Genomic DNA, 144,179 nt, shown 5'->3' with positions numbered 1-144,179 from the left:
GAAGCATTCTGACACTGAGATTGGTTTGGTTTGGTCTCCATGAAGATAGAAAGGTTGTGAAACATTCCAGACAAAACAATAACATTTCCACAGAGAAAAGCAATTGACACAGCTTCCACCAGAAAAGTTACACAATGCACCTTTATAGTCGCAAGGCCCGTTCGAAGGCCAAACTTTCACACAGACATTTCCGAAACCCTTTTGTGGCCAGGATGTGTTTCTGCTAGTGTGTACAGAACTAAACTGAAGTTACCCTGCACCCTAGCGCATGAAAAAATGAAAAACTGAAGTGCTTCGTACATTTTGGGGCAGAGTTGAAACAGACCATTGAAGAAGTTTGTGTAGAAAGCACCTGTTTAGTGCAGAGAGGCGCCAGTGGAGAGGAGCACACAGCCCATAAATGGGTCAACATTCAAAAGAAAATATGTTTGTAAAGTTTGGCAAAAGCAAGTGTTTGGAGACACTCTAAAAAGCCAAAAAAGTGTTATATTTATTTATACAGGTGTGGCATGGTAGAGAATGGTCATTAAAAGTATATTTTTAAAACCCAAAAAACAGAGGTACCTGCAGCTAGAGGTGGGGACTTGTAAGGTGTGACATGGGCTTGAGTCAGACTTGAGTCACTATTTTTAGGACTTGAGACTTGACTTGATGAAATGGACTAAGACTTGAGACTTGACTTGGACTTGAAGGTTAGTTACTTGGGACTTGACTAGGAAATGAGGCCTGTGACTTAAGAAGACTGAGAAGCTCTTTTAAATCTGAATTCTTTCTGTTCTGACTGTAATGATTCACACTAATATCTTGTCAAAACATTTAAAAAGGAAAAATGTATATTTCAACAACTCTAATATACTCCATAAATATTCATATATAAATATACTGTAATTTTTTTAAGTACAATTTAGTTTAAAATTCAAATAAATTGGTTTGGTTAACTGGTTAATTTCAGTTTTAATCCTAGTTTGGACCCAAGTTTGTCCTATTTGAATTCTTTTATAGAACTTTTTTTTGTGATCACTGAAATGTCAAATATTTGGAGAGATTGAGAATCAGTCACTGAAATAAAATAAAATATTCTAACTCGTACCTGTCTGAAACTAACCTTTTTTATCTGTAAAATTATTAAAAGATAAGAACGCGTGCCCTTCACATCGCTGTCTTTTGGGAGCTGTATCACTTAAAAACCTCATAAGTCTTCAGACTTTTATAAACTATGTCAGGGTTGTATAACATTAGTTTTACACAAAATGGTGCTAAAGAACTAGTTAAATATCAAATAAATCCATCTTCAAAATATGTTTATTGTAAGTCTATATACATGTCAGAACGGCACATTGTCAATCATTTTGTGTGTGTGTTTAGCATGACTTGTACATCTGCCAAATAAACTTCATAAGCTAAAATGATCCCACCAGTGCAGCTTTTATGGAGACTATTGCAGTAAATCTGTTTCACTGTTGGTCGCTGGCTACACGTTTGAGACATGCATGGGGAGCAGAGCATGTCGTGAAAACATTTATAGTATTGTAAAAACAGCAACATAACAAAAACAAGTTATCTGGTGTGAGTTTTCTAAATGAGGAGGCACAGTGGTAGAGTGGTTAGCTTCTGGTGGTTTTTACAGTTTTTCCAACTTCTATTACAAAAAAAAAAAAAAGTTTCTGTAAGGTTTGTAACATATACTTTTTTGCTATTGGCCAAAAGTGCTGCAGCCTATTAACCACTTTGAGCAAACCAAACACATAAAAAAATAAATAAATAAAATTAAAAAAAAACTGGAAAAATTTACAAAATCACTACATTTCAGTCTGTAATTGTTCTAAAACTCTCTGCAAAATACTTTTACTTTTTACTCTTTCAATTCATTTTTAAACAGGTACCTAAATACCTTTACTTTAGATTTTCATTTAGATTTTTTCATGTGATACTTTTACTTGCGTAATCTTTTGCCCCGGTATACTTTTACATAAGTAACACAATTTATTTAATCCACCACTGATTTTAATGTAATATTGCTTATTTATTATTGTTCTTTCCTCCTTTAATCACTGGCCCTTTAGGGACAAATTGCGTTCTGGCATGTGTTTCTCTCATATGAATGACAAATAAAGAACCTTGAACCTTGAACCTTGAATTTGGCACGCCGGGGCATGTTTGTCATTGCAACAGGCACCAGAACTACAAAAAAAATCATAAATATGAATCACAAAATAAATCTACATTTAATTACAATTCAAGGGCCTGACTTTGATCCATAAGTCAGGAACATTTTTCAGTTAGTCCAAACTGTTAGCCCTACTCAGTCCTTACACATAGAAACAACTGCCTGAGATAGTCCCATGTGGTTGTTTACATTCAGTTCTTCAGTCTATGCCTCAAGCTTTTTGGTCACTGTTGATAATGCGCTGTGACCAAAAAATGTGAGGGATGGTCAGGTAGTTTCCTGTGATTTTTAGCAAACGATGTACATGATTGGATGAAAAGAGTTAACCTTGCTGGTATTTTCTATATCAGTTAGTACGCAATAAAATGGTTTGTTAAATGCATAGTAGTTTACATTTTATTTAGCTGCTGCTGCTATATGGTGCATCATGTGTATTATCTCACCATATTAAGTCAAAATGAGACAGTACGGCACCACTCCCACCTGTTAAACCGTGATTACATCAAAGATAAATCTGCACCCTCCTGGACCCATTAACATTCCACCCGTGACCCACCTGTGCACGTGATAAATTGGGGTCAGCCATTAGTATGACAGTCCTGTAGTCCAGGACTAAACCAGGACTAAGCCAGGACTGAACCTACGCCGTGTCATTAGTGGATTATAAATATATACACGCTGCAACCCTCAGAGTTGATCGTCAGAACTACAGCAGGACTACACAAGGACTCAACCAGGTCTAAACCAGGACATAACCAGGACTGAACCAGTGTCATCACCATAAATATATGTACATACCACAACTACCGAGCCAATCACCAGGATTACAGCAGGACTGGACCAGGTCTAAACCAGGTCTAAACCAGGACTGAACTAGAACTTAACCAGGACTAAATCAGGACTAAACCAGGTCTAAACCCAGACTAAACCAGGAGCGCAGGCGGCAAGCCGATCACCTCCACTGATGGTTTTATGTAATAAATACACTTAAGTCTCTCTCAGCCTGGTCTGTCGTTTCAGGAAAAGACCGGGAAATGGCATTTGTTTCCAGGGCAAGAGACGTCCTGGACACGTGTCAAGTACTTTTCTCCTGTTCACCTGACCTGCCTGTGTGTAATCACTGCCTGCCGGTAAAATTCCAGAACATTAAAATCTGCCCGTTTCAGGCAATATTTAAGCTGCAGGACTCTAATCACTATAGGAGTGAATTTGAAGCCATGTCCATATTAGGAATAGGGGATTATTTACAGACAAAATAGCAAAATAAAAACACCATGATTATGTAGAGTGGGTTAATATGATCATTTTAAGACCAAAATGATGAGGCTTACTGCTGTAGTAACAGAGAGAGGAAAGACAATTTTCCAATATAAAATCAACTGGAAGTAGAGTTGATGGAGCAGGAAGGACCCCCATGAATACTTCCGAGTTGGAACATGGCGGCTAGCGGGATAGCTATGTCATTCAAACGCAGTACCACCCCCGTTGACTGCATAACATCTCTGTACTCACGCTATATTCATAGGCTTTTCCCAAAAACACAGACTTATCCATGTGTAGCCCCCATCTATCCCCCTGAACCATCCCAACAAAATAGATTAGTAATGAATCCGCCAGAACACAAACAGACTGCCACAGAATGAGTCATTGTGCAGTGTGCGTTTTGTTGATGTCTTGATATTTTGACTGATTTTTGCCTCTTTCGCCCCTCTTACAATAGCTGGCTCTTTTGTGCTTGGAGCCAGAGAGAGAGGTAGGTAATTGTCTTGGAAGTGTGTATGGGCCCGTGGCTAAACAGGCTCCATCAGCCAGACCCACTGAACAATGTGGTGGGGGACAATTGTTGTTCCATTCCTCATTCCCACATCTCAACAAAGAAATCTTCTCACAGCTCCAGAAAAAGGCGGAATTATCGGCTGTTTATCCATGTGACTGTGCCTCAATGCAAAATGCTTTTAGCTGAATTCGCTCTGAGCCCATAGAGAAAATGGATTAACTTTTCTGGCAACGCATTAAGACATCATCCAAGCTTTGTTATTGAGGAGCTAAATGAATATTGGCACGCATGCATTCGTACTTGTAGAGCAAATGCTCCCATAGGTCTGTCAGTCTAAGCAACTTGTCGACACTGAATTCATTAGTGCTGGCTATTTAGATGAATTGGTGCAAAAAGAACAGAAATGAATGAAAGCAAACAGACCTCACACTAAGTTCTGTTCTGTGATTCTACAATTGGTGATCATTATAATTTTAAATGAAGGGTTTGGGAGTGTGTTACCTTTTGAAATCTTGACTTTCTTTTTAAGAGAAATATTTCCCCAAAAATGTTATGTTGAAATTGCTATCATAAGTCCTCTTGACAATCAACTGTACTTGTGATATTGAATAATTCTACTACAATTTTTAAATAATACAAGAAAAATACCTCACTCTGTGCTGACTATGACTGAGAAGTGGACGAGCTTCATGTTTTCCGAAACAGAAGCTTGCATGAAGTTGTTATAGCCTATAACTGTTATACCTGTTTGTTATGTTGCAGAAAGAAATGGAACTAGTCAGTTGCTAATAAATTCAAATATTGCATGAATCTATGGCCCTGAACTTAGTAGCTATTTTAGTGAATCTCAGTATTCTTTTCTTGAAGACACACTAAGTAACTTGTGGTCAGTAGTCCACCACCTTAACCAGGCTCACACCAGACTGATGTGTATCACTTTAAACTGAGTTACACATTTAGTCTGCAAAGGCTCTCACTGAAAGTAATCAGGGGAAAACAGAACATCTTGACGAATATTTTAATCTGATTGGTGGAAGAGTCACAACAGCAGAACAAGACAAAAACTCAAACTTTTGTTACATCCAGGTGAGAGAAAAGCACAGACATTTTTCCTGTCCACAAATGCTCAAAGCTCTTACCTTCTGCACATTTTTCATAAACAAAATTGTCTGTATTTTCACTAAAATTGTCTGAAGTGGGTCTGTCTGCGATGGCATCTCCATATTTATTTTGGTTGGTTTGGGCCTTTGGCTGCAGCACAAACCTCAGAGCTGCTCTGTCATTGGTCCACTCGCTGCTGGGCCAATTTGAACCTTACAGCAGGAGAATCTCAAGATGGATTCTCGTGAGTTTGTGAACTCACAAATATTGCAAGAATCCATCTTGCTTTCGCAAAGTTACCGCCACCTGCTTTCTCCATGGACATGTGCTACGATTGCTAGTATGATTTTAAAATAATTTCTATGGAGACAAGCAGATGACATAGCAAGGCCAAGTTACTGGTCACATCTGTAAAGTAGTGATGCTATAGTATCAGTATTTTTGAGCAATAAAAAACTGTAGTTGAATAAATTCTAGATAGATTTAATGCCATACACTGAAACATTGTTGGCAAATCCAGATCATGCACCTCCACCATAAAAGTTGTATGGTACACCTTTAACAGTCTGTATCTGGAGTAAAAATGTACAATAAAATTCATTCAAAACCCATAGCTGTTGGTGAATGATGGTCTAATTCTTTGGCCTGTGTTTCTTTCTGCACAAAGCTTGACTGATTCAATACATCAGTGTAGAACATTTAACATGCTAAATGAGCTCCTGCTCAGGCTCAGCTGTCCTCCCTCCTCCTCATGGGGCTCGTCTTAAGTGTTTGTACAATGCACAGGGCCTGAACCGGTAAGCGCTCCACAGGAAAGATCCATTTTGTGTCCAACGATTCCCTGGAGTCTTAGCAGAGGGAGGGAGAGGGGGAGAAGGGGGAGCAGACAGAACGCGAGGGCAGACAGGAGGAGAGGAAGAGACTTTGACTTTTAACAATACATTTATTTTATGTCACTTGTCACTTAAAACTGTGCAAAAACAACAGCAAAAAAGACATACAAAAAGAGAGGACAAAAACAAAAGGAGAGGAAGAGAAGGCAGAGAGAGAAAGGAGAAAGATAAGAGGACAGAATAGTGAAAGAGAAGGGGAGAGAAAGCGAAGGGGAAAGAGAGAGTGGGGTAGAAAGGAGGAGAGAAATAGAGTGGGAGAGACAGAGGAGAAACAGAGAAGAGCAGAGGAAGAGAAGGGGAGAGAAAGGATGAAAGGAGTGGAAAAGAAGATGAGAGAAAAGGTAGAGGAAAGTGAAAGAGAAGAATGAAAGAGAAGGGAAAAGAAAAAGGAGAGGAAAAAGAAGAGGAAAGAGATGAGGAGAGAAAGAGTGGGAGACAGAATCAAAGAACGACACAGGTCCCAAGTGAGAGGAAGCCAGAGCACATCAGGATAAAGTGCTTTTGTATGGAAAAAGTTAACTGGCTTTGAAATAATTTTTAGATGTTTGGAAGAGTCAAAATGAGCAGTTTTGGTCACAGGCGTGCAAGCGTGTACTTTTATAATAATTATCGCATCCTCATTTCATCAGGGACCATGGACGTCTGCAGCATCCCCCACAGACTCCATCACCTTGCCAAGATGTTGCCCTTCCCAAGAGTTTTATATATTTTTTTTTATAATAATAATAATAATAATAATAATAATAATCTGATACTGATTATTTGGATTTGTCTTTCCCAAGATAAATAATTACAGTTTGCAATTTGAGCGCACTGAAAATCTGAATCAAAATCTGAATTTGTAGGTGAACATATTATCTTTTTAGGATTTTATTTTATTTTATTTTATTTTTGCATTTTTGTACTTGTGTTTTTTATTATTATTATTATTATTATTATTATTATTATTATTATTATTATTATCATAATTGTTATTATTATCATCATCATTGTTGTAATTATTATTTGGTTTTGCATTAAAAAAACAAAATCTTATGTAATTAATATAGGCTGCATAAACAATCAATTTTGTTCATGAGCAGTTTTATGTAACAGGTTGCTGAAAAAAATTACAGAATAATTATGATCAGCATTTTGATTTCACAACAAGTTCTCAGTTATACTTTGGCTCATCACTACATAAAACATCCACATAAAAAAAAATAGGCACAAAGAACATAGAAAAAACTGATTCATCAGCCGGTTTTACTTTCTAGAAACTTCGTTAGAATTTGTTCGCTCAATGGTAGGTGGGTACTTTTTATCATTTAATCAACTGTCACGTATGTAATGCGCCGCTAAGGGCAATAACGTCTTTCTCCTTGATGAAATTCACCAAACATTCTCTTTATTCCGGCTTTAAATCCTCAATCTCAGGAATTGTTGACAACACTGAATGTATGGCTCTCTGATTGGCTGGTTCCTGGACTCGCACTTCTGGGGTCTTGCAAACCATCTATTGTATTCTGATTCCTGACCTAGTCGCTGGAGAGAAATTAATTTGAGTGGAGACACTAGGTGGCGCAAGTCTGGCTAAGAAAAAACATTTGTAGTCTGTGTAGTTTAAAGCACTATGTAACTTTTTTGGAGGAGGATCTGCGAACTGCTTGTTTCAAATATTGTGTTGCTTTGCCTGGAAGTTTCAAACGTATCACTGTCCAAATTACAGGTATGATCAGGTATATATAATGCTTTTCTGTTAATGGCTTTTTAGCATAAAAATACAAGTAACTGAAAATATGGATGCATATGTTTATTGGCATGCATACATTTCAGAGTCCATATTACACTACTTTCAATTATATGTTAGAATGTTGTTTCCTCATCACAAACATACCTGGAGTTGTGTTTTGTTTCATTCACACAAATCCTGCATTTAGGCTGAGTTCTCTCAAACAGAAAACACTTTGATCCACCTGGTCATGTCATGTAATAACACAGGAAGTGCTCCACTCTGTTTTTAAACTCCATAAACCTTCACTAGAATCATTTGGATGATTTCAGGTCTGGAATTGCCATCTCTGCTGAACTAAAGATAAAAAGTAGCTGTTAACATCAAAACTACCGCTTCATGACATCACAAGGTGGAACAGAGCCATTTGAGCTTTGGAGATGTAGACTGCATCGCCAACATGTGAATGAAACAAAACACAACTCCAGGTTTGTTTTTGAGGAGGTAACAACATTATAACACGGCTTAAAGCTCACAAGAGTCAATTTTGCATAATAAAAGACCTTTAAGTACATTATAAAACATCAAATCATTTCTGAGACTCCAATGTATCAATTCCTGCTCTATTTACACTGTCCATGGCCCAGGAGAGATTTTTTATTTTTTATTTTTTTAAATAGACTTTGCTGCTCAGCTCAAACTGCAGATTCAAAGGGTGGGAGGGGTCTGACAATTTATTCTTAACTTTATTTTGTCTCCTCTCTGTATAGCTGATTCAGGGCTTTCTGTAGTCTAAGCTTTCCTTCAAAGAATCATAAAATACTGTAGAATACAATAACAAACACATATCCTTTAAAAGTGCACTACGTAACTTTTCTGGTGGGGGTCGCCCCTAGACAAATCTGAGATGTAACTTGGCCCTGAGGTATCACCTGCTTGTTTCCATGAAGACAAGTTTAAAGGTCCTATATTATGCAAAATGTACTATTACAAATGTTGATACCTCATCAAAAACATATCTGTATTTGCATTTTGTTTGTTTGTTTGTTTCACCCATTTGTGTAACCCTTTGTTATTAGTCTTTACATCTACACCAAAAAAGATTCACAGTGTAGCTTCAGTGTGTTAATCTATATTATCCAAAAGAAAGTGTCCATGAGGCAGTATCTGATACACTTCTCACACAGCACATCGCCCCCTGGTGGTTTCTTAAGTCAGTGTTATTTCTGGGTTTCGTGCAGGATTTCATCAGTCCCATCGTTTTCTGCTGATACTTTGCATTTTTCACATTCCTCTTTTAGCTTTCGGTCTGTGATGTAATTTTGACTCCAGGATTGTCAGAGGAATTTCTTTTCGGTTTCATTTAAACTTAATCTTATCATCTTATGCGAGGTACATCTATCGGTCATCATCAAGACTTTTAAGAAGAGGGTATCTATGGGTTACATATATATGAAACATAGGACTGTTGCAACGGCCATTAAAAATTCAAAACTAAATATTATATCTTTTGAAGCAAAGACATTCATAAATGTGAAACTCTCTCTCTGCCCGTTGCTCCAACTCGATCACTTGGATAACTCAGAGTTAAGGCAAATCAAACACTCTTCACATACAAATGAATGCTGAATCTCCATATTAATGTATATAACATGTTTATATAATGATATTTATGTCATTTATCTGGTCTCCTCTCCAGTAACATGTAAAAGAGGAGGTTTAGTGGTCAGTAGATGACAAGTTCAGACATCTCATCTGAAAGTTGATTGGCCATTATGCTGAGTTCCATGTAACATAATGTGTTCTCAGAGACTCAGTGTCCCAGTGGTCAAGTTGGAAAAACAACCAGTACAATACTGTACATGTGCAGTAATGATTTAAGATACCAATTAATACCAGTAACATGCTCAAATCAGCCAAAAAGCAGATTGTTAACATGTTAATGTAGTAATCTGGACATTGTTAATACAATTGTCAGTTTTAAATCACTGTTTGAGAGTGACTTTCTGCTTTAGTTGATCTAGATGCATCCATTAGCATAACAGAGCGTGCACAGCACATTTATAACTGCAGAGGCTCAGTGGCTGCAAGAGCAGGTTCACAGAAACGATCAATATTTAACTTAACTTAACTTTAACTTTGACTTAACTTATAATGCATACATAGTTTAGAATGATTCAGGCTTAGTAATTACGTAGGGTATGTATTAAATAGTTATTTTGGCTGAATCATTCTAATAAACTATTGATTTGTTCATTATGAATTAAGTATTTCCTCATGCTTTCATGTTTTTGAAACTAGACTACTTAGACACGAAGTATATTTGCCATTGCTGTAAACTGGGTGGTGGTCTATAATAGCTCTGTAAGTTTCTGATTTACCACAATCCATTTCAAAACAGATATTGATCAAATGTAATATAAAAATTGGTTCATCCTTATAAGATAAACGAGGGTAATCCCTGATTAAGGACAATGTTTTGTTGTTTTTTTGTTGTTGTTTTTTTTAAATCAAGACATATTTTAACTCTGAAGGTTCTAGTTTTTGAAGCAAGTTTTTCTACTTTGGCCTTGCTCACTGGCTAGCTCTTTCATGTTGTTCTGTCCCTACCTTTGCCTCACAGCTGCTAAGTATCAGGTTTGACTGGCTGTTTGTAGTTTCCTCCAAGGTCTGAGAAAGTTGCTGTAAATGGAAGGTAAGTTTTTTCTCAACCAATTTCTCTCTCAATTTCAAAGATTGCCTCCTTTGTTCAACCAACCCTAGTCCATTAAATGAGTTTTAAGATGACGTTAAAACCTTTGCTACAAGAAAAATGAATAAATATTTTACACAGCAGTGTTACAGTTACTGGTTTGTTATTTCCCCCACAGAGGTCAGGTGAGGAGGTTTCACAGCTTCTTTGGCTTCGGTCCATTTAACTCCATGAGAGGTTTGTGGAGTTCATGTTAAATCCTCAATATACGCATTAGGAACGGCCTTTTTCCTGGAATATATGGTTTTATTTCTGTGGAAAGCTACATTAAGTTTTATACTCCCAACAGATGCTATTTATATCAAGTGCACAGCAAAGACTCAGACCAGAGGCTGTGTGTGTTTGTGCGTCAATGTAGCTGCTACCTCACATTGTACTGGAATATCCTCGGCCCTTAGTTTTTACATTAAGTCAAATTTGAGATCATTTGATTTGTGATTTTATTTAGTTGTGTGAGGAAATCTAAAAAATATAAGAATGTGCATGAATTGTCTTTTCATTTGAGATAATTTGAGGCACAATTGTTACCTGTCATATATTGGTTAATAGTAGAGTTATATTATGGTACAGTTTACATCATGTTTGTGTCTAACTGAAAAGAAGTCCAACAAGAGGCAATACAAAGGTTTTAGAGTGAACAAAAATTTGGATAGAAATTTGCCATAGCAATTAACTATTAAACCTGTTCATGTTCCGAGGGGGCTGATAAGGGCCCTTGTACTTTTTCTTAATTAATTTCTGTTTGTCCAGCTTCTGATAAAAGAGAACTCTCAATCTTATGGAAATGTGAAACTTTCATGGAAAATTCAAACTCAAAATAAAAAAAAATATAAAAGGAATTCTGCATAAACTTGTTTGCCTCATTACAAGTCCCCAAGTCTCATGTTTAGTACTAGAACTTTACTTTGACATGGGAATTGTCAAGACCCAACAAATACTCAATCTGCTGTATCTGCTGTCTCTCAGTTCATCTCCAGGGACACCAGCTATGCCTAATCTTATATTTACCCCCCCAAAATCTGACTTTCCTTCCAGAGCCTCAGCTTCACAAAGAGTCCAGCCATTTGTTTGTGCTTCAAAGGGTTCAGAAAAAAAGATTTAGTTTGAACTGAGAGTCATCTTAGAAAAATAGAACAAAACATTATGGGTTAAAAGCAAAATAGTATATTTTTCATGGATTTTAGGCAAAGGACTCCTTCCTAATTTGAAGTTTTTTGTGAACTTTTCCCCATTTAGAGGATATAATATTTTGACTTACTCCCTCAAAATGGCACTGTTAACTGGAAATTCAAACAAACCCATGAATGTTATTTTCCAAGATGGATGCATGTTATTTAACCAGGCTGGCGCCACCTAGTTTCTCCTCTCAATTTCATTTCTCTCTAGCAACTAGGTCAGGAATCAGAATACAATAGACAGTTCGCAAAGACCCTGCAAGTGCATGTTCGGGCACCAGTCAATCAGTGAAGAGTGATATATTCAGTGTTGTGAACGATTCCCGAGATCGAGGATTTAAAGCCGGAATAAAGAGAATGTTTGTTGAATTTCTTCAAGGGGAAAGACATTATTGTCCTTCTTCCTACGGGATTTGGGAAAAGCTTGATATACCAGTTAGTCCCGTTAGTGGCGCATTACATACGTCATGACCAAATAGCAGCAATTGGTTAAATGATAAAAAGTACCCGCCTACCGTCGAACGAGCAAAATCTAAGGCTGAAAGGTCAGACGGTTTGTATGAAGTGAAACAAAGTAAAACCGGCTGATGAATCAGGCTACATGTTATTCACTGTGAACAGCCAAAGTGATTATATTAGTTAGATTAGTTAGAATTTCAGTTGAATAGTCTCAAGGGTGCAGGTTTGCATAGGGACGGTGGTGACATGTCACAACCAATATTTGGGGAAGACAAAATAGTCCCTACCAATATTTGTCATTTTATTTTAATTAACAAAAATATAAATTTATTCGGATATTTTTCCAAACTCAATAGTATTAATTGAACACATTTTAGTTCACATTCTGTTTATTACACGTGATATGACGACAGGGTTACCCATGCTGCTATTTGGCTGCAACAGTGTGATTAGTGGTGCCAGGTAGATGGTGACCCAAAGATGGCAGATTGAGCAGGCGTGAGTGAAGAAGCTGTACACCAAACTTTAAAAAACATTTCAAAAGGAACTTACTTGGCTTCATCTTCAATTAAACTTGCCTTATAATGATGTCGCAGCGGAAAAAGAAGGACTGCCACCGCAAGTGCACCTCCCAAACGGAGCCCTACTCATGTGCTGTTGAATGCTAGACTCTATTGACAATATTCCATGGAAAAATGTACAGACAATAACTCACAAATATCTCATCACCAGCAAGCAAAGAGAAATCCAGTAAAGAATCATCTTAGAAGGGCAATGGAAGCAAATTGTACATTCTGCGAAATGAAAAATTAAACCATGGTTAGCTGATAATGTCCCCACCAAAGTTGAGACCAAACCTACGCCCTTGAATGGTCCATGTGCATATGGCAGGTTTTCAAGTTTTTGTAGTTATTGCTTACTTTGATATTTGGAGTTCATTTTCAACAGTATGCCACATCTGCTGCCCATGTTCAACCAGAAAGTAAAATTTTATGTAGACCTATCCTTCTCTCCAAAACTAAAAGTACAGACACTTTGAAATTGAACATTTTTAGCTTCTTATCTCCATCACTTTATGCTAAAAGAAGGACTCTGTGTGGCTCTTTTCTGCTTGTATCTGACAGCAGCAGACTCTGAAGGATGGGGCAGCCACACCCTTAATTGGAGCGGGGTTCTCTCGTGGCCAATTTGAGTCCTGCCCTGTAGAGTGCGCTAGTGAGGGCTGTCCACAGTGGTGCAGGTGGGAAAGCCCTGTCAGAAGAACCTCACAGCCCATAGAGGCGCTCATGACGGATGTTTAATTACTCACACGTCAATACTTCTGCCGGAGATACCTTTGAGACAGAGATAAACGCTGTGCATACTATCACAGACTTTATGGGTTTAAGGTGAAGTACTATTTAATTGATATGTGTGCAAATTTCTGTGTATTTTTATATGGTTGGAAAGTATAGAGGATGTACTCACTCACAAGGTTCAACTCTTGTGGATTTTCTTGTTGGACAATTTCTATAAACATGTCAAAACAAGGGCAACTGCAAAAATCTGCTGTACAAATACAATTAGTGAAAGTATATTTACTTAGTTAGCCAGTTAATTGGTTGGTTCCATTCCATTAATCTTATATAGCACGTTTCCAGACACACAAATCAGCTTTACAAGTCCATGCATTATTCATTCACTCCACACTTGATGGTGAGCTACTTCTGTATCCACAGCTCCAATCAACACCAATCACTCACACTCACACACACCATTCATAGGCAAGGTTGGTCAAGTGTTTGCATCCTTGTACCTCAGTGCAAACCAAGTCCAACTACACTTAGCTTCTGGGATCATATGAGATCAGAAATCCTCAAGGTGGTGACCATTAATCAGAGTAAACGAACATATAGTTATCGAACTATATTACATATTATTTTAAGCGACCCAAACCAACAGTAGAGCTCCCCCTATAGTCCACTACACAGTATCATTAAACACATCTGTGACAGACTGAAGTGCCCTCTATGTATTAGCTCTGGCCTGTAGCGTTTCCATGGAGCAGTTAAACAAGATGGCTATCAGCGGTGAGACGAATGCTCTGCCCCGGGACCAGAGTTTGTGCTGAAGCTCATTGAGAGGCAGTGTGTGTATCCACTAATCAGCTCAGACCTACTGCTACGTGTGTGTGTGTGCTTGTGAATGTGTGTGTGTGTGTGTGTGTGTGTGCCTGGTACCGTGGCAACAGGTAACAGGTCCCATATGAATTACTCTATAAGGAGGAAGTGGCTGCAAAATTGTGGACAACTTTCTTAAATAGGCCACAAGAATTACTATATCGAGTTATAGTTCAATAGAGTGTAACAAATGGTCTGTTCGTTACTATAGGAAAATTCATACATGCACTTACATTCACTTTGCATTTTATATATATTTACATTGCATCTTTATAGCACGCAGCACTTACAAGATACACTAATTTGCACATAATAAAAATATTGCACTCGTTTGTATTGTTTTAAAAATATTTACTGAAAACTTTTAGCAGGTGTCACGTGGTCCATACGGCCACTTCCTGTTATGGCGGCCGCCGGTCTGCGGAGACACATCAAAACATTACAATTGGAATCGTGCAATATATGTGCCGTGTTTAAAATTAGTCGTGTCTTGTGTGTGTTCATGTGTGTGTCGTGTAGATATTTTAGAGTGTGAGAGTAAACCCGAACATTGAAAGCAATTAAATAGATTAAGTGTGTATACTCAAAGTTTTAGAAACAGTCCTGCTAATTATGGCAAGCTGCTGTAACGTGTTCTTCTTTTTGAGTCATTTAACTAATAATAAAAAACATACATGAGGTAGAACTTAGTAGACTTAAGTCGTTAAAAAATAATATGTAATGTGTGTATAATGTTCTATGTGTGTACTATAATGTGTCATGTATGTAAGTATTATGTATTATTAAACTATATACATATTATATCAAATTTATTAGACTAGTAATTCCGACTTTCACATGGGGAACCTGGGTTTAAATCCTCCTCCTTCCTGGAGTGTGTATAATCTAATATATGTATTATGTGTCTATATGTATAATATCATGTGTTTATGGTATAATATACGTATACTATAATATGTATAATTTAGGGACCTGGGTTCAAATGCCCCTCCTATGGTGTGTATAATGTGCTTATACCATAATGTGTGTAGATAATACTGGATTGCATGTACAATGTATGTACAAAAATCATGGATTAACTGTAACTGAATTAAATTATTCCAGTGGTTTGGAAACTCTAGCTGCAAATATTTGAGTTAAATGAGCACTTTTAATTCAGCTGTTTTCAAGATGCACAAGTAGCAAACCATCCAACCTTTTAAGTTCTGAAATACAGTATTGTGACTTAACCCTCTCCAGGCAGGTGTTGCAGATTTGCAACAGCTCAATTCTAATTACCTACTTACTCTAAATCCATATTTTATGAGCTTTTTTTACTTGGAAGCCTTTTCTCCCATCCATGTTGATAAACGTGGGCGATGCAGACTGTGCAAGAATGACTACACACAAACGGCCTGCCAGAAGTGCAAAATACTTTTTTTGTTTACAAAGGATAAAAAAGTCAGGATTGTATATTACTACCCCATATTATAATTTTCCCCAAATATCAGATTTTTCCTGATACTAAAAATTTATTTGAGCCTGAGAGGGTTAAAATTATTGAGGCAGTTGATTGCTTCAACTATTTTGAGTTCTGGTAATTTACTCAGGTTTGCAGTGTGTGTATGTGTGTTATTTGTCAGTGCTTTTACTTGCCCGTGTCTTGTGTCCAGGTGTCTGGCTAAAAGATTCCCCGGGAGACCAGACAACCTTTAAGAGTTCCAGGCCAACTCATGACGTCAGATGCTGTGTTTTTTTAAGAGTTAGTTTTAAGGTTTTATCTTTTGTATTTGGGTTTTTGTGGTTTATTTCGTTATGGGTATTTTACTGGAAGATTTTATCTTAGTATTACACAGCTCTGTTTAATTTTACATCCCTTTGGAGTAAGGCGCCTCATCGTTCCATTCTGTACTTTGCTGCTGGAGAGACCTGTTGCTTCTTTTCCTCCTTGCATCTTTTTGTTTGTTTTCTTGTGTCAGTGGCATAAATTTAATTCAGTATTACTGTTTATTGTCTATATTTTTAGCAATATATATCACAACTCAAAATGTGTACTTATCAATATATAGTAGCCCCACTCCCTCATTCATGATGATAAAATGAATGCATAGATATAGTATCTCTGTGTGATGGTCTAGACAAAACAAAAAAAAAGTGAATATTGTGTGCTGCGGTGTTTCGGGAACTGCCAGTACACTACAGTGAGTTTTCAATTTATATTAATATTTTCCATTTTTTAGGCATTTAAAATAGTAAATGTATTTAAATAGATTCATGTATGTTTGACTGATTCTGTATTGTCCAACATTTGAGGCTTGAATGTTTGGAACATTTCACCCACCCACTTTCTTATACTAACTTTTATTTTTTTAAAAAAAACTTAGACTTTCGGTCATATGTTCAAAAAGTATTTCAACATTTAAAAAGTGCAAATAAAAATCCACTGCATGCTTTTTTTTTTTTTAACAGGAAGGTACTATTACATATAATTTAAAGGGCCCATATTACGTTATTTTCTGATCTATGTTATAATGTTGTTTCCTCATCAAAAACAAACCTAGAGTTGTGTTTTGTTTCATTCACGCATGTTTAACACAAAAACCTACATTTTTAGGGTGTTCTTCTCTCAAACAGAAAACACTCTGTTCCACCTTGTGATGTCATGTGATAATACAGGAAGTGCTCCACTGTGTTTTTAAACCCCATGCACGTTCACTAGAATCATTTGGATAATTTCAGCCCTGGAATTGCCCATCTCTACTGAACTAAAGGTAAAAGGTAGCTGTTAAAAACTTCCACTTCATGACATCATAAGGTAGAACAGATCATTTTGAAGATGCAGACAGACTAATAATAAAGAGCTATCAAAAATATTTGAATGTTTTTGAGAAGGTAACAATGTTCTAAAATGTCTTGAAGCTCACAAGAGTCATTTTTGTGTAATATTGGACCTTTATGATACATTTTGTGGGTTACAATTAACAAAAGGAATTTCCAAGTATTAGAAAAAGCATAAAAACATATCGTTTAGAGAATTCCAGATGCACAGTAGCTGAGAATGTGCTGCTTAGTCTGCGTGACGTATAAGTGGATAAGTACACCTATTGTTGGAGGACACTTTGAACATAAAGTGAATGAGCCTGTGCGTAACAATAGTACAATGCATGGCTCTCTTCTGCCTCATTGAAAACACGACTGATGAAAAGGCAGAAATATCATGAGCAGGTCTGAAATGGGCACGCAGGATTTCACAGGCAATTAGCTGCGTAGCCTCCAAAACTGGACTTTTCTCCACTAACTCACACAGTCACTCAGAACAAATTAAATCCTCTTGTAGCTATGCAACTGTGAAATTAATACTAAAAACCCTCTTGAAAAGTCCATTAAAGTGTCCGCAGAGATCCGTGGGTTTGTCCGCTGGGAGAGTGCTGTGGAGGTAATGTTTGGAGCGGGCTCAGGTGAACTTAAAAAGGACAATTGATGTTTAGTCCTAGCTTATATTGTGCGAGGAGAAAAGGCTGCCTCTGGAGTAACTCGTTTGTCCAGGAGTTTCAGGGTGATGAAAATCTAGTATCGTTGTCGTAGCAATTAACAATTCGAAACACAATATTACCTTTTCTGAATGGGCTAAAGTCTTTGGAATGTCACCTTTAAATTGGAAAAAGCCATGCACATGTGGTCAGTCAGTATTTCAGGCAATTCAGAACTCCATTTTTTATTATCACTTGTACAAAGATATTTTTTAAGAAGCAGTTTTATTTTTCAGCCAATATTGAGAATCATTTTACAGGAGTTTCCTGGCCACAAAGGACCGCTATTGTGCATGTGGGAGACTTTAACATGCACAAATACTGCTAGTTTTAGTAGTAGTAGTAGTAGTAGTAGTAGTAGTAGTAGTAGTAGTAGTAGTAGTAGTAGTAGTAGTAGTAGTAGTAGTAGTAGTAGTAGTAGTAGTAGTAGTAGTAGTAGTAGTAGTAGTAGTAGTAGTGTATATATCTAGCATCAACCAAAGCTGTGATGAAACCACCAACTTTGTTGAATTCATAGACATACACTCTGCGTCTGCCACAGTGTTAGAGCAAAGAGATCAAACTAAAATTTAAATTGTATTAAAAGTCACACTTGTGCAGTCAGTACGTCTAAACCTGGAACTAAACCAAGACTAGACGAGAACTTAGTAGTAGCAGTAGTAATAGTATTAGTAGTATATGGCTTAGTTTTTTAAATCCAGCATGACACATAACAGATATATTATGCTGATGATAACCATAAATATAGCCGCAAGCAGCAATGATCAGCTCTCACATGTGCCAATGCTGTGCCTTGCCCCGCAAATGCAAATTTTCTCAGAAATCAGAGTTCATATGAGCAAATGGGATCCATGTGTATAGATGCAATATATAAGACTTGGGTCAGCAATTTTGATTACCCCACCCTTTGAGATAATGCGTACCACATTTCACCTTCTTTAGGTGAATGCCCTAGGAGGATTTTTTAAAAGTACATTTAAAGAAAATGCTTTGCCAAGTTTAATGCAATATTGGTGACCCCTGGTGAAGCAGACAGTGTTGGAGTAATAATATTTTTTACTTGTCTTGTCATGATCTGCTTTTGTGTCAAATTTCATGATTCTACATGGAATTTGTGGGGGCACTGTTCCTATATCCTAACAGTGTTTTTCTTATGTGGGGGCACTGATGCACCACTTGATTGATTTTTGGAAACTGTAAATAGCCAAAAGTTAGAAAAGCGAGAGTTTTCACCACTGTTCACTAGGTGAAAAATGGGGGAAGAAGAAAAAGTCTCTGATATGAAAACAATGTTTCTGTTTTTTCTTAAACTATACATTTTGGGAAAGCTCTGGTGCTGCCCTGGTCCTTCACCAGCTTCTAGCATTCGGGCCAAATACTTTATGAGGCATAGTAGCTTAACTAATATATCACCCTTTGCTGATAGTTTTCTTTATTTGTCTTTTTTGACCACAATTTTCAGATTTTGTCATGTATCTAGCTGTTTTGTAGGTTTAATTAATAAACAAAATCAAATTGTTTCTGTTTGTTGATGAGTAGCTTGGTTCTTTTTAAGCATGATTTTTGGAGAAGAGCTAAGACCTTGGATGAATGATTTGGAATTGTTTTTTGCCCGTTTTTGAAGTCCATCATGTTTATGTTCATAAAATGAATATACTGCATGTGTATTCTCACTTTTAATCGACCCTTTCAACTGTGTCATCAGAATGTTCAAAATTCCAGAATAGAGATCCTGGAGGCAAAATAAAATGTCTGTTAGCTGTGAATAATACAAAGTCTAGCCTCAAAAGTATCTGTGCAGTAAAATTAAAGACTTGAGATTTTGGTTTCAGCAAAAATACAAGGTGTCATAATCTTAAATAAACAAATGTAAAATGTCTTCAAACCAGGCTCTGATATCATTCACATGTACGTGGGTGGTTGTCATTTTTCAAAACATCTTGATTTTCTGTGATATTAATTGTGATGAATTCCAATTTCACCATTGAAATTGCATTTTGTTCCATTGCACCTTTGCCTCCTGCTGCCACCATGGAAAGAGCAAACACACCACTTCTTTATACAGTCTATAGTTAGCACAAAATTTTGAAGGATTTTGCTAAGAAATTTAAAACTTAAAGGGTCTCTGAATAAAGCCTAAGCCTTACCGCCATAGTACAAAACCCGTAGTCTGCACATCCTTTGAAAGCGAACTCTTTTCCTCTGACATTTGCGCTAACAGGGCGCGGACACTTGTAGCTGCTGATGACTGACATTTGATTGGCTGCGCTCTCATTTTGTATCTGCGGTTAAACTTCTGTTGGACTTTAAATACCACATCAAAACTCTTGGACCATGTGCCCTTTCCACCCTTCACCTCGTCTCCTCTGCTCATTAAAATCCCTCCACTCTTCCTCCCTATTACTGTCCTAGCACAGGCCCCAAACTTTCCCAACTTTGGCTTTTCTTGTCACTTGGTTTTTTGATCCTCGCCTGATTCGCGCTCTTTGGAGACTCCGGTAACACTTTTAATTCTTCTTGATCTCTTTTAGCTGTCTGCGGCGTGCTCAGTTGGTTGCTTAGTGCCTCCAGGACTCACACTTATTCAGACTTAAAACACTTGTCAGATTTTGGGATCTTGTAATGTAATATTTGTGACGCATGGGTGTGAATCGCTTTTTGGGAAATGCTTTTTTGAATATTTGGAAACAAAGAATATGGTTCATTTGTTGTATTGTAACTTTTCTAGTGGTCTACTTGTCTCTATATTAATGTTATAGTCTTTGAGTGTTCCACAATTTGACAATAAATATATCTTGCATTTATTAATTACGGTTTTGCTAAAAAAAAAAAAATGCCTTGAAAAACCGTACATTCTTAAGTATGAGCAAGGTCACCTCTCTGTCATCTCCATAGAGATTGATTAGTTTAATGCTACGCTGTGGAACACTCCGGGCAAAACAATAACATATCCTTGGAGACAAGCATTTGTTTAACTCTCCTCCAAACGTTAGTGCACCGCTAATGTCCGCTTTCACTTATGTCCCATTGTACAGATGTAATTTAGATTTTTTTTTTTTTTTTTACTAATGGGGTCAAAGCTTTGGCAATGGAGAAATGTAAGACCAGCATAGACTCTGCAGGCAAGGTGGTTTTGCCCCAAAACAAAACAACTATATAAATCTACAGAGAGGAGGGATCAAACCACCAACCTTGTTTGGTTCATGGGCAATCACCACAGCTAAACCTGGAACTAAACCAAGACTAGACGAGAACTAAATCAAGACTAGACCAAAACTAAAGTAAAACTAGAGAAGGACCAAACTGGGAGGTGTGAATGCACCCTAAGGTGAAAAAAAAACAAAACAAAAAAAACTAGTAATTACATCCAATAGAAAGAAAAACACAGACATCTCCTCCGTCCACAAATGCACAAATCACTTACTTTCTACACATTACCACAAACAAACCAGTCATGATTTTCTTTAAAATATCCTCAAGTACATTTGTTAATGTTTATTTTGGTTAACTTGGGCGTTTCACCCTTGACTCCTGCACAAACCTCGGTGCTGCTCTGTCATTGGTCCATTCGCTGCTGGGCCAATTTGATCCTTACAGCACCACTATCTCAAGATGGATTCTTGTGAAGGTGTTTGTGAACTCACAAATATCACAACAATCCATCTTGCTGTGCTCTGAACATGCATACTCTGAGCTGGCTTGCATCTCCACAAGTGTGACTTGACTGGCCGGGAAGAGGAGCTCCTCATGTACTTGTTTCCATAGAAATGTTGTTCCTGTGTCTTCCACATTAGGGCATTAAATGTACCTTTTTGTCTGGAGAATGTTTCAAAGTAAGTATGCTTTTAACTTTCTATTTCCATGGAATCCTGCAGTTGACATGTCACCTACAGGAAGTTACATACTGTACCTTTAAATGTGGTGCATAGACATACAGTGCACACCCTCAGTACAAAGGTGGTTTTGATCTCTGTTACACTGTCAGTCTCTTTATGTTTAAATTTTCCCTCTGATCACACTACACTGCTCGCCATGACACAAATCTCCAACGAAGTCTCTCTCACAAGTGTAAAATATCCTATCATGCGTCTGGAGTACAAGTTTAAGACCAAATTTACCGCCTGTCCGATAGCATAGACCTCTGCTTCGGACTTGAAAACAGAGAGTGCTTTTCTGACTAACTAAGCGCTTGATGCGATATGACTTTTTTTGGATAGCGACAAATAGGTGGTTGAACCTCCATTGTGTCAAAAGACCTGGGGCTAAACTGTTCAAAGTATTAAGGAGATGTATTTTTGAATGGGACCGGGAAAAGGTTAATGAATTCACCACTGTATGCTGCAGCTCTGTTACAGTGGGCACAGCAAGGGCCCATCTACATGTGAGATATGAGTGCAGGAGAGGAACAGAGCAGCACTGCCCCCCGGAGGCACAACAGAGGAACACGTCACAGTGAGATTTAGGGGAATTGTATTTACGGCAGTTGTTTATTGAATGGGTTTTGTGCAGAGGTATGTAGTACTCAGCGACACTTATTCAAATAACTTAAAAAAAAAATTACTTTTCATTACTTTTCTAGCAACATACTTTTACTACTACTTGAGTAATTAAAAGGTATACTGTGAGTAAATCTACAAGTTACAAAAGCTTTATGTTGACAATATGAAATGATTTGAACATTTATGTGTTGTGCATCGGTCCTTCAGATATGATGTCAGATATGATATCAGATTGTGTTTATTGTGTTTTGTTCTCCCAATTATATAAATAGATGTTACGTCCCGACAGATATTCTTTAAGTTACTTTTATCGAGTAGTCATTTTTCCAAATACTTTTTTACTCTTACTTTCTGCTGTCAGTCCTGTGAAGCAGATACAAATTCACCCAAAGCTGTGGAGGGTGAAAAGAAAGTCTTGGAGCTTATATTTTCAAGTTTCTGTTGTTTTTCTGTTTTACCATATGTCATGACGGGGGGCATCTTTCATATTTCTGCTGTAGAAATGTATCCAAACCAATGACCAGAAAGTCCCCCCCTCCCCCTTCCTCCTCCTCTGTATCAAAGACTGCATATTCAAACGAGGGCTGGTGCTTTGTCAGGTGGAAGGAAATCTCATCTATTTGATTGAGACATTATTTGCATGGTGTACACTGTGCCTATTACCTCTATGATTAAAACTATCCCTGGAAAGTCATTCGAATGGAAAGCTTGCAGAGCGTGAAGCGTATTATTGCACTGATTGGTGCAGATGATTTCAGCCATCCGTGTAAGTAAAAGTGAAAAATAACTAACTAAATGTTTATGGTGGTGATTTTGGATAATGAATGTTCCTTAAGCCATGTTAGAGAAGAATTACTATCTCATTCTGATGAACAATGAAGTTTATAAGTCATTATCTATTTGTTTCTAAGGGGTTTAGGAGTTTGGTTTATTTTACTGTGCAGAAGTTTAAAGGAATGGTAAGTTGCCTGCAGTCTGTTTTTTTTTTAAAACGAACTATAATCACAATTGAACTCACAATTGCCAGTTCTCATTCTGTCATTCTCAGTATATGGACAGGCCATGTCTCAGGTAGAGCTCAGAACTTCCAGAATCCACTCAAAGGCTAGCCAGGCTGGCACCGCCTAGTGCCTCCGCTCAGTTTAATTTCTCTCCAGCGACTAGGTCATGAATCGGAATACACTAGATGGTTTTGCAAGAACCCAAGTTGTAGACCACACGCACCAACCAATCAGCAAAGAGCTGTGAAGCCAAGACCTCAAACTCAAGCATCGGTCTATGTCCCTTTTCTGGAACAACACAACACTAAACAAAGCAGTTGAGATGGATGTAGACAAAGTCATACATTCTGTGTTGGCAAAGATTCCCAAAATCGAGGATTTAAAACCGGAACTAAGAGAATGTTTGGTGAATTTTATCAAGGGGAAAGACGTTATTGCCCTTCTTCCTACGGGGTTTGGCGCATTACATACGTCACGACTAAATAGAAGCGACTGGTTAAATTTAAAAAAGTGCTACGCCTACCATCGAGCAAACGAATCCTAATGCTGTGAAGTCAGATGGTTTCCACGAAGTGAAACCGGCTGATGAATCAGGCTACTCAAAGGCTGCACTAGCACTGATTCAATGATTGGCTGTAGGTGCTGGGGATTGGGTAGTGACCATTCAGACCACAGAGAGGCATTTTAGGTTTAAACCTAAAAAGTGGCAACATAGATCAGAGACTCATGTGAGGCTATTTTTTCTAGAGAACCAAAACACCAAATTATACTGTAAATTATAACCTTGGCCATCATGTGCAAGATTTTTGTATTTGAGAATCAAGATCAATTTTCAGACAATTTGCTGAATGTCAATCTTTCAGTACTCCCATCTCACACTAAATACTTTCTAATTTACAGATAATGATCTTTCCTCTAAATTAAACTATTGTATTTATATTTGATGCATTTTCCTAAGTCATATACCTTCTGTGTTCACTGAGGCTTGTTTTAAAGTGCACAGATGGCACAGGAGGGCAGCTAAAGTTACCACGGTGACCATACTTAAAATGACAAGCGTGACATGTGCAGTGCTGCACCCGGAGAAGGCCAGATGCGGTCAGCTCTGAGAAGATATCTTTTATTTACACAGAGTCCACAATGACACTCCCACAAACACATTTCTCTATATAGAGCACCTGATCTACAACCCTAGCTCATATGCTAATACCTTTATAAAAAATAACCAAAATATCATGTTATTATACCATAAAAAGGCACAAAATAATACCACGTTGAATCAGTATATCAATGCAATATGTCGAATCATAAACCTCTTTGTTTACATGAATTATTTGTTACAACAATAGGTAAAAAAAGGGAACTACATAGACCATGATCCTTTGCTCATAAACACTCTGTCCATTTTCAACTCACTTTTGAATCGGCACATAATCTGAGAGTGTAATCTATCAGTGCATTTGAGTGCATTTTGGCCTTCTGGTCATTTTTAAGCACAGTATTCTGAATTTAAACAAAACGATTTCACAATATATTCCTGGTTTTACTCTTGAGTTGGTTAAATATAAGGACACATTTCTTGTATAAAACTGGGACAAATCACTGGTTTTGGTTTAATGTAATGAGGCAGGGGACAGGGCTCAAAACTGAGACTGTCTTGGGTAAATAAGGATGTCCAGTCACCCTAGTCTAGTCACTAATAGAAATGATCACATTCAAAATTTGTGAATTCACCTTTTACCTTTTGGGTATTTCATCAACACTCAATCTATAATCAATAGGGAAACTGTCTCTTGCCCCTCATCTGGGAATATGACATCGTCACATTCTACAATCTGAACACCACCAGTTCTGAAGTTGTGGTACTTGCTAGTGAGTTTGAAGCTTAAAACATGAAATAATTAGTATTTTGTGGATGTGGCTGTTGAGCTATATAAAAGTACACCCATTTATCAAAGCAGACACTTTTTCATTTTATTCACTTGAGTGTCCTGCTCCAGACCGCCTCCAGCCCAGTCACTTCAGGACGGCCGGCGGCAGGCTGACTTTAACTGTGTCCAAGGGGCTGTTTATCTGCCCACAGGCTAAGTGTGATACTGCACTTCAAAATGTGGACTTGTATATTGAGAGCTGGGCCGATACATGACTGGATAAAAGCAAAGCCCAAATTCTTAAATCTTGTCATCTGTCTGTCTTTGTAAGTCAATCATCTTAGCCAAAAAAATTACTTAAAAGCATGTTTGTTCGTTTGTTGTTGTTTGTTGTCATTTGAGATGTTTCTATTGTACTGAAAAACATGGGAGCTGGCTGTGAGCTGTGAATGGGCTTGCATCTCCATAAACCTGACCTGACCTAGAAGGAGACAACCTCCAGGTCGAGTAAAAAAGTAGTTTCCAATAATCAATTTGGCCAATAATGAATGCTGTTGTAATTTTAACTTTTTACAAACTAAAAATTGTCACTTTCACAAATTTACACAGATAAAAAAGTGAAATTAAAAACTGAGGTGCTGAGGAGCTTTTTTTATTCCTTGTAGAGATTTTTTTTTTTTTTTTTTTTAATGCATTTTTGACTATAATTCTTTTTCTTCAGATCAGTTTATTAATTTATGTATTTAGATATCATTATTATTATTAATTATTATTTCTTATTACTTTTTTTTTTTTTTTTTACTTTTTTTTTTTTTTTCTCTTGGGGCCCCCTGGTGACTTGCGGGGCCCTCTGCATTCACGTGGCCTGTTTACATCTGGAAACAGCCCTGCTCATAAAAACTATTCTCCTGCCTGTGCGCATTATGTAAAGGACTTGTCTCACCAGCCACAGTTTGACATGCTAGTGTGAAAGTTCTGTTCCTGCCACGCTTACACGCTAGTCCTAAAATAAAACCACGAGCAGCGACTGACACATGAGCGCTCTTTCATTGTCAACGACGTCAGATTTTGTGTTGAACTTTTTCCCTTTTTCTGCACTGCTACGCTGGCAATATGTTTTTACTTTTATATTCTGTATCGAGCCATGTGTCCACGCTCGCCGTCCGCCTCCGCTACCACAGTGAAAGAGCTAACATAAAAGCAGCGCTCCGACTGTGCTTTATAAATATTGCACCGTATAAACATGTTTGCTCAATTTACACTTTTGCCTTTGTCTGACAGCCCCATCAACATCAATGCCTGGGTGGTTTCCATCCACATAAATAAAATATTACAATGAACAATGCTTGCCGCTCTCCGAAAAGTTTTCTCCATCTGATGCCGGACTACAGAGGCGCCAATATATATACGAATCCTGCAAGACTTTGATTTCGACCAGAGCGCTAGTGAAAGAAACAGTGTCTTTCTTCACAGCTATATATAAACATCAAAGTGGTAATATCATGGAAATAAAATGCAGAGTTTGAGAATGGAGCTTTTTCTTGTTGCAGATCGGTTAATATTTAAACATAGCGTTACAAAAAGCCTGACAAATGATTACGGCGGTGGTGCGGACATGAGAAGGCCTGCCAGGATTGAGTGCGTTGAATGTACAGATGGAGTGGTGGAGTGGTTAGCTTTGAGGGCCGTTCTGACAGAACAGAGCAGAGAGAGAGATGGAGGAAGTGGCTCAAAGCAGGAGGGACAGGAGGACAGAAGCAGCATGTTCATGGATAGATAAAAAGGGAGAATTAAAGCTTTGACAGAGGTGCGTTAATGTATTCAGGTACAAAGTATTGGAAGATAAAAGTGTTTCTCATTGCAAAATTATTTTATGCAGACATGTTATGAACCAGGATTAGCAAAGTACTGCATAGACATAAGACAGTGGCACACATGCTAGACAAAGAGCTGACGTAACATAACTTAGAGTTTGTCCATTTTTAATCTTCTCTAATTTCTCAATTCTTTTTACACATGTGCAAAACCTTAACAATTAACACCGTACGTAGCAACAGTAGCTCAGTTGGTAGAGTGTTTATCCACTGATCTGAAGGCTGGTGATTTAAACGCTGCTCTCAACATAAACATCACTGGTTGGGCGGTCAGATCCACTGACCCACAGGTTAGTGGTGAGATTCCAGCTCCCGCAGATGAATGCTGTCATTGTGTCTTTGAGAAAGACTCTTAACCCTCCTTGCCCCTAGTGTCTGCGTACACTGGTGTGTGAATGGGTGAGTGGTTCCTTGATATAAAGTGCTTTGAGTGCCTTGAAAGTAGAAAAGCGTTGTATACAAATGTGATCATTTACCATTTTAAACAAAAGAAAAAAACATGACAGTGAAGCCAAACTAATCCTCATGCCAGGACCCTGCTTCACAGTGCTTTTTACAGGTTCAACAAAACTTCTTAAATTCATTGTACACCTGGTGGTAAGATACTTCTCCAGCTACAGCTGCCCTGGGGAAGACAGACAGAAACAAGGCTTGTCTGAGCACTTCTGATCACTCACTAACACATTGCATTCATACTACATAGGTCTTGCCAAACGACAAAAAACTTTTGTGTAAAAGGGATACAAAAGGCAACTTTCAGGTCAATAGAGGAATTACTGAGAGATAAAAGACTTTTTTTTACAGTTTGCACACTGACAACCCAAAACCCAGCAGTTGTTCAAGCTTATTAGTGTTATAGCCTGCTATGCTAAATTTCAGAACATTTCACTGATTTGCCTCCGGCACATTTTTAATATAATACATTCTCCACTTTACAGTTTTTCTTTTCATGTTCTGCTTTCAGGATGTTGGCTGGAGTTGGCACACACAGAGGAAGTGGACCAGTACTGTATGACAATTACAATGCTACATGCAGAGGTGTGAGGTGGAGCTATTACTCTTATTATTATGTGAGAAGTGTTACATGCTATTGGCCCCAAGGACAGACAGGAACTCAAAGACCTTCTGTGTTCATTTCAACATCTCCATCCACATAGAATAAAATCTGATATGTTTCCCTGAGTGCGGTGGGTTATGGAGCCCTGGGCAGGAAAAGGAAGTAGCTATTACCATATTTAGAAATGTGTCAAATGTTTTAGTTGTACTAGCCTGGAGAGTCAGTACCCCCTATGTTTAAGAGGAGGGGTGGTCTGTGGTCTGTGGTCTATCCAGTTCATAGTAAATTTAGTTTCCCAGAAGTTTTGTTTCAGTGCTTTCCAAATGTATAAATAGTTTCTCCCACCACATTTGTTTTGTTACAGAATACTTTTAGAATGTTTATCATTTTATTGTATGTTTGTTACGGACCATAAATCTAGCTAGGATGGAGTCACTCAAGCAGGGTAGTTAGTAAATGTTATTTCTTTCGTTAAAAAAACATTTAATGGCACTACATTACGCAAAATCGTCTCTTAAGAGCTTTTAGCCAAGTTATCATGTTGTTATCTCATCAGAAACATACCTGGAGTTGTGTTTTGTTTCACACACACGGCTGAGTAACACTTTATTATTAGTCTGTCTACAACTCTAAAGCTCAAAATGCTCTGTTCCACCTTGTGATGTCATAAAGCAGTAGTTTTCAAGTTAACAGCAACCTTTACCTTCAGTTCAGTAGAGACTAGAAATTCCAGGGCTGAAATTATACAAATGATTCTTGTGAAGGTGTGTGGAGTTCAAAAACGCAATGGTGCACTTCCTGTATTACCACATGACATCACAAGGTGTAACATAATGTTTTCTGTCTGAGAGAAGAGCTCCGTCTAAATATGCAGGGTTTGTGTGTTAAAATGTGTGAATGAAACAAAACTCCTGGTATGTTTTTGAGGATCAAACAGCATTATAACATAGATGTGAAAAATAGCATAATATAGGCCCTTTAAAATAATTTCATAAAAATTTTAATGCAGTGCATCTTTTAACATATGAGGGAGAGTGGTACACCGCTGCTGATAATAAGTTGTTTAAATAAAAAATTAATTAATTAAATTAAAAAAAAAAAAAAAACATACATTGAAACTACAGAAAACGTCAATAGTCAAAGAAACCTTACACTGCCCCCTATTGCTAGAGACAGGTAACACAAGGTACATAAAAAGTTGATCCTGAGTAAACACATTGTATTGGAATGTGATTTTGCTATTTATATTATTCATAGTACAATTACAATGTGTTCTAATCTAATCTTGAATTAATATCTCGTGGGCCTTCGTCCAGAAAATTTACACTCAGAAGTGAGGAAAATTCATGAGTTATTTTGAGAAGCTTGCCAATCTTATGCTAAACTGTTAACTTGAAAACTATCACTGAATGACATCACAAGGTGGATCTGAGCATTTTGAGCTTTGGAGGTGTAGACAGACTAATAAAAGGGTCACTCAAACATGTGTGAATGAAACAAAACACTACTCCATATGTTTTTGATGAGATAACATTATAATATTGCTTAAAGCTAACAAGAATCCATTTTGTGTAATATAGAACCTTTGCGTTATTATTACATGAGTACAGGCATGTATAGCATTAGTATATCTATTTTTGTATCATGCAAATTCAACTATCCAAATCCATGTGCTCCAACATGTATTATTATCCTAATATCAGAGTTGTTATTCAGTTAACACTACAGACAATACAATACAATACAACCAGTACAGCCCTGTGCCTCTCTCCTGTAGATTAAGTACTCTTGTTTATTAGTGTGTACTGTGTTGTGTGCATGTTCAAATGGCCTGCTACTCCACAGCCAGAGAGCCTATGAGCTCGCCGGTCTATCCAGGATCTCCTCTTTCTTTCCCACAATCCCCTGCTCCGATCTGGGCTTCGGGTCTGCGCTGATTTCCCCGGAGGACCAGAGCAGCCGCAGCAAAACTTTATCTGCGGAGCCAAAGTTAATGGGGAAAATCAAGACGCGTCAGAGCAATGATCACTGTCAGGGAGAGGGAGGAGGGGAGGGCGATCGATCTGGAGGAGCAGGCCAGATTGAGTATTATGGGACCTGAATGTAATAGGCCTAAGAATGAAACTGTGACATAGTAGATACAGAGGGAAATGAGCTCATTGTTATGTACCGGTATGTCCTTTTGTGCATTTTTTAAAACGATTATTTAATGTTATTATTTTATTACAATTTATATTATTTTATTATTTATTGTTGCACCACATTGTCAAAGCAAACTGACACAGTGGTTAATGTATAAGTATATAGCACAAAATCACAGTTGCCTTGCAGCATGGATGATTTTAGTCCCTTAATTATTCATACTGAAAATTACATTTGTAAATTGCAATTTGCATATACATTGCTGACCAATGTAAAGTTAGAAAATCAAACAGTCACCAGTTAATAACCACTAAACCAGTCTAAATCAGGTTCAATATCAGGACTTAACCAGAACTATATTAGGACTGATCCAGGACTGAACCAGGACATAACCAGGTCTAAAACAGGACTGACAGGCTGTAGATAATTATTCTTGTTTTTTTTTTGTTTTTGTTTTTTTAGATTTTTATCATGTTATAACTTGCATAAGAAACATGCCTGAAAAGTTTTTAGTTGTGATCCACACATGTTTGAGTAATTTAGTCATCTCTCCTGAGCCCTATTCAAACTCTCATTACAGTTTGCTGTAATATTCTGTCTAATGCTCAGCCCACAAGCCTACATCACCCATGCTCCCACACGACAATTCTCCATAAATATACAAAAGCATGATACAAAACAATACACTGCAACTTCCCAAACCTGATGCAATGTGCCATGATTTCATTAACAGGATGCACACTGATTGTGTTGTGTTAGAGCTCTGAAGAGGGCAGACTAAACCTTGTAAGCAAATGGAGGAGGAACTCAAAAACAAAAGTGAAACGTCTGAAATATATTAATACATTGAGTTTGGTGAATTTGGCATTTTCAAAGCAATAAAAGATCTAAATATGTTATGTATTAGAAGTTAAAATCCTATAGAAGTAAAAGTTATTATTAAGTTAGTGAACTAGTACTCTTTACAGTGACTACATACAGTATAGGCATGTATAATTTATATTTATATTTTTGTAATGTGGTAATTCCACTGTAACAACACACAGCTTCTGGTTATTTGTTTAACTGTCTTGTTGAAAAGATAATATGTGCTTGCATGTATATAAGTATGCAGAGCTGTATTTAATCTATAACACTCTATAACAACACACTGTCAAGCCATTCTGTTTAGTCAGGCTTCCATTTTTGTGTGCATAAATTCTTGCCTGAGTAATTGTGATTATTTTTAAAACTTGTAAACAGTTTGAAACTATCCAGATGTGGCCATAGATTTTCAGCAGATGTTTCTAAATCCCAGTGCTAATACAGCCCTATGTCCAGAGTGCAGTCCAGTTTATGATCTCATATAAACTCATGGAAAGTCTTATTCCCGGAGGACACTTCATTCCCCTATCTCCCCCCAATGTCAGTGGTACCACAGCCTCAACAGTGTGGGTGGATATTTTGCACACTGTGGAGACTAAGGTCTGTGTTGTGCTTTTCAGATTCTAAAATGTGATGAGGTCACACTTTCAGAGGAGGGCCAAGAGCCATTTATTTCCTATTGATTACAATGCACTTTCCTATGAAATATGACAGGATTGAACAACAAGGAGCAGTTAAAACAGTGTAACACATTGCTTTGAGTGGTTTAATCCTCTTAGACCATGGTCCCACCTAAACTCACTGGTTCACTTTTAAATCTGATAAGTTAGGTTTCTCATGGACCTTCAGAGCATTTATTTATCATTTATTTGAAGCTAGTCCCTCCTAACAGTAACTCATTTGTTACCCCATTGCTTACAGTGTAGAGATATAGAACTGGACAACCTGTGCAGTTATACAAAAATACTGCACAGCAGTTAGAATTCTCATTAATCTTATATGCTATCAACAAAATGTTGAACCTAATGATTTGTATTATTGACTACACCCAAGAACTCATTGTATCACAGCATAAATCTGCATTTTACTTGACATTATTCACAATATGAATTTCAGTGGTTTGTTGTTAAGATTTGGGTTAAGGGTAAAGTTAGGGTAAAGTTTAGGATCAGTCTCTAGGAAATTAACATAATGAAATGAATATAGTGATTGGTGACTGTGCACTATAAGCAGTTATATCTTCAGAAATGTTCTACAACCTTTGAGTATGACTCTTACCCTAACCTTAAACCCAAACGTAACCCCACCTTGGCCCCTGATATTCCCAGCGGTCTCACCATCCATGTTCTAATCAGGCCCAACTCTGCTTAGCTTCAGAGATCAGACAATGTCAGGCATCTCAAGGCAGTACGGTGACCAAAACTAAACCAGGTCGAAACCAAAACTAAACAGGTCAAAACCAGGACTAAGTCAGGAATAAACAAGGACTGAACCACGAATAAACCAGGACTGAACCAGACTAAACCAGGACTAAACCAGGTAAACAAAGACAGAATAAGGTCAAAACCAGGTCTAAACTAGGACTGAACCAGGACTAAACCAGGACTGAACTTGGTCTAAACCAGGTCTAAACAAGGACTAAACCAGGACTAATCCAGGTCTAAACTATGACTGAATTAGATCAAACCCAGGGTTGTACCAGGACTAAACCGGGAATAAAGCAGGTCTAAAGCAGGTCTACACCACTTTCAAAGTACCAACACTCTAATTTATTCCAAAGTATAGTCTCTCTTTCTCTCTCTATGCCTGTTTCTCTGTGGAACTTTAAATCCACATTGTCCCCTCCTGACAGCAGTAGCCGTGGTGGTGGTGGAGGTATTTTACTGTCCCCCGGCCTGTGCAGCTGCTCCTCACAGCTGGAACCATATTTCTAATGGACAGTGTTTCATTGTGATCATGCAAAACTCCTCGGTCTCTCCACACAAGAAAACAACCGGTCTGAAAACAATCTTCTCACTGTTTCTCTCTACAAAGTCACTCCGGACCGAGCAGAGCAGCTGTGGTGTGGTGCAATTTGATTTAGTTCTGGTGTAGGCTAAATGTGAGGCTGTGCGAATTAACTCACAAAAGTCATTAAAATTGATTGGGATTAAAAGAGGCAGCTGCAAACGATTCTTACGGTTATTTTATAACCAAAAACAGTGACATAAAAATGAAAACAACTTTGACACACTCTCAGATGTGACGTTATTTACTGTCATTAATTGGCAGAAATTTATGTTGATCTAAATTTAATTTTATCAGACACTGAGCTTCACCCCGGCAGACCTCTAGCAGACAAGCTGTTGACATGGCTTTGGTCGGACGTTTTTATTTTTTTAGTTGAAAATGGATGAGAAAAAATATTGTAACCCCACCCACAAACAATTTTCTAATCAAAATGTAATTGTTGTAAGGTGCACTATGCAACTTTTCTGAATGGAAAGGGGTCCGCCACATGCTTGTCTCCACAGATGTTATTGCTTTAGCAGGAATGTTTCACCCTATAGCATTTGCGTGTATTTATTCAATTCCAGATGTTTTTATTGCTTAAGATATGCTCTTAACATTAACCTGGTAGCATAAGATAAATATTCCATGTTATGGCACTGAACTTGAGTATGTCCCTGGAGACAAGCTGGTAACCAGAAAGTTACATAGTGCACCTTTAAATGAAATGGATGGGTTTCACTCAACTTGATTTGAATGTGTATGTGTGTAGCTATCTTTGTTTTCTCAGATTTGGGGCAGTCCATCACATCAGGTACCGATACTGCTTCCTGAGTATTCTACTTACTTGAGTTTAACATTGCTGAAAAAATACAATGCATACAATATGTAGACATAAAACACTTGAAAGTGAGTTGTCTCAAAACCAGTTTTATTAAAAAGAATGCCTGGGTAAAAAAATAAAATGGACATATTCAATTGCATGACATTAAGACAATCGTGTGGGCAAATACTGCAGACCAGCTGCGACTTGGTCTAAGGACGTAGTGTAACTTTCCCTGCTTATGGATTACAGATTACAGTAACAAGTACAATCAAAATCAAAACAAATCTATTCATAAAAAAAATCTATGTATTAAAAAGAGTGGTTAGAGCTGGTCTGAAAAGTAAAAAATTTACTGAAATACATTGTTTCCACTGGCTCGCTATTGAAAACATTTTATCATAACATTTTATCAAAAAAACTTATTTACAGTGTTGCTTTTGCTTAAACCGTATAAAATATTTGACAATAAATAGCTCTGATAAATAACTATATTCCTTAATGTTACAGTGCATTTCATCGTGTAGCCTTCACACACAGACTGGCTGCTTTTTAAACATATCTTTCTCTGTTTTTACTGCTCCAGATGTTAATCATTGTCCTCCAACAAGCCTCCCTTTGGTCCTTTCCCCAAGCGGCTCTTATCCAGACCTCTTCCCCCAACTTCAGGACTCTCTTCCGGATTCATCAACCCCAAAACGGGCCCCTCATCCTGGATCATTTTTCTCCCATCACCCCCTGTGCAGTCACTTCTCTGTCCTCTTCTTTCGCTCAATGCACTCATGTTTACGGCTTTCATTTCTGTTTTTACTGAAAAGAAAAAAGAGAAAGAGAGAGAAAGTGAGGGTTAGGCCAGGGATTCATAATCGGAAACATCTGGAATTTGGACAGGAGTGATTTCAGTGTTAAAATGTGAGTTATGTGTTTACTGAAAATTGATAGTGGTTTTGGGTCGGCTTTTAAACAGATTTTTGGCCCAATTTTCTGCAAATATTTTTCAATCCAGAAGCAAATTTAAAAGCCTGTAAGTGTTTTGCAATGTAGATCCAGCAATTCTTAAATGCCAAGGAAAAATACCACGAAAGATTTGCTCAAGAGGGCTGCAGTCAATTAGCAAGCAGTTAGCATAACACATCGTTATAGAAGCAATAACAACTAAACCATTTATTATGTTTACTTTTTGCTCAGATTTTATGTATTATGGGGTAACTGACAAATCAGCCATAAAACGATTAAATTTATGGTGATTGTATTGCTGGATTTTGCTTGAAGAAGCTGTTTTTGAAATAATGCAAGTCCATATTTAAATCTGTGAACTAAATATTTCAAATGTGCAGAATTGTTTAGTTTTAAGAAAGTTGCATGTAACATTTTGAATAAAGTATGAAATGACTTACTTTTCCCAACATTTGAAGAAAGCTTTGGCCAACCTTCCAGCTGGGTCAAGGCAACGTTTAATAGTTGAGTTGTAACCGGTAGCGACTGTAACACTAAAAACAATGCAAAAAGAATTCATCAAAACTATGTTCAAAAACTACGGCATTCATAAAAAATTTGCACAGAAATGTTAACTTGTCTTGCATTGGTTTACTTACACAAGCTCAGTTTTATCACAGCCCGATCGTTTCTCTATCACTTCAAAATCTGTTATGTTGCTTGCATATTTTATAGTTTCTGGACAAGTGCAACGGATTTGGATATTCTGGGCTACAAAAACAAAATAGCAAAGTGTTATTTTAAATACTATGGCATCCTTATAAAGTTCACAAAAGTACCATAAAGAGTTTAAAACTTACCATCATAGATCTGAACCCAAACACCAGCCAGTGCAACCAAGAAAAATGCAAGTCCTCTCATTGGAACATACATGTTTGACAAGATCACAGGCTGTTGGACAGAGGAGGATATTGTTCTTCTTACACTAGTGAGAGTGGAGTGATGCTATGCTACGAGCTGCATCCCCTTTTTATACAGGCAGGGCTGGGTTTTCCCAGATTCACGGCTGTTTCCCGTCAAGCCAAACCTGCGCAGAGGGAGCATTCTTTGGAATTTCCACATTCAGGAGGTATGCCAGTGAAGGAGCGAGTTCACACACTGCAAAATTTGAATATGTAGTGTGGCTTAAAATGTCTTGAATTCAGAATATTTATCTAATCTATTTTGATGCATTGAAAAAGTTGGGGTAGCACTTTTAAGTAGTCTTAATAAAGCATTGAATTTAATGTATAATGTATAATTGTTTATTATGATGTGATGTCATGAAGTGGTTATTTTCAAGTTAACAGCTTCTTTTTAACTTTAGTTCAATAAAGATTGTCAGTTCCTGGGCTGAACTCAAGCAAATGATTCTAGCGAAAGTGTATGGAGTTTAAAAACACATTGGAGCACTTCCTGTATTACCACATGACATCACAAGGTGGAACAGAGTGCTTTCTGTTTGAGATCAGAACTCAAGCTAAATATGCAGGGTTTGTGTGTGAAACATGTGGTAATGAAACAAAACAGAACTCCAGGTCTGTTTGTGATGAGGAAACAACATTATAACAGAGATCAGAAAATAGTGTAATATGGGCCTTTTAACCTCTTAATTATTAACACTTTATTTTTATGCCTGACTTTATTTTTATCATAGTTTATAGATTCTTATTATTCACAATTTATGTTGCACCATATCTCCAAAGCAAGTTCCTAGGTTATTTAATTTTCTATTTTATTTATTAAATTTTCTGTCTATTTATTTGATAGGAACAGTGCATCTTAATGGACAGATATAAGGCTGGGTTACAAAAGGGCAAAAGAATAGAATATATTTTGTACACTCCACACATTGCACAGTTCCCATCATTCCACAGTCCAGAATATTGCACAATCTTCATTATTTCACAGTCAATGCGGGCCACACAATCAAGATTTGTGCATAATATACCCACCCCCTTCATATCATGTCATATCATATCATGCCAATACATGTAAGTATGACTCCATGAAAAATGATTTAAAACTGCAATGCCACTATAAATGAGTACTACTATATGACTATAGTGGCCTTTTCTCATTCTGAAAAAAGAATTATCTAGGTTCATCAAGTAAATACATCTTAGTCAAAATTGCTCAATATTATGAAGTAATTGTAACTCTAATAAATCTCAGTAACCTCCCTGTGGGAGTAGATCAGTGAGAGTTTAAAGACAGCAGTAGCTTCCTGACTGGGTGAGCTGGCCGCAGGGAAAGTGTAAACAACATGATTCATGATGAGAACAGTCCAAACATGTTCAGGAAGAGACACTGACACTGAACTCCAGGAACATGTGAGCCAGCAGTGCACAGGGGACCGTCAAATAAGATAAGATACACTATTATCTCACAGAGCAGAAATTGACTTGGCTTGGAAGCTCTTACTACAAAATACAGTAATGATATTAGGGTTGAAACATAAGATCAGTATTCAAAATCAGAATTATTTTATTTTCATTAAAGACATGCAGCTGACCAGTAGAAGAAATAGAGCAATAGAAAAAATAAATAAATAAGAAGAACATTAAAATCAGAAAAGCAAACATGTGATGGATATATGGATACATTTTACAACATAATAATGAATAAATTGAATTCTGTTCTACATTATACAAAACTGACTCTGTTGTGAACTTTAAAACATGTTATAATGTTATTACCTCATCAAAAACATATCTGGGGTTGTGTTTTGTTTCGTTCACACATGTTTGAGTGACACTTTACCCAAAGCTCAAAATTCTTTCTTTTGAAATGAATAGCTGCCTTTTACGTTTAGTTCAGTAGACACTGGCGATTCCAGGACTGAAATCATCCAAATGATTCCAGTGAAGGTGTATGGAGTTTAAAAATTCAGCGGAGCACTTCCTGTATTACAAAATTACATCACAAAGCAGAGAGAAGAGCTCAGTGTAAATGTGCAGGATTTATGTGTTAAACATGTGTAAATGAAACAAAACACATCTGGTGATATTTAAAATGATGATTATCTTTGTATTTATCACAATTATCAATATTACTCTTTTGTTCATTCTGGTTGTAAGTCTGTGTGATCACCCCAGTCACATTAACACAACAGTTTATGTGTATGGCTCAAAGACACGTCATAATTATCAACCTTTGGTCTATAGGAGAGACTTTTTTTTCACTTAGACTCTTGAAAAGGAGTGTTACATTTAAGATATGGGCTCAGTCGTAGACTGTATATATAAATGGACAATGATTACCCGATAGTCACCACTTTCCAAAGTGGAAGTGAGCATGGGCGCGCTTTTGGCTCCAATTCACTTTGCATTGAGAAAACATCACCCGTCTCCCCATAGCTGCTGCTGTGAGCCTCATCATTTTGGTTTGAAAATGTTCGTATTAACCCGCTCTACGTGATCTCGGTGTTTTTATTTCTGTATGTCTATAAATTAATTCTTATTCATAATATGGAACTTGACTCCAAATTCACTCCTCTAACTGCTGGCCTTGTGAGCTTCATTTGACTGGAGCCGAACACTATGGGTGACGTCACACTACTTTAGTCCACTTCTTTATAGGCTCAGTAATATAAGATTATAAAGTTTTTACAGATATTTTCCTACAATAAGTACAAACTTGCAATGTCATATCAGTGACATGAAATTCTGATGAACAGCAAGGTGGAGCAGATTTCCTTGAAGTTATTATCAGGCCCTTTGATTCATGTCTAATAATTTTTACTTAATAATTTAAACCTGAATGACAGCTTTAGCTAACCTTGATTAACCTTTGCTGTGTGTGTTCGATAATAAGTATTTTTCAGGCCAAATTTTTAAACGTGCTATAACAGCCAATAAAAACACGTGAGTAATATGTAATCATTGCTCAGTACACTTCTGATGCGAGATCATTGGCTATTTGACAATTCACAGCCACCATGATGGCACCAAAGCTTTTATCTTTTATGGTATACTAGGGACTTTCCAATAGTGAAAGTAGAGCAGCTTCATGTTTTGACTTGTTGATGATAATATGATGATAATTTCATACAGGTTGAATAAAAAAAAGTTTCTGAAATGCTTAAAAGGCCTATATTGAACTATTTTCTGGTTTTCTAATGTTATAATGTTGTCTACTCCTCAAACACATATTTATTGTGTTTTGGTTTCATTCACACATGTTCTTCTCTCAAACTGAAAACACTCTGTTCCACCTTGTGATGTCATATGGTAATACAGGAAGTGCTCAACTCAGTTTTTAAACTGCATACACCTTCACTAGAATCATTTGGATGATTTAGCCCTGTTATTGCCAATCTCTACTGCACTAAAGGTAAAAGGTAGGTGTTATTTTAAACTACACCACTGAATGACATCATGGAACAGAGCAGTTTGAGCTTTTGGAGAAACAGACTGATAATAAAGGATTACTCAAACAAGCATGAATGAAACAAAACACAACTCCGGGTATGTTTTTAATTAGTGAACAACATTATAACATGGCTAAAAGCTCACAAGAATCCATTTTGTGTAATATAGAACCTTTAACATTACACGTATCTATCTCCATGGAGACGAGCAGGTTACGCCATAAGTGCAAGATATATTTTATGGCATAGTGTGGAACATTTCAAACAAGGCAAAAGAGATAATCCTCTACCAGAAAACTTAGTTTATCTTTAAAAAATTGCGAAATTGCGTTGTGAAATACTTTGATTTTGTAATAATTATCTTAACTACCCATGACTCAAGTCATTTATCAGAACATGGTTCATTTACCTGTATTTTTCACCATAATAGCTCTAATTTGATGTGAGTACATGGAAAAATGTTCAAACTCACTTTCTTTTTTGTTGTTGATTCAGTGTAATTGGCCAGCATTCCTCTGTACTTGTTAACTCTTTACGGGTAACCACAAAAACGCGATGACACAGGAGGAGAGTCACTTTGAACCAGAGACCATGGAACTAGGCCACGAGACACACTTGTTTGTCTACTTCATGTGAATAATGTGAGGAGAATGGTCGGAACCAGTGATGAGTAAACCACAAATTCCTGTAATTACCACAGTGGAATGCCACAGTGACCATGTGCAAATAAACAGTTAGTAAGGCATAAATGAAAAGAAAATTATGTTAAGTATAATGGGTTTTTATCATAAACAAAATATATGTTATTCATAGTCTGCATATCTTAAAAATTACAGTCAAAATATGTTAAAGGTGCACTATGTAACTTCTGGTGAAGGGTCTGGCACCTGCTTGTCTTCATGGAAATGTTATTGCTTTGTCTAGAATGTCCCACAGTGTGGCATTAAATGTATCTATTTCCATCAATACAAATCCCCAATGCCTCCAGGCCAAGTTACAGGTCATATCTGTGGAGAGGTGAGCTCACTGTCTGTGGGAATGCAAATATTTTTGAGCAGTAAAACACCTGTAAATGAATAAATACATCATAGAGTTTATCAAGATTAATGTCACACTGTGAAACCTTTCAAGAAAAGCAATAATATCGTAATGGAAACAATCTTGTGGCAGACCCCTTACCAGAAAAGTTGCACCTTTAATTCAATATATTGTTCACTTCCAACTTGGACTTAAGAGGAATAAATTAAGAGGTTTTGGAAATGCACTGACTCTGGTGTAGTACTCAACATTTTGGCAACCATATATTCTCTACTGCCTGGTTCTTTCTCTTTCTAACCTCAGTTTAATAACAAAATCATTCATAAAAAAACATGTAATCTGATAACTTCTTAAAAGCTCTACCTAATACCTGATTTTCCCATGTATTAGAGCAAAACATGTCTTGCCGCAGAACAGATGTATTATATAAGCAGCTCTTGAGGTAAAACATGATTCTTATAAAGTCATTGTGGTGAATAATAATGCATGAGGTTAGTTTCTGTTTTCCATGTTTTTAAAGGAACTGCAAATCTCTACTGAACTTATAAAACTAATAAAAGGTAGTTGTTAACTTGAAAACTACCCCTTCGTGACATCACAAGGTAGAACAGAGCATTTTGAGATTTGGAAATGCAGACAGATTAATAATAAAGGGTTACTCAAACATGTGAATGAAACAAAACACAACTCCACATATATTTTTTAGGAGGTAACATGGCTGAAACCTCACAAGAATCAGTTTTGTATAATAAAGAACCTTTAATACAGTAAAAAGTAGAGGTAGTGCACAAAAAGCAACTAGCACATAATAATGAGGTGATGAGTTCAATAGACAGCCTGTATTCACTGTTACATGTCAGGTCTTGCATATCTTTCTCTTAAACGTGGGAGAGTTACACTTTCTCAGACTTTAACAACACATCTCAGTCACAGGATGAAGAGCTGTCATTGAGGGATTGTAGTGATGAAGTAGTTTGGACATGTGTTGAAAACTGTTAAGAGTGCGTTAACACAACATGATAAGAGACAACACTGAGAACTAAACAGATTATTATCTCAAACAGGCTTTTTATGCGGGAATGGCTCTAGCCCGACCTCATCTGAGCTCAGAAGCTAAGCAGGGTTGGGCCTGGTTAGCACTTGGATGGTGGACTGTAGGGTTTACCGGGTGCCACAGTGGGGTAGCTATGGCTCTAGTACATATACGTCTGTTGTGTCCTTAGGCAAGACACTTCACCCACCTTGCCAAGTATGAATGTGGTGGACAGTATCTCAGTTGGTAGAGTGTTTGTCCACTGATCCGAAGTTTGACAGTTCGAATCCCACTCTCGGCATAAACATCATTGGTGAAGCGGTCAGATCCACTGACCCACAGGTTGGTGCCCAACTCCCGCAGGTGAGTCATTCACTTTGTGTCTGCCTACACTGGTGTAAGAATGTGTGGGTGAGTGGTTTCTTGATGTGAAGAGCTTTGAGTGCCTTGAAGGTGGAAAATTGCTTTATAAAAATGTGACCATTTGCCCACATTAAGAAGTCTCAAAGTGCACCTTTAGATTTCAGAATGAAGTTATTCTGTGTTCAACTTAACACTAACTCACCTGTTTAAGGTTTATAGCATTTTTTTGTAACTACAGCTGCCCTGGATCTAGCTGACCAAAGCGACTGCCAATCTGCACCAACAGTGTCTCTACTGTACAATTATTTGTTAACTTAGATCAACAACAACAACAACAACAACAACAAACTTTATTTATAGAGCGCTTTTCTTACTAAAATGCAACACAAAGATTACACTTTATTATCTCAAGATCGTTGCCTCAGCCTGATCAGGACTACTTTACCTGGAAGATTTTACCTATTACTGGGTTTCAGATGACATCACAACATTCTATAGGTTAATATTATTTAATGCAGGTAAAATAATATTATTTAATGCAGGTTATTTAATGCAGGGTAATATTATTTAATGCAGGGCAGTTGAAATTATGTTTGTTAAAATGCAGATTTTTGTTGTAATACGGTGAATTCTTGGGTCTAGTCACTAATAGTGACTGATCAAATTCAACATTTGTGAATATCATTTGTGAATGTGAATTTGTTCATTTGGATTTAGATAAAATATTGTGTTATCCATGTAATCTGGGAGACTCATCACATTGTAGAATTTGAAGACCACCAATAGTGCATGTTTTGGGTTGATGGGGGAAACCAGAAAACCCACTCAGCCTTCGAGGGATGACCACTCTTCCTGACTAAACCAAAGTACAAATAATATAATATGCCATAAACAACATACAAGTGGTAATAAGCTATAACTGCCAACCATCGCACATTGCACAATCCCATTAAAACCTTTATTGTCTTCTTGGCAACACAATCATGACTATATAACATCGTCATGACACAGTGAAGTAAAGACTACCTTGCCAAAGCTGTACCAAGACATTAAAAAGAAATAATTAAAATATGTTTGGAGTCATGGAAAGTTGAGCAATACCGACTGAGCAGATCACAAATATCTCACTAAACATGTCATTGCTGTGGGATCAATAAAGTTGATCTGTTCTCATTAAAGACACGGACATTCTTGACTCACACTGTTGTATTTCACGTCAATGACAAAACACAATACAAGTCCAACTCTAATTTACTCCAGACTGCAGGTTTATGGGTGGTTTTATTCCAAACCCAATACAATAGAATACAATAGTCTGATCCCATTATCATCATTGCATCTCCAATTTCTAGCATCTGTTCAGCCTTAGCAGTTCACAATGACGTGGGGTGAGTTACTTGAATTGAAAACTACTTGTAAACACTTTCATTTTGGTCCTTGAAGCATTTGTTGAACCTCTTCTGCTTATTATATTATGGGCTTTTGTAAGTGACTATAAGTCTCAAGTGATGGTATTTTGAGTGGTGTAGAATCACAGTCAGTGACCCTCAAGCCTCAAGTTAGATGTTCTATCCCAGCCTTAACCAGTGCATGCTGTTGTTTTGTCATTGAGCAACACTCTCCGCCCACCTTGCCTTTGTATGAATGTGGTGTTTGAGTGACGGGTGATAAGGTGGAGTAAAGTTGACACAGTTTGCCTGCACGCTCCCTTTAAAATAGTTTTTAATCATCTTTAGAGGTGCATGAGGGTTAGCCACTTGCAAGTCTGCATGCTTTTTTCAGTAATTTTCCACAATATGGTATTAAACATATCTTGCATTTATTAAGTTAGGTGTGACTCAAAAATAACTCCACAGATTTGACCTGTGACTTGACCTGGAGACGTCCCCTGCTATTCCCCATGGAACAGATAAGCAAAGCAATAACATGGAGACAAGCAAGTAATGGACTCTCAAAGAAGTTACAAATGGTGCACCTTTAACCCCTTTATATCTTGGCCTATTCTTCCTAAAATAAAGAATAAAGGCCGGCACAGTCTGCAGGATTTTTCAGTCTTAAATGATTTTTAAAAGTGCAACAAAAAGTGCACACCACAGACATGAGGAGATTCTTCTATAGTAAAGAAAGACTCCTGTGGGATATGGCTGCAGATCACAGGCTACACAGTAAAACACTCACTTTGAGGCTCTTAAGTGTTCTAAAGATCAGAGCACTGTACTTCTAGTTTAGATGCAAGTCAAAACTGTGTTTTTATTATTAATATTCTTTAAATGTTTTGCAATATTTCAGATACATGATTTTCAAAGCACAGAAGGTTGGTGAGAAAGTACACAGGAAGCAGAGTCACTATCACAAATCTGCAGCTTCACACTGATTGGCACATTGCGTGGATGTAAACCATATACAGTCTATGAAAAACATAAACAGCCACTGGTGAGGAGCTACTCTTGCCTTTTTACTTTTAAAGAATGCTTCAGTATCGCTGTTTTGTGAACTGGGGTCATTATTTGTGGAGGACAAATTATATCATATTATATTATATTATATTATATTATATTATACAATAATGTGGATGAGATGCTGCACTTTAAATTTATTGTACAACTTTTTGACAGGTTAGAACTAATTATTTTCTCAATTTTCTGAGTTTGTATCTTTCACCTCTTCACAAATTCTCATAACTCTCAGTTTAAACAAAATCTGTTTCTAAACCCTTTGGAACTCAGACAAATAGCTGGACTCTTTGTGAACCCAAGGCTCTAGAGTTTTGGCCTCTGCTGTCCTTTAACTGTATCTGTATTCTAATTTGAATTAGGAACAAGCTCTGCACAAAGGAAAGTCAGATTTCAAATTCTGCTTAAATTTAGTTATCATAACAATATAGCTGATGTCCCTGGGGATGGCCTGAGCAGATTCAGCTTTTTTAGGGTCTTGACAATTCCTGTGTCAAAACTAAAGCAGATCTCGTTGAACATGAAAATGAGGGACTTAATGAGACAAAAAAGTCTAACCCAAACTGGTCCAGATTCTTCACAGAAAGGTTGATTTGACTGAAAATAAGTGGGATACAGATTCCCATTTTCACATGTCCATGAGACTGAGAGTTCCCTTCTATCAGAAGCTGGACGAACAGAAATTAATTATGAAAAAGGGTCCTTATCACCTACCCTCGGAACACGAACAAGGCCCTTATTTTCTGGCCCTGGAATTGCCAATCTCTTCTGAACTAAAGGTAAAAGGTAACTGTTAACTTGAAAACTATCGCTTCATGACATCACAAGGTGGAAGAGAGCATTTTGAGCTAACATTGAGATAACATTCTACTTTACTCAACATTCTGGGTTTTGCACAATATATGACCTTTAAATTCTTTCATATTGATTTCTTGTGAATTTTACTTTCAGAACCAGATGTGACCACCCACTGTTGAGTTCCAGACACTGACACAGACAAAGAGTTTATCTATTCACCCAAGGACTTACGATCGTCTTAATTCTATCTGCCAGATGACACTTCTGGCGCTGATCATCACGATAAAAATGTCCTTCTTTTTCTTCTTCAGCAATATATCATATGACATGCATCAGGCTCTTAGTAACAGCTCAACCATATAAAAAGTAAACACACACATATTAAGTTAGAAGCACTCTTTTATATCTTTTGGAGATCAGGTTTTTACTACATTTCACTGCTGGACAACGTTTTACTATTAACAAGTTATGCCACATTCACAGTTCATTCAAATGTTTTTGCTGGATAAATACACATCTGCTGAGGATGTGGTCAAACTGCACTTACTCAAGAGATTTTAAGGTTAAAGGTTCTGCATTACACAAAATTGACTCTTGTGAGCTGTTATAGTGTTATTATCTCCTCAAAAACATGCCCGGAGTTGAGTTTTGTTTCACATACAGCATGTTTGAGTAAACCTGCATTATTAGTCTGTCTATATCTCCCAAGTTCAGAATGCTCTGTTCCACCTTGTGATGTCATGAAGCTGTAGTTTTCAAGTTAACAGCTACCTTTTACGTTTTGTTCAGTAGAGATTGATAATTCCAAGTCTGAAATTATCCAAATTACTTTCTTGAAGGTATGGAGGTATGGAGTTTAAAAACACAGTGGAGCACTTCCTGTATTACCACATGACATCACAAAGTGGAGTGTTTTCAGTTTGAGAGAAGAACTCGCCTAAATATGTAGGGCTTAGGCCAAAACAACATAAATCAGAAAATAGCATAATATGCGCCCATTAAATCCAAAATAATGATGGTTATACATGAAAAAAAAAAAAACTAATCGTGTATATTTTTCTTTCATTTTCATATTCTTGCATAATCACGTCTGTATTTCTGCAGTGAACCACAGCTCGGGGCTGAGTTCATATCAACACAACAGCTCTCTGTGCAAAACATTCAAACATTACTAATGGACCATCACTGTTGTAGTTTCAGAAACATGAGAATTCTTCCTGTTCCCTCTGTAACACATGGCACGTTTGGACAAGAGTTTGGCCAAGAGTCAGCAATAAAACTTTCCTTTTTCTCCCTTTTTGCATGATTTAAAGTGCACATATTATGCTGTTTTCTGATTTATGTTTTTTATTTCCTCATCACAAACATACATGGAGTTGTGTTTTGTTTCATTCACACACATTAAACACACAAACCCTGCACATTTAGGGTGAGTTCTTCTCTTGATGTCACGGGGTAATACAGGAATTACTCCATACACCTTCACTAGAATTATTTGGATGATTTCAGCATATTGCCAATCTCTATTAAACAAATGGTAAATTGCATCTGTTAATTTCAAAACTACTTATTGGCGACATCACAAGGTGAAACAGATCATTTTGATCTTTGGAGATATAGACAGACTAATAATTCAGGAGTACTCAAACGTGTGAATAAAACAAAACACAACTCCAGGTATGCTTTTGACGAGGTCACAACATTGACTTAAAGCTCACAAGAATTTGTTTTGTGGAATGTAGGACCTTTAAATGTGCTTTTTTTATGCTTGTTGTGTGGGCAAGCATTCGGGGGCCCCCTGCAGTGCCCCTGAGGCCTCCCAGGGGACCATGTACCGCACTTTGGAAATCACTGGATTAGAGGATAAATTTCTTCTTTAAATTCTAAATATTCTTATGTGCATGTGGAAATATGGAAACACTAAACCATACACACAACCCTTTGGCATTCGTCACCAATTACATCAAAATGAAGTAGTGTCACCAAAAAGTAGTTATTTGAAAACCAGTGATAGTATGAGCAACTGACAAATCACGACTAGAGTAAATATACACATTAGCAATATGTATGCTGAGTAATAAGTATACTGTAAGCACATGCAACACACATATTTTCAACACAGAGGAATGTGGATGATCGTAAAGGCTCACCTAACCCTAACCCTAACAGATGGGCTACTTCGTGACATCACACAGGACACAGGTGCAGGTTTCTGGCTGCAGGGGTTTGAAGTGGGGATATCTGTTCGACCCTAACCCCCCGTGTTTTTTACTGTATTTATATCATCTAAAACATATGCCTTGAGCTGTTTCCTAAAAGAACCCTGGTTTAACTAAATATGAAACATGCACACCTGGATTATAGTTACTGTCTCTTGTAAAAAGCCTTTAAGACAGGACAAAGTATTGCTTATTGGGTATAGACCAGAGAAGTCTTTCCCAAAGTGTGTAGAGTCGTGGCCCCCTTCTTTATTCAAAGGTCGTCCTCAATAACAATGCATACTCAGAACAATAATGTCTGTGGGCTTAATACTAATTTAATGCCATATATGGACATTATAGGCAAAGTAATAACATCTCCATGGAGACAAGAGTTTAAGCTTCTTTTTTTTTTTTAGATAGACAGAATGGCCTGTATTACAAACAATAAGCAGACTAGTTATTACTCTAACTGGACATTTCAAACATTCAGGCAACAATGCTCAAATATTTACAAATGTTTAAACTTTGTCTTGTTCTGTTCTTGATCTGTCAGAGCATGAGATAAAACAACTGGATCTGATTTGAACTGTCTTAAAACGTGAAAAAATAACTAGTCATTCCTTACTTACTTTATGCATTCCAAGCATCCTAAATATTCACCACAATGAGTTCATAAGAGCTTTTCACCACTTTCATAGACCAAAGCGGATGTTTGCCATCACAGTAAAGTTAGCAACAACTAGCATGTTAACTGCACATTTTCTGCTTGTCAGAAAATAGAACACGTTATAATGAGATGCAGAGAGTACACAGTGGACTTATTTTGACCTCAAGAGCTGCTTATACAATATATCTCTATTGAGTCAAGACAAATTTTGCTCAAATATATCGGAAATAGGTCTTTTATGGTTGTACTGCACTGAACAATTCATAAAATACCAGCCCTGCAACTTGCAAGTCATGTTCCAGTGCAAACCTGGTAAGCCCAAACCAAAAATCCCACATTTTTGGCACTGTTTGCAACTCTAGTGGGATGACATCTAGATATGGCTCTGACTTTCATTTCTTTGCCAGTGGAAACATTTGTTTGGACTACATTGAATTTTTCCATCACAATACCAGAAATGTTAACCACACAAACTGAGATGTTATCATATAGTGGATCTATTGTGTAAAATTGACTTTTGGGGGCTTTTCACCATGCTGTTGTTTTCCTTTCTCATTTAGACTCTGGAAGTTGTACTGGGAGTAATTCATGCAGGTTTGTGTAATCTTTATTCTCCTGTATTCAAGACGTAATTTCTCCAATCAACCCCCTTTTTCACTGCCACCATTACACGCCCACTGCTGTGCACTTACTTTGTTGCCCAATTTTATTTTTTTAATGATCGATACGCTTGGGGTTCGGCATCATCGCAAAGTAATTTTGGTACAACTAAAAAAAAAACATCATAGCGTGATCTGCAGCTATCCATAGGAAGTGCCAACAGCTGCAGGGCTCTTTGTTGTTCATTTACTAATTTATTGCTATTTTATCATTTTATAGTTTTGATTTTATTTGATTTTATATTGGTTTTATTGTTTTAAGACTGGTATGATTAAATTGTTCGCAATTATACCTTTTGTTGTTTTCTTTTTATGATCTGTGTTCAGCCCTTTGGAGACTGCTCTGTTTGGAAAAAGTGCTATATAAATAAAGTGGATTTGGATTTGGGTTTGAGATTATGTTTTCGGTGACGTCAGCTCCCATTGGGCACTGCAGTTGATTAAAATGGAACTCAGTGGGATTTGTTTCTTGTTTTTAGATGAATATTAGATTCAAAATGTCCAAATTATAACATGATGATCCACGGGTGACATACATTTTAAATATACACCAGATTCAAGCACAATAGGTTTTCTTTAAAGGTGCTCTATGTGACTTTTTTGTAGCAATTTAGCAGGAGCAATCCAGGCAGAGCAATAACAATCTCCATGGAGACAAGCCATAACTAACCCTTCAGCAGAAAAGTTACACAGTGCACCTTTAATATGAAGTTAATATTAAAGTGCGTTGTGGGAAATGTGTTTAGTATTACAGATTACATAAGGCTTTTGCAAATGTTAATCTTTCAAATACACACAGTTTTAATAATGTCTTGATAAATGTAGATTTGTTTGACCTGAGTTTACACAATCCTTCCACATATCGAGGGCCTTCTGTTTATCCAACTCAGCGTTCCTGGAGGAATTACAGACCACAGCCAAATCTGTTTTATATCAGCTGCAGCGCACACAGACCTGAGTCCACTGCACTTCACTTTAATGAGATGTTAGTAGAGGACTTCACCGTGGACACACTTGTATGTTTGTGTAATATTTTTATGGGAAGTGTCTGTTTTCTATTTCAGTGTATTTAGTTGGAGTAATCAGTGAACAATACCTTGTCAGCAACTTTGGTTTGTTCACTTGTGTCCTGGTTTGATCCTAGTGTCAATATTGATGTACTGATGATTGTCTGTGGTATAAAGCAGAACTTTTTATCAATTAGCTGAACAAAAATAAATAAATGTGCATTTCGTATAGGCAGTTATCTTTGAACCGCTTCACTATACAAACGTTACACTACATTAAAATGATTTTTGTGCACTTTTGCCATGAACTCTTTGCCCGTGCATGAAGGTGATGTGAGGGAGTGATCGTAAAAAGACCAAGAGAGTAAGAACTGATACAAAACTTTCATGCCAAGAGTTATACAATAAAATGTATACAAGCCAGATTAGATATCATATAAATAGTATCTTTTTGAATACACATGTGAATACACAGTCCTCCATTTGTGTTATAGAAATCTTCACTCAGCAACTTGAGGTGTTATTTTAATGTTAGACACAGTATCTGTGTATAATATATATTTCTGGAGGTGTCATGTCATCCTAGCCTGATTCATCGTAGTGTTCGTTCGCTCAAAGGTAGGCGGGTACTTTTTATCATTTAACCAATCGATGCCATTTGGTTGTGATGTTTATAATACACCACTAACGGGGCTAACTGGTATATTAAGCTTTTCACAAATCCTGTAGGAAGAAGGGCAATAACGTCTTTCCACTTGATAAAATTCACCAAACATTCTCTTTGTTCCAGCTTTAAATCCTCGATCTTGGGAATCGTTGCCAGCACAGAATGTATGGCTCTTCGCTGATTGGCTGGTGCTCGAACTTGCACTTCTGGGGTTTTTGCGGATCCTCTAGTGTATTTTGATTCCTGATCTAGTCGCTGGAGAGAAATTAAATTGTCATCCCATTATTCCACAGAAATAGTAAAACCATACTTTGGAACATTCTCCATGAAGATAGATACATCTTATATTTTATGTCAGTCTGTGGAAGATTATTCATTCATGCATTTATTTATTTCAGGGACAGTACATCTTAATCAACATTTCAATGTAAATTTCCAGAGGACTCATTTTTATCTGTATAATTACAGCCAAAGGAACATTTCTGTAGAAACAGGCAGAGAGGACAAAAGGTCTAATAAGAGTCAGGTCTGTGGAGATGCAAGCCTGCTCAGCGTAACACTACATGCTTTTTTGCAGGTTTTCCAGTGTAATAAACACACACACACACACAAAAAAAAAGCTTTTAATTTACTCTATTTTTGTATAAAAGTTACATATTGTGCACAAAGTAATTACTCTTAATACTTGGCAGGCCATATTTTTCCTTCTTTCCAATGTAAAATCGGACTCAAATCTAACCGTAAAAACATTTGGCTGAGTTACACTTCCCACAAATGATGTACAAGTACGAGTTAGTTACAGCTCATATTTTAGTTTTATCTCACCAGACTCTAAATATACGGAGCATAGGTCACCGTCTGTCTTATGCATTTTTCCAGAGAACAGTATATGACGATTTGTGTGTTGCTCAATACAACTGCAGTTTAGGACCACATTTGGACAACACTTCCAGGCTTGTTCTCTCAAAGTCTCTCCAAGGAGCCGCTCAGATCCGTCCCTCTCTCTCCTCGTGCACATCCCTCTCTTCCTCCCTCCCCCTTCGCATTTTTGTTGGACTGAATTTCATTGCAGTCTGCCAAGTCCCGGCTGGAGACCATTTCCACATATTAGCTGCGTTTAGGGGAAAGAGAAACTTAAGAAGTTGCTGCAAAAAAACATGCTGAAAAGAGCCTGAGAGGATAATACGGTTTAGAGATGCAAAACATGTCAACAGATCATGCATTAAGACGCCACCAAAACAGATTTTTTTATTTCTTCAAGGGGGTGCAAAATGCGGCAGGCCACCTGTCGACAGGGACTACCTTCCATTGGTTACCTGCCATTTTAAAATTCTGTTGGTCTATTACTTGACATGCCCAGTCGAGCTCTGAGATGTGTGGACCAGCTGCTCCTCCAGACTGAGCACCAGAGGAGACAGGGCTTTCTCCATGGCAGCTCCCAAACTTTGAATCATCTTGAGTTTAACCATCAGAGCTGCTGAGAGACTAGAGCACTGTAAAAGTCTGCTCAATAGGGATGTAACAAAAAAACAATATATCATGATATTGTACTGCCAAAAGTCTCACAATAATATCATAGGCCATCATAATATATCGAAATTACAAGTTTTCTTGCATAGTTTTAATGCAGCAATACATACCAGACCAGGGATGGGCAAACTTTTTGACTCGTGGGCCACAAAGAGTTCAAAAATTTGATGGATGGGTCAGACCAGGAGCAGATGGATGGAGTTTTTTTGTAATCCACCTCAGAAGAGAAAAAAATAACATGGGATATGTAGAAAATGTATTCCATGTTATTGAAATATCCCATAATTGAAAATCATTACAACAAGCATTATAACAAAATACCTGTCTTTCAAGTCCCACGATATTTACTATTTATTGAAATGACTTTTAAAACACTGAAAATTATTATTATTATTATGTAGGGATCTAACGATATCTAAGTCTCATGATACGATATTGTCAACCTCACAGTACGATATTTGTTGCGATATCATGGGAAAGCTCACGATATGGTGGGTTGGCTCACGATTAGGGATGTAACAATATCCAGTCTCTCAGTATGATATTTTCACGATATACATCTCACTGTATGATATTTATTATGATATTTTATGGAGGCTAAACAGCTAAAACTGTTAATATTCTACTTTTTCCTCTTAAAATTCCTTGATAAGACTTAATCCAAAGAACTAAGACTTAAAAGTGCTTAGAACTGTTATTTCTTCTTGTAGTCTACATTGAAATGGAGCAAAGGATCATGGCCTATGTAGTTCCCTCTGTCTTTTTTTAGCTAGTGCTGCACCAGAACTTTTAATTTAAGCAAAGAGACTTGTAATTCGATATATTATTATTATTATTATTGTATGCACTTTAACAATACGGTATCACAATATTTCAGTTCTTGTTACACCCCTATCATTATTATTATTATCATTATTAAAGTTAAGGCAGACCGGATTAAAAAGATTAAAGGGCCGCGTATGGTCCCCGGGCCGCCCCTTGACATAGACCATGATCCTTTATTCTGTTTCGGTGCAGATTACATGAAGAGATTTTAGGTTTTTGGATTATGACAGGACCAAAAGCTTTTTAAAAAGAAAAAGTTGCATATTCACCATTTTGTTTGTCTCCACAAAATATTGTAATAAATATCATACTGCGGGATGCATATCGTGAAAGTTTTGTACTGAGAGATTTAGGTATTATTACATCTTTACTGCTCAAGACAAGATCTGTTTATACAAGTGTTAGTTTAAATGCATTTTAATCTAAATTTTTAATCTAATCTTAATATAATCTAGTTTTGCTTGTTGTTTATTTGTGTCCCGTGTATTGGGGTTTATTGTTGTCAGATGTGGTAGTAGTTTTTAAATGTCCTACAAATAAACTTGACTTACACTTATTTTCATTCAAACATTTTTAAATACATTTATAAAGTGCTTTTTACATACATTCTCCACATACAATGTCACTATTTTAAGGATGATAGATTGGAACTTTACAACAGTTACATACAGACATACATTCAGCATATATGACTATCACTCATGTCTTTTCAATACAGTATTCACATGACTCTCTTTAAGTTTAAATATATATTTTCCACAAATTTTTATCAAAATTACTAGTACTTTTGTTGCCTGTAATGTAATGCCTGCTGAAAACTACATTTGTTAATATGTAAAGAATCTAAATCAGATGGGGTTACAGAGCCAGTATTCCTGAATCAAATGCAGTATTTTCACAATAAATATCTAACAGAAATTTCACAATTTTGTAACTTTGACAAATGTATAGTAATATAATTAAACTAATCAACATGAAAAGTCTGCTTATTGGCAATAACTGTACAGCCCAATGTCAATTTAACACTAAAAGAAGCCAAAAGAATACACAAATAAACATCGCAATAGTTCAACCATTTTTCACAATCCACTCCACTCTTATACAAAAATAAAACATCTGTAGCAGCAATAATTCCCTTGTATTATTTTTAAAGGCACATTACTTCAATTTGTCTGAAAATACTGCAGGATAACTTGAAAACTGAGCATAGTTACAAACTCCAAACAATCAAAATCTGACCACAACGTTTATCCAGCAATAGCTTCAAATTTGGTCTTTGTGAAACTTGCTCAGATTATTGCATAAGAATAAGAAAGAAAGAAAGAAAGAGTCAACCTTTCTAACTAACTACTACTATCATCATAAAACTGTATAGTCATTTTGGTAGACATAAGAAAAATAATTCTTAATTCTAATGTAGATCCGGTAACACTACACTAAAACATGAACAAAAACTTGATTCGTAATGAACTGTTAAGTTTTAAGTTTATAATAGTTCAGGCTTAGTAACTGCTTACGCATTCACACGACATTATTAATGCCCTAACTCCTAATCTTCTCAATTAAGTAGTTACTAAGCCTGAGTTATTTAAAAGGACTATATTAGGCTATTTTCATATCTTTGTTATAACGTTATCTCATCACAAACATACCTAGAGTTGTGTTTTGTTTCATTCGCACATGTTTAACCCACAAACTATGCATATTTAGGCTGCGTTCTTCTCTCAGACAGAACAGAAAACACTCTGTTCCACCTTATAATGTCATGTGGTAAGACTAAATACAGTTTTACTGGAATCACTTGGATAATTTCAGCCCTGGAATTGTAAATCTCCACTGAACTAAAGAATAAACTAAAGATAAAAGGTAGCTGTAAACTTGAAAACTACCTCTAAATGACATCACAAGGTACAACAGAGTATTTGATCTGACTAATATTAAAGGATTATTCGAACACGTGTGAATGAAACAAAGCTCTAGATATGTTTTTGACGATGTAACAACATTATAACACGGCTTAAAGCTCCCAAGAGTCAATTTTGTGTAATATGAGACCTTCAACTATTCGTTCTTTATCGATTAAGTCTTGGTTCATACTTTATTAAGGCTAATTTAGTTGTAGTTTGTAAAGTGATACTGTTGATCCTTGTACTTTCTAACATTATATTAGTGCATCATACTTTAAAAGTTCACAGCCCTGCGAAGACTGAGTGTGCTGCCAGGCTATCCATGACATTCTGGTTGAAATATCTGGACGCCCTCCCGGTGACCGTGAGGGACACGTCGGTCACTTCTATGGGGGTACTGGCTGCGGCGCTGGTCCTGGGGCAGTGGAAGAGAAGAGGGGACACCGCTCTCGCTGCCCTGTGGTGGTGGCCTCGGAGCGGGCCGTGGAGGGGGTAGTAGGGCTGAGGGGGCTGGGACAGTTCTCTGATGGAGTCCTTGTATTCGTCCATGCCAAAGATGGGACTGTCCAGGTCTTCTTCGTCATCTAAGTCCAGTTCTTGGATTTCACTGATGGTCGGGAGGCGGTCCACACACGAGAGGAGATAGCGGGGCCTCATCCTGTAGAGTAAGGGTTAAAATCATTTAATTTGCTTTACAGAACAATAATCAAATCACATACAAATAAGTCATTAAAGGTCCTATATTACGCAAAATTGACTCTTGTGAGCTTTAAGTCATGTTATGATGTTGTTACCTCATCAGAATCATAACTGGAGTTGTGTTTTGTTTCATTATGATTTCATGAAGTGGTTTTCAAGTTAACAGCTACCTTTTACCTTTTTTTCAGTAGAGACATCATTATTTGGAACAGAGTATTTTCATTCTGAGAGAAGAACACAGTCAAAATATGCAGGGTTTTTTTGTGTTAAACATGTGTGAATGCAACAAAATTCAACTCCAGGTACGTTTGTGATGAGGACACAACATTATAACATAGATTAGACAACAGCGTAATATGCACACTTTAAATTCCTTTTTCCAGGTTTGGATATTTGTATGTTGGGATAACGATTTCGACTCATTAGAACTACTTATTTTACATCATAATCTGACAAATGAACAATAATCAAATACATCAAATCATCTTTACCTGGCCCCTCGTGTCCAGTTCTTGTAGTTTCTCTTACCTCCTCCGCTCTGCTCCCGTCTCAGTCCTTCACGTGTTAATAAGACTGGTGGAGTATTGGTGTCACTGTGTCCACAGATAAGTAGAAGGACCCAGACTGGGCCCGTTATAGCCCACGGGACACCTCAGGTTAAGCTCTTAAGAGATCAGAGCAAAGTAGGTGCTTCAATGGAAAGTTGAACAGTGAGAACTTGCCAAAGTGATTAGAGAAAGTATGGCAAACAAAACAACAACAAATACAAGTAAATACACAAAGCTGATGAAAGGAAAATGACTTAGCGGATCAAGGATTTAAAATTGTTTACAAGTACAAAAAATATTTAGTTTTCCAAGAGCACCATTTTCAAGGGTTTAAAGTTGTACTGACACAGGTCCAGTACTGGAACATGACAAAGCAAAAGTAAAGTACTGTACTGGTATACGTTTAGGTATATGTACTTTTAAAATGGATACTTATACTTTTACTTCTCTGTATTGGAGAACTGGTATCTGTACTTTCTATTCCACAACATTTTGAATAGACTGAAAAGTGAAAGTATTTTATTCTAACTTGAGACCTGCTGAAAAGCCTGCAGGGTTTATTTGGGCAAATGAAAATATGCAGATAAAAACTGCTAGAAAACAATATCGATTCAGTAGTTTCTCTTGAACAAAATTCAGCACAAACTGTATCAAAGTTGCTACATTTGAAGCTTCATTAGAACTCAATATGTGCCTGAAATACTTTTATTTTTACTCTTTAAGTACAAGTAAAGTACAAGTAAGGTATTTTAATAATTTTACTTTGGAGAAGCAGATTTTTGTATGTGATACTTTTACATTTACTTGAGTTTTTTTTTTTTTTTTTCTCCAGTATTTGTACTTAAGTGACAATATTGAGTACTTCTTCCACAATTGCGCAGGTCTAACAAAAATAATACACCCCAAAAAGGTTTATTTGGTCTTTTAGTTTTCATCTAACAACCACATGTCCAGGTAAAGCACTTTGTTTGTTTACCTAGACATGTATCGACTAATCAGTTGGCAAGAGTCACAGCAACAGCCAGTGATTCTTCTGGTGATGAGTGGCATGTTGTCTACCATGTGAACCTCTTATTTGAAAGAGAACTGACGTATTGTAAACCTTAGGAAATATTACAACAGAAATGGGGCCACCTTGGAGTTAAGACGTTACACAAGAATGAGTTCATTTCAGTGGAAAAATTTCAGTGGCAACAAAGTGCTCACTGAGAACTTTTAAATACACTTTAACTAGGGATTCACCGATGTTGGTATTAATAATACCAAATATACTGGCGCCAATCCAGGAAAATTAGCTGAATCGGTTCCATGATATCAGTTAAGTTGATATCTTCGTTGTGCCTTTAATTGGATGTAGAAGACTATTTACTGGCTGATTTTGGCCTAGAATGTCTTATAATATTTGGACTTTTAGTTGTACAGCTGTTGAGTTAAGCTGTTTAGTAGTAGGCTGATTCATCAGTCAGTTTCACTTCATGGAAACCGTATGACATTGCAGCTTTAGAATTTGTTTGCTCGACGGTAGGCAGGTACTTTTAAAATTTAACCAATCGCTGCTATTTGGTTGTGATGTATGTAATGCGCTGCTAACGGGACTAACTGTTATATTAATCTTTTCCCAAATCCCCAGGAAGAAGGGCAATAATGTCTTTCCCCTTGATAAAATTCACCAAACATTCTCTGTTCCAGCTTTAAATCCTTGATCTCGAGAATTGTTGCCAACACAGAATATATGACTCTTTGCTGATTGGCTGGTGCCTGAACTCGCACTTCCGAGGTTCTTGCAAACTGTCCAGTGTATTCTGATTCCTGACCTAGTTGCTGGAGAGAAATGAAATTGAGCAAAGGCACTAGGTGGTGCCAGTCTGGCTAGTTTAGTAGTGATGTGAAGGAGGAATAACAGTTATTTAACACAATTGTATCAAGTCATTGTATCTAAAAGCCATAGTACAGAACAGAAATAACTGGTTCACTGCATCCTTAATTTTAACCAAATAAAGATAAAAATGACTGAAGGTTTTTAAATCGAGAGTATTTACAAATAAAAGTGTGTTATTGTATCTTAAATTCTTTTTTGACATTTTGTCTTAATAATGAAAATACATTATTAATCATGTTAATAATGTACTTTTATATGTGTCTTAGGCCATTTAGTGATTATGATGATCAAAATATGACTACGATTATTTTTACAGTCAACTAGTCAGAATTTGTCTTGTCTCTATTCATGGGTTTCAGAATGATTAAAAATGTGGACCGTTGTTATATATAACAAAAGCAATGTAAAACTAAATAACATACTGTATCTTGAATGAGAAATATTCTCAAAATGTTGAATATAACAAGAAACTAAACTTCATGAACACAGAGCAGTCCTAAGCAATCTGGGAATTGAATCTACAACTTTTTTACTCTAAACCACTACACAGTACAACATGGCCAACTTTTACCCCATTCTGAGCATGCATTGTAATACTTTTTACTTTTAGTTGCTTTTCAATCCTCTAGAAGTAGGCTAGGCTCATTTGTGGCACAGAATTGCTGAGCAACCTCACAGCCTCATTGTTAATTGCAACGTTACTTAATGAGCTAATAAGCTATTTGTGGCTCTTTCCAGGTCCACACTGCTAACATTAGACTGGTCAGAGATTAAGGCCAGGGCTGAGAATAGAACAGAGCTGGTGCTTCAAGTCTAGCTCACACGGTACAAAACGAGAAGATTAATCTGATTTAGGGCGTCAGATAACAGTCCACCAAATTCCCAAGGTTTTAAACATTTTACATTGAGTGCGTGAATATACATGCACTTCAGTGTCCTGGTTATGATTGGGTTTTTGAGTATCCTGGTTATGTGAGTGTCCATGGAAACACAGTATCCTGATTTCAGTATCCTGGATATGCCAGTATCCTAGTTTTGAGAATCTAAGATCCTCTCACTGGGTTTTTCCAAGATTATCCAGGATACGGTGGCATGTGGAGGCAGTATCCTGATTTCTCTAAACTGGTGCTGTACTGAGCATGATGAACTAAAGGAACAAAAACAGTAGGAGCAATTACTTTAACAAAAAGACTCAACCTTCTATCAGGACTTTTTATACAATATTATTTTATACTTACAATGAAGCAGTATACTGGTTAATACAGTGACCTTTTAGCACCAGACTCACCTCTGTGTCACTCTGTGTTGCTTTTACTGAAGCTGTGACAGTGCTCCACAGTTTAATGTTCTTACTTGAATGTATCTATTCTATTCTATTTTGTTGTTATAAACCTGTTAAAAAGCTTCAAGTTAGCTAAGTTGCTGCATGTTTAGCTTCTTAGCCATATCCATATCTGTACCATAATTACCATAGCAATCATATTTTTAACCATAAAAACTATGAATTAATGCAAGATAGATACTTTAATGTCTAACTGTAAAGCTTCCAGGCAAAACAATAACATCTCTATGGAGACAAGCAGAGATGTGCACCAGAAAATGTACTCAAGTAAAATTATCTTTGGCTCTATGTTTGCCAGAATTCACTGGTAAAAAACCTCCCACTGTGTTTCCTTGAGGAGCTAACACCGTCCAGTTTTGCTTCTGTTTTTCAAAATTCCACATGAAAGTATGTAAACAGTCTGTATAATGCACACTTGATGGCTATCACAAAGACAGAAAAGTACCCAGAAATTGTACATCAGTGTATTGTTAGTTAGAAGTGGATAAAGTAATAACTCAACAAAAAACTATTTGGGGAAACTACTTAAACTATACTTTCTTTCTCAACATTTTTATAATTTTATGTTAATGTAATTGCAAGGATAAATCTTTTTTTTTTTAATCTAAATATACACAATATTAAGAATAACTATCATACCTGGAGGACCAGTCTAAAGTAAAGTATTGTCAAAGTAAAAAGTGAAGTATGTTACTACTAAAACTTTTACTCAAGTAAGAGTTCTATACACTGTGAACAATATTACTCAAGTATGGTGTCTGAAAACTATACACTGAGAAGTAAAATTTTCTTCAAAAGTAATTACATTAGAGATTCAACCTGAGTTTGTGGAGGAATTGAGATGAAGCTTGTTTTGGTGCGAAAGTGAATACCACAACTATTTTTAAAATCAAAAAGAGAACTATCTGAAAAAAGACATAATTTTAAATCTAATCTATTTCCTATTCATTTTGAATTTCTGGCTCTGGGTAAAGGGATGGTAAAATGTGCTGGATCACTGGAATTTGGTATAATTTTCAGATCAAAACTGAATTTTACAAATATAAATGCCTTCCTCAAAACAATTCATACAAACATAAAAAACCCATTATATCTATTGCAAAATCAACAAACTTGCTCAAAATCTTAAGGGTACTGAGTAGTGTTTCTCTCATTTAAGTGAGTTGGATCTCTATGAAGCCTTTATGGAATCGACAGCAAAATGCATCACTGAGTTCACAGGTTATTACAAAATATGAGGCCCATGTTAGAAATGTGCAAGACAGGACAGTTTGTGCAACATTGACAACAGTTTACAATATCATTTACTGACACCATTTTACTCTTTTCACTCTCAACTGATCAAAGCAAATGACTCATCTGTGATACATTCCCTTTTGCAACACTCCTTATGTACCAGTGGCTACATGAAACTGCCCCTGCCCACCTCACCCCACACACCACCTCAACCACCTCATGTTGCCTGTGCTCCTCCATCTCCTCCACACAATTCTCTCTCAGTCAAATAGTCAGAAGCAGTAGATAAGGTTAGGGATACAATGCTGTAGGATGAGCTCACTGCACACATTTGTCTTTTTGCAGATGTATATAAGTTTAGAAAATGCTGTAGATAACCACTGACCATTTTCATGGCCATGGTTCCAAACAATGAGGTAATACTGAAATGTTGTGAATGGTCTGTCCAAATACTCATAGATGAGAGCCACTATAAGCCATTTTAAACAGTCTGACAAAATCAAATGACAGTGTATGGAACAGAAGACTATTGTACAAAATCATTTGAAACAGTGCACCAAAGCATTTGCTCTTTGGAAAAACAAACAAGAAAATGGCCTAAAGATGTACAAAAGTAACTCAAGGATTTGAAGGTTGTACAAGTACTTATGAAATTCTCAGTTCTGATCAGTGTGCCAAAAATGTGCCAAAACAGCAATGAAAAAATTTAATAGACTTTGCTTTTGTCACGGGGTGGTTGTGACGGTGCAATGCCCCCTACTGATTAAAGGTCAGTATTACACCTTATTTTGAACAAACTGTGTACTTATTGGCTCAAGTAAATTTGCTAATTATTCACAGTCACAAACTTGCACCACAAGTAATTTAAAACTATTTCAAAGCATGAATTTGTTGAGTAATTTTATATCAGCATGGGTGTAATTATTTTAACAATCTCATGGTTTTTAAAGACCGTGTCTACTTCTGTAAACAATCTAGTTGAAATTTTAAAAATGACTTTGTGTCAAAAACAGATGCCCTTCCATACCCAAATCATTTCAAATCTATATCACATAAGATTATAATTCTTAAGATTCTTATGCTGTGGTTTGGTTTCGGGTGTTGGGTGGAGTACCTTTAATATGCACCTTTAATATTCCACAATATGGCATTAAATGTTTGTTTAAACGAGGGACTCCTTTCCACAGACCTGACCAGTAACTTGACCTGATGATGTCAGCTGCTTGTTTGTATGGAGATAGGTGTGTCAAATGGGTAGATGGCCTGTTAGGAATGATTAAAAGCACTTTGCATAGCATTTATGAAAAGTGCCTTAAGTTTGTTTGATTGATTGGTTGGTTGGTTGCTTAATGCCATACTGTGTAACATTCTGACCAAAGTCACACATTCACATGGAGATGCACTATATAACATTTCTATTCACATAAACGCACAAATGAAACTTGATTTGGTTAGACAAGAGAATGATTGGTCTGTTTTATATCAAAAGTTGAACTCTTACTTTGAGTTATTCACAGATGGAGGAGCCACCAGCAGAGAGGAACAGGGAACAAGATTTCCCTCAAGACAATGAAACCAGCTATGTCAGAATGTTATGTAACTGAGAAACAATAGAAACCTGACTGTGAACTGCTATAAATGAATTTCACATGTCTTCAAATTTTCTCTATGGAGGACAATAAAGTGTACCATAACCTTAGTCTTATTTGGATAGCAACTATTACATAAAAAGGGAGACATTGTCATATATGTACATATACATATTTATTTGAAGTCATAAAACAATGTAACAGAAAAAAAGAGAAAAGTAAAACCTATTAATAGTTAAATAAAATATTATCACTATATATGTCTATAAATAAAATCGACAAACTTTTGACGGTTTTAAACTGTTGCATTTCCAAAACAGAATCTGCCTTTGCAAAAACAAATAGTGATATGTGCCAGTGACAATCAATGGAAAAAGCCCAGTGTCCTGATAGGAGTTATGACAAAATTGCCAAGTAGTTTACATAATGGTTAAAATAAATACAGAAATTCAAACAAAAAATTAAATCATACATACACCCCCATATTGTATTATTCCTATAGTTTACTTCGGCTCAAAATACCCAACCATAACTGTTTTGCCATCGTCTTTGCGTTTAAAAGTTGTACTGTAGCTTTGTTGATGGAAGGTCCGTCACCTGCTTGTCTCCATGGATGTTATGGGCTTACCTGGAATGTTCCACAGTCTGGCATTAAACGTACAGGTTAGATTCGCTGAGGCGAGCTCACTCACAGTAAGAATGGGTATTTTGGAACAATCAAAAACACTTGAAACTGAATAAGTGCAAGATGAATTAATGCCATACTGTGGGACATTTCAGGCAAAGTAATAACATCTCAATGGAAATAAGCATGTGGAAAACGTTAAATTGCATTCTTATTTTGACCAAAGGAACACATTCAGCATCCTTCAAACATTATGCAAATGATCACTCAACACACACAACAACAAATGCAATGAAACATCCTACATTGTCACACTACGGCAGCCTGTGAGAGCCAAAAAGAGCTTTACAATCCTAATAATATTTACGGTCTCAATGATAACTACTTATCTTAATCACATTATCATTCTTATATAAAGGCTGATTGTTTCTATAGCCCTCATAAAGTCTCTATAATGAAATAAGTAGACTATATTTTCACAAGACGACATTGATTTTGTCATTATGTTTAAATGAGCTTTGGCATCAGGAGAAAAGAATCCCAGAGAGGCACACCGTGGAGTGGGCTCAGTTACTGTTATCATAAACTATTCAGAATATAGGTTTAGTTTGGCAATAAATACAATTCATACACAGCAAAAATAATTATTGGATAACAACATTAGTTAACCTGATTCAACCTTGGTTTGAGTAGTTGTTGTTTTATACATTGTACTGTTTCAATCATTTTTGCTTTAATAAATGCACAAATTTCTGCAAGCGAATTTTGGAATATTTTCTTCCTTCATTTGCAGATATTTTACTTTATTTGGGTTTAGATTATAACACTCCACTAAAATATGAAAAAAATAACTAGTGAAAAATGGTGTAAGCGCAGTCTTGCATTTCATTGATCAAACACTACAATTCATGGAGTACTTCTGAATTTTTCCCTTATCATGTTACACAAACTTGAGGCAGTTTTAATATTAATCCCATTATAACTCCCAAACCTCAATTCACTAAACTAGAGACTATAGAAAATAAAGCCAAAACACTTTAGATCCATGCATTCACATTTTGTAATCAGATATCAATGTACAAAATGGTTATTCATCTTCATCGTGTTCAGAAAGTCTTATAGCACAAGATTTTAGAAAAACTCACCAATATTAAGCAACAAGGAAACGTTATCCTGTATAATTATTGATTAATGTTAAAGGAAACTTGTATACCTGAGATTTGTATTTATTTACGAATTACGAAGAATTAGTAATCATTATGGTTTCCTGAATTGTCAAAAAAAAAAAAAAAAAAAGAACTGAAAACTGAATTTGAATATTAAAAATATATTGACTTTTCTGAATAGGTAAGAAAATAACACAGTCACAATTTTGAATATCAACAGTTTCATTTGAGCAAGCCTTGTTACTTGCCTTACTCCAATAATTGTATTCCTGTATGGATTGAATGAATAATGCTCTGTAAAGAGTGCAAAAAAGGGCTGTATAAAACTGATGCATTATTATTATTATTTATACACATTTATTACAGTATCCAAAATGGACTCTTGTGAGCTTTAAGTCATGTTAGAATGTTCTTACCTCATCAAAAACATACCCAAAGTTGTGTTCTGTTTCATGTGACATCACAAGTTGGAACAGAGTGTTTTCTGTTTGAGCACTTAGCCTAAAAATGCAGGGTTTGTGTGAATGAAACAAAACACAACTCTGGGTATGTGTTTGACATGGGAACTGAGATCAGATAATAGCGTAATGTGGTCTCTTTAATATTGGGAGTTAGTTCAAATGCTCTTGTGACTAAATTTGGCACTTAAATGAGCCAGCTTATGTCTCAAAGTGCCCCCAAAACTGTAAATATATTCAAAGCCATGTTCCAACACCTGGCGCTCATCTGCGGTGCCCTTTCTGCTTCTTGTTGCGGGCGGGCGCTTTGATTGGTTGACTGGCGCATCCGTTCTCCAGTGGCGTGGGGGCAGGACAAGTGGGAGGAGAGACAGGAGAGAACAGGTCTGGTTCTCCGTACATGTTTGATTTGAACGGACCGCCTGCGGAAAATTGAGGGCTACAGGAAAGATGAAATACAAGCAAGACTTTAGTTTTAACGTCCTATGATATTTTATTACAGTCAATATCAAAGAATAAAGCTCCAATATCTGATATTTATTAAGTACTGAGGCAATATTCTTTCATAGTCCTTTAAATACTGGGAACTGAATAAGGAACTCTGAGTACTAAAATAGACAAGATGCACATGACAATTACAAAACAAACCAGATTAACTTATTGTCCAAATTGGCCAGTGTTTATAAATAAATGTGATCTAACTACTAATGATTTCTTGGTTAAATGATCTCATTGTTATTGAAACCAGGGGTGGGCGATATGCCAAAAAAATCATATCACAAATTTCTCAGGGCCATGTCCTGATTTTTATTCTATCATGATTCCTGTTTTCTTAGTATCTTTCATATAGTATTTAAAAAGGTAACTAAAACCATCTGCTGTTTCTGCAAGTTTACTTTTCAGTATGACTGGTTAATCCACCTGTCACTGAGTCAGAGCATGATGGAGGCTGGCCAATAGGAGGAGTAGTTGGGGGAAAGTGTCATGACCAAAGAGCTGTATTAAACAGTTATAGCGATTTTTACCAAAAGTGCAAATCCTAACAGAGATGATGATTTGATTTTTATCGCTGTATCACCTATTCCTACGTGAAACTGTAAAGCGCATGCTGTATAGTGGAACTGTAGTGTGTATGTATGTATGTATGTATGTGTATGTATGTATGTATGTGTGTACCTTATGGGTGTGCGTGGGCTGCTGTTACATCGGCGCATCGTTCGAGGTTTTGGTTCAAATGAGAATCCCTCCTTCAGACTCTCCAACACAGAAGGAGCCACATACGTGAAGCCCTGAGGTACAAGTACCAAAAATACACTTAGGTCATAGTGCAGACACACTGAGGTATCTTTAAAGGTTAATTTATTATGCATTGCAGTTGTACAACACTGTGGTAAATGCTATGGAGCTTAACAGTCCCCCCACTTCAAAAATCGCTGTGGGTTCAGAGGTATTTTTCCCATAGACTTTTCCAAAATAAACAGATGTGGCTAACTGGCTATGTGGTGCGGTAAGATTGATAACACAGTTGTTTTCAGTCCAACAGACATTTAAAACTTTTAAATCTGTTAAATGTTTTCATTGGTTAGCAGTAGGGATGGGCATTCGATGAAATTTTCTTAATCGATCGTCAGAAGAATTAACGATCGATTATCGATTAATCATTAACGTTTTTATATTAAAATGATCATCATTATTATTACTATCTGTACTACTAATCTGCATTAATAAATTCAACTTTACGACATATAAACCGTAACGATTCTAGAGCCACATCAATCCGTTTGACATTATAATGTGTTTAATTCAGTTTTCCTCTCTCACTCTCACAGAAACAAAACTTAAAACCGCATCGCTAATTTGCATAAACTCAGCGAAGATAAAACTACAGCTCTTGTGTCGCTGATGCGGTCAATTTCTGTTGGATTAAAAGACATGACTCAGTGGAATACAGGTTAGTGTGACCATATTTGCATTTGTCAAAACCAGGACACCGTACGGGGGGTGGGAGGTGGGGACTCTTCATCAACATCGCGTGACTCTCACCTGGCAAAACTTTTTCCCACTGGACACCGAAACGTGCTGCTTTGTACACTGTGCACATGGACTCACACTTGTCCCGAACGCAACGGAAAGCGTGGACTTTCTTGTACAAGTCATCGTTACGCATTTGTGCTTCGGTACGTTACAGACTGACCGACTGTTTGTGTCTCGCTCCTTCTGAGTGCAGAGAGCTACATGTACGGACCCCTGTTGGGTCACACTACGCACAGCAACCTACATTCGGTTTGTATCGATTAATCGACTAATCATGCCCTTCCCTAGTTAGCGATTTGTAAAAGTTTCAGAAACAAATTTGAGATTAGTTTCCATCTATATAATTAGCCCTGAGCAACCTAAAACTCTTCTATTTTAGTCTATGGGAAATGTACTTTCAGAACCAAGTGGTGAGCGATTATTGTTGAGCTCCATTGAGAAGAACACAATATTTAGTTTACTATAAAAAGTCTGTTATTTGATACTGACAGCGAAGGCGAGCTCAGCGCTGTGGCTCAGAGTGGTGTCGTCTGGACTGTCCACTGGAGTCTGTCGAGTGAACCTGGTGTCGAACTGACTCACGTCCTCCTCTGAGTGCTGCAAAACAACATACACACAGTTATTTATATAACAGTGTAAAAGGTGGGCTATCTGGATGTGTCAGCCCTTTTTACCATATTCCTTCTTCTTAATTTAATAAAGATAAAAATCCAAATAAGAGGGAGCTTTCTACCATATTAAAATGCCTGAAGAGGGTTTAGACGTCAACAATGCATGTTAGAGTAATTTAGCGATCACTTCAAACCCTTTCATTTCTTTTTCATATTTATTCAAACCCTCCTTATGGTTTGCAGAACAATTATGTCCAATGCTCACCTCACAAGTCACCCACGCTCCCACATGGACATTTTTCATAAATACACAAAAGCATGACACAAAGCAATACACTACTACAAATGTGATGAGATGTGTAGTAGTTTCATTAGCGTAATGTACACTGATTGTAATGTGATAGCACTCTGAAGAGGGAGTGACGAGAGGGACGACTCAGAAATATGTTAATACATTGCTTTCGGCAAATATAGCATTAACAAAAATAAAAGGTAACACGGTGATCCAAATATGTTATGCATTAGTAGTTCATACCCCATAGAAGTGTAATAATCCCTCTTTAAATATTTTTTTCTCTTAGTCTCACCAGTTGTGGCTTGTAGGGGGGCTCCACTCTCTTGCTGAGCAGGTCGTCCCAGTTGATGTGTTTGAAGAAAGGATGTTTCTAAACACAGAGGAAGCTCTCATTAAAATTCTCTCTTATCTCCAAGAACCCTGTCTCGCCATCGCCCCCTGTGTCCGCCTCTTTTCACTACAAAAAGACTTTCAGACATGTCCTGAGGAGGAGGTCAGCAGGAGAATTACTGTGTCCTCGGCTGTTTTCACTGCTGAGGTCAATCATGGACTATATCTGTACAATATATAAGGAGTTCTAATTGCAAAGACTGGTATTTTGCTTTTTTTATATTCAAAAACTTAATGGCTTTGCATTATTACATTTTATAGGTAATATTAGTGAAGTTTAATTTGGTCAAGAAGGAAGTTTTACAACACCAACATAAATTTGGCTTTTGAAAACACTGCAATGCAAAGGGTAACTTACAAGTCAGAAATTACTTTTTTTCAATGACTCATATCTAGTTTTGCAAATGGTCTAATCTTATATTAAAGTGATTGTTAAATCAGCAATCAACTCCATTACTGTCATTGTGTCTTTGGGCAAGACATTTCACTCATCTTGCTTTAGTATAAAAGTAGTGTAAATGAGTGAGGTAATTGGAGAGGCCAGTGACACAGATTGACAGTCCGTTCTTGGCCCCAGGGCGGGTGTGGTTCAAATTAATAATGCAATGTTATATATATTATATGCATTATACTGTGTGATAAATGTCAATATATGTAATAATAAGTAATATAATATAACATAATATAATAAGTATTAGTTAATATAAATTGAAACAACAGATATGGAATAAACACATGTGAATATACTATAACTCAATAAAAATGAAAGAGGAGCATTAGAGTGAATAATATGAGGTTATCAGATCACTGTTAACGTGAAAGAAAAATAGAGATAAAGCAAGTATTTGAGTTTAGCTGATGTAATTTACCTGAATATCAGCACAATCTGCTTTACTGGAGCCAAGCCTCTGGGCCGGACTCTTCTTCAAAAGCTGAAAATCAAAGCAAAGTCTATTTTAATGTAAGTGAAAATATGCCTCTTATAAAAAAAAAATAAACGCTTACATTCTTGAGACGAAAGACTTTAAAATGTAATAATGAAGGGAGTTAATCTGCTTTGGTGAGGGCTTTTTAGTAATGTACAGATATTTTTAGCTCAGAAGCAGGACAAAATAAGAACAAAAGTACATGAAACTGCAGCACAAGTTTAACACTGGGTAGACAATGATAAATGATAGATGAATACAAACTTGTCTTCCACGTACATTAATTATTGAATTGAATAGATTTCTACACACAACTTTCTGTTGTAAATGGGTGTTATGTCAGGTTAAAGGATTCTTCAGTTTTAAAACTAAATTTGAATGGTTGCAATTTAACCAATGGCTATGGTGCAAGAATTCAGGTATTTATGAAATCTTCAACAAACAATTTAATATTGTATCTCTGTGCGGTATTATTGTACACAAAATTAGCTCAGTAGTTTAAACTAGACATAGACAGTTGGCCAATATATTGGGCCAACTTTGTTTGACTTTGACTTGTTTGCACTTTTTAGCGCATCACCTATTGGCCTTCAATCTTCTGCTCTGGCCAATATTTTGTTTGACCAAACCAGCCGCCTAATTAAGCAAATCCAATAAACATTCGGTATCAGCATCAGCCATGAAAAAAAAAAAATAAATTGGTCGTTTAAACCTCAGCAAAAAATGTGAGACAATCAATTCTTACTTCAGTCATCTCTGTTTTGTTAAAAGTGCACTATGTATGTTTTCTGGTGGGGATCTGTCACCTGTAATCATTTTGCTTGGAATGTTCCACAACATGGCATTAGGTGTATTACAGCTCAAATATATCTTGAAAAACATACTTTCTTGCTATAACTAGGTAATGTCTTCACAGATCTGGCCTGTAACTTGATGATAAGATTACACCAACCAGAAAAGGCAATAACATCTCCATGCAAACAAGCAGGTTTGAGACCACCCACCAGAAAAGGTTACATGGTGCATCCTTAATTGTCCTGGAAGAGTTTACAATGTGCACTGTGAACTCAGTCTAGATTTGTATTTTAAAACAGAATTAAGTAAAAATGCCTATGTAAGTCCGTGTCGTGGTTAAATAATACAGATTTTAGGGGTGTGTGAAGTGTTGATCGTCTTCACCTACTCTCTGGGCAGAAAACCAGCCCTGCATTATAATATATGGCGGACCCAAGTCTAAGTTCTCACTGGAAACCCTGGTTATTTTTTAAATATAAATTTATATTATTTTTATTTTTTAAAAATCCTGATAAAAAAATGCCTTTGAGTCTGCTCCCAGACAGTGTACTCTCATAAAGGAGCTGCAGGGGGAGCTCTGATGCAGAAAGTTCCTTACAGACCTGGATAAAATTGTTGGTACCCTTCTAGCAATGAAAGAAAAATTAAAAATCATTACTGAAATAACCTGAAACTGATCAAAGCAATAACAAATAATGTACTGTACTTTTGTCTAACAAAAATCAAACATTGCTTTTCACCTGTGGCTCAACAGAATCATTTGAAAAAACAAAATAATAAAACTGGCCTGGACAAAAATGATGGTACCCTGAACTTAATATTTTGTTACAAAACCTTTTGAGATAATCACTGCAATCAAATGATTTCTGTAACTGTCAATGAGACTTCTGCTTTGGTCAACAGGTATTTTGACCCTCTTCTCGTGAGCAAACTTCTAGTTGTCTCAGGTTTGAAGGGTGCCTTCTCCAGACAGCAAGTTTCAGGTCCTTTCACAGATGTTCAGTAAAATTGAGATCTGGGCTCACAGACCACTGCAGAACAGTCCAATGTTTTGTTCTTAGCCATTCTTTGGTGTTTTTAGGTGTGTGTTTCGGGGCATTATCCTATTGGAAGACCCATGACCTATGACTGAGACCAAGCTTTCTGACACTAGGCAGCACACTTCATTCCAAAATACTTTGCAAGTCTTGAGATTTCGTTGTATCTTGCACAGATTCAAGACACCCTTGATGTACCTTGCCCTTCAAAAATCACATTTCATTTGTTTAGAGGTTGTTCTGGGCCCCATTCATATGATCCATCTCTTGAATTTGTCAAAAATTTTCCTCTTGCAACCACATCCGGGGAGGTTGGCTACTGCCCTGTGAATTTTAAACTTCTGAACAACATGTGCAACTGTAATCACAGGAACATCAAGTTGCTTAAAGATGGTCTTATTTTTTTATCTTTAATTTGTTTGTCTATCGTTTTCTTTCTAGTCTCCTGACACAGATCTCTTCTTCGCTTTCCCTGGTGTTGTATCCATCATGTCACCAAACAGCACAATGACACATGTCACCCTTTAAACAGGCAGACTGACTGAGTTTGAAAACACCTGTGATGCAGATTAGAGGACATATGTCCCAATTATCCAATTATTTATAATCTTTTCTAAAGGTATCGTCCAGGCCAGTTTTATTAGTTTGTTTTTTAAAATCATTCTTTTGAACAACAATTCAAAAACAGTGTTTGATTTTCACTGGATATTTTTCAGGATTTTTTAAATCTATTATTACTTTTCTCAGTTTCAAATTAGTTCAGTGACCATTGTTGATTTTTCTTTCATAACCAGAGGGATACCAACAATTTTGTCCATGTCACAAAGTAATTTGACAGCCAATTTGTAATTAGATATTTGCGCAAAGTCATCAGCCCTTGTGTTGTGCAATGTACCTTTTTGATGAGGTCCCGTGCGTCGATGGTCAGATAAGGGGGCAGGTTGATCTTACACTTCAGGATCTTATCTATGGTTTTCTTCCTGTTTTCAGCTGTGAAAGGAGGCTGTACAAAGATTAGAAAAATATAATTTAATACATTTTGACAAGGGTGACAAAACTATATTATAACTTTGATGTTGACCTGTATTTACGATCAACACATTCATATCCATTTCAAATAGGTTGCCTTCACGTGCTATCACAATATTCTAGTTTAAACTGAGCTGGAGGACAATTTTCTCTGGTGAAATCTGACGTTTAACTGTCAAACTGCAGATTTGCTGACTTGGTTTAAGGTTAATATTTCTCTGGCCCTATCTGAAAGAATCAAAACGGGCACAAAGTTCAATGTGTTCCCAGTCAGCTTAAATGAACAACAGTGCTTTTTTTTTTTTTTTTTTTACATTTCTGTTGGGTGCTTGGGTCAGAAAGTGGTGCCATTATTCAACACCAAAAACTGTTTCCAATTGAAGGAACTTTATGCCATAAAATTTATAGGGCAAGTTTATAGCCTATAGCCTATCTCTAATAAATAACGATAGGGTTCAACATCTGTGGTCATAGGTTTGGAGGTTTCTTTAAAAACTAGTGAATTTAACATGGGTCCCTGTCCTCCAATTGAAATAATGACACCATAAAATTGTCGAACGTGAAAGAAACATATTGTCATTTTGTTAGGAATTTACAATACAGCACACTGGTTCTGCATAAACATAAATACACAAATATCCATGTCTCATCTTACCGATCCAGTCATCATGTCGTACATCAAGGCGCCCAGGCTCCACCAGTCCACAGCTCTGTTGTGGCCCGACCTGGTCAAGATCTCTGGAGCCCTGTGGAAAGGGTAAACACAAGTTTATATTTACAAACAACATGAGATAACAGAGATAAAAGATTAATCAGGCAGACACTGTATATTTAACAAGAGTAAACATTGCATAAATATAAGGCTGTGTAATTAATTGAATTTGAGTGGAAATATTCACTAATTTCAGAGAAAAATATTGGGTCTTTTTAATCTAAATCTATAGCCAATCCTCTGTCAGTAAAAGAATGAGGAGTAGACTTGGGTTAGGAGGAAAAAAAATATGTTCATGTGATGGACCTTTGCGTGTGAGATTCATGTAAATACGATGTTTTGTGCACTGTTACCCACATGTACTCGATGGTCCCACAGAAGGTGTGAGTGACACTGCCATCGTGAATGGACTCTTTACAGAGGCCGAAGTCAGTCAGCTTTATGTGCCCTTTCACAAAAAAAAACAACTGACATTTGTACATACATTATGTTTTTCCAAATGATACACTAAGCTTTTACACATGCCTTGATCATACTTGCAGATAAAGAGTCTACTTGCATACAGAGTAATACTTATGTTTCATAGTTTTTGTTCTTAATTTATTGGCATTATTTTTTAGGTTTAAATTAAACATGTTACAGAGTGAAAACAGAATATAAATGGTCACAGGTTTTCAGGAAACGGTGTGCAACAGCCACAGCTATATAATCCCCACTCTTTTTGAGCCCTTCAAGCCTTACCTACCCACTTGATAATGGCAAAGTCACAGCTGTCAGCTTTTAATGTTGATTTCAAGGTCAAAATTTGTCCTGTTTATGTACATTTTTCAGAATCAATGCTCAAAAAGTATCCAATTTAATACTAGTTTTAGTATTGGCTATTAATTTTGCCATCAGTTATTAATATATTAATTGAATTAGTAATTACTAGTATTGCTTATTTATTGAGTATCCTTTTTTTAGATAACCTTAATAGTCATGTTTACCTTGGTGGTTGAGCATGATGTTTTCAGGTTTCAGGTCGCGGTAGATTATCCCATTGGAGTGAAGGTGACCCAGAGCCAGCGTGATTTCTCCAAGATAAAAACTATATAAACACAACACAAACACCAGTGGCATTCATGAATAAATGTTTTCATTATAAGCAAAGGATCAAATTGTTATTCATCTCTGTCAAAATAAACCAGTATGACTTTAAAAAGCCTTTTACTCACCAAGCCGTGTCCTCCATGAAGATGCCCTCCTTCTCCAGCTGCATGAATAGTTCACCACCTGAGACATACAAGAGAAATATTAAGCTTAAAATGTTATAAATTACTACACCACCAAAAACACTGCTTTGGAAAACTAAGGACAAAAGCAATGTGTGTGCTAATCTGATCAGCTCAGTTGCTAACTTACTCAAATATACTGGACATATACCATCTTTTGTACATGAATCTTGCTACGTTTTTGAGGTTAGACACATGCATGACGAACAACCTTTGTAAACCCAATGTATTCATTTTGCTTTACCAATCAAACACTCCAGGATGAGGTAGAGCTTTCCTCCAGTCTGAAAAGCATAAAGTAAATCCACAATAAACGGATGCCTCACGGTCTCCAGAATCTCTCGCTCTGCTCGAGTGTGGGCTGTGTCTTTAGCATTGCAGACAATCTTTGCCTAGAAAAGAACAGTTGAAAATTAGCAAAAAATAATGATTCATGAATTGTGTTAAGTTGTGCATCATTTGGCTGTTTGACACACCTTTTTCAGGACTTTCATAGCAAATATTTTTCCAGTCTGGGGGCCTTGAACTTTGCGCACTTGAAATACCTGGGAAAGAGTTAATTAATTAGTATGGTGAATGTATGTAATTTGTATAGTACACTTTATAATGTTTTTCATTATATGATGTTCTCAACTTTTCTAAATAAATAGGACATTTTCTTTGTAAAAATGGCCAAATATAAGCAAGATGTAAATCTGAAAATTTTATGAAGCAGTGTCTTGCACCATTTTGTTTGCACATTAGATACAAATTTATTTATAAAGTGGATATTTGTTCTTTATGGATGCAGTTAATTAGTTCAGTTAATTAAATGAAATAATTCAAAATCTTCAGGTGCAGATTTAGTTTATGGTTACACATGTTGTTTCCATTTGAAAGTTTGTATGTCAAGATAAGAAACAAAAAAGTGGGAAAAACGTTATCCCATTGGTGTTTCATCTTATATTATGTTGTTGTTCGGTTGTGTTAACAAAATGGAAACGTGGAATAGAATCATGCAGTTACTGAGGGACAAACCTTGCCATATGCCCCTTTTCCCAGCACCCTGAGCAGCTCAAAGCAGTCAGGGCCAACTCTCTCACTGTCTCTGTTAACACTCTCACTGGTCAGCTCCACTTCCTCTGTCTGGACACTGAGAAGCAACAACAACAATTTATATACAATTTGTATTATAGTTTATAACTGTTATATATATTTTGTTAGATAAGACTCACTTTTCTGGTTCTGGCACTGTGAAGTCACATACTTCATCCTATTAGTTCAAACAAAAAAATAATAACATTACAAATTTTCTTCTTCCCATCGTGCAAAGTACCACATAAACATCTTTGGTTTATTTTATTTTTAGGCCTATTTTTGTTTTTTCCCATAGCCTGACTGTTTTGAAGTAAATGCTAAAGACATCCTTTCACTGCATGCAGTTACCTGTATTTTTTTCCCCACATTGTTCTGTTTGAAATACATTAGGTCATCTCAATAGAAAATTACACTTAAAGAATAATAAGTAAAGACTGAAAATTGCGTTTACTTAATCAACTCAATAAGACTATACATAAGAATACATTTTATAAACTAATAAATGTATGCAAACCTCTGCATCACTGATATCTTCAGTCTCCAGGTCAATGTCAAAGACTCCAGCCATTCTGAAACAATACAATACAAATTATACACATTATTCAGTATCATATTCAATTCAGAATTTCTGCTTTGTGTGTACAAGTACAGCTAATTAAATTACTGGTTAAGTTAAGACTATGAGTGAACTAATGAACTAATGGGTGTATTGTAGAAATTTTTCAAAGAAAAATGATTCATACCCAGTTTGGGCAGTCCACACCCAGAGCCATTATTGGACACACAAAATAACTCATGTGTGACATTACAGGGAGTACCATCAACACAACAGAATGTAAAACTATTTAGAACTCAAGTGACATGTCCTCCCTCAAATAACCAGACCTCTAACAACAAGTGTTTCACTCTCAATACACAGACACAGATCCTTTGGCTGACACCTCATACACAAAGTATTTGTCCCTTTTGTTCGTTTTAACATTACAATTTATCTAAACATTTACCCAAGTTTGGGTATCAAGGTTAGCATGCTGTCTCAGGTAGCAGGAAAATTAACACATTTTACCTAATCAATAAAAGTACAGGCAATGAATGGACATGCTACGTTAGCACACAAGTTTGCCTTTATATATAGTTAAACTCCTTATGCTGACACGATTCTTAATGCCTAAAACACCATGACACAAAATGATGTTAGCTTTAGCACGAAGCTAACGCCACTGCGGGTTGACACACAGCTGATTTGACAGGAAACGTGCTACAATGCTAATGCTAACAACAACATGCTCCACCTGCGAACGAAGTCAAGTTGCTCCTTTAGCCAGCGTCAGGTCGAGAAATGAAGAGGGTTTTTTTCATACACACGTGATGGGAGGTGTCATCGCTCTGGTTAAGATAATAATCCAGTTATTAAAAGGGAAATGTGCCCTCCTCATGCTATCTGTGTGCAGCAGAAGCGTGCACCAGGCTGGGTTTGGGCTTTTGTTGTGGCTCAATGAGAGGAGCGCTTTAAAGCCACACGTGATCATCCGCAGTCCTGGTTCGACCCTTGACACCTCCTCCATTGAGTTTATCTTTGTTTTGCAGATATATTGTTTCTATCAGGGCTCTTTTGGGGAAAACTAGACTGCTACACATTAGTTTTGCTTTATCTTAGATCCTACTACATTTAGCTTAGACTGTAGAAAGCACAGGCAATATGTTGTTACGGCCCAAAAACTGGACTGGATGTGACTCAATAGCCTATTAAGTGTAAAAAAAAAAATAAAATAAAAAAAAATATATATATATATATATATATATGTGTGTGTGTGTGTGTGTGTATATATAATTATATATTATTATATATCATTTATTAAACCCATTATTTCACTACAAATTATTTAGTAGTTCAATCTTGGGATTTAATTTATTCTTACATTTTTATTTTATTTATTTTTTCATTTGTTTGTTTGACCAGGAGCCAATAGAAAATGCAGTGAATGATCTTTATTAGTTGTCAGTCTGAATTGAACTAAATCTCCAGATCTTCAGCCATATATTGGTCTGGCCCTAGCTAGAATGCATTAAGTATAAGCCTACTGTGCATATTTAGAAAACATATCATGACTTCAGATCATGAGCTTAAGTATGAGAGAATCAGTGTCAAAGTGTTTGTTCAAAGCAGGTTTATAATAATAGCCAAGAGGTAGAAAGCTGATGTGGCATTACAGCCTGTAGTCAACTGAGAGGTCGCCATGCTCTGGACCTGCTTCATTTGTTGACAAAACAAAAAGAGCTGAAAAGCCCTGTACAAATAATTGTCTACATTTCCCATGTTATTTTAGCAAGCTGCAAAAACCTTTTCTAGCTTGGATAACTCTGATGATTTACACCATCAAGCAAATAATAACTGATTAAAAAATACTAGCAGGTGACAGACAGGTTGAAAATATATAGATAAATTATTTAGATGAAATTATTTAGATAAAATGTCAAAATTTTGATTAGCCTAGATGAATGACAAGAACATGGCCAAACATAGGCGTGGTACAGTTATAGGCTGATAACAGTTGGGACCTTTTCTAAATCACGGATAGCCCTTGCCACCTTCAGTAGTAATACCGATAATAATAATACTGAGGCTTGGTTCATGGTCTATTTGATATTTTGTTGAAAAGAGCATTAAGCTATTTAAAGAGTATCATGTCTGGTTTCACAGTTGATTTACTTCTAATATGTGTAGGTGGTGAAAGAGGAAAGAAGTCTCAAAAAGAGGTAACAGGTAACGATGTTGAGTTTTCACACAGAAGAAGTGAAATTTATTTTAGTGCGTGAGGTAGTGTGTTTCATTTCAACCAAAACCAAAGCTCTTCTGTGGTTTACCAACTCTAACAATGGTTCTTTTTGGTGAGTTGCTGTTTTTAATCTGGAAGTAATTATAATGTAAAATAGTGTAAAATTTTAAACAATATATTTTGATATGTATAAATCACAATCTAAGCTAGCCATGCTATATTTGGTTCTTTTTTTTTTCTTTTACTGTTGTTTAAGTATTTGAATTAAGTATTTGGAACCATTACCAAGTCATTTCTCCAGTCATGTCCAAATGCAAATGCATATCCCAAATTTGAGAAATCTGTGTAATTTATAACTTTAATTTTTCATTATTTTTTCAGGCTTAATTACCGCTATAGCACTTGTCCATATACAGCAGGTACAGACAATAGAGGTTCAGCATGTACATCTTGGAGGCACAGTCTCTTTGGTCTGTAATCTGACATCTTTTTACAACGTGGCCTGGTTCAAAGAAAACCCGTACAGACCCCCAACTTTAGTGGTCTTCATCAACCTCAGAAAAGGAGACATGGTTTATGGTTAATGTTTCACTATTTCACTTTACACTTTCTATCAATAGGGTTGAGCATATTATGGATATGAATTTGACTAATTATTGCAATATTGTGATTATTATTTTTTTAATTCTAGAAAATAAATGAATAAATAAATAAATTGTGTAGGGCAAACATTACTTTTATATTGCAAACTATTAAGACTAAAATTGTGTTTCATAAATAATTTTGGCTGCACTGTGGCAACAAATAATTATTAGCTCTTTTCTTCTGCTACAATTATACATTTTAGCCCCATTTTCAACATTTTTGAAAATGTTGTTATTACTATTTTGCAAATATTGTTATTCCTGATGATACCTAATAACTATGTTCGTCAACATCTTTTTTGGTGAAATATAACTGTGTGGAATGAATTATGTTCTTGCTTTTTTAGGTTACCAGGCTGAGCCCCGTTTTACAGCGGAGTTTGTGCACCGCACTCTTACCATCACTGATATCACTGAGAATGACCTGGGCTTGTATTTCTGTGCGGTCTGTTTGAACACAGAGTTGCTGATAGGATCGGGAATCATAATTCAAGGTATGGTCATGAATTCAATTGGCAAATAGTTTAGGTTTACGATAGCCTCAGAAAGTGGTGCCATTATTCAACACCAAACACATGATGTCAGGAAAGGACTTTAAGACATGAGCTTAATGTTACAGATTTGTGCAGCCTATTACATAACAAATAATATGGTTCAATGTTTGTGACTTTCTTTCAAAAACAGTAAATCTGCTATAGAGTTATATAGGCCCCTGCTGAACATCTGGGATTATTAAAAAGTAAATAAATAAATATGAATGTGATATAGATGAAAAAAAATAAAAAGAAAAATGTTTGTCTGGATTCCTCTATTCATATTAGACAAAGGTTTTACTAAACGTACAAATAATTTATTATTTTATGAGGAGAAATTATATTAAAATTTTGATACATGCTAAGATATTTGATTTGATTGCTATATATGTATTTATTTAAGAATGCAACTGGTAGTACAACTTTGCCTAACTGCTCAAAATCTAATTGTGTAGTTGTTGAATAATCCCTGGACTCTTCACAGTACATTCAAAACATGACAAGATCTCTCTAATAAATTGTATGATTACCATATTTCATGCAGGTCCTTTCCACTTTGGCTTCTATCACTGGTACTGCTCAGCTGTGGGTGGTGGATTGCTGTTTATGGTGGTTTCTGTTTGTGTGGTTCACTGCAAAACCAAAGATCACAGAAAAAATCCGCTCATTGAAGAACAAAAGGATCAAAACAACAGTGACATATATGCAGTTCCTCACCAGCAGACCCAGGCAATTCTACATGTCCACATTTAAGAGAATATTGTGTAAAATCTTGATATCGCAAAACTCTGACAAAGTCTTTTTGCTTGTGTGTACTCCTTTGTAAACTATTATATGTTTTGAAATACCACTGGATTATTTTAATTTCAACATGTTTTTTTCAACATGCTTTTTTAGTTGTGTGTATATGCTGATTGTTGTTATAATATGCTATCACCTGTGAAGTGCTTGAAACAATGTCTCAGTCAACATGTGTCTTAGAAACGGGGTATTAGTCTATGCTCAAAATTAAATGGAAACAGATTTCTGAAAACCTGACGAGTTTTCTTTTTTTTTTTATAATTATACACATTAGACTGTGCCTTGAAAGAACTGCATGTAGCCTGCACTCTTATTGTTTTAAAAAGACACTACAATCACAACAGAACCTCAGAGTTGCCAGTGCCCACAGTACACATATGTATACTACTAGACTAGACTACACATACTACTATGCATCCTAGACTACACATACTATTGTGTAGTCTGTAGTTCATTGTGCGGTCTATAGTTGCCCTTGTACCTGAGGACACAGACAGAATTAGAAATGTTCAAATGGAATTCTTTTAACCTGTTGATAGATCCTTATCAGCCTGTATTTAGAGTGCAATACGTCTTCAGCAGCAAACGCACAAAAAAAACTATCGCCCGAACAGGGACTTGAACCCTGGACCCTCAGATTAAAAGTCTGATGCTCTACCGACTGAGCTATCCGGGCTCTATTTCGCATCAGCATGACGTAAGTTAATATTCTGTGCTAAACCAGGTCGCGTGAGTTACCCTTTTAAGCGGGATATGTATACATTCCGCACTCTTCTTTCCAATTTATGTCTCTCTTTTTAATTTTAATCTTCATGTTTAATTTATGTTTTGATTAGTTTTTATTATGATTTTAATATATTTCTTATTCTGTAAAGCACTTTGAATTACTTTGTGTACGAATTGTGCTATACAAATAAACTTGCCTTGCCTTGCCTACACACGATACACAGAAAATCGTTTTCTATCCACAACATTTGCACAAGCGAAAGTGAGTATCTATGCTGGCACAAACCTCACGTGTTAAATTTGTAAGCGCGAAGCCAAATTGTAGTAAATTATTTAGTTTAATTAGAAAAAACATGTGCGTAAAGTTAGCAAACATAGTCAAATTAATATTATTAGCGGGGTAGCTTGCTTAAGTAGCGAGTTCGCGACTGATCAAATGTTTATAACACGTCACGCGTTGATTACAAGGTTGTTGTAAAATAAATGTGTTTCTATCGCTTGTTACTCAACAAATGATCTACATAAGTCCGCAAATAACAAAAATGTTTATACGACCTGAAGTTCTGGGAAAGTAATGTTTAGAAAGCTAACCTCGTGTTTAAAAAGTAGCGTCGTGATAAATCCAAACCGTGGTTCAAAGTCACGTGCTATCGAATGGCGCGTTTTTGCGGTAAATAAAATATAAACGACTCAGTGTGCGCCTTTGATGTGTAATAAAATGTAGAAATGCCAATGTCGAACTTAAAATTGTGGGGAAAATGAAAAGTTATCCAGGCCCCAGCGAGATTTGAACTCGCGACCCCTGGTTTACAAGACCAGTGCTCTAACCCCTGAGCTATGGAGCCTTGGACGACGGAACTGACGTCATATTGGCCTAAATAGATATTTCCAGAGATGGTTTCAGCATTTTGAGAAATGTTTGTTATTGTTGTGTGTCTAGATGTGATTTATAACGTCTGATTTAATAGTAAAAACATATATTATGCAAGTACAGATCAATTAAATTCTACCAGCTATGACTAAATTAAATATTGGCTTTCGAATTTCCAATCAACTTTATTATTCTAACCTATTCAAACATTTAAATTTTGTATAACTGTTTCTGTCCAGTCACACACCATGACCACAGGTTAAAAAAATCGCCTCTGTTGGTCGTGACATTACTCAATATTATCCTCAAGATGGCAGTGATGCGCTACTTTTTTTCAAATAATTGCCCCAAACTACAGTGACTGACTTATACGTTAAAATGTTAAGATCTCTATTTTGTATTGTGATGATTTATTTAACGCAATAACAGTAACGATTATCTACGTTTCTGTTCTCTATGTAGATGTGCAACATCTGACAAATAATTTCCTCTCTGGGAGTAATAGTTTCTGTGTCATAGGCTACTACATAAATAGGCCTAGTGTTTGATGAAAGAAATGTCTACAAATGCACTCTGTCCATTAATTTTCTATAGCTTAACGCATGAAATTCAGAAATATAGGCCTAAAATTCTTCCAATCAGATATCCAATTAATTAATAAGTAGGCTTAATTAATGTTTTGTGCAAATGAAATGAGGGTTGGGGTGCTGAACGTCCCATTGGCTGTGGGTTGTGTGAGGCCGTGGGAGACTGTGGGGGCGTGGAGTGGTGCCTAAACCCTGGGGCTGTTGTCCTCCCAATTCCCTCTGTTCATTAGACTAGGGTTTCTCACGACAAGACGAAGATGGAGGCCGCGGGATAGCGTTTGGATACCGATGAGACGCTTCAATTATGGATGAATTACCAGTTTAGCGATCGGTGTTAACTTTTAAACGTGTTGTCTCACTGAAGTTTTGTTAAACATAGGTAGGATTTTGCTACCACCTGCAAATTAAACGGAATGGAGCAGCCAAAAGGGTGAAGTGGATTTACTGAAAGACTTGGGACGGTCCTGAATTCTGTTCCAAGTGAAACAGAAGATCATTTCAGCAGGTGAGACTGTAACAAGTTGTGTGCATGCAGAAATGTCATCTTAAATTTTGTCATGGCTAAGTAAATAAGAAACGACAAACTAGTTTCTAAAGCTATTAACTTAACTTTTACTTCAGTGCAATTTTGGATACCCGGTGTAATATGATGAAACCACACAATAACACAGTATTATGGGTTAAATAGACTCAGAACATGACTTACAGCTCTGCACTATCCCATAGTAGTGTGATGTTTAGAAATCACCACGGACCAGTTGAACCAGTTTTTGATTCAACATCGCAGAGGCTGGCAGCGCGCTGTTGGAATCTACGAGTTTTAAGATTTCGCTACGCCCAGAGTACGGGAGCTTTACGGACAATAGGTGTCAAGATCCTCACTTTCTCTGAGCGGTTTATTACCTAGTGTGAAGGTTTCGACTTAAATTTGAAGTGAGAACTGGTAATTGATCACACATCGAGGCGAGATTTCTTCTACCCAAACGAGAATCACACAAAGCCCCGTGCGTAAAGGCCCCCGCGCTGAACATCTACGAGACCGCTTTGGTTTGGCTCAAGCTAAAGCAGAAGACCGGTGTCCAGTGTACCGAGCCCTCGCTTCGCCTGACGGACGTCCCAGCTCCTTGTTACGGCGTTACAACTGCATACAGCCCAGGGAGGACCTTGATTTCCCCGCTTTGCGATGCAGTCTGCTCGGATCTTTGCACAACAATGTATCGGCGTCTTGTCCCGGCGTTAGCTCAGCCGCTGCTTCATGTAAGACTGAAATGGCTTTGTCTTGTCTCATATTTTGCTTTTAATTATTTAGGTATGACTTGTAAATATGTGCAGGTTTAGTGCTAGATCGCATATTATTTACTGCATGACAAAAAGACAAGTGGAAACGCTCGGTGTCTGGCTGGCCTCTGGATTAGCAGCAGACGGACCCATTTATTTTGGCTAAGAACCCCCTCACTCATCTCGGTGATGGCTAGCACTACTTGGCAGCGGAATACAGCTCTCTTTGTCGTCTAAAACCTCTTGATTTCTCCTCAAGGGCCAGCAGTAGCAGCATGCTCATGGGCTCCGCGGTGGTGGTGTGGGAATGGCTGAACGAGCACGGACGTTGGCGGCCCTACAGCCCCGCAGTGTCCCACCAAATCGAGGCGGCCATAAGGAGCAGCGACCCCCGCGGAGGAAGCGTGGTCCTGGGCCAAGTGGACAGTCGCCTGGCGCCCTACATCATAGATCTCCAGTCCATGCACCAGTTCAGGCAGGACACAGGTAAGAAAGATGATAACCTAAAGATTCCCTTTTGAATGACCAATTATACTCCAGGAAGAAGTTTCCCATAATTGCGTTTTTTCTCCATGTTCCAAGATGCTGTGTTCAAGAAACAGTGATGTTTGGGAAATGTTCAGGCATATTTTGCAATGCATATGGTCGTCTGCACTGGTAGTGGTTTATACTGTATACCTTGGGTGGTAACAAGTAGTAGGCAGACTAACTATAAAAATGGTAATTGAACCTAAAACTGTTTAACTCGGGCCGAAACTACAACAGAATTTGATTTCTAGGTCTACTCATATTACTCACCAAAACAACCCATACGACACGGGCTGAACCCATAGTTAAGAACCTTGATGTTATTCAGTATAGTGCATTTTATTTGCATAGTGAGTGGGAGTTTGTATGTTTTGGCTCACCATGGAGCTGTGTACAACTGTTTTGAATTTGGCTCAAGAATGGGTGGAGTGGATGAGATTGTAAACAGATTTTACAAGGAGGAGCTCTTATGACAGGGCAGCCCAATGCAGAAAGTTGTAAGGGGTGCATAAGTTCAGTGTTGTGATGCTTGTAAAGTTGTAATTTCTTGTCAAGAACTATAAAACTGCTAAATAATCTCTATAAATTCTATTATAATCCAATTATTTAAGTTAACTCATGTATCTGTGCTTGCTTTATAGAGTACTGTTTGAGCACCTAGATGGTCTTTTTTCAGGAGTTTTCATGCCAAACTTTGTAGTATTATAGTAAAACCGTTTGGTCTGTAAATATTCTCTATCAGGGTGACTTCAACTGGCATCACTTTAGCTTCATCTACGTTAAATAGAGTCTCACATTAATGCGGCAAATCAAGTGATCAAAAATTATGATTGATAGTTGAATCAACAAGGCAAATAAATGTTAGTTGTAACCCTATATGAGTACTGTTTTGCACGTACTTGTGTGTGTATTTTAGACTTTGTTTGTTGTGTGAATGTGAGGTAGACTGTGATGGTCTGCAGCAGCTGTGAATGAGTGAGGAGCATTCTTCAGCTCTTAGCCACAATGCTGAAAACACACACCAGCTGCACTGTCCCCACAAAGAGACTGGGGTAGAGACAGACGCTGAGGCAGTGGCAAACAGGGCAGGGGCAGAGACCAGGGGCAGATATGGCAGGAGTTTAGGAGAATAATTCATGTCCTAATGAGAAATGTTCACTCCACTTCACTCTTCTCTCTTTTCTCTTGTCTATCTTTTTCCTTCTCTCTTTCTGCTCCTTCTGTCTGTCTCTAAACTGCTGTCCCATATCTCTATACCTCCTTCACTTCTGCATCCTCTCTCTCTGTTTCTAACTCTCTTTCCTCTCGCTTCTGTGATACCTTTGTATCACATCCTTCTCTCTTTTGCCCTCTTCCCCTCCCTTTTTATCTCTCAATCTCTCCATTATAATCTCTTCATCATTTCACCTTTCCGTGAGTGTCTTTCTCTCTGCCTCTCTCATTCTGTCTTGTTCCTTCAATTTCTCTGTTAACCCCCCATCCATCTCCCCTTCCTCTCATTCTCTCCATTCCCTCTCTCTCCTTCCTCTTCTTTTCAGTGTTTAGTTTTGACAATAGACATGATTCTTTTGGGCTTTTCATTTTTAGTTCTGACATTCTCTAGCATTGATAGGACACAAGAGTTAGTCTTTTCGCAGTTTCTAGTCCACACTTTTTACATTGTAGGTTTATCAAAGTATTAGCTGTGTTCATCTCACTAGAGAGTATGTGTCTGTTGCATTTGAGCGATTACAGCAAGTTAGTTCTGCCATAGCCAAAATGTAACTGCTGACTGAAAATGTGTGATAGGACTGCACAATTTTGATAACAAATCAAAAACCGGTTTTGATTAGGTTTGAAATCTGTGTTTAAAAAGTATGATTCTGTTCAGAATGTTCATTGCAACTCCAAAAGCAAAGACGATGATACTGAACTGAGAAGCTAATAGAAGAAAATTCATAGCTTTTTATGTAAAATGTGTAGCACTATATAATACAGTGTTTTATAGGATACTTGTTCTTTTTCATATGAATAATCTTGAAACAAGTTAATTGATAAATAGCAGCTACTCAATTATCAAGATAATTGTCAACTAATTTAGTAATTTAATTAGCACTCGATTAACATAATAATAGTTTTGTGCTACTTTGCACCCACTTCTGTTTTGTTTTTGTTAGTTAACAAGTGTTTTTTCCTCTTTTGCTATAGATACTTTTTAGATAAGAAAGAGGAAATGTTGGCCTCCAAGAATCATTGCAATAGAATCAAAATTAAAACTTAGCAAAAACACCAATTACTCAGTGAAACAACAGGGTAAAGCTATAAGACTACAACATTTTAGCAGTGACTGTGTGGTTATGTACAATGCAGCATTGACAAGAATAAATCGTGAGTGTATTTAAAGTGACTTTAGTGTATTATAATATCCCTGTAGTATGGTTATGCATTTAACCAAATGTATCATGATTTCAATTATTACTATGTTCAATTGCAAAAAATAATAAGAATAAAAACGCAAATAATTATCTTTTGCTCAGAATGGTAGGTGTAAAAGGGAAAAAAAAAAAAGTACTGTAACAAAAACTGTATATGTACTGTGCCAGTGTATCAGTAAGTAGATGTACTGTGCCAGTGTATCAGTAAGTAGATGTACTGTGTCAGTGTACACTATATTATGTTCCTGTGTTCCTAAAGAGTGTGCTTTCAAACTACACTGTCACAAAACTTTCTTTACAGGATAATTTTGACATTTTAGAAGAATCATCATTTTTGTCATAAACGAACATCACTACCATCACAGTAGTTCGGACCAATTCAAACATGTTTTGAAGTGCATGTGATTCTTGTATTAGTTTAACATTTCATATTTCAGTCTTTTCTTGCTTTAAAAAAAAAAAAAAGTTTGCAATACTTTTCCAAATCTCCTCCCTAAAATGCTCCAGCTTTTACCTTTTTATCACTAGACAAATATATTCTAATGTTGTGTTTACTCTGCTACATGAATGACAGTGATAACAGCAGATAAGAGCAGTAGAGTAGCAGTTTAGAAAAGGGATTTAGCTGTGACTTCCTCAGACTTGGTAACGGATGTGTTTAGCACATGTTTTTCATACTCCAGTAACAGCCACTGAGACAAGCTGCATCATATGACACGTGAAAATAGAGCAGGGATTTTCATCTCTAAAAGACACTGTGATAGTTCCATGAAAAATTAAGAAATTAAAGTGAAATATGAATTAACAGTGTAATCATGAATAGCCTCATTCATTAAACTCTGATGTTCTTTTACAACTTTAAGGATGCAAAGTACCATAATATGTTACTGTGAGAACTGTGCCTCTATACACTTTATCTTCCTGTATATATATTTGATGAGGTTGGCTTTATCCTGTCATTGTGGCAGATTTTTGTGCTCTTTACATTGGAGTGGCTGAACTAAAATATGTCAGTGGTTTTAGCTTTAGCAGCAGCAGCATTTCTAATGAACCTCAAACATTTCACACTGCACTTCAAACTCTGTCTGATTGAGTCGCATGTGAACCAGGCTTGCCACATGTACTTTCACATAAAAAGACTTCCTTAAACGGAAATTTCATCTAAAATTATTTATGTAAGTAAACTGAAAGTAATATAAATGTATTCAGTATAGGTTTTAGTACAGCCCTTGGTTTCCTATAAAGCTCAAACCTTTACATTAAAGCAACACACCATGTAAAATGTTGGAGGTGGTACATCACCTGCATGATTCCAGGGAAATAGAGTCATATTGTGAAATAATACAACAATAGGAACAACATTTCCATGGAGACTGAAGTTGAAGCCCTAGTCCAGGCTAAGTCAGGTTTGTGGAGTCCAAAATGATACAATACAATATTGTGTTATATTTTGGGCAAATCTTTACCAACTGTTTGCATGATTTAATGTCATTATCTGCTATTAGTGTTTGGTGCAGTTGTTTCACTTTTTGACTTTCATTGTGGAGTGTTAATTGCTACATCAACATGTAAAACAATAATTGAAAAATTATATTATGCTTCCATTCTTGTTAAATTAAGAGTTTTTTTATTAAAGCTGTCACATTAACTAGGGATGCCACAATAACCAAAATATTGTGATATCATCAAAAGTCTCACAATAATATCGTGCGCTGTCACAATATATTGAATTACAAGTTCCTTTGCTTAAATGCATGGTTTTATAGTAGCAACAGCTTATGAACATTGGGAACTACATATCCCATGATTCATTTCAGTGCAGACAACATGAAGAAATATGTTTTTTACTTGAATTCTTGGGATTATGACGGTAATAATTCACACCAAAATCTTGTAAAGGTATTTAAAAAGCAAAAAAGTGTCCCATCTACAATTACTTTAGCCTCTTCAAAATATCACAGTAAATATCGTACCATGAGATGCATATCATGATAATATCGTACCGTGAGATTTGGATATCGTTACATCCCTAATATTAACCTAAATCAAATATTGTTCAAAACATTCAAAAGGATCAGGACTAAACCACAAACTGCTGTTTCTGCTGTCCAAAGGACATTTGGACATTAGAGAACTGCTTTACTAACTAGGGACTAGAGCTGCAAGATTAATCGAAATCGAATCACGGCTTTAATGAACGCAATCAGCAAATTGCAAAGGCTGCAGTTTCTGAAGAACCATAATTTCCTTCACAAACCACAAAATACCCTGTCTTATTCTGCATAAAAAATGGTCACCTTGCAATTTAGATCCGTCCAAACATGTTCTGAAAGGTGATTCTTATTTTAGTTTGTCAGCTCATGTGTTAGTCTTTTTCTTCATTTTCTTGGAAACTTTTAAAATGGGAACAACATCTTTTAATTAAAGCATACATTTTAAATCTAATCACTATCGCAGTTAGATATTTTTCCTAAATCGCTCAGCGCTAATAGGGACTAAAACAGGGCATGAAGCTGACTGGCTGACTTTTAGAGTCTCCAAGTATCTAAGCACAGACTATAACTATAAATTTGTAGCATGGTTCTTCATCCCTGCTCCATCACATGTGTTTTATATGACCATTTAAAACCCCAGGCTCGTCATTTAAAACCTAAGCAGGGCGTTGTTCCAAGACGGTTAGCATCTTTTCTCCTCCTCCAGCCGCCTGTAGCTCGTCCTGCCCCAGCTGGTCCCACCGACAGAGACGCATTCCCAGACCCCCACAATGCTTTGGGGCACGGGGGTCATGGTGGGAGGGAGAAAGAGGGAGGAGGGTGAATTCCCCCGAGACACAGCCCAAAAGGGGGGATTGTGCTGACCAAGAGGGAGTCCTACCATGCACATACAGGATCAGTGGGATAAGTCAGCTGTTTTTATAATGAGAAAATCACATAGACTCATGTTCAGACTTGTATTTGTATGTGGTTAGTGCCCCGGCTCCCTTCAGGCGAGACTTCTGTTCGGCATCATCTTGTTGACAACTTTCTCATATAAATTAACTTGTCACATACTAACATAATGCAGTGTTCTCATCATTTATTATTACATGCACTGCTTCTTCAAAATCTTACAAAGCTTGTTGGAAATTGAACAGAACAGAACAGAAATGCTAATCAAATGTGTCTCAAAATTGCACTTTCTGTGGTAGCAGATCACAATTCATGTATACAAAACCTGCAAGCCATGTTTTGTCCTCTAGAGACATGAACTGCATGTGATTTTTTTAAGAGAGTGGTTTTGTAAGGATAGACGTGCTTCTCTACATTTTTATTGCTCCTTAATGTCTTTATAATTTGCATGGTTATAGCTCCATTATGTAACTTTCTAGCCAAAAAATAGACTACAATAATAGCATATTTGTCCATGATAGATGCATTTATTGCACTGAAATATTTATTGCACTGAAATACATACAATGCATTTGTGTTTATGCTGAGGGAGCTTGCATCTCCACAAACCCGACTCTTTATTTGCCTAATATTACACAGTATGGCATGAAACAATCTATCTCCATGGAGACTGTTTAGAAGTATAATTTTAACTTTATATTTCCATGGAATCATGCTTGTGACATGCCACCTCCAGAAAGTTACACACTGTTGCTTTTATATAATTTAGAATTGGTTAAATAAGTTATGACGAAGGGTGAACTTTGTTACATACCCTCTAAAACAGAACTAATCCAGGATGAGATCTGTACTTTTTCTATAAAACTAAATTTGGACCTTCAAGAGGAACTGTCTTTACAGTAGTTGTCCCCCAAACCCTGCCCTATTATGTATCTAATTGTATTGATTAAGTGAGTATTTGACAATATACATTTATTAGTTCTCCACCTTGTCACCAAAATTAGTGTGAACCAAACTTGTTGAGACTTGTCCACATCTGCTTGTCCCTTCAGGGGTGACTCGTTTGTGCTACTTCCTGTTGCCTATCTGATCCATGTCACTCCTATCATTCCTCCATCAGCCTTTTCTCCCTTTTACACTCTCTGAAGGCGAAAATTGACTCTGAACTCAAAACTCCAGGGACAGGACGCTTTCAAGGTGATGCCAAGTGGAGACAAAAGCAGAGAAAACGCAAAGGGGAGCTAGTGGTAGGATAAAGTTAGACAGGACAGAGGTGGGAACAACAGAAATATAGATAAAAAGGTTAAAAGAGGAATGGAGAAGAGAGTCCCCTGAGGTCTCTGTAGATGGTAACATGCAAGCATCGGTACTTCCTCACTACAGGACTTTATAAGGACAGTCAGACAAATAATAATAATGATAAAATATGTAGTTGCTCTCACTAAGCTGGGTGATATGGCACAAAAAAATTACACAAAAATTATAATTTATTCTTTCCAAGTCCTAACTTTGCTCTACACATGGTTTTATTGGCAGAAGATTGGCTCACCCCTATGATGATCACGGACAATTTGAAATGATTGGATCTCGAATTGATTAAAACTTAATTAATTGCCTAAGAATGAGGTGTGGTATTGAGTGACTGATGGGCCCAGAAACCCACATATAAGGCAGCCGTGGCAGTTTGAAATTGTGTTGATAATTTGACATATTAAGATTAAATACAAAATTCGGATTAGATTTTTTTATTTTTTTGATAAGCAGGGTGCTGAACACTTCCTGTAGATTTGAGTTGATCATTTGAATAGATTTGTCTAAAGAGTTTGAAATAGGATAATCCAATTTATTTTAAGTGTATTTGAAACAAGGGTGGTCATTTATGATCATTTATGAGCAAATCATCCTCCAAGTGGTTCAGAGTAGAGATTGGAATGATGATAAATTTATATTAAAGAAAATAATATGAAATCTATTTTATTTAACTTTGCATTTGTTGACTTCTTTAATAAAAGTGTAAGCAAATAGAATAGTGATATGATATTAATAAATAAAAAATATAGCTAGGTAGCAAGTGTATTTTCTGTGACTACAGCTGTGCCTAAAGGATACTCCGTGTTTTATAGAGCCAAGGCAGTGTAGTGCGCGCGTCATACAACAGTGAAGGGGGAGACTAAGAGAGAGGAAAGAGGAAGCGAGAGAAAAGAAAAGAAAGGGAGAGAGAGGTGGAGGTCAGGACTTTGAGCTGTTGTTTGTGAAACTGTGCGACTCGAGTTACTGTCTCTGAGGCCCCCGAGGTTCACTTCAGTCAGCGCCGCTCCACCACACAAGACAAGACAAACCTACATGTAAAATCGCTTTTCTAGTGTAATAGTGTGCATTTTATGACAAATTATAATTTCATTTGTTAAAGGTGTAACATTTCAGATGTGCTGTCTGCCACCTACTTGTTTCTATAGAAATGTCATTTTGTGCCTACATGTTCCACAGTTTTACATTACTTTTGCAATTATTCTGTCAGGTGTTTTTATTGCTGAAAATCCCTTGAAAACATATTACCTTATGATTCAAACTCAACTTTATTGCCATAATACAATATCACATCATGTCCTTGGAGATACAAGTTTGCTGTCATACTATCGAATATTGTAGACAAAGCAGGAGCATTTAGGGAGACAAGCAGCTGACGTACGCCCTCTACCTGAAAAGTGACAGTGCAACTTTAAAATCAAAATTTAGATAAGAATCCAGCTGACCCCCACTAAGAAGTCTAAATATTTATGTATTGCTCCCAAAAAGGCTCTTGTTAGTCTAGGTTTTAAACATCCATTCATCTTTTTAACACTTACATTTTCAACAAATCTGGAGCTGTTGGAGATAAACTGAAGTGCTGACATCAACATGCCTTTTTGCTTCAGGCCCCAAAACCATACTTACTTTTATTAAATTCATTATTGCAAACTTGGAATACCCACAACACCACAACCTCAACAGGTGGAAATTACTTAACCTTAAAAGTATATAGTTATATAATTATAGGTTATATTTTTTGAGTGTCATTACAAGTTAACTTTGTAAAAATTGTACTTTCTGCAAATTTTTGTTGTAAAACTAATTTTAAAATCTTACCAAAATACCCAAGTGTTCAGGAATAACAGTTTGCAAAGTCAAAATTCTTGAAGTTAAACTTCTTTCTATAATTTTTTTTTCTTATTTAATAATTTTTTTTTTTTTTATTGAATATGTGCCAATAGTCCTAAAATGCACATTGGTGTTGCTTGAGTGTTGCTTGCATTTGACCATGACCCTCAAATATGTAGTGGTTTTCCACTTGTTTCTGTAAAAGTGAAAGAATGCGTGTTGTTTTGGCTCAGCTCCGGTAATGCCTCTCATGTGACGTGCCTCAGAGCGATTCAGGCGTTTCAGCATTTCAACAAGTGCAGCAAAACAAGGAAAATGTGCATCTGATTTATATTACACTGTTGATCTTAGAAAAGGGAGTTCAACATGGAGATGCTTAACTTTAACAGACACTGTTATAGACCGTTATAGTATCTTTTATTCTTTTTGTGGTTTAATACTTACACCACTTGGCTGATCAAGCTTTCTATTAAAGAATAATTCTTCTAAAATTACATAATTCTTTGAGCAGTTCATTACAATTTAGACAGCTGTATTTGTACTTATAATTTAATAGATTATTAGCCATGTAACTTTTAATTAGTATAACTTTTTCAGTAGTCACTGGTTTTGTCCTTACTTCACTACTTTCTGTACGTTTGAAAACATAGAGAGAGTCAAGTCAAAATGAATGGCCACTCACCCTAACTAAAGCACAGATTAATAGTCTAATTAAGGTGTATCTTTTCTGTTGGAGGGTCTGCTACCTGCTACCGTATTGCTCTACCAAAAATGTACCACATGGCATCAAACTAACCTTGCATTTATTAAATTTCAGGTATTTTATTGCTAAAAACCTTGAAAAACATTCACTCTTACATTCTTACTGTGAGCAGGGTTGCCTCTCCACAGAACTGACCTGTAGCTGGTAGCGTCACCTGCTTGTAGAATGAAAGGTGTGAATGCATACTGACCCTCCACTGTAAAATGTATAGTGCATCTTTAATATGGAAGAACTACGGCAGAGGAATAGTATAGAATAGATAGTAGACACCATAGCCTAAAACCTAGAACTAAGCTACAAAATAAACCTGCACAAAGTAAAAGTTTCGGTTATGTCTTAGCAAGAACAGTGAATAGTCATTGGATTTAGTCTTTGTTTAATTGTATTAGCTGTATTTGACTAATGACATTAATTGATGACTTGGGATTAGGGGGCAGTGGCTAAGATAAGGAAGAAAGGTTGAAAGACCCAAACCAAATCCACCAGGTGCCCATTCCACGAGTGAGCAGCTGATAATGAGAAGAAAGAGTTTTTTTGTGTGGACTTGGGTTGTTCTGACCTCAAATAACCCATATCTGGTGCACTGATAAAATGTGACTTTTTCATCTTAGTCATGGAAAGACCAGAAATATGGATGGAGGTAACTAAAATGTTTTGGCAATATCTTTTCAACAATAAACAGGAGTTTGAAATATATGTTAAAATAGTGTATTTGTATGCTTTTTCTGAATCTTTAACTTTGCCGGGTTGCACAATTTCCATTATTGTTTAAAATAGACAAACACAGAAAAATCATGGGACAACGAAGCGCTGGATATGCATTTTGTAAAGTATATTTTTTTTGTTCTTGTGTCCCTCGGCAAGACATTTTCTGCCATAGCCGAAAAGGGAGGGCATAAAGAAATGTTTACCAAGATAACAGTAATAGTTGTAGAAGTCTATTGTCTTGCCTATAATAGATATTCATTCTTAATTTAATACTTATAAAAATATTGTTCCCATTGCCAACTGAAGCAGTAGATATAAAAGAGGTACTTCCTGGTCCCACGTGTTTTGTTTTCATGCACACTTAAAGATTTCATGAGGTTTTTAGATGTGCATTGGGCATGACCGCTACTGAACATGTCCTAGCCTGCTGAATATGGATGACTATTATGGCCATCTTAAGTGTTTTTATTTCTCTCACATAAAAAGTTAAGTGATAGGATACATTTGAAGTCACAATTAGCAAATCACGACCTGCCTGACAAAACAAAAGCTTTACTACTATAATTGCTGTGATATACAAAAACATAATTCAGTTCATTCAGTGTTTATTTATGTTGAAGTTTAATATAAAAAACAAATAGAAAAAAGCTGTAATATGTATTTTTGAAACATTCAGTCTCTCTGTAATAGCTTGTGAAAGAGCTAACTAGCATTACTCATTCAAGTTATTGGGTGTGAGGCTTTACTGAAGCCACAGCTGTCTTGGGTCAGAGTGGTTGGAGCTGGACTCGAACCACGTACCAACTAGCTCTCACACCAATAAATGTTGGTCACTCTGAAGGACAGCAAAGGATTATGGTCTATGAAGTTCCCTCAACTTGTATGTGTCAACAACAATGATTTAAGAGCAAGTCAATATATTGCATAGGTTCATTATTTTATGGACATTTAATACTGCTAAATTATTATCAATATTATTCTAAATTTGTCCTGTTATGGTCCTGATTTGAACCTAATAAAGTCCTGATCTAGACTTGGTTTGGTCCTGTTTTAGTCCTGGTGTAGTCCAGGTTTAATTTGAATGCTAGGAATGCATTAGGAAAGTGAGGGATAAGTTTCTGCAAAATGTAGTGTAGCTCAGATTGTATTTTTATTTTATTTTTTAAGACAAGTTGACATTATCACTCAAATAAAGACAATTAAATAAGGTCTTTTTGGATAAGGACATGTAGCTGCACTAATCTGAGCCGAAGCCTGTGGGAAATAGGTTGTGTGTGAATTAAAGGGTCAGTGATAGTCCAGGGAACAATAAGCACCAGATGGCCAGTCGCTCCACCTGCCTCCAGCGCCTTTGTTTGCCACCAAATGCAGCGGTTCTGACTTATGCCTTTTAAGTCCACACAGTTTCATAAAGAAGAATAAAACTACTCTGAATATCCATGGTGTAATCAGAAAGTAAAATTGGCATAAGATTGACAAGAGACTTTTGGTAGCCCTCCTTACATCCAGCTGTAGTAGTAGCAAGCAGGGATCCAACGATATTTAATAATATCAAATAATATTGAATCGTTCAATATTATGCATTCATATGTACACATTCATACACATTCGCTCAATATGCTCGTGTCCCTCCACGCGTTGCAGAAACTAAAAAGCTCCATAGAGGCTTACTGCTGGGTTGGGTTATCTTTCTCACTTATCATTTTACGCTGACCCAGGAATGACAAAAATATGAACTTTTAAATGCTCTAAATCCGCTTTTAGCTTTACACGTTATTAATCAAATGCACTCATAATTCACACGTGAATCTTTTTTCAGACACTATCTCATGAGTTTGACATTTGTAAGTAATATAACTGTTTGAGTGTGAGAAGATGGGAGAGCACTGTATCTGTTCAGAGTAGGGGAGGGTGAGGAGGAGCTACTGTCTGCGGCTGCTGGAGATGAGGAAGAGTGGTGCAGATACACATTATAAAAATGAAAAGTCTGATGGAGTGGATTTCTCCTAGCAGTCTAGCATAAGAGCATTACAAATACATTTCTTCTTAGAAAACAATTGTTACTTATTATAAATTCAGAGCTGTAAATTAATGAACCAAATGAACTTAAGCACATCACATATAAACTCCTTTACAGTAGTTGTACTACTTGTCATTTTTTTATGTTTTTGATGAGGAAACAACATTGTAACATAGATCAGAAAATAGCATAATATAGGCCCTATATAGGCACTATGATTGCAAAGTAAAATTTGACATTGTGACAATGCCTGAGACTTCTTATAGTATTCATACATGCAATAATAATAGTAGCAATAGTCCAAACAGTTTCATTAAGAATATCCAGGTTATGTTTGAGTCTCTGTCTATTTACAGTTTAGATTATGACAGCCCCTAGTATGCATACTTCTGGTAGTAGTCATAACTTGCTGTGGTCATGTAGTTGTTGATGTAATAATAGTAGTTGAAGGGAAGTAGTTGTTGTATGTGGCTATGCACTGGTGATTAAAGGATCAGACTTTATTAAGTAACTTCAGTATAATCTCTCCAGCATAATCTGCACATTAAAGATGCATAATATAAAAAAATTGCTAAAATGTGTTAAGGTTAAAATTATATATATATATATATATATATATATATATATATATATATATATATATATATATATATATATATATATATATATATATATATATATATATATATATATATATATATATATATTTATATTTTTTTTTTTTTTTTTTTTTAGCTTTTTATATACTAAAGGCATTGCATATACATGGAAAAATACTTTAGCCAACTTTTTCAACCATTTCATTTGCAGGTAAATTTTTGCATTTTAAAATGAATGTTGAATTCCGGTGCGAATGAACCATGACAACTTTATAGACCTTGCACTATTTTATATTCTAGAAATCCTTGCGTTTTTGAGTTATGTTCTCTGAAATTATTTTCCCATCTATTTTTCTAAAATATCTCGATAGTTTCACTTCTGTTTTTTTATTTTAGTTTTCAAACCACACATTTCAAACAACTTCCTTTTCACACGCTGGAGTCTACTGCATGTGTCAGACTTCGCTGGGCTCATATTTGGAGAAGCCCCACCCAGAGCAGAGTCCAGCTGTGAGTGACATGTGAACGCTGGTCCAGCATTTTTAAATATTAGAGAGGGGACACAGAGAGACAGTGAGGGCAGCTATGATTAAGGATTAGACTATACAGTTGAAAGGACAGTACTACTTATACCTTTAGGGTCCCTATAGAAGATGATGCATACAATATGTACTGATACCAAAACTGGCAATGGCCTTCTAATTTATGTTTTAAAAATCTGCTACAGTTGCTTTATGCATTAACTACATACCTATGTCCTACCTGCAGTTTTCTCTTTTGACACTTTTGGTACTACTCCTACTACTGCTCCTGTTACAACAACAACTACTACTGCTACTACAACTACTAATAGTACTACTACCACAACTACCACTACAACTCCTGCTATTACTAGTACATAGGAGACCACACACTGAAACTCTTTAGTGAAACTGGTGGTGACATTGAAAGCAGCTCTGTATAATGGTCTTCTGTATTCAAACTTACACAATGAAAAAGCTCCTTCGGGGATCAATACGACCGCACCTGACTCATGTATTATTCTCATAAAGCTCGTGTATCCACTTTGCTACATGTGGTGTGCTACAGTTCGACTTTGGGTCAGCTTTGTAACAAGGATGACTCAATAATAAAATGTTAGCGATGAATGAATATTACTTAAATAGAGCTAGCACTTGTAAAAATAATACTTAATATATAGTCTCTTAAAACATATTTATGGACATAGCTAACCCGCTGGCCACTACATTACAAATAGGAAGTGAGTACGGTGTGCTTCTGGCTCTATTGACTCTGGTTCCAGTTCACTTTGCATTGAAAAAAACGTTGTCCCTCTCTCTGTAACTGCTGCTATCAAACTCGTCATTTTGGTCTTAAAATATTAGTATTAACTACTTGATCCTGGGGTTTTTATTTCACAGTTTTATCTGTAAATCCTATTCCTCATATGGAACTTGCTCCAAATTCACACCTATAACTGCAGGCCTTAGTGAGCTTCATTTGACTGGAACCGACCACTTTATACCATCTATGGTCTGAACTCAGAGTCTGGTTATTTGAGCCAGTGCGTACAGTCTGCCACATGCTGTAGACTCTAACCTCGTCACTAACCCTGCCCTTTGGTGTATTTCAGGCACCATTCGTCCAGTGAGGAGGAGCTTTTATGACCCTTCCTCGGCCCCAGGGCAGGGCTGGCAGTGGGAGTGGGAGAATGACGCAGGATCGTGGACGCCGTACGACATGGAGGTGGCTATTGCCATAGAGACTGCCCACAGCCGCCAGCAGCCCTGCCTTGACCTCACGCCCCTCGGCTTCTGCTACCTCATTGACTACCAGAACATGACACAGGTGAGAGATGGAACAGGGCTGTATAATATGAGTTTATGGTGTTAAAAGTGTTTGAGGTCTAGGTATGTTTAAAGGCAAAATTGAGATTTATGCCATGTTATAAACATACCTCATCAAAAACATACCTGGAATTGTGTTTCATTCACACATGTTTGAGTAATCCTTTATTTAAAGTCTGCATAAATCTCTAAACCTCAGAATGCTCTATTTTACCTTGTGATGTCATGAAGTGGTAGTTTTCAAGTTAACGGCTCCTTTTACATTTTGTTCAGTAGAGATTGGTAGTTCCAGGGCTGAAATTATCCAAATGATTCTAGTAAAGGTGTATGGCGTTTAAAAACACAATGGAGCCCTTCCTACATTATCACAGGACATAAAAAGGTGGAACAGAGTTTTCTGTTTTAGAGAAGAACCTAACCTAGAACCTAAAGAGCCTAAATATGCACCACTCTAGGTATGTTTTTGATGAGGAGACAATATTTGAACAGATCAGACAATAGTATAATATAGGCCCATTAAAAGAAGTACTGTGTGCTGCAATGTTTACACCTAATGTTTAATACACTCAATGACTACACTACACTTCACTAACTCCAACATTTATTTAAACATTTCAGAGATTTTGGCAGCACATTCTGAAACAAGTAAAATGCCTTTAGTGACAAAGTTTTACTTAGCGTCTGTATGCTTTTGGCAGGTCAACAGACAGAGTCAAAGGTGCCGGAGGATCCAGAGAAGAGCCGACTTGGCCTACCCTCTGGTGTCAGGGCCCCTGCCCAAAAGCGGGGGAGGAGCTGGAGGAGGCCTGACAGGAGCCCTGCTGGGCGTGGGGGTCTCTGGGGCAAGTATGGGGGGCGGAAGCTCGGTCTACCCCAATGGGGGAGGGCCACCCTCGGGCCTGGGGCAGCCCTGCTCCTGTCAGCAGTGCATGCTGGTGCTGAGTGTGAAGACCAACACAGGGGGCATGGGGGTACAGACTCTGGGCCGCCGCTCGCTCACCATGCAACGCCCCAAAAACACAGTGCCCCCTACAGGCCGCTCCTTGAGCCCGTCTAAATCTGCCACTTTGGGCCGAGGGCAGATGCAGACACAGGGGTACTACCAGACCCTCCCACATGGTTTAGCTATCTCTCGAAATACAGCGTCCCCCAGGACCAATGCCCAGCTGTTTGCCCAGTCTCTGGCTGTGCTCACCGCAGGCACGTCCTCTCTGGGCATCTCGTCTTCCAATAGGCCACCTCCGCCATCGCTCCCGCCCCCTCAGCCCCCGATCGCCCATCAGAACCCTCCATCTCTTCCGGCCAAACTCTCCTCATCTTCAGCCAATGACGTTGTGCCAACCGCCACATTGATCACTCCCGCCAGCAGCGTGACCACGCCCCCCTCGCCTGTGCCATCGCCGTCCCCCGTTGTCATGAAGCCACAGCGAACGCCATCGTCTGCGACAACAGCCTGCCACGCCCCTTTGCCACAAAGGTCCAGCTTAGCTGGACTCAGCCGCCCGGCGCTGCAGAGGATCGCCATGGCCCAGTCCAGAGCACTCATCGCCTCAGGGTGAGTCCACAATGAGTCTACACTGTCTGTTCTGATGATACAGGTTTATAGTACACACTACCTCAAACACACTGTACAAGACATTTGTAGAGTGTCCTTCACTTTTGTGAATCAGCTGCAGATTGTCGTGTTAGTCACGTAGATTTTGTTTCTGTTTTGTGGCTTTGTCGGATTGTTGTTGCATTTTATGCAATTCAAGGCAATCAAGAGTTTATTTGTGTTTTGGCCAAACACACAAACTTGGTTTTAAGCCTTGGTCAGTCCTTCAGAGGGAATTCTTCCAACTGATTATTTAAATTCTTCAAAAAAATCTTGCAATAACAATTACATCAGCTATTGGTGATTACTTTGTAAAAAGAAACCAGCATGGGCCCGAGGGAAATGAAAAACAAGAAAGTATTTTTCATCTTGATGTACCACAAATTGGCTGGATTTACAAGTTGTCTGAGTTGGAGTTTTAAATGTAGCGTATAATCTTTTTGGATCTGACTTAACGCTTCACTTTGGTTTCACCGTTGTCAGTTGTCAACAAACCATAATTTCACAGTTTGCACTCAATTACTGAAGCTCGTCTTCTCTGTGTAATTCCCATATTTTCCCAATTCACCCACATTCATTAAATACAAGTCTGTACAGGCAGGAACTTTCTCTGACAAATAAGCACCAATCTGACAGTTACTTTACACACGTCCAGTGCCATGTACAAACAAGAAGAAACGCATTACGAGTCAAAGCTAGCTCAGACATGCACTGCACCAAAACACGTGCTATCAAAGCTAACTAAGAGCAGGTGTCATTTAGGACTTAAAGGGTAAAACTGCCAAACAATCACAACTTAACCGGATTGTTATTAGCTGTTATTACAAACACAGACTTTACTGACTTGCTATGCATCATTTGAAAGCTCAGAAATAATAATGCATCCTTTTGTAAGATCACTGCACAAAATACCAAAGTTTGAGCTAGCATTGTTAGCATTGTTCTTTTGTTAGACTGGGTTGTGATAGTGAATATTGACATCATGTACTGGTTTATTGTTGTTGGTAGTGGAAAGCAAATGCAGGGAGCTCATTTAGCTTTAGTTTTATAATTTAGTAGTTCAGAATCTGCATTATTATTCAGTCCACATCTCTAAATCTGAAAATGCTCTGTTTCACCTTATAATGTCATAAAGCGGTAGTTTTCAAGTTAACAGCTACTTTTTACCTTGGAGTGGAGACTGGCAATTCCAGGGCTGAAATGATCCAAATGATTTTAGTGAAGATCTAGGCATCTTACAAACACAATGGAGCATGTTATATATTACCACATGACATCACAAGGTGGAACAGCATGTTTTCAGTTTGAGAGAAGAACTCTGCCTAAATATGCAAGGTTTGAATGAACCAAAATGCAACTTCGGGTATGTTTTTGATGGTGAAATTCTATTCTATTTTTACTTAGATCAGAAGAAATAGTGTGATATCAGCCCTTTAATATTGATTAGTATCTAGCTTCAAGTTTTTTGCTATTTTAGTCTCTATTGCTGGGTTTCAGATCACATCACAACGTTGTTTTTGTCAATAATACTGAATACAAATGAGGGGGAGCTAAAGTTAGTACAGTAAACAAAAATGCAGTTCTTTGCTTTAATACAAGCGGTTAATCAGTCTCGTCACTCATAGAAATCCTCAAGTTCAGTTTGTGAATTTACCTTAAATATTTCATGGTGAAGTACAATGTATTCAATAGGGAACCCCCACCCCCCTACCCATCATATTCTTTCATCTGAAAACCACCAATTGAGGACATGCTATCTTGTACATAATTGCAGACTTTGCCATCTCAACTAAATTATTCCGTTAACATTGTTCTTTTGATTAATTGTTGAGCTCTTTTGTTACTTCTCTGCCGTTGACTCTCGCATGTTACGTACGCCGTGACTCACTAAGTTCAAAAGGGGCCTACGGGCTGTTAGGCAGTAAATGCTGATGATTACAAGTGGCAGAGCCGTTCTGTTCACACCTTGATTTCACCTGCAATTTTAGATAATTTCCTGTTTCTGGTGAAAGTATTTATTCATGAAGCTTGGATTGAGTGCATGGTACTTTTCCCCGATCTTTTATTCTCAATAATATGTAAATCACTCTTGTTAGACATCAGGTGATTTGCTATAGAAGCTTTGAAGGCCCGTATTCTGATAAATTAAAGTTTCTGAGCGGTTGTAATGTGTCCTGATCAAATAATCGTGCACTATGTAACTTTTCTAGTGGAGGGTCCGCTACTTGCTTGTCTCCATGGAAATTATATTGGAAACATGGAAACTTATATTAAACTTGTCAGTCTCCAAGTGTAATCACATTCTAAGCACAGCAATAATTTCTCAGTTGCCATATACCGGAACATTTCAGACAAAATAAAAAAAACTCTCCATGGAGACAAGCAGCATCCTCAAACAGAAAGATTACATAGTGAATTAAGTAATTCTTCACGAACCTTGTTCCTCACTTAGCTGATCTGATGGGAAATTATTGCTTTGCCTGGAATGTCCCACAGTATGGAATTAATGTGATTAATCTTGTATATATTCAATTACTGATGCTTCAATTGCCAAAATACCTTTTACAAACCTGCTGATCCCTGCTCCCCTGATCTGACTTGTACTTGGCCTGGTGGTATTGTGATGTACACCAATATAGTTCAACCAGAAAAGTTACATAGTGAATCTTTAACTTTATGTTCATGTTTTGCGGTGTAGAAACTCATGCCCTGTTTTTACTTTTAATTATGTACTTGAAGTTAATGAAAAACAAGTGGAGTGGATGAGTGGGAGGGTCTTACACAGAGAGCCAGCGCTGAATACACCTCATCACAAATGTCCCGGGCCCCTCTCCAATCTCTTTTGGATTCAACCTCTGAGCACATCTCTGGTTTATACTGCTTGACTTCAGAGCTCTTTATAAAGGGGAAAAACTTTATATTGCTGATTGAACTCATTGTTTTATTATGCATATTAGTTGAGAAGTGGATTGAAGGTTTTTACTTTTTTTACTCAATTATAGTGGTACCTAATATCTATAAACCAAAACTACATTTGATTAGTGCATTGTTTGTGCGCATTATGGAAAATGTTTTGGTGGAGGGAGACAAGCCACATGCTTGTCTCCAAGGAGATGTAATTTACCTACCTGGATGGTTCCATAGTATGGCATTAAACATATCTAGCTACAAGGTCAGAACAGTATATTTTGGACCGTAAGCCACCACAATCTTTGTTTTGAGCTCCCATGTGCTTCACTGATTAGTTCTGTCATTTGTTGACCTTTATAGAATATGGAAAGAGTTTGTTGGTCAGTATTGTGCTTGAGAGATAACATGACAGGTCCACTTTGTCATTTTTCTGGTTGAGGATCTGGTTTCTGCCTATCTTTGTGGAGATGTTATACTTTACCTACACTTTTCCAAAGTGGCATTAAACGTTAATATTTTACATTTATTCAGTCACCATCATATTTTATCACTTAGTGAACATTCCTCCAGAAAAGTTACACAGTGCACCTTTAAAGTCTGAACCCAAATCAATGCCCTTTCTGTCTGAGTGACCATTGGCCTTGTCCGTGTGTGAAGTGGCATATGTTTTGATCTAGCTGAGAGAGGTGTATTGTGGGCGACCCTTCTCTCCCTCTCTCTCTCTTTTGAGAGGCTGAAGCACCAGATGTAGCGAAACAGCCGTCCACTTGTTCTTGAGATTGATGAGTTCTGAAGTATATTGGATTAATCTGCTAATATCTCTTTTATGAAGCTGCATAAATAAAGCTTGGCCTTATGCAAATGTATTTAAGTGTTGATTGAAAATCTTCATTCTTATGTCAAAAAGGCCTATATTTTCAAAATGTATTCAAAGTATTTTTTTAAACAGAAGTTAAAGGCGCTGTACCTGATTTTTACGGTACTCAAAACAGTTTGCAGTGGTGCAGTTATTCTTCACTTACCCTACACACTTCTTAATTATTCAATGCAAAGTGCTTTTTACAACTTTCAGAGGCCAGAGCAGAGTTTTGCTGTAATGATTAAGCTAATGACAACTAGCACGCTAACTCTACACTTTCTGATTATCAGACAATTTAATGGATATAAATGCACGTAAATGCTTTATACGTAAATGAAGGCAGTACACAGTGGATTTATTTTGACCTCAAGTGCTGCACATACAATAGATCTGTACTGGGGCAAAGCATTTTTTGCTCAAAAGCGTGAAAAAAATCATACAGCATACACCATACAGGCCCTTTAAGAGAGAATCTAACTGTGCTCATTTACTTCTACAAACCTTGAACTTGGATACATTTTGTTCTAAGATCCCCGGTCTTTATTTTATCAAACGTGTGCTCAACTTGTTGCATTTTCAACTCAGCAACAGTTGTTATTATCCGGTTTAAATGTGATGCAAGGTCACTCGGTTTAGAGATGAAGATTTGAATTTTCAGCATGCCCTCTCCAAACATGCCCCCCGTGCCCCCTTCTCTTGCTCGGGCTGTCGCGTCTCAACTTTGGGCCCCTCCGAACTTCATTGTTGGTCTCCACGGTAACCTTTGTTAGGGTGCCCAAACCTGGTCCGCATTAGCAGTACAATGCAGAGCTGTGGCTGGGTTAGTTCTTCTCCTTCCCCCTCTCTCTTTCTATCCTCTCGTTGCAATCTTTACTGCAAAATAAGTTTAGAAATTCTAATATACATTGTTTTGCTTTTGGGCTATTACTGTATGGCTGTTATTTCAAGTGGTTAGAAAGCTCTTGTTAAATTGTAGCTTGCATGATCTTTTGGCATGTTAATTTGCTTGGCAAGGAATCTGATCTACAATTAAAAATCAGATGTCTAACACCATGAAATACTACTTTTTTCAACTTGCATAATTTTGTTGTATCTCCATTTTTGCAGAACCACTATTTTTATCCAAATAAGATGAACTGAGGTCTCATTTATAAAATGTTACCTGCAATTAGTACTAAAAGTTTACCAGTCAAAATATAAACTTCCATTAAACCTGGTTTCTCGGAGCTCACATCTCCTTCTGCCTCATCTCTGAAAGCTCCCAACATGCAAAGTTACGAGTTTAGGGATCAGAACACAAATTTCTTTGTCAAAGCGAAGTTGTCTTTTTATAGATCACAAAATGAACATGGACTTTTTTGCATTTCGTGCTAAAATAACTGTCTAAAATTTCTAGTAGGTACAAAGGCAGCTTGTGCAAACAGCTGTTACCAGAATGTACTGTTCTTATGGTACACAATTGTTTAGAGCATATCCCACTGAAAAAAGAAGATTTTTATAGGTCCTGAAATATAATAATAATAAACTAGCAATGGGTGGATTCATGATGCTAAAATATCAATATATTAATACTGACAGGTATCAAAAAATATTGATTATCATGCTTGTTTGCTCATTTATCTGTACATTTACTTAATTTTTGGATTAGTTCAAGATGGCGGGAGCAAACATAATGAAGCATCTATATGCTACTTTCAGTGCACCTTAATATAAAACTCACTGTTAGCTATATCTGATTTAAATCACAATACTTGCCATTGAATGTCTTGGTATTGGACTGCAACAAAATCACTTGAATAAACTGACTCATACGTACGCAAAACATAAAATATTATTCCTATATTTCATTACTAAAACATTATCTTTTAATTTCACAACGAAGATTAAAAAGCTTGTCTACTACACAACGTCTCACCGAGTTTGCAGTGGGAAACTTGTTTGGGTTGAGCAGCATGATCTGATCTCCTCCCTCTCCCTACTTATAAATGCCATATTCATAATCAGGATGTTACATGAGGTGGGGGCTTGATGGACAATAGTGAGTCTCGTCTGCAGTTGCAACTCTCACACAATCTTGATTTTTTATTTAATTTTTTTTAAATAAGGGGGGTGGGGTTGAAGGGAATGGGGTAGATTCTCAATAGGGTATTCTCAGTAGGGTTGCACAATATATGGCTGCAGTTATTTAGATAATAGAATGACCTTCGCAGTTAACAAAACATGATGTCTTTTAATGGAAATATCTTGTTGTACCTTTAGTTTAGACCTCTACAAACATGTTGTGAAATGCATGGGATTCATGTATTAGTTTATGAGTTCATATTTCAGTCTTCTCTTAAATGTTAATGTTTACACTGTGCACTCTGAACTGAATCCTACTATTTAAACCTAAATCGCAAATTTAATCACAATACTTCCAAAAATGCAATTAGATTTATTTATTTTTTTTCAAAATCCTGCAGCTCTACCAGACATGGCACCAAAAGATTAAACCTACACAAGAAAGACAAAAAAGCAACTCAGCAAACTGTCAAAGATGAATCACACTTAGGTGCCAAAAAAAAGGAAAAAAGAAAAAGTCTGAGAGAGGAGGAGGGGCGACAGGCACGCAAGAGCTATCCAAGAACGCGTTTACCAAACACACACGCTAGCATTGTCCTTGCAGCTCCACAGTATAAGCAAATATTGACCTTTCAGACAGGAGGAGATGCACTGAAGAATGTGTTTGTAAGGGGGGAGGGAGGGGGGTGTTAAGGGTAGAGGAGGGAAGAGGGAGGAGAGGGGGGCAGTGGGGTCGAAACAAAGGCAATAGATGAGTGTGAGAAAAAAAGTTTTGTGTGTCGACAGGAGGGGCAGAAGGGGCAAAACAAACCAGGCAAGAGGAAGTGTGAGAATGAGAGCAGGATATAAACTGACTGGAACACAGCACCTGGTTAATGATAAATTCTGTCCGTGGGTTTCAGACGGATGAGAAATTAGGGCTGTTGCCATAGAGAATAACATACATAAATAATAAACAAAATATTATAAGTTCTGAATGGGAAGGGTCGTCAAAATGCTGAAACGCCTGGCTTATTGTAATGTTTTGTGTTGTTCTGAAATAGAATTGGACAACATTCACAAAAATGACCCAATAACAATCTGATGACATGTTTGCAGCTCATCAGATTTCAGAAATAAATGTAAAGGTTTATCTTATTCATGTGTATTAATGCTATTTGTAGTTTTTTTTTTGTTTTTTTTAATGCATAATATTAATTTTTTTCTTGTTTTCAACACAACACTTTTTATATTTTTGAACTCAAGAAAATTATGAAGTAATTTATTTACATATTATAGTTTGATGTTTTTAGAATGTATGTTTTATCTCATATTTTTATCTGGCAAGCAACAATTACATTTAATAGGCTATATTAAAGGTGCATTGTGTAACTTTTCTCGTGAAAGGTCCGTCAAATACTTTTCTCCATGGAGATGTTATTGCTTTGTCTGGAATGTTTCACAGTATGGTATTAAACCTTTCTTTCATCATGGAGACCAAACTAGACCTAGTTACAGGTCAGATCTGTGGCAAGACAACCCCTCTCACAGTCAGAATGCCTTTTTTTTGTAATGTCCTGAGCAACATCTAAACCAGCTCATAAACAAAACAATCATCATTGCCAAATAGAACGAACTAGACACAGGGGCAAGGAGATTTTTTAATACATATAATATCTGTAATTTAATAGTATTTTATTTGGTGATGTGTCCTGCAATCTTTTTAACCAAAAAAGTGTGCCTCAACTTAAAGGAAAAATACACTGCCTTAGCTTGTGTGTCACTATGTGTGTGCCTTGATGGGGGAGTGTCCATTGTCCGGCATCTAGGGCCTTCCAGCTGATGACCATCTGGTCTCTTGGGACAGAGACAGAGGGACAAAGCTCCAGGAGTGTGTGGGACCCAGGCTAAACTTTCCAAGGGGTTAAAGGTCAAGAGGCAGCGCTCCTATACATAACCTTCCCCCTAGTAAACAGCATCTACAGGACAGTTCTGTGTTGAATGCCCCACACTGCTCTGGGCATTGGGCTCATTGTCAGGTTATTTGTTTATTTATTTGTATCCCCATTAGCTGTACAAAAAAAGTACAAAACAATTTCCGGCATACATTTGAAATACCATATCACATATACAAAAACATGTATATTACTAAATTACTTCCACTTTAATTTGCGTCCATTCAGATTTTGATTAGACTGAGATTAATCTTGTCATCTAATCATCCCTATCTGGTTTGTATAGTCATGTAGTAGTCCTGCTTTAGACATGGTTGAAATCTGTCTTGTACCGGTTTAATCCTGGTTATTTTTTGTTGTGCTTTAGGTCTGACTTAGTCCTGATTCTTGGTTCCGATCTGTTTTATATTTGATGCAGCCCCTGTATGATTTGAGTTGGAGTCTATCTTCTCCATTCCTGCTTTATCTTCAGTTTAGACCCAGTCCATCCTGTCTCTCAATGGTAAAAGTTTAACACATGAAGGATTACATCATCACTTTGACATAGCAGACACCCTGCAACAGCCCCTTCGATAGCTCAGTTGGTAGAGCGGAGGACTGTAGTGCTCAAAGCTGAAATCCTTAGGTCGCTGGTTCAAATCCGGCTCGAAGGAGGAGATGTTTTTGTCCTTTTCCTTTGTAATATGTTATTTTAATTTACAGATATTCTTTTGCAGTGTAGATATTAGGGACCTACTGAAGGTGATTCCCATAGTTGATATCATGCATTAAATAACTTAATTCTTTTCTTCTTTGTGTGTCAAGCTGCTGCTGTTTTTAGGTCAATATTTATCATGTGTACATTTTTGCACTAGTGGGAAATCTTTGGTTATTTCTTGGCTATGATAAAATTTGAGCAGTAGAATTTGAATGAACTATAATTTAGTAAAGTTGCAAACTAAGTATTAAGAGTTTCAGTCTGCTTTTACATTCTGCAGCCGTACTTTTTGTGTTTTAACTCTGCACAAGTTATTGTGTCAGTGGCATAGATTAGTTTCAATATTGTTGTTTATGGCCTATATTTACTTAAGCAATATATCACATTTCAAAATATGTTATCGTGACAGGTCTACCTGCAACTACTTCTACTATATTTTTTTGTATACGTGTGCTCATTTTACTTCTGAAAAGGATATTTTCGTAACAGTCTCTAAAAGTGTGAATTCATTTTGACACCCGCGTCTTGTGTCATGTGCTGAACATTAGCGTCGGATTACTATTAACACACACATAATATAGTGAGTCATTTCAGAAAGCTGCTTACCCTAGCAATGCTAAACCAACAGGAAATAACAGATTATAACTGGACTTTGGCCCATTATTGCTTGCCCTGTCACACTAACAAAATTTTAAATGTGATATTTTGCTACTGAAAATTTCTCAAGAAATTTATGAAATAATATTGAAACAAATTTATGCCATTGACACATTGATATTGCTGTGGAATGTTCCGTACTATGATATTAATTCTATTGATCTTCATGGAGACAAGCAGGTGACACCACTACGCTGGATTACAGGTCAGAACTGTGGAGGGGCAAGCCTGCTTACTGTAAGCATTCATGTTTTTCAGGGTATTTTTGAGCAATAAAATGCCTGGACAAATGAAGCATTGCATCATTGTGTATGCGGTATTGATACGTTTAATCTATTTTTCAATGACTCATACCAGTGCCTTGATAGAAAACATGCCACATGTAACACTTTTATGTAGATTATTAACATTAGCAATTATCACTGAAATTACCGTAGAAGCTAACAACCACATAGTAAACATTTCTTAAATCTGACGTCATGCTGGACAATAATGCACCAAAAATGTAGTGGGCCACAAAAGTTTCACAGTAAAAACATTGGAAGCACAAATTCTGCATATATCAGTGAACTGGAGTTAGATATTTCAAGTTAGATATTAACTTTTTGCTGGACATAACAAACCTGAATGCAACAGCCATTTGTCTGTTGTGTCCAGTAATATCAAAAGTAATGTTTTTATGTTGCTGTTTTATTAAAATGAATGGTATAGAATGTTCAAATAAGTACCAAACTGTGTACGAAGTAATTCACACCATATCACTCCAGGAAGGATCTCACCAACACCAAGTGAACTAATGGGGGAGGCAGCACTGACCCCTTCGATAGCTCAGTTGGTAGAGCGGAGGACTGTAGTTGTAAATGTGGGAATCCTTAGGTCGCTGGTTCAAATCCGGCTCGAAGGAAGAATTTTTTAACTCATGTGTTTTGGTTTTGTTTTGGGTTTTTTTACCTTTCTGTTGCTGTCATGTTTTATGGCAGCAGAGAAAGACTATTGACTTTGAAGAGTTAAGTTCAGACCCGCCTTAGCCTCAGGGGGAAATGGTAAACTGTAAAAGACTAACCTGTCAGTGACCCCAATACAGTACAACAGCTTAAGTCGCAATCTACTAGTATTTGTGTAGTTTTGCATATATTTCTTTATATTCATTTATTTTGGAGGTATCATACTTGTAGCTAATTTTATGTATCTTATTATTTTATATTTTTGTATTAGGCTGGGGACCAATCAAATATCTTATCAGCACTTAAACAAAATATTACTGTATATTGTATTTGTTCCCTGTTTTGTCTGTACCTGTTAATGTTATTAATCTTAATAAAATGTTAATAAATGTTAACAATTCAATTAAATACAGAAATAGTTTTGCTAAATTATAAACCAAAGCTAAAATAAGATAAAAATGTGAAGGTCTTTAATAATTCATTTGGTTTGAAATTGCCAATTAACTTTCCTAACTTAGTGAGGGAAGAAAAAGCAAAATGTTATTTTTGTGTCTGCACTTCTGAGTCCAGATAGTTTTTGCGCAATAAAAACATTAAATTAAATTAATTATAAATGCGTTTAATTCAATCATACTGTGACATATAGTTTACCTTTAAATTAGTTGTCAGTTGATTTATAATAATCTGTTTAGTTGTTGAAGCCTTATTTTGAACACAAACTACAATAATGCTGTTATGTCACTACAGTATTGGCTTAACAAATCCTGAATTCAGACTCACTCCTCTTATGCGTTGAGCAGCTTGGCCTGTTTGTGTTGATAGTATTATAGTGATTATGACGGCCTCTTCATGACAAGGAGGTAATCCGTGGGGGGGCCGCTGTGACGTTTGTACCTCTGAGCAGATGGAAACTCACAGTATTAGCCCTCATATTATCCACTCCACATGACACTGAGAGACAGTCCATTCAATATAACACAGGCAAAGGAACTGACCAGACACATGACTTTGTTGTTTTAAATCTCATGTATCATTATTTTGGGGGATTCAAAATTTTCAACATGACGGTGATCTCTTTTTCCAAGTGAGTTTTTAAGCTTTTCTGCTGAGGGGCATGCACCTGTTTGTCGCCGTGGAGATGTTATTGCTTGGTCTGGAGTGTTACACAGTATAGCATTAAATAACATGACATTATAACTCCAAAAGGAGCTACTGCTGTTTGGTTCAGAGAGGTATCAGACAGGGCCCCTAACGTACAAATAGAATAATATGGAACTCATTCAGTTATTTGAAGTATTACTATTTTGCAAAGTTTGAAAATCCAAAAGTAATATTATCAAAAAATGTAAAAGAATTCTAAACTATACTGTGTTGTTTTTCTTCCAGTGTGCCAACTGTCCCAGTGAAAAACCTTAATGGATCTAGCCCTGTTCACCCTGCACTTGCTGGTAAGAACATATTTGGTTTAATTATATTTGAATACTTCAATTTTGAATGTAATATAGTATGTCAATGGTTGACAAAACTGCCTTATATTTGTTTAAAATTTAAAATTTCCAAAAATCCTGTTAGATCCAGTAATGGTATTTATTTGAGCTAGAAAAGCCAAATGATTCTTTTTTTGTATTCTTAACAATTTGTCAAAGTAAACTTAGAAAACCCATCCCCCTAGATGTATTCTCCTCAAACAAATACTGTTTACATGGCCCCTTCCATAGTTCAGTTGGAAGGGTGGCAGACTGCAGAGAATGCAACTGGAATCCTTAGGTTGCTGGTTCAAATCCAGCTTGAAGGAGTACATTTTTGGTTTATTAAAACTACAGTACTGTGAAAACAGAACTAGTTAATTTTAAATAGTTTGCATTGGTTAATTATTCCTCACTTACCTTGTGGATTTCAAGATTCCTAATTTTTGAGTGCCATTTTCACTGCCTTAAGCACTTTTCAGCTGTTAGAGACATTGTACTTTGCCATGAAATATACAGAAGGTAAATTCATAAAGGCTGAATGAGAAAATGTTTAGTTTTGACAATAGACAAGAAATCATTGTATCACAACAAAAATCTGCACCTGGCTCCATCTGTATTAAATATTATTGACCTATAGAATGTTTTAATGGCATCTGAAGCCCAGTAGTAATTTTCTTAACAATCCCCCAAACCATGTTTCCACAGGGATCACTGGTATCCTGATGAGCGCAGCTGCCTTGCCCGTGTGTCTGACCCGCCCCCCCAAACTGGTGCTGCACCCCCCACCCGTCTCCAAGAGCGACATCAAACCGGTGCCCGGCTTTGGGCACTGCTGCCGCAAGACCACCAAGAAGCAAACGCGCAAAGGTACAGCCAACCACTACACTAGTTTAGAGTTCATACACACACTGATTCAGTAGCATCTTTGTAGATCTAAAGTTAAAGTTCATATGTTAGATTACTGCTTTCACTGAAACATAGTTAACATTATTATATTTTTTGCATGATTTAGCTAAAAAAAATCTTGCCCAATATTCCCTAATTTTACTATTTTTGTGAAGTGCGTAAATTTACTTCCTGGTTATCATGAGCAGCAGCAGCAACTCCCTAACTGTTAGCAACCATACTGTAAACAAGTGCCAAACTTTATCTAATAACATCATATCTAAATCATAACAATAGTTATAATGCTCCTTGTGCATAAATTGTCCCTGCATTTTGGATAGAGTTGTATGTATTGATTGCATAGATGAGTTCTTTTTGAGAACTGACAGCTTCTTCCTTAAATGTTCAACTTCTCTTCTCAAACTGACTCTTCATTGATGCTTATCTATCACAAACCGTTATGTTATTTCAAAAACATAAAGTCTTGTTATATTATATGCATTTTAAACATAAGCATAACCAACCAAATGATGGTGCTGTAGAAATAACAATAAATAAATAAATAAATAAATAGAGGCTGTTTAAACTTAAAGATGTCATGTTAAGTACAACTGGTTCCACTGACAGGCAAATACATAGTGCCACCTCCCATGTAGTGTCCCAACTTGTCCTTTACGCACAAAGTGTCATGTGTCTGTGGTGAATTCCAGTGTGTTTTAGAGCAGTGGAAACAGGTCTGTGGTGCCCTCTGGCTTTCTGCTTCTACACCTGTTCCAAAATATGAGCCATGTCCTTTGATAGCTCAGTTGGTAGAACAGAGGACTGTAAGGCTGAATCCTGGAATCCTTAGGCTCTTTATTAAGTAGTAGTAGAGATGTTTCTTCAACTGAATGTGAATTTTTGTTCAGGATTAAAGCGTTGTATACCTGATTTTTACCATCTTAAAAATGTGAAAAACAGAAGTAGTTCATGGTAAACAGTTTGCACTGGTCCACAGTTATTCTGAGCATCCTAACTGTTCACTGCAATGTGTTTTTAAGCACTTTTCACAATTTTCAGAGGCCACAATAAAGTTTTGCCAACAAAAACTAGCATGCTAACCACGCTCTTCCTGATTCTTGGACAGTAGCTTTATTATTAGATGCAGACAGTACACAGTGGACTTATTTTGACCAAAAGCTGCTTATGCAGTGTAATTGTACTGGGCAAAACTATTTTGACCCAAATGCGTGGCAACAAAATTGGAGAAAGCATCCTTCTATCACTTAATCATTTATTAATAGTACTATGAGAGTTCCTACTTTTTGCTTTGATGTATACATATGCATTTGTGTAATTGTAATTAATTAAATGTTGAATTCAAATGCTTTTTTGTAGGTAAAACTCCAGAAGAGGTAGTGAAGAAATACCTACAGAAAGTAAAGAGCCCCCCTGAAGAGGTTTGTTTACGGTCCTAAATATGTTGGGAAAAAAATAATAAAATCCTAATGTAACTGTTTACCCATTCTAATATTGAAATATTTAAAAGCTTGCAGTAAACTCAAATTAGTAACTAGTTTTTTTTACATTTTTGATGCGTTCACACTTGACCCTGTTGGGGTGAACTCACCCCAGTATCCATCAGTATCTGAGTATAGTTTTTTAACAATATTATACCATACTGAATTGCTCTGTTGTGTTCTCCAGGACTGTACGATCTGTATGGAGCCTCTGGGGGGGCCATCAGGATACAAAGGCCCAGGTGTGGGGCCTGCATCTAGGGCAGAATCTGTGGGTCGCCTGGCTCAGTGCGGACACCAGTATCACTTTCAGTGTTTGGTGGCAATGTATAACAACGGCAACAAGGATGGCAGGTAGGAACTCACTACTCACTCCACAAACAGGCCGTATCAAGTTTTTTTGTTTTATTCATACCTTAATTTTTGTTCTATATTTTAGAATGATGTCGTATTTCTCACAAATGTATCAGGCTAAATTATCTGGCAGGGGAGATAAACAATACCCTAGATACATATATTAGAAATGATAAAAAAAAATGTTTACAGTTTAGAGAGACATTTCTGTTATGATGCTGGACCTACGATTCTTGATGCATTTGCAGTGCAAAAACGTTGTTAAAAAATGTCAACATGAAATAATGAATAACTTGTATACAGATGCACAGGGCGCTTTACAATTGTATGTGTTGTTGTTGATTTAGGGACATATATATTCTTAAATGTGTTGTCCTTTGGGATAGTCTTCATTCTTCACCTTTTATCAGATTTTTTTTTTGGTAGTACTTGATGTCAAAAGTTTGAGAACAACTGGCCTAAACCTCAAATATGGTCTTATCTTTGGTCTTCCTGCAGCCTGCAGTGTCCCACATGTAAAACCATCTATGGAGTGAAGACAGGGAACCAGCCTGCGGGGAAGATGGAGTACCATGTGATCCCCCACTCTCTGCCCGGACACCCCGACTGCAAAACCATACGCATCATCTACAACATACCACCAGGCATTCAGGTGCTTAAATGAGACATAATATGATTGTTTTGTGTGTATAAAATATAATTTAGTATTAAATTATAACAGATCATTATTTTACATTGTGTTCATATCTCCTCCTGCAGGGACCAGAGCATCCGAACCCAGGGAAGCCTTACACTGCCAGAGGCTTCCCTAGACACTGCTACCTCCCAGACAGCGAGAAAGGACGCAAGGTACGCAGCACAGTAAATCATAGAGTTAAGGAACTGTATTTAAAGTTTGGATTTTAAATTTCATAAATAAAACCTAACTGTGTCTGCTGAGATGAGACATAAACATGTTCAAATTAAATATAGCTTTTGCTGATAACTATTGTGATGTTGATTTATTCTTAACTACAAAAATATTCAAGAAATTTGCTTTATTAATTATGTTAGAATTTGGATGTTTGGTTTTAAAAATGATTATCCATCATTTGAGTTGCCAGATTTAATGTCAAAATTGAATTAAGGACTCTCACTGTGGCCAATCATTATTCAGTGCTGGTGCAGCCTCTGCAGCTCAGTGAGTGAATACTGGAGGTTCTGAACTTTCACATGAGGCATGGCTTGTCCATATACTGAGAAAACAAATTGGATTTGTCCTCTATCTGCAGGTTAAGACTCTTGTAAGGTTGGCAGGTTCAGTTGTGATTGTACAGGCTACATACAGTTCATTTAATGTTCAAGTATTTTGCAGTATTATTTGATCTTTTTGTTTATAAGTCTATTTTGGACTTGCCTTAAGATATTTTCATCACATGTGTTTTCTTTCTCTCAGGTGCTGAGACTGCTGTTGGTGGCGTGGGACCGGAGGCTGATCTTCTCCGTTGGAACTTCAAGCACCACAGGAGAGTCAGACACAGTCATCTGGAACGAGGTACTTTAACACAACTTAAATTACTAAATACATTTATACATAAAAAGAATGTATCCATTTTTTTTTTTTTGTTTCACAAGTCACCATTACGTACATATGAATCTGATTTATATACAGTTCATTTAAATATCTTGTCATTGCCAACCATTTAATCTAAGCAATCAGTCCCAAGTTATTTTTAACAGTGGTTGCAAAAAGATAATTATTTATAACTGAAAATGCAGATATTGTTACCCTAGGACCCCCGGAAGCATTGGCTTGTCTATGCTAAAGGGAATCCATAGCAGACAAAATAATTTTTTCCACTGATTTGCCTGTTAACACCAAAAATATACATTAAACCAGGACTAATCTAGAAATAGACTGAGGTTCTTAAAACTCAGGCTAAACCAGGACTTTAATCTGAACTAAACCACAACTTCAGCATCAACTTTTTTTAACAAGAAACAAAGCATGGTATAGTTTTAGTTTTGATTAAAGTTTCTCACATTTTGTCTGCATTTTGTCTGCCTCTACTTGCTAATTTTATTCTTTTTCTCAATTGTCTTTTTTCAAATTTTCTAGGTCCACCATAAGACAGAATTTGGCTCCAATTTGACGGGCCATGGTTTCCCTGACGCTGGACATTTGGACAACGTTTTGGAGGAGCTCAGAGCGCAGGGCATCACAGAAGACGATGGACTGACAGAAAAATGATCAAACCAGCAACAAAATCAAGACATCTCAAAGACAAAGGAATGGGACTCTGTGCCAGCACTTAAATGTACTACAGTATGGGATATAGAAGACATTGGATTTTGTTTTGCAGGGTTTTTAACCACTTAAAATCACACAGGGCAATGGTTCTCTAATGTTCTACAAGTATCTCCTCAGAAATATTCAACTTTCAAAATTAGGGATAGATATTTGTTAGTCAAAATGGAGACTGGATTGTGGTTTGAATCACTCCTCAGTAAGGATTAAAACCAAGACTAGACTTTGAATGTGAGCAACAGGCTGCACTGCAATTTCTCTTGGGATATCTCTGTATTTATCCATCTATAACATGGTAAAACCAGATCTGAAACCAAGTTTTAAACCAGATTAAAACTGGACCAAACCAAGACTCAGATCTGAAACAGGATAAAACAATGGTGCGTTCACAGTTGAGTAAACTAGAACTAAACAAACAAAACTTTTAGACCAGGACTAAACCAGGTTTATAACCAGACTAAACCAGGTCTGAAACACAGACTAAACTACAGAATGCATAACTAAATTAGGATTTGGGTGCCTTAATCTGTCATCTCAACTACTACTTGAGTCTGAGCCTGTTCCAAACCAGGACTGAAGCAGTTCTAAACCAGATCTAAACCTGGACTAAAACATGTCTACTTAACCTTACTAGCTAAAGATAGACTAAACTTGGACTTCACTGCATCTAATACAGAATTAAACCTGGATCAAACCCATTTTAAACCAAGACTAGGCTTTTATTAATTTATTTATGTTACCTGTACCTCAGTTTGAGAACCATTGCCCTAAAATCCTATTAAATACATTACATTTTATCAGCTAATACAAGAGATTGAGGTAGCATTATGGTAAGCAAGCAAAACACTCTTTAGCCTATTTAAATACAGGTACTAAATGTCCATAGAAGAGAATGAGTTGTACTAATACTACTTAGATTTGCTTTGCTGCGAGATAGTGACATGACAAGGATGGTTTTAAGGTTTAGGATGGTACATATATACAGAAAAGTCTAAGAAATTGATGATTTGAAGGCTTAAGATTGTTTTTGGAGATGGTTTACAGGGAGAAAGTAGCAGTACGAAAGAAAGATGGCATCTGAATGTAGTGTAGAATAGGCGTAGAGTGAACTAACTTGTTTGGTACATTGTAGGCCGGAGAGTGTCGTTTGTTTACCTTCTGTTTGGACGTTCCTGCTGCGTCATCTGGTGGTGGTTTACGGAACTACACCTCATCTCGCTGATCGTGTACTATAATATTTTTCTCTTATTTTTGTCCAGAACTTGACAATAATACAAACCAATTGGCAAAATGCTTTATGTAGTAATATTTTTATTGCAATATATGAAATTAAAATAAAAATTTAATCTAAATAATAAAAAATGTTAAAATTGTATCTGGAATTGTAATTGCAATTTGTTTTTGCCCTAGTTGCAAGAAAGTTATTGTCAATCTCTGGTCATATCACATGCAGTTATCATTGCGCAATGTCATTCCGTACCTCTTACTGTTTTTGAGTTTATTCAGATTTATTTAGGTCTATTTATGAGTTCAAATTATCATAAATTTACTATTTTTATTGACAAAAGACCAAACAGAAAGTCTTACATTTGAGCCACTGTGGTAAAGGTTACATATAAAGGTACCAGTATTTACTTTTGATGTATTTTAAGTTTTATTTTACCTTATTTTAGAATTTATAATAACATTTGTTGGAAATTTTGTAAATGTTTAGACAGCCACATGTGACATTAAGGTTTGCTTTACATGGTAGAAGCAATGGATCATTCTGTTTTTACAAATAGTATGTCCACTACAACTTTCATTTTAAAACTAAAAAGTGGCACTAAAAATATTTACAGTTTGACTAAAACAGCCACATGAATACCAGTATTCACCATTTCTAATAGGTAATTTCAGATGGAGGGCAAGGGTCTATATAACTGTGGAAGGTTCACTGTTTTTGACAGAAATAGAAATATCCATCTATTATCTTTTGCTTGAGATTGGTTCCACAAACTTTTCTTAAAGGCTTTTCAGTTGACAACATTCACATCTTTGGGGTTGAATAACAGCACCACTTTGTGGAAACATTTCACATTTGTTTACTGAAACTGAACACAACCTTTTACGTACAGTTTTATGTTTTAAAATGAGAAAATGTGTGGACATACCCTACAACTCAAGTTTTTCTGTCACATTTCAGATTAGTGAATGGGTTACTAGTAACTGAATAAATAGTAATGAGAAAATGTGTGCTTTGCATACATAGTCTTGATAACTTGGCACTGCCCAGGCCATGAGTTAAGCTATATTTGACTCACAATGGTACAAATCTTATGGTAAAGAAAGAAATGTGTACTGTGTATACAAGCAAAAGTTCAGAGTATGGTACTCCAATACGATGGTACTGCCCCTATGGTAACTACTTGGATTATTTTAACATGAATTAGAATTACACATTTCTTTTAATAGTATTTTCTTGACACTATAGATTTAATGGACTTTTTACAAAATGTGTACATGTCTTTTTTTATCATTATTATTATTATGCTGTTTTATTTGTTGTTAATGGTTTACAGCCAATATTGTTAATGCATTGTTACTTGTATACAGTCCTTTAAGCTGATTTGTCCCCTTTTTTTCTTCTTCTTCTTCTTCTTCTTCTTTGGAAAAGGATTATGCTGGTAGATTATCTCTTTTTCACTTTATATTTTGGACAGACATTTTGAGAATTTGTTCAATAAAGTCACTGCTTTTCTGACTTTTGCAAAAAAAAAAAAAGAAAAAGGTAAATGCAAATTGCAAAATTAAACTGTGCTAAATTTGAATTCTTAATTTGAGTATGCTACTGCAATTATTCACATTTGCTTTATCAATTTAGGAAAAAAAAAAAAAATCTTGCTTTTCTTTTTTGCTGTGTTGTTTTTGTGTCCGCCAGTAGCCTACTACCATTTTCACATTGAGTAATTAGCCTATAATTTTTCTGGTGCCATTGTCTTTTTATGTCTGAGAGAGAAGGCTGGACAAGAGAGCTCCAAAACATGCAAAAAAATAATAAACAAAAGTGTAAATATTGCTACATGTGCTGGAGTATGAATGATTAATACGGAAAAATAAAGAATGAATGAAATTGACTGGTTGGACTGTATTACTTATGAACGTATGCTTTTTATTTGTTGATTTACACCTACATAAAGGCTTGTTATGTTCTTATGGAGAATAGTGTCATGGGCAAGAATACATTATGGCATTTGATCTTGCTATTTAGACAACAAACTGCAAGGCAACAGTGAGAAACAAGAAACTGCTCCATGAGACTTTTTTTTCCTCAAATTAGTGATAAATAAATTAGTAACATGATGCAACAAAAATAAAGATCTAAGTTCTAATCCTATGTGGTATTTTTTGTGATATAATAGCATAAAAGTGAAAGTATTCTAATAATTTTGAATACAGTCTCTGATTACGCCATGTAACAGAATATGTTACAAAAATGCATTATAGCAGGCTATTCTGTATTCTTCCCCTCACTGAGATTAGGAATAACAGGAAATCCAAAAGGTAGATGTTTAATCAATATATTTTTTCACAGCATCAAGAAAAGGTACTAACTGTAGGTTGAATGAAAACACACCTTTACAGATGTTTCATTACACTGCCACACAGATAGATCAGCAATATTGCTTAAACGGAAATTAAAACAAAAAAGTGTTGAATAGAGCAGCATTTTTCAACCAGGGGAATGGGAATTATTTTTTTATTTTAAAATAGGTGACAATGAAAAGCATTTGAACAAAAATGTTATTTGTAGTAAATTCTTAACAAGCATGTTTTAGAGAACTTTGGTCATCAATATATTTAAAAAAGAAAATATAATAGAAATAGTTAACAATATAGAAGGCTAACATACAGTGTTTACAGATGTATTTGCCTAGTACCCGAGTGCTGGGTACTAATAAGGTTTGAAATCCCTGGACTTTTGTCAGTCTGATACTCATAATGAACACGTGGAGGTGCTAGAGGACAAGTACAGAGCGAATAAATACAAACGAAGTGAATTTTAGTCAGCTGTCAGTCAGAAATTTAGTCAGCTGTAAGTCAATTTAGTCAGTCAGTAAAAAGAAAATGTTTATCACGGAAAAAACTGTTCATTTTAAAACAAAATGTCTAAACCTATATCTGTGACATGTACAGTTGTGTGAATATACGTGTAAATTTAGGACAAATTTCGGAGTAAATAGAAAAGAAACTCACTTAGCGTATTTTGTTTCCTCCGAACACCCGTACATTTTTAAAGGAACAGTGTCGTATATGAAGTTATCCCCTTCGATAGCTCAGTTGGTAGAGCGGAGGACTGTAGGTCTGAACTGTGAGTGCGGTAATCCTTAGGTCGCTGGTTCGAATCCGGCTCGAAGGAGGAGCTCTTTTTTTAAACGCAGTGTATAGAAACGTACTACTGCATCAAAATCATTTCAGATTACTTCTTATCATACCTTTGAAGTTGAATAATGGCACTTTTTGAAGCTATCTTTCCCATTTTGGGATTGGGATTTCTGATGTCATCACAGTCTAGGACCAGGAAATCGCCAATTCGCACAATTTAGCACCAGAGGAGGAATACAGAAGCAACGCACTCGCCCACAAATGTTTGCATGTTGTCATTTCCTTTGCCTTTTATGCTGTCAATCATAGTAGATCGATAGGTTTAATCTCATTAAAATATATCCAAAACTTCGGATAGGATATTGGCATCATATAATTTCACTTTACTTATATACTATACAACAGGCCATTCTTATAAACTGTCCATGATCTTCTGTTTTCTGTGACAGGCAAATTATAGATTTATGTGACATTCTTAGCTAAATCTGGTTTTGAATTATGTTGTTCTTCTCAATCTAATCCAGACTGTTGTATGTCAGCAGGCACACTGTTATGAACAAAGGCCGATTTCATCATTTAACAGGGTAATACACTATATTAAAAGTATGTTAGCTGTTTACAAAAGCTTAGCGCTTCATCTGCCTGTGCGCAAAGTGATTCTGACCAATCAGACGGAGAGAGGCGGGTCTTAGAGCCGAGATACGCAGCGCTATTGGCTGAAAGACGGCGGCTTCTTAGAGCACAGATACACGTGCGTGCGTGCGTGCGCGACTCAGGCGCATAGACTGTAAGAAGATCATACATACGGTCTGTGCTTAAACTTAAAACACGGGATATTTCAGCGCAGATACTTAAGTTTGACATTCTTTCTACAGTCAGCTCAATACAAAGACCTCTTAGTTTTAGGAGTGCTGAAAATATTTAGAGTCTAGACTCGCCGCTTGAAAGAACCAGATTATTCTGCGAAAAAAACTGTGAACAGTAATACTGAGAGAAAAAGGCCACATTACGTCCCTCTTGGCTCTCTAGTACTACAAAAATTATAAATTTAAATACATTGTACTTATTAAAAAAAAACTCTATTTTCAGTAGATATATTTTGTTTGAAAGTCTGATTTTCTACTGGAAGATAATTTTGCCAGGAAAAAAATGTTAAATGTTGAAAACGAGTCACTTCAAATAACCTGTTCATGTTCCCAGGGGACTGATAAGGGCTCTTACTTTTTCTTTTTTCTTTTAAGTAAATCTCTGTTTGCCCAGCTTCTGATAAAGGGGAACTATCAATCTCATGGAAATCTAAACCATTCATGGAAATCTGTAACTTATTTTCAGTCAACTCAAACATTCTGAGAAGAATCTGGACCAGATTGTACTCCCACCACCGCCATATTACAAGTCCCTAAATCTCATGTTTAGTGAGATATGCTTCAGCTTTGTCCTGGGAATTGTCAAGACCCAACAAAAGCTCATTTTGCTGTCTATCAGGACAGCTATACCTTTTGCAGCAGTGCTGAAGCCTTGTAATGTATTCCTTTGCTTTTGGCTCCAGAAGACGTTGGCCAGGTGTTGTACACATCTCCACTGTGCTCTAAACAAGTCACGGTTTTCAAACTGACCTGGTGGTACCGGTGAGGAAATATCTGAAGATCGATTGAGGGTATCCTGGCAGACACTCTCTCACAGCAGAATTCATTAATGAAATGCTTCACCTCAAAGCCATTTATTCATCCTCATTTTCCCATACCCATTCACCCCTTGAGTTACTTAATCCCATTTATAGCATGCAGCTACAGAGCTTTTGTACAGGAGGGGAAAGGATGTTCAGCAAACTGAAGCTTGTCAAAAGTTATTTGAGATCAATAATGGTCCAGACTGAACAGTCACTTCTTTACTGTGAAAGTCACTTAACAGCATCATTCTCTTTCCTGTTGTTGAAAACACTTTTTGACCAATAAAACTAAAGATTATAATCTGAATTTAGTGTGTTTTCTCATAAATACACTGTGTGCATAATTATTAGGCAAGTTGTATTTATGAGGCTTCATTTTATAATTGAACAACTATAGTGTTCTGGGTCAATCCAAAATCTTTATAAACCTCAGACCTGAATATATGTGAAGTGAAGTTTTGACTTTCTTAGGAGAACATCTCTGTGTGTATAATTATTGGGAAACTATTACTGTGCAGAATTATTAATGAACATTTTCCATTCTCACTTGTTTATTTTCATTTGTCAGAATAGTAAACAACTCAAAATTTACAAACAAACATTTCTGACATTTCAAAAAGAATAAAAAATCAGTGATTAATATAGTCAGAGTTCTTCTCAATAATGGTCATAAGCCCTCCATTCATGGAGTCTGTGAGTTTCTTGATCTGTTGATGATACACTTTATGTGCAGCAGCAACCACAGCCGTAATTGCAGGAAAAATAAAACATTAATAAGGTTTATTACTATAATTTATTCAAGTTCGGCAGGCCAGATCAAAAGGTTTTAAAGGGCTGCATACCACCCCCAGGCCGTAGTTTGCTCACCCCTGGTTACCCACAGCTTTGATGGATGCATCACAGAAGACAATGAGCTCTTTTCGGTGATCTGCAGACAGGGGCATTGAGGTGCACCTTCTGGGGATTTCAGATTTCGAGTTGTTCCAGGTAATTGAGAGAGTCTTTGCACTGCTTCCAATGAAGCAGTGGAAGCAGTTTCTTTTGAAGCAGTTCAGTGTCCCATTTGCTAACATTATTGGATATGTGAACACACACTATGACTAATGACTGACAGTACTCCCCGTTTAATGAATGAATTGTCATTTACTGTCACCTTAAACTTGAACAGGTCTGTGGTGATCCCAACCCAAGCCTAGGATGTGCTGCATGGGAGGATATGTCTGTCCGAGATCCAGGCCCTGCATGTCTGTAGCAAGGTCCTCACTAGGGAAGGTGCTTGTGATGGTATGACAGATGAGATTTTGTGCAGGGGTATGTTACACTGTGCCATCTTTTTCTGAGCTCTTTAAAGTACACTGATAGATTCCTCTGCAGAAGAGAAAGATTTCAGTCCATCAACATAAAAGTGACATTCAGTGAACTCCATTGCATCACTGCCAAACTCTGTTTCCCCTTTCGTGGCTGTTCTCTTAAGCCCATAGATTGTGACTAATGGGGATGGGCAGTTTCCGAAAACATGGACTTGCATCCTGAACTGCACTACTTCTCTGTCCAGAACATGGTTTTTGAACCCTAACCCTAACCACAGAAAATGTAGGTAGTCACGGTGGTCCTCTCTGACCACAAAGTTGTAAAACATTTGCTCCACATCTGCCATGACTGCGTATGGATCTGTCCGGAAACGCATCAGGACCCCCATGAGGGTTTAGTTGAGATCTGGCCCTTTAAGCAGCACATCACTGAGAGAGATTGTCATTATTGTCACGTTACACACTTGAATCAAAGACTACCTTGATTTTGGAACAGCTGGCTCAACATGGCCCTTGCTTAAGATCTTCTCCATAAAGTCAGCATAATGCTCTCTCAGTTTTTTTTTTTTTTTTTTTTTTTTTTTGAGGTTTCAGTGTTTTGTGGAGTGACATTAAAAAAGTTAGGGCTTGTTCCCTGTTGTTGGGCAGGTGATGTCTGTCTGGGGTACTGAAATGGGAGTGGAGCTACCCAGTTATTTCTGAGTTCATTTTGAGTAGTATCAAAACGTTACTGTTAGTGCTGTCATGCAATTAAAAAAATTGAGAGATTAATTAATTATGATTTGTAATTAATTAATCTAATTAATCTCTTTTTAATCTCACCTAAAAATTTGCTGAGAAAAGCTTCAACTTGAGGTATTTTCATTTAAATTCATTATTACATTATTGTGGCAGATCAAAAGACTGATATAGAACAAAAGAAAGTGACTTTATAAAGTTATTTATTGTTTAACAAACTTTAACAGATGCAGTCACATTCCACAGCATCATCATTATTATTACTATTACTAATCTGCAGTGTTGGGAAGGTGACTTTTGAAATGTATTCCCCTACAGATTACAGATTACATACCCCAAAATGTAGTTTGTAACGTAATCCATTAAATTACTTAAAGTGAGTAACATAATCTGAATACTTTGGATTACTTGATATTGTCATGCTTTTTAAAACGACATGAATGTAGCAACTGCATCCTGAAAATTCTTGTTTGTTCTCTTCAAATTGTCTGTTGAGCCAAAGTCTCCATGAATAAGCAACTGTTTGCTGTAAAGTAGCAAAGACCAAGATCTTCATGTAAGACTAGGAAATCTGAACATAAGATGTTTTGTCTGCTTAAAAACAATAAAAAGCTCAGACTTTCCTTCACCATATTAAAATATTATTGATAGAGAAATGCTTTATGTATGAGATCACTGGTTTAGTCCTGGTTTAGTCCTGGTTTAATCCTGGTTTAGTCCTGGACTGGTTTAGTCCTGGTTTTAGTCTTGGTGTTAGTTCTGGTTTAGAGGCGCACAGGAGGAAGTGCGGTTTACGCAGCGTACGCGAGAAAACTATGGAGTAAGAAAGCTGTCAAAAATATTCGTGCGCATAAAATTGAAATCCGTGCGTATTTGGGAAATCCGTGCATATTTGGCTGTAGTTGCGCATAAAATAAATATTTGTAAACTCTCAAATGAGTCCAGTCATACATAAAATATATTGTGTGTATTTTATCCATCAGAATACGAATTGAAAAATTACGACATCATGAATTACAATCACGAAATGAAAATTTACAATTACGCTTTCATCAGTACGAATACAAATTCACAGACGGAACTTTACTGTCAAAAATACGTCATCACTTCACAGACATTATTCATCGAGCAGAAGAAACATCGATCAAGATCAAGACTGCGCATGCTCAAGTTTGTAGCAGAGGGTAAAAACAGAGTAATAGCACAAGAAGCTACAACAGCGACCAACAAGTGGGTTAATTAAAATCTACTGTAAAAATGTCTTGAATTCGGGAACCGAACGCTGCTGTATAATATTGTGTAGAAACACCTCCTTTGAACGGGAAATTGCACCTATATGTTAGATAACATAGTGGAGCCAGTTGGCTAACATCCGACGTAACGTTATCCCAGGGCTAATTAGCAAATATCAGGTTCTCTGTATGTTTAGATTAAAACATTCACGACTACAGCCACAGCGAGCATCAGCCAGTCTTCACTTCAGCTGCATTTCTCGCATGAAATGCCACCAAAAGTTCCTCGGGACGCTGAAATGTCCCAGTTTACACCAAACACTACCAAACTGTCCTGGTTACAGACGTCACAGCTAATGAAATGTTACACATTACAGTTTAATGCAGCTTCCAGCATCAATTAATGTTCGTGTTTACAGGCAACACCTTGGTATGTTTACAGTATTTACCGGTAAGTTTAACGTCACCGTGACGTGGATGGATTTGCTAATTATAACCCATTATAACTCATGTATAACCCATTGTCTGAAATGCAGCTGAAGTGAAGACTGACTGATGCTCGCTGTGGCTGTAGTCGTGAATGTTTTAATCTAAACATACAGAGAACCTGATATTTGCTAATTAGCCCTGGGATAACGTTACGTCGGATGTTAGCCAACTGGCTCCACTATGTTATCTAACATATAGGTGCAATTTCCCGTTCAAAGGAGGTGTTTCTACACAATATTATACAGCAGCGTTCAGTTCCCGAATTCAAGACATTTTTACAATAGATTTTAATTAACCCACTTGTTGGTCGCTGTTGTAGCTTCTTGTGCTATTACTCTGTGTTTACCCTCTGCTACAAACTTGAGCTGCGCAGTCTTGATCTTGATCGATGTTTCTTCTGCTCGATGAATAATGTCTGTGAAGTGATGACGTATTTTTGACAGTAAAGTTCCGTCTGTGAATTCGTATTCGTACTGATGAAAGCGTAATCGTAAATTTTCATTTCCTAATTGTAATTCTTGACGTTGTAATTTTTCAATTCGTATTCTGATGGATAAAATACACACAATATATTTTATGTACGACTGGACTCATTTGAGAGTTTACAAATATTTATTTTATGCGCAACTACAGCCAAATATGCACGGATTTCCCAAATACGCACGGATTTCTATTTTATGCGCACGAATATTTTTGACAGCTTTCTTACTCCATAGAAAACACAATCCACACGCGGCGCACGGTGTCCGCGCAGTAACTACGGAAAGAAACGTGGTCCGCGTGTTCTCAGGTTAATGACGATGATGAAGGTGTGTGTTTGTGTTTGTGTGTTTGTGTTTGTGTGCGTGTCCCCTCATGTGGCAGGTCACTATAGGACAGTAGTGCAGATATTATGAGCCTATGCAGGTTGTTTTCACCAGTACCAGTAGCTCCGGTTTGACAAGTTGTAGGCGATTTTATATTTGTTATTTTCTTTTATATTTCACGTCGGGAGAATAATTTCCAAGACACGAATGCGTTTTTACCTGTGCACTGCTGACTCTGTTCTACTGGCTCTTCGACCTCGTCCACTGTGTGACTGACGCCGCCAACGTTAACATGACGTTTACATCGCTATTATTGCGCGCTTTCTGTGTGGGTTTCCGGCAATGAGTGGAATTACAGAAATAAAAAATAATAATAAATGTGTTTTTTTGTGTGTGTGTTGTTGTCCCAACAACACATAAAAACAGATTTTATAATAAAGCAACTCGCATACAGAAACAGTAAAGTTAGAGATTAAAAATGAGATTAACGCGATTAAAAAACATAACGCGCTAAATATGACTGTAATTAATTAATCGCAATTAACGCAATAATTTGACACCCCTACTTACTGTGTATTTTTCTTCTTTCTAATATTGATTACATTCTTACAAAGAGTGAAAAAGCGGGGCGATCATTGTTCAGAATGTTTGTCTTAAAAGAGTTCACAGTGGGTGTATGGGTACCTGAGAGGCAGACATCTTCTATCACTACCCACCCAAGGTCAATGCACCTCGCACGTTCCACACTGTTGGGGTCGTTTACCTGATTTGTAGGCTTGAATGATGTCTCTCCCCAGAACATAGCTGCCTGTCTCTTTTGGATGTCAGCTTGACAGTGATCCTCAGGCCTCTCCAGTCACTGGTCACTTTGGCAATGTTGTCAACTATTTTCTTGGGAGGCAGACCCAGAGGACCGAGCTTAGGAGCCAAGGCTGAAGTGACTCTAACTTCTTCTCCTGTGCACCTCATGTACAATAGGTTGTACATGCACAAACTTAATCTTGTTGGGATCGAATTTGGGTGGTAAGATGTCGCTGTGGAGTTCAGATCAGATAGACTTGTGGTAAGGGTGTCCGATTAACCGTTTTTGGGTGATGGTTGTGTGGGCTTCTTCCCTGTGTTTTTAAAGTTTCATTCATATGTTAATTCACCCTGTAATGAGTCCCTGTGTACATGCTGTGTATGTTTCTGGACTTTGGAGTGTCAATGGGGTTGGGATATGATGTCATATGGACTGTGAATGTATATGGGACAGATAAGGGGTGTGTCTCCAACCTTTAGCATATGCCAACCTGTTATGGGACACGTGTTGGGACAAAACTGCTGTGTATGTTTCCATGAAGATGTTAACTCAACAGTTATGCTGGTATAAAAGGCACCCAGTTTTTCTGTGCATCAGTGGGGGAACGTCGACTGCGTTGTCAAGGGACGACCGACGCACACAGAGACGCCGCGTAGGCAAAATCATGCTGAATCAACTTGAATCTTGAGACCTGTACCTGCCTGAACCAATAAACAGACATGTCTGAGAACTGTTCTAACTCTCCAAGCCTCTTTCTTAAGATCCTCTGTTCAGGCTGCCTCCAGGAGAAGCTGACAGTTGCACCTTCAGCACTAAACCTGGAAAACCTGTCCATGTTCCCAGGTGGCCGATAAGGGCCCTTGTACTTTTTAAAAATAAATCTGTTTGTCCAGCTTCTGATAAAAGAGAACCGTCAATCTCATGGAAATCTAAAACATTAATGGAAATCTGTAACTTATTTTCAGTCAAATCAACCATTTTGAGAAGAATCTGGATCAGTTTGTACTCCCAACACTGCCTGGACTTTTTGCCTCTCATGTTTTGTGAGCTGAAGCATAACTTCAGCTTTGACATCGGAATTGTCAAGACTCAACAAAAGCTCAATCTGCTGTCTTTCAAGACATCCTCAGGGACACCAGCTATACCTATTCTTATATTCACTACCAAAAATGTAGGTGGAATTTGAAATCTAACTTTCCTCTGTGTATAGCTTGTTCCCAATTAAACTGGGAACAGAAGAGGCCAATATTATAAGGACTCAGCTTCACAAAGAGTCCAGCCATTTTTCTGAGCTCCAAAGGGTTCAGAAACTGATTCATTTTGAAATGAGAGAGTCATCTTAGTTAGGCATTTTAGGAAAAATAGGCTGAAATGATAAGGGGACTATGAATTACTGTCCTAACTAAAACTAGATTAACAACATTAAAATCACACTATGCAACTTTTCTGGTGGAGGTTCCAACTCATCCCAATGTGAGTGGGCCTGAGAGGAGACAAAATGCGACAGTTAGATGTTCAACCCCACATAGGCAAAGTTGAGGCCATCATGATCTGTCCACATCCACGCACCAAAAAAGAGATCTGATCCTTCCTTGGCCTCACCAGCTGGTATCAGCAGATTGTGCCCCAGTGTGCCATGATTGCTGCTCCTCTCACAGCCCTCACTATGAAGAACCGATGAAATCTTGTGAACTGGACAGAAAAATGCGAACAGGCCTTCAGCACACTTGAGACAACCCTGTGTTCTTCCCCAATCTTGAATAGCCAAGATTTCAAAGAAGGATTCCTGGTGCAAGTGGATGCATCCACAGTTGGCTTGGGAACAGCGTTGGTTCAAGGAGATCCAGGAGAGGAATGCCCCATTCTGTACCTCAGCCAGAAACTGCAGTCAAGGGAGCCAGAGGGGAAGGATGAGCAGATCAGACTCTAAGAGCACTGTCCCCAGGGAGAGCATGTGACGACATGCACACCCATTTCCTTGTCTGCTGTGCTCTGTGCACCAAACACTTTCATTACCAAAAATACCAGAGCATCCACAAAAGTACTGTCCTTACTGCAATAATATGCAACATTGAGACCGGAGAGAATGTCCAGAGTTTAGACATTCACCATGGATCAGTCATTTACTACTTCAATCCAGATCTTCAAAGTAGCTGTGTTTTGCTCAAGATGGTGCAAGTCCTTCTCCACAGTGGCAGACCCAGCCTTGACACATACACCACACTCAAGATCTGAATGAATCTCAATGGCCCCAGAGAGGACTTGGTGCTCAGAACAAGCTGCCAAGACCTAACCATAAGCTGCCAAGACCTACCTATCACGCAATTCAGTCTCATTTCCTCCATTTCCCCCACCGTACATCAGAAGCACTTCCATATTCATAAGGCCTTTACTGCAGCAAAACTTGGCCTTGCTAAGCACTCTCATCCTGTTGATTCTCTGCAAAAGTACTAACACCATCTGTCCCACTTCATTCATTCAGTAAAGCTCAGCCACTGTTCCTCAGCAGCTCAGACTATTCTCACCGCCTCATGAACATGTGCAACTTGGTCCACTGGGGGGCCCAGCTGCTCTCAAGACTCACCTTGGATGGACTCTTCAGGGTCCTGCCAAAGTCCTTCAGCATCAGTTGTCCAGCCCTCAGTGTCTCTTAACAATCTTCTCCCTCTGTTGTCCACCTCAGTCATGTGTCCAGTCAGAAGTCCACCATCAAGATAAACCAGGATGATGCTGTAAACAAGGCAATCAAAAGCAATTAAATCCAATTATGACTCTCCTCCACCTAGGACAGAAGAGCTTCCATTTCTTAGTGTCCCAAAGGAAGCTGTAATAGATCATCTGTATGGCACACAGAATTACCTCACTGAAGGCCTTGTCAAAGTAACTTCTCACAGTCAAGAGATCAGACAGTGCACACCACCTAAAGAGCTCACAGTGCAACATCTACCCCAGTTAGCATCAGATCCAGAGTTACAGCCGCCGAAGCCTCTGGCCTTCATTCCTCCATCAAAGGGTACCCTTAGAGACTCCCTGTTCAGTCATTTCCTGCCCTCTTGATCCAGTTGAGCTGTGCAAAGCAGAGCCTTGGCACCTCGTTTTCAGCTCAACTCCCTCTCATCCGTCTCTTCTTGATGCCAGCCAAATCAGCTGCATCAAAGGGCTACTGACAGCTTAAGTTCGAGCATGCCATAGGGTGGCTACTCATTCTCACAGCCCTGAAAGTTTACACCCCTTAGACCTCCTGGACACCTTGTACTCCAGGCCTGTCCATGAGAATGTAAATCATTTCAGTATAATGTGTAATTCTGTTTCTTTTTTATTTTATTCAGTCTGGGATCCATTCTATTCACATTTGTCGTTTACGTCAGAAAGTTTCCAAACTTGTCTTAAATTGTTGTCAGTTAATGTCATGTTAAACATTCATTACCACTTTCTAATTACTGCATTAATTAGTCCCGTACCTGTCTTCTGCATCTTTGTTGCGTAATCTGTGCTGATGATGCATTCATTGACCAGCCGACATTCCCGTTTTCCCTGCACCCTGTTGCCACCACAGGCCATGTATATGAATGGCACCGTGTTCCAAATAGGAAGTTTACATGTGGGCTCCTTCTCCTCCTTCTCACCCTTCCTCCAATTGACTTACATTGGGATCTTGTCGCTTCTCTCTCTGTAACTGCTGTGGTGAGCCTCCTCATTTTGGTCTTAAAATGTTTGTATTAACCCGCTCTACATGATTCTGAATTTTTCATTCTATTATTTTGTTCCTAAATCAAGATATGAACATAAATAATGGCCCAATCAGATGCCTTCATTCCCCAAGGTCGCTCCTGCTAGCATTAGTAACAGATTTGATTGACAACTAGTGCATTACGTTGTAAGTACGTTATAAGTATGTTATAAGTAAGCCCCATTGCTGTTTTCCGGTGAGAAGGGTGAGCACATTTAATCTCAATCATGATTGGCTCTTGTGGTTGCTATGATACTCACGGTCGGATTTCCAGATATGGAGGGTGGCTCCAGATTCGGTCCTGTAACCGTTATTATCAGGAGCTTCATTTGAGCAGCGCTGAACGCTGTGGGTGACATGACATCCCACTCACTTAGTCCACTTCTTTTATACAGTCTATGGTTGCCATCTGTGGTGCGTTCAAGGGCCGTGGTCATTTTGAGTTTTAGATGAGAAAATGCCATCAGGCCGTTACCAATGTTGTTACACTGTATCATTGTAAATAGGTTTCATTTTAAGTATTTCTGTGCACTTTTACTTGTTTGTATTTGTATTTACTTTATTTAAATATTTATGTTATTATTGTCACAATTATTGTTGAACATTAATATAATTGCTTCATTTATTCATTACTCTTAGTATTTTATTTCTGTCTTCATAGAAGCCTTGAAGCTGTCATGAATCTGTCATCTCATCATTGTCTTATATCATCATGAACATTCATCATCAGTAAAGAGTGGTTAAATGTGCATTAGCGTCCTGTTCATTGTCCTGGCTGGACAACCTGGGAAGATTGAAGATACTTAAATCAGCCCTAAAATACAGTCCTTTCTGAGGTCACAAATGTGGGTGTTCTTCCCAACACCTTTACACTAGATTAAGATTGGATAAAATAACTCAACAACTTTATCAAGTTTAAATAAATCCTGTTTGTTTTGTGTAACAGCTGTACCTTTTCAGAACAGAAGTGAAAGAGGGGGGAGTTTCCAGTCAGAGAGAAGGCTTATAAATACTGGTCTGGAGTCAGGTTTGGTCTACTCCTGGTCGGGTCCTGGTTCATTCCTTGCTGAATTCTGCTTGATGGAGATGAAGGTGCAGGGTGTGGTTCTGCTGGCGCTGCTCTGTGCTGTGGCACAGGGAAAAATCTTTGAAAGATGTGAATGGGCTCGTCTTCTAAAGAGCAGAGGGATGCACAACTATGAAGGAGTGAGCCTGGCAGACTGTGAGTGCAAGACCAGAACTAAACCAGAAATAAACCAGGACTAAACCAAGACCAGACCAGGACCAGTCCTAGACTAGACCAGGGCTAAACCAGGACTAGACCAGGACTTTACTAGGACTAATCCAGGATCAAACCAGGACTAAACTAGGACTAAACTACTAAACCAGGACCAGCAATGACTAAACAAGGACTAAACCAAGATTAAACTAGGACTAGACAAGGACTAGGGCAAGACTAAGCCTGGCAGACTGTGTGCAAAACCAGAACCAAACTAGGACTAGAGCAGGGCTAGGACGAGGAGTGGAATGGACCATGGACTAAAGCAGGACTAGACTATAGGACTAAAACAGGACTAAACAACAACTAGAAATAGCCAGCAGGAATATAGAAAAGGAATAAACAAGTTCTAAAGCAGGACTAAGGGTGTGTTCCTGTTTTGATCCTGATTTGAGCTCAGTCTAGTCCTGATATAAACCTGATTGTCTGGTCTAGTCCAGATTTAATTCCAGATTTAATTTAGATCTGCTACTGGACAAAATCTGTCTACATATGTCCATATAATGTCCTGTTAATATAATTACAGTTTTGTGCAATATTTTAAGTAGCCCTTGTTTCTTCAGGGGTGTGTCTGACTCAACACGAGTCTAACTACAACACCAGAGCCACAAACAGGAACACAGACGGCTCCACAGACTACGGCATTTTCCAGATCAACAGCAGATGGTGGTGTAGAGATGGAGGAGTGAACTCCTCCAACGGCTGTGGAATCCAATGCTCAGGTAAAACTCAGTACTGCGGCTACTGCAACTCGGCAACTACTACTGTTACTACTACTCCTACTACACCTACTACCTTGTCAGTGCCTGTATGAAATGAAAATGTTAAGCGGCTTTGAGGGTTTGGAAAGATTAATGGATTGCCATTTTACTATTACTACAACTACTATTGTTACTTCTATTACTTGAAAAACTGCTGCTGCAGATACTACTGCTATGGAACTACTACTAATAGAGAAAAGACATTCAGTTCTGTCGAATGGACTAAAGTGTTCAAAGATGACTGCTGGTGAACACTGCCTTATATCTGCCTAAAGAGAGACAACAGAGAATCAAAACCTAGGAGAAAGGGTGTAACTACTCCTTACACAATTGGTGTTTCTGAAAAGCTGCAGAGGATTTTCAGACAATGTGAAATCCCCGTGTATTTCAAATCTCCAAACACTCAGACAGAAACTGGTCCTCCCTGACAAAACCCTGGGCCACAAATAAAGCAAACTCCATTCAGAGTAGTGAAGACTGCAGAGAGTGTTATATTGGAGAAACAAAACAGCCACTGCATAAGACATCTCCATCTTAAAGCCACTAACCACTCCTTTGAGGATAGTGAGGTTCAGATTTTAGCAAAACAAACAGAAACTAAACAAATCCGTGTGTTAGTTTCAGAAAAGTTACCCCCTCCTCAGGCAGATATAAAGTAGTTTCCGCCAGTAATCTGACCAGAACTAAAGAAGTTGCTTGGATGAGCTGCTAATTGTCTTTGATCAAAACCTTCTCTCCATTTGACAGAAATTAATTTCTCTTTGCTATGGATCCTATCTGGACAACTGAGGGATTACACATACAACTACTACTAATATTTCTTCTTAAAACGTAAAAATTAGGGTTAAATGGGGATGTGACCTGATCCCACCCAACACTAGATAAGTATAAGGACTAAATATTTAAAAAGATGCTTAAAACAAACCAAAATCTAGTTGGCCTAAACCAGGACTAAACAGGCCTTAGCTTGGACTAGAGCAGGACCGAGGTGTGGAGGGAGCAGAGCCAAACATGTTAGAGTTTTCTTTTATGTTTATCTGATCTTTTTTTCATCTGACTCATCAGCTCTTCTCAGCGATGACCCGTCTGTTGCCATTGAATGCGCCAAACGAGTCGTGCGGGACCCCAATGGAGTCTCAGCCTGGTGAGTCATGTGACCACAACCAACCAATCATAAACCAGAGTCTTATTTACAACCAGAACACTTTGTTTTAAAATATAAAGGGAAAGTAATAAAATGTCAGAGATCAGAAGTCTAACCCACAACCTCCTTACTGAGAGGAGGAGACAGGATAACTACTCTGCCACTGTAACACTTACTGATTTTCTCTTTCTGTTTTTACAGGGTGGCATGGCAACGTTACTGTCAGGGCCGAGACCTGAGCTCGTACATCGCTGGATGTGGAGTTTAAAAGAACATCATAATTTCTTCTTTCTGATAGAACTTTGCTTGATTTTTAACACCGAATCAGTAAAGTTTTTTGTGATTTCTTACTGTAAACCTGAGGCAATAAAGAGTTTGAAGCATTTCATGTTTTTGCTGCTTTCTAGAATTGATGATCAGTATTTAGGATGACGGGGAAAGTGTCTGGGAAGTAGGAAGAACTGAAAGCCTACCTCTTCTAATGTACTTGGCATGAAATGTTTCAGAATTACTATAGAATTTAGTTTTTATACAATAATTCAATAGTATGAACACAAACATTAGTTTTTATTTTTTCTATTTTATTCAATATGTTCAACTAATCAAAGTGAAGTTTATTCTGGCCTTCGTGTGAAACCAATTCTTTCTCACATCGGAAAGTTGATCTAAAAAAGTAGCTGAGCGGATGTGGCTCACATTCAGAACTAACCACTGAAGGTGCACCATGGCTTTACATCTCAGCGCTGTGCTCTTACTCTCAGGTAATTGTTATTTAGTTTTAATTATTTAGGAAATACAATGAGATACATGTTTGTGTAGAGCAGATTTAGAAGTATTGTTGAGGTTTTTTAAGGGTAAACTATATAACTGGTCTGGTGGAGGATCCATAGAGATGTTATTGCTCTGTCTGGATTGTTCCACAGTATGGCATTATATTTTTTACATATATGAATATTCAATAACAGGCAGACACCCCCCACCCCCAAACAGAAAAGTGACATTGTACACCGTTAAATGAAGTTCATTTGAGCCTTTTTCATCTGTTACAATATTTTAAGATGTTTTATCTAATACCCTTTTACGCATTATTCAGGCTATATTTGCACCTAACATTGGTATTGCATTTTTGTTAAAAATAACTGTATCTGTAATGTATCTTAAAACAAATAAACTGTTCACACTGTCCACCTAAGTGATCTATAGAACAAGAAAAAAATGTGGTGGATACAGAATTTGTTTACCGTGAATAAGGGTTGAATGTGCAATCAACTACTGAAAAATTTATTTAAAGTATTCATCAAAACTATATGTAAAAAAATGGCTTGTGATGATCTTGTAATTTTTTTATTCACCAATCTTCCCTCACATTTCTCTTTGCAGTGATCTCTTTGAGTTTATCTGAAGTGAGAGTTAACCTAACAGCTGTTGTGGGATCATCTATAACATTTCCAGACCCAGTGAAGGAGAGAGGATTTTTTTCATTTGGACCTAAATTTGTTGCTTCTGTTTCTGATGGAGTCTTTAAGATTAAAGAAGACATTTACACAAACAGACTTCACTGGAACAGCAGCACTGGACGCTTCACTCTCTCAGATCTACAGAAAAGTGACTCTGGAGTTTACACCATCGACTCTAAAAAAGGAAATGTGTTTTCTAAATATTATGAACTCAGACTCTATAGTAAGTAACATTTTAAGCATTTGTATTAAAACAAAATATCACTCAGTAAAGAAAGACATATAACTGATAACTGTTCAATAGCATTTGTCTGAACTAGAACAATACAAAATAGAAAGAAATCAAACGGTACTTTCATCAAATAAGATCATTGTAACAGCAGTGGGAGCCCTATGTTTGGAAAGCAGAAATAGCCACTATTATTATAAATTGTTAATGAGTCAGATCAAGCTTCTTTTTTTTTTACTTATCTTTTAGAAATAGAGCTTTCATAATTAATTATTCTACAAACAGATCATTAAAACACTGCACAGATCACATGTTTTTCTTGTTTGATATACCGGACTAAACCAGCAGAGAACAATATATTTTAGTCACATATTATTATTTAAATCATTGTTTTATGTGATAGACTCAATAGAAGAAGAGATGAATTGGAATAGTTGCCATATTTCCCCAGCTTAGCACACGTTTGCTGTTGTGTTTGTGATGCGTATGAGACCATTGGCGGGCAGTGAGCTAGTAGTAATGCCCAAGTGTGAGCAAGAATGAGGAAGTCTAAGTAACTCAGGACGGAAGCTTAAGTAAAATCAGAAAAGAAAAACAATTGAAACTAATAAGCTGGACCCCCTCACACACAAACAGACTGGGCACTGATATTGTATCTGGTGACCATGAACGTCCCTCATTTGGTTGTTCACTTAGACCCTTAGTTCACTTAGTTCACTTAGGTTGTCCATTTAGACCCTGTCCCTGATCTTACTTATTTAGAGAAAGTCCTATTTTTCTCTGGTGCCTTACGAATTTAATCAAAAGTGAGATTTAGGTCAATACATATAAAACTGATATATTATCCATTACTTTTCACATGCACTGGCTTACAGGGTTGTAAAGTGTTGGCACCTATCCCTGTGTGTCTGTGTGTGTTACGATCATGGTTATGATTGGTAAAAACTCATATGGCGTTATTGTCATTGAGTTTAAATTTCCTGTCCCTCCATCTTCCACCACATTCAACAAACTGTCCCTCTTTTTCTTCAGTTTGAGATGGTTGCCCTAAAATTGTGGTTTTCAAATCCTAGAATTACATCATAGCCTATACTCCCAGATGTTACAAGAGCTACATTTCGATACTGAATACATGAAACTTTGCCATGAAATATGTACAAGGTAAATTCACAAATAACTGTATATAACAGACTATACAAAGAAGTGGACAAAGGGAGTGCGACATCACCCACAACTTTCAGTTCCAGTCAAATTAAACTCACGAGACTAGCAGTTATAGGAACAAATTTGAAGCCAGTTCCATATTATGAATAAGAATTTATGGACAAAAGAGTGACATAAAAACACCTGGACCACAAAGAGCTGGTGAATATGAACATTTTAATACCAAAATGAAGAGGCTCATTGCAGTAGTTACGGAGAGACTGGTAACAATTTCAAGTCAAATGGAGCCAGAGTCGATGGAGCCGGAAGTGCCCCCATGCTCACTTTCTATTTGGAACACAGAGGCAGCAAGGGCTAGCTATGTCCAGTCTATGGTTTAGCCTGATTTGTATTACTAAGTTGACCCATAACAAGCATCTTTAATAATATTCATTTTAGTTGCCTGCCCTCCATCTGTAATAGGTCTATTATTGAGCCAGGATGTTTTGATGTCATCTCAAACCCGACAATTTATTTTATTTTATTTTTTACATTTTCAGAGCCATTGCCACTCCCAGTTGTGTTCCGTGTGAACGTGAGCGCTGACAGCTGCACTCTTCAGTGTTCAGTGAATCTCACAGAGCAGACCACACTGAGCTGGTTCAGAGGAGAGCAGCGTGTGTACAGCAGCAGCTCTGCAGTGCTGCTCCTCACTGTGCAACTGCAGGATAACACCTCAGAGCACAAATGTGTGTCTCAAAACCCCGCTGATGAGAAGAATGTTATAGTTAATTTCACCAATGTATGTCATTTTGTGGAGTCACAATCATATGAAAACACGAGCGGTAAGAAAGTATATTTTTGTTTTAAGTTCCTTCATTAATTCACTCTGAGGAAATTAGAACAGTTCGTGTAGATTTTTGAGAAATTCAGAAAATTCCAATTACAAAAAAGCAGACTGAAAAGCTCACCAAAGCTCAAAATAAGTCAATTTAAAACAAAGTCAAATTTCAAGTCTTTGTGGCCCAGTTGATCTGAAATCAGGCTTGATAGAGTCTGGGTCAGAAAAAAAAAAAAGTTAGGTTAGTTAAGTTAAGTTAGGTGATAGGCCTAGTTGAAAACCATGACTTTTGGGATGATACAAAAGCAATATAGTCTAGTTCAGGGGCTTCCAACCTGTAGCTTGGAGCTCTGCACTTCCTTCTGTGAAGCCCGTGAAGGGATTTTAGAATCAGGCCTTTATGTATTGTGCTGAATAACACAAATTTGAGTAATTTTAATTAACTGCCTTTTACCTTCGGAAATGGATCATTTTCATTCCCAACTCTGTGCACTAATAGATGGATTATGGTTTATGTTTTATGGGCAGCTAACTGTTCCCATCTAAGGCCTGTCGTGGTTCTTATAGCTAATGAATACATTTCTTGCAACCTCCAAAATTAGTAACTCTCTGGTATTTTCATTTTATAAAGGCAGCTCACCGGAGGAAGAAGGTTACAGAGCCTTGCCAAGGCCTATAAACATTTTTAAAGCACATAATTACAGACATTTTAATTGTGCCTTTGTCATTTTACCCACAGGTTCAGGGAGTTGGTTGTTCCTGATTCCTCTGGGTGTTTTTGGACTCGCTCTGGCTGTTTATGTGACCGTGATACAAGTAACAACTGAAAGAAAAAGAAAGAGAGAGGCAACAGTCTCCTCTGCCGGCATATGAGCACATAAATAGGCTTGGGGGCCAAGACAGAGTGTAAGTGTGTCATTTTCACCAGTAGAGGAAGTCATCAGACCAAAAACTTCTCTTCTCTATTCCTAAGTTTGAGTCATGTGATGTGACTCCATTAAACCTCTTAGTAGTTTTGCTGATGTGTTGAGCCTAAAGAATCCCATATCTGTAGCCTATGCACTGGACGTTAAATGATAAATATTCACAATTAAATAAGTTTGGAAGGAAAAAAATAAGTGTTGGGTTTAGCGCTCACAAGATGTCACAACTGGGGTTGCAAGTAATTAATTACAAATACTCATGTTACTGTGCCTAATTGATTAAACATACAGACTTAAACATACGTACTTGTAATAAATGTTACTTCTAAATCACAGAAGTAGAAGTTAAAGTGTACTGAAAGTCCCATTTGTGTAATGCATTTGTGTCTGCACATTCTACAGCATCAAACACAGAGAACAGAACTGCACTGTCTGCTCTGATCAGTCAGAGTTTGGCAAAATTCAGTTTAACACTTTTTGATTGATCAGGTTTTGAATAAAAGTATGATTTAAAATGCTTCTAAAATTGTAACTAGTGCTCTGAGTAGTATTTTTCATGCACACTTTTTACTTTTACTTAAGCACAATTTTGGCATCAGTACTTGTACTTTTTTAGCCGCATGACTGTACTTGAATACAAATTTTCAGTACTCTTTTGACCCTTGGACATAATACAGGCTTCACTGTCAGATGGAGAACAGTCAGTTGGCTCATGTATTTATTAAGTATACTATCTAGCCACTGTAATTACTAGGTCTATACCACAGACTGGATATATTCACATATTAGATCCCACTGAAGTGATCGAATGAATATTGAGAATTGTGGCTTCTGCATTGGCTTCCCTGATGAGAAAATACATGACTGCAAATGTAAATGCCATTGTATGTGTAATATGGCTTTTTGTGTAATATGTAAAATAAAAATAAAGTATCTATCTAATCTACATCTACACTGACTTGAATTAATTTTATAGAATTACATAACGCTGTACTTATATGGGCAGAGCCTAATTTATATATTTCTAAATAAATAAAGTACAAAATCCCCAAATGTTTGAACTCTTGTGGTTATGTACCCCATATCTCCTGACCTTTGACATCTCATACTATCATGAAAGTGTTTGAGAGATTTGTTCTAGCTCAGCTCAGACCCCCGGTAGCACCATTCGTAGACCCTCTATACTGTAGTTTTGCCTATCAGTCTCATATTGATGTCGATGATGTGGCCATTTATCTTCTGCAGCAGGCTCACTCTCACCTGGATAGTGTTATTTTTCAATTTCTCCAGGACCTTTAACACAATCCAGCCTTTTCTGATGAGTGAAAAGCTGCTCAGAATGGGTGTCAGAGTGGGTGTGACTGGGGACTTTTTCTGATACCGTGGTCAGTAATGTAGGAACTCCGCAGGGTACAGTCCTGTCTTCATTTCTGTTCACTCTCTACACCTCTGATTTCCAGTAAAGCTCCGGGTCCTGCCATTTGCAGAAGTTCTCTGATGAGTCTGCAGTGGTTGGGTGTATCAGAGATGAAGTACAAGACACTGTTTGCAGATTTTGTGGATTGGTCCCAGGCAAACCATCTGCTCCTGAACGTTGACAAGACCAAGGAACTGGTGATTGACTTCAGGAGAAAGAGGACATCAGTGGAGTCCGTCATAATGTGGAAATAGTGGACGGTTACAAGTACCTCAGCATCCACGTTAACAACAGGCTGGACTGGAGGGACAACTGTAAAGCTGGAGATCTTCTACCAGTCTGCGGTGGCATATGCCTTGTACTTCACTGTGGTCTGCTAGGGGAGGGGCACCAGTAAAAGTGACATTGGGCAGATTGACAAATGCATCCGTAAAGCTGGTCACATGATCAACTGTGCACTGGAGACATTTGTCACAGTGAGGGGCAGGAGGACAGTGGACAAACTGCTCTCCATCATGGACACTCCTGCTCCCCCACTGCACCAGACAATAGAAGGACTAAGGAGCTCATTCTCCAACAGGCTCCTACAGCTTCGCTCAAACACACAAGAGATAGGGAACTACATTCATACCATACTCCATACAACAACTCACCCTTATGTAACAGATAATACTCCCTACAACTGTACAACAACTCACCCTTATGTAACAGATAATACTCCCTACAACTGTACAACAACTCACTCTTATGTAACAGATAATAGTCCCTACAACTGTACAACTCATCCTTATGTAACAGATAATACTCCCTACAACTGTACAACAACTCACTCTTATGTAACAGATAATACTCCCTACAACTGTACAACAACTCATCCTTATGTAACAGATAATACTCCCTACAACTGTACAACAACTCACTCTTAGGTAACAGATAATACTCCCTACAACTGTACAACAACTCACTCTTAGGTAACAGATAATACTCCCTACAACTGTACAACAACTCATCCTTATGTAACAGATAATACTCCCTACAACTGTACAACAACTCACTCTTAGGTAACAGATAATACTCCCTACAACTGTACAACAACTCACTCTTAGGTAACAGATAATACTCCCTACAACTGTACAACAACTCACCCTTAGGTAACAGATAATACTCCCTACAACTGTACAACAACTCATCCTTATGTAACAAATAATACTCCCTACAACTGTACAACAACTCACCCTTATGTAACAGATAATACTCCCTACAACTGTACAACAACTCACTCTTATGTAACAGATAATACTCCCTACAACTGTACAACTCATCCTTATGTAACAGATAATACTCCCTACAACTGTACAACAACTCACTCTTATGTAACAGATAATACTCCCTACAACTGTACAACAACTCATCCTTATGTAACAGATAATACTCCCTACAACTGTACAACAACTCACTCTTAGGTAACAGATAATACTCCCTACAACTGTACAACAACTCACTCTTAGGTAACAGATAATACTCCCTACAACTGTACAACAACTCACCTTTAGTAACAGATAATACTCCCTACAACTGTACAACAACTCACTCTTAGGTAACAGATAATACTCCCTACAACTGTACAACAACTCACCCTTAGGTAACAGATAATACTCCCTACAACTGTACAACAACTCACTCTTAGGTAACAGATAATACTCCCTACAACTGTACAACAACTCACCCTTAGGTAACAGATAATACTCCCTACAACTGTACAACAACTCACTCTTAGGTAACAGATAATACTCCCTACAACTGTACAACAACTCACTCTTAGGTAACAGATAATACTCCCTACAACTGTACAACAACTCACTCTTAGGTAACAGATAATACTCCCTACAACTGTACAACAACTCATCCTTATGTAACAGATAATACTCCCTACAACTGTACAACAACTCACCCTTATGTAACAGATAATACTCCCTACAACTGTACAACAACTCACTCTTAGGTAACAGATAATACTCCCTACAACTGTACAACAACTCACTCTTAGGTAACAGATAATACTCCCTACAACTGTACAACAACTCACTCTTAGGTAACAGATAATACTCCCTACAACTGTACAACAACTCACTCTTATGTAACAGATAATACTCCCTACAACTGTACAACAACTCACTCTTAGGTAACAGATAATACTCCCTACAACTGTACAACAACTCACTCTTAGGTAACAGATAATACTCCCTACAACTGTACAACAACTCACTCTTAGGTAACAGATAATACTCCCTACAAACTGTACAACAACTCACTCTTATGTAACAGATAATACTCCCTACAACTGTACAACAACTCACTCTTAGTAACAGATAATACTCCCTACAACTGTACAACAACTCACTCTTAGGTAACAGATAATACTCCCTACAACTGTACAACAACTCACTCTTAGGTAACAGATAATACTCCCTACAACTGTACAACAACTCACTCTTAGGTAACAGATAATACTCCCTACAACTGTACACAACTCACTCTTAGGTAACAGATAATACTCCCTACAACTGTACAACAACTCACTCTTAGGTAACAGATAATACTCCCTACAACTGTACAACAACTCACTCTTAGGTAACAGATAATACTCCCTACAACTGTACAACAACTCACTCTTAGGTAACAGATAATACTCCCTACAACTGTACAAACAACTCACTCTTAGGTAACAGATAATACTCCCTACAACTGTACAACAACTCACTCTTAGGTAACAGATAATACTCCCTACAACTGTACAACAACTCACTCTTAGGTAACAGATAATACTCCCTACAACTGTACAACAACTCACTCTTAGGTAACAGATAATACTCCCTACAACTGTACAACAACTCACTCTTAGGTAACAGATAATACTCCCTACAACTGTACAACAACTCACTCTTAGGTAACAGATAATACTCCCTACAACTGTACAACAACTCACTCTTCTAGGTAACAGATAATACTCCTACTACAACTGTACAACTCAACTCACTCTTAATACTCCCTACAACTGTACAACAACTCACTTATGTAACAGATAATACTCCCTACAACTGTACAACAACTCACTCTTAGGTAACAGATAATACTCCCTACAACTGTACAACAACTCACTCTTAGGTAACAGATAATACTCCCTACAACTGTACAACAACTCACTCTTAGGTAACAGATAACCCTATGTCCTGTCAGTCATCACATCATTTTTATACAGTTTTCTCCTTACAACCTCTCGTAGACGGCGGAGATATTTTTATTACTTATTTTTGTTTTACTTTGACTTGTGCACATACATTTATATAATTATGCCTTATTGACACCTGTCTCCTCCTCTTTTTTGCTACTTATTTAGAATGTATTATTACCATTCATAAAACTCTTTGTTATTACATTGTGATGTGTGAGCTACTGTGTCCAAGTCATTTCCCTTGTGGATCAATAAAGTTTGTTTAAGTCTAAATCTAAAGGCCACCACACACTACCGGAAAATTTGCCCAATTTTGCTTCTTCCTGAGTTCAGGGAAGTGTGACCAGACTTTGTGTCTTTGTATGTGATTTTGAAGCCGCTATGCTCCTCATGTGAGAGGCGTCAGTGTAAAGGCCGGTTTATAGTTCTGAGTCGGATTCCGCTCAGCTGAGAGCTGACGTCTTGACACAGACCCGAACCATACCAGGAGCTCATCAGAGTCCAGGTGCATCTTGGGAATCCAAACTATTTAATTTGAGTTAATTATTATTATTTTATTTACTGTAATGATAAACAATTATATTAGGCTCAAATGCAAATATTTTCTTGCTTTAGATTTTAGTTACATAATTTTCCTTGTAGTCAAAAATTCCATGCAATGGCGTGTTTACAGAGGAGGCCCCAATATGTGCATAAAGACAGTTTGAACAGTGTAATTCTGACCTTCCTTCCAGCTTAAAGGGATTGTGAGCCAATCATTTTAAGGTCACTTTATTAATCCAGAAAGAAATCAAACCGTTAAAATACATCAACTAAATAGTATCAAGAACATCCAGGCCAGTGTTTTGTTCGCGTTTGGGATCATTTGGTTTGTTGTCGACCACAGGAAATGTAATAGTAACTGTATTAAGTGTATTAAGTGCTAAGTTCTTTCAGTTTCATTATGACATTACCCAAGTAGCTAGAACAACACAAGACTTGCTGTTTCCAGTCAGAACAAGGATATGGTCCTGTTTTCTGCAAAAAAAAACAGGAAGAAAGTTTTGAAAGAACAATAACAATGAGAGAAAAATACCAGGTTACGTAAATCCCTCTCAGCTCTCTGCACGCATTACAAAAAAACATATTTTAAAAAAAAAAAAACTCTGCATGTTTTCTGTTGATTTATTTGAAAGTCTTATATTATACTGGCAGACAATTTTGACAGAAAAAAATGCTAAATGTTGAAAACCAGTCACCTCAAATATTGAATTACAGTCCTATTTAAAACTAGCCCACTACATCTAACAAGATTAAAGTAACA

The 144,179-nt window shown here is 37.1% G+C and overlaps 3 protein-coding genes, 5 non-coding genes and 1 gene segment (V, D, J or C); 6 read left to right on the top strand and 3 right to left on the bottom strand.

The window, feature by feature from the left end:
- Window positions 1-61,767: 61,767 nt before the first annotated feature.
- On the bottom strand, window positions 61,768-80,145 carry LOC110159891 (ribosomal protein S6 kinase beta-2-like). 3 transcript variants are annotated; one of them, XM_055158248.1, is made up of 17 exons: window positions 80,110-80,145; window positions 78,522-78,623; window positions 74,552-74,606; window positions 74,175-74,212; window positions 73,978-74,092; window positions 73,437-73,505; window positions 73,205-73,352; window positions 72,904-72,961; window positions 72,676-72,776; window positions 72,047-72,137; window positions 71,633-71,723; window positions 70,844-70,951; window positions 68,060-68,122; window positions 67,093-67,170; window positions 66,384-66,491; window positions 65,037-65,149; window positions 61,768-64,299 (listed from the first exon to the last, which is right to left on the bottom strand). In XM_055158248.1, the coding sequence occupies exons 3-17, from the start codon at window positions 74,603-74,605 to the stop codon at window positions 64,125-64,127; spliced, it is 1,410 nt and encodes a 469-aa protein (XP_055014223.1). In that variant the 5' UTR covers window position 74,606; window positions 78,522-78,623; window positions 80,110-80,145; the 3' UTR covers window positions 61,768-64,124. The 3 variants fall into 3 exon arrangements, with proteins under 3 accessions (XP_055014223.1, XP_055014222.1, XP_055014224.1); XM_055158247.1 differs by lacking the exons at window positions 78,522-78,623; window positions 80,110-80,145 and adding an exon at window positions 75,330-75,537; XM_055158249.1 differs by lacking the exons at window positions 78,522-78,623; window positions 80,110-80,145 and adding an exon at window positions 74,781-75,295.
- On the top strand, window positions 76,853-78,999 carry LOC129410339 (Ig kappa chain V region 3368-like). The segment is given in 4 exon segments: window positions 76,853-76,926; window positions 77,196-77,393; window positions 77,806-77,952; window positions 78,536-78,999. Coding segments are annotated over 4 exon segments (567 nt in total).
- On the bottom strand, window positions 79,396-79,468 carry trnak-uuu (transfer RNA lysine (anticodon UUU)). The gene has a single exon. It is a non-coding gene; the product is annotated as a tRNA-Lys (tRNA).
- Window positions 79,625-118,421, top strand: LOC110159896 (E3 ubiquitin-protein ligase DTX1-like). 3 transcript variants are annotated; one of them, XM_055158243.1, is made up of 13 exons: window positions 79,625-79,780; window positions 81,356-81,481; window positions 82,514-82,740; window positions 96,946-97,160; window positions 97,858-98,714; window positions 110,202-110,263; window positions 110,990-111,151; window positions 112,547-112,608; window positions 112,856-113,022; window positions 113,521-113,674; window positions 113,782-113,871; window positions 114,458-114,556; window positions 115,121-118,421. In XM_055158243.1, exons 3-13 carry the CDS (start codon window positions 82,530-82,532, stop codon window positions 115,250-115,252), a joined length of 2,211 nt encoding a protein of 736 aa, XP_055014218.1. In that variant the 5' UTR covers window positions 79,625-79,780; window positions 81,356-81,481; window positions 82,514-82,529; the 3' UTR covers window positions 115,253-118,421. The 3 variants fall into 3 exon arrangements, with proteins under 3 accessions (XP_055014218.1, XP_055014217.1, XP_020780156.2); XM_055158242.1 differs by lacking the exon at window positions 79,625-79,780 and having other exon boundaries at window positions 81,214-81,481; XM_020924497.2 differs by lacking the exons at window positions 79,625-79,780; window positions 81,356-81,481 and adding an exon at window positions 81,765-82,233.
- trnat-ugu (transfer RNA threonine (anticodon UGU)) lies at window positions 80,291-80,363 on the bottom strand. The gene has a single exon. It is a non-coding gene; the product is annotated as a tRNA-Thr (tRNA).
- Window positions 107,084-107,170, top strand: trnay-gua (transfer RNA tyrosine (anticodon GUA)). Its single transcript is given in 2 exon segments — window positions 107,084-107,120; window positions 107,135-107,170. It is a non-coding gene; the product is annotated as a tRNA-Tyr (tRNA).
- trnay-gua (transfer RNA tyrosine (anticodon GUA)) lies at window positions 108,689-108,775 on the top strand. The gene is given in 2 exon segments: window positions 108,689-108,725; window positions 108,740-108,775. It is a non-coding gene; the product is annotated as a tRNA-Tyr (tRNA).
- Window positions 118,422-119,614: 1,193 nt separating the features above from the next.
- Window positions 119,615-119,708, top strand: trnay-gua (transfer RNA tyrosine (anticodon GUA)). Its single transcript has 2 exons — window positions 119,615-119,651; window positions 119,673-119,708. It is a non-coding gene; the product is annotated as a tRNA-Tyr (tRNA).
- An 11,774-nt stretch (window positions 119,709-131,482) lies between these two features.
- Window positions 131,483-134,019, top strand: LOC110159893 (lysozyme C-like). Its single transcript, XM_020924495.2, has 4 exons — window positions 131,483-131,672; window positions 132,293-132,451; window positions 133,556-133,634; window positions 133,836-134,019. Exons 1-4 carry the CDS (start codon window positions 131,531-131,533, stop codon window positions 133,900-133,902), a joined length of 447 nt encoding a protein of 148 aa, XP_020780154.1. The 5' UTR covers window positions 131,483-131,530; the 3' UTR covers window positions 133,903-134,019.
- Window positions 134,020-144,179: the final 10,160 nt, after the last annotated feature.

The sequence above is a fragment of the Boleophthalmus pectinirostris genome, unplaced genomic scaffold (assembly GCF_026225935.1).
Source record: "Boleophthalmus pectinirostris isolate CB_2022bp ecotype Guang Dong unplaced genomic scaffold, ASM2622593v1 HiC_scaffold_22, whole genome shotgun sequence".
NCBI lineage: Eukaryota > Metazoa > Chordata > Actinopteri > Gobiiformes > Gobiidae > Boleophthalmus > Boleophthalmus pectinirostris.
This window is presented reverse-complemented; position numbering and strand designations above follow the sequence as displayed.

Coding starts and splice junctions, on each gene's coding strand:
- LOC110159891 (XM_055158248.1), bottom strand. CDS start 74,605: ATGGCTGGAGTCTTTGACATTGACCTGGAGACTGAAGATATCAGTGAT. Junction 74,213..74,551: donor AAGATATCAGTGATGCAGAG/GTTTGCATACAT, acceptor TTGAACTAATAG/GATGAAGTATGTGACTTCAC. Junction 72,962..73,204: donor CATCCTGGAGTGTTTGATTG/GTAAAGCAAAAT, acceptor TGTATGTCTCAG/GTGGTGAACTATTCATGCAG.
- LOC110159896 (XM_020924497.2), top strand. Junction 98,715..110,201: donor AGAGCACTCATCGCCTCAGG/GTGAGTCCACAA, acceptor TTTTTCTTCCAG/TGTGCCAACTGTCCCAGTGA. Junction 110,264..110,989: donor TGTTCACCCTGCACTTGCTG/GTAAGAACATAT, acceptor ATGTTTCCACAG/GGATCACTGGTATCCTGATG.
- LOC110159893 (XM_020924495.2), top strand. CDS start 131,531: ATGGAGATGAAGGTGCAGGGTGTGGTTCTGCTGGCGCTGCTCTGTGCT. Junction 132,452..133,555: donor CTGTGGAATCCAATGCTCAG/GTAAAACTCAGT, acceptor CTGACTCATCAG/CTCTTCTCAGCGATGACCCG. Junction 133,635..133,835: donor CCCAATGGAGTCTCAGCCTG/GTGAGTCATGTG, acceptor CTGTTTTTACAG/GGTGGCATGGCAACGTTACT.